Source organism: Odocoileus virginianus, chromosome X (assembly GCF_023699985.2).
Source record: "Odocoileus virginianus isolate 20LAN1187 ecotype Illinois chromosome X, Ovbor_1.2, whole genome shotgun sequence".
Classification (NCBI taxonomy): Eukaryota; Metazoa; Chordata; class Mammalia; order Artiodactyla; family Cervidae; genus Odocoileus; species Odocoileus virginianus.
Window position 1 is genome coordinate 32012017 of NC_069708.1, and position 117042 is coordinate 32129058.

The 117042-nt window shown below is 39.3% G+C and overlaps 2 protein-coding genes, 1 long non-coding RNA gene, 1 other non-coding gene and 2 pseudogenes across 6 annotated transcripts; 4 read left to right on the forward strand and 2 right to left on the reverse strand.

Annotated features, from left to right (window-relative positions):
* Positions 1–2379: 2379 nt before the first annotated feature.
* Positions 2380–58338, forward strand: LOC139033171 (uncharacterized). Of its 3 annotated transcripts, XR_011485793.1 has the most exons (4): positions 2380–4197; positions 4459–4586; positions 25104–25171; positions 56480–58338. It is a non-coding gene; the product is annotated as an uncharacterized lncRNA (long non-coding RNA). The 3 variants fall into 3 exon arrangements; XR_011485794.1 differs by lacking the exons at positions 25104–25171; positions 56480–58338 and adding an exon at positions 15370–15751; XR_011485795.1 differs by lacking the exons at positions 25104–25171; positions 56480–58338 and adding an exon at positions 5581–6181.
* On the forward strand, positions 26674–28378 carry LOC110130171 (dnaJ homolog subfamily A member 1 pseudogene; annotated as a pseudogene).
* On the forward strand, positions 49282–49440 carry LOC139033217 (U1 spliceosomal RNA). Its single transcript, XR_011485840.1, has one exon. It is a non-coding gene; the product is annotated as a U1 spliceosomal RNA (small nuclear RNA).
* Positions 58339–65278: 6940 nt separating the features above from the next.
* LOC110152003 (large ribosomal subunit protein P1-like) lies at positions 65279–65628 on the reverse strand (annotated as a pseudogene).
* A 4821-nt stretch (positions 65629–70449) lies between these two features.
* PGK1 (phosphoglycerate kinase 1) lies at positions 70450–93811 on the forward strand. The gene is made up of 11 exons (XM_020915485.2): positions 70450–70621; positions 76616–76666; positions 79245–79400; positions 79511–79655; positions 82886–82989; positions 83632–83751; positions 90699–90813; positions 91064–91243; positions 92400–92577; positions 92851–92949; positions 93326–93811. The coding sequence occupies exons 1-11, from the start codon at positions 70557–70559 to the stop codon at positions 93364–93366; spliced, it is 1254 nt and encodes a 417-aa protein (XP_020771144.1). The 5' UTR covers positions 70450–70556; the 3' UTR covers positions 93367–93811.
* Positions 93812–97443: 3632 nt separating this feature from the next.
* Positions 97444–108287, reverse strand: TAF9B (TATA-box binding protein associated factor 9b). Its single transcript, XM_070462017.1, has 7 exons — positions 108183–108287; positions 107336–107417; positions 106577–106713; positions 106363–106497; positions 103033–103108; positions 100817–100927; positions 97444–99444 (listed from the first exon to the last, which is right to left on the reverse strand). Exons 1-7 carry the CDS (start codon positions 108231–108233, stop codon positions 99281–99283), a joined length of 756 nt encoding a protein of 251 aa, XP_070318118.1. The 5' UTR covers positions 108234–108287; the 3' UTR covers positions 97444–99280.
* Between the last annotated feature and the right edge of the window lie 8755 nt (positions 108288–117042).

Below are 117042 nucleotides of genomic sequence, written 5' to 3' on the forward strand. Positions count from 1 at the left end.
TACAATGCTGTGTTAGTTTCAGTGTACAGTACAATGATTCAGTTATACATATATCCATTCTTTTTCAGATTATTTCCCACTATAAGTTATTATAAAATATTGAGTAGGTCCTTGTTGATTATTTTATATGTAGTAATGTATATATATTCATCTCATATTCCTAATTTATCCCTCCTCTGCCCTTTTGTCTTTGGTAGCTGTAAATTTTTTTTCTATGTCTGTGGGTCTATTTCTATTCTGTAAATAAGTTCATTTGTATTTTTTAAATTTATTTATTTTAATTGAAGGCTAATTACAATATTGTAGTGGTTTTGCCATACGTTGACATGAGTCAGCCATGGGTGTGCATGTGTCCCTCACCCTGAACCCCCTCCCACCTCCCTCCCCATCCCATCCCTCAAGGTCATCCCAGTGCACCGGCCCTGAGCGCCCTGTCTCATGCATCGAACTTGGACTAGTGATCTATTTCACATATGGTAATACACATGTTTCAATGCTATCTCTCAAATCATCCCACCCTTGCCTTCTCCCACAGAGTCCAAAAGTCTGTTCTTTACATCTGTGTCTCTTTTGCTGTCTCGCATATAGGGTCATCATTACCATCTTTCTAAACACCATATATATGCGTTAATATACTGTATTGGTTTTTTTCTTTCTGACTTACTTCACTCTGTATAATAGGCTCCAGTTTCATCCACCTCATTAGAACTGATTCAAATGCATTCTTTTTAATAGCTGAGTAATATTCCATTGTGTATATGTACCACAGCTTTTTTATCCATTCACATTTGTATTTTAAAGCTTTCACATATAAGTGATATCATATGATATTTGTCTTTGTTTACTTCACTTAATATGATAATCTCTAGTTGCATCCATGTTGCTGCAAATGGTAATTTCATTCTTTTTTTCTTTTTATGGCTGAATAGTATTCCATTGTATATATGTACCATATCTCCTGAGTATAAGGGAAATATATTATCTCACACAGCATGAAGTCCTGAGAGGGGCAGTTCCAAAGTTCATTACCACTGACATAATCAAAAACAAGATGGCTATAGCAGCTCCTGGAATCACAGCTTCACTTAATAACATCCAAAAACCTTGTGTCCCAGGTTTTTAAAAACTTCTTGTTTAAAAAAAATTTAGGACTTCCCTGGTGGTCCAGTGATTAAGAAACTGACTTCCAGTGCAGGGAACGCAGGTTCAATCCTTGATCAGGGAACTAAGATCCCACATGCCATGGGGCAACTAAGCCTGTGAGGCACAACTAGAGGGAGAAGCCTACACCCTGCAAGGAAGAGCCTATGGGCCATAGCTAAGACCTGATGCAGCCAAATTAATTAGTTTTTTTTTACTTCAAACATATAATAAAATTGGCTCTTTCTTTTGGTATACAGTTCTGTAAGCTATAGTACATGTAAATACCACAGTAGTCAGTATACAGAAGAGTTCTACTACCCACCAAAACTCAACTCATGTTATCCCTTTGCCACATTTTCCCTTCATTCCTAACTTCTGGCAACTGCTGATGTACCTTTGTCCTTATAATTTTGACTTTTCAAGAATACCATGTAAACGGAACCATACATTGTATAACATTTTGAGATTGACTTTCACTTAGCATAATAACTTTAAGGTCCATTAAATTTATTGTGTATATTAATGACTTTTTTTTGCTATAGTAATAGTACTACATTGTGTGGACTTAGCATTGTTTTCTTATTTCTTTCTCCACTGAAGGATATTTGGGTTGTTCTAGTTTTTGGCAATTGTGAATAAGACACTCATGAACATTTGGGTTTAGGTATTTGCATGAACTTGGGTTTGCATGAACTTAAGTTTCGTTTCACTACCAATGTGGTTCTCAAGTGGGGGCTATTTTGCAATCCCAACGGATATCTGACAGTGTTTGGAGACGTTTTGATTGTCTCATCTTGGTGGAAGGGGGTGCTACTTGCATCTACTGGAATGCACAAATTAGGGATGCTGCTAAACATCCTCCAAAGGATAGAACAAACTGCTCCCCACCACCCAATCAAGAATTAGCTGGCTGGAGATGTCAGTAGTGCCAGGGTTGAGAAATCCTGGTCTAGGGTAAGTGCTCAGGAGTTTGTTTGCTGGGTCATATGATGAGTGTCTGTTTGTAAGAAATAACCAAACTCTAGACTGGTTGTGCCATCTTACATTCCTGCCAGTATTATAGGAGAGTTGCAGCTGTTCTTGCATTCATGGATCACAGCCTTGTGGTGAAGGGGCTTGCATAACTCAATGACGCTATGAGCCATGTCATACAGGGCCATCCAAGACAAATGGGTCATAGTGAAGAGTTACTACAAAACGTGGTCCACTGGAGAAGGAAATGGCAACCCACTCCAGTATTCTTGCTGTGAGAACCCTATGAATAGTATGAAAACACAAAAATATATGACACCAGAATATAAGCCCCACAAGTAGGAAGGTGTCCAATATGCTCCTGGGGAAGAGGGGAGAGCAATTACTAATAGCTCCAGAAAGAATGAAGTGGCTGGGCCAAAGTGGAAATTACACTCTGCTGGAGATATGTCTGTGGTCAAAGTAAAGTCTGATGCTGTAAAGAACAATATTGCATAGGAACCTGCCTAGGATATTGCATAGGAATAGTTAGATCCATGTATCAACCCAGCTCACTAGCAGAAAGTATAGGGATTAAAGAAGCCACATGGTCCTGGGTAAACAGTGATACCATCACAGCTCTGTTCCTTACTGGCTAGGTGACCTTGGGCTACTTATTTTTCTGTGTCTGTTTCCTCATCTAAAAACTGGAACAATGATATTTACTTCATAGAATTACTTGTTACCCGAGTAAATACATGTAAAGTACTAATTACACCTGGCACATGATAAATTGTTTCTATTTATTGATTACTTATTTGGCTGCATTGAGTCTTAGCTGAGGCACGTGGGATCTTTCCTTGTGGCACAGAGGCTTCTCTCTAGTTGTGGTGCACAGGTTTAGTTGCCCCAGGGCATGTGGGATCTTAGGTCCCTGACCAGGGATCAAACCCAATCTCCTGCATTGGAAGGCATATTCTTAACCACTGGACCACCAGGGAAGTTGCCATTAGTTTTTTTATTTGAAAACAAGAGAGGATACATAGAATAGGTGAGAGTTTTGAAAAAGCCAAAAGGGGGTCCTTTCCTCCCAAAAAAGGCATTGCTACAAACCTCAGGGATCCTGCTAGGGAATGTCTCCTGACTCACAAAAAAAGATGTTGTCCAGGGGTTACCCCACCTCCCAATTATGATGTTTTTGCAAGACATACTATTCTGCTTTTATCTCTTTTTCTGAAAAACACCTCTACTGAAACCTTGTAGTTTCAGTACTTAAAAGTGAGAAGCACTGGGCTATCAAAGGAAGGTTTCTCTCCAGGTTTCTGGAGTGTGACACACATGGTACTCTAGAGGTGTATGAAAGAGAGAGTACTAAGGGTAAAACTACTAAGACCTGGCTAGAAATTTCTCAGTTCTGCCAAGAACTGGCCCTGTAAATGGGTTTTTGTGATGTTTCTTCCTCCCACCCTTTAGTAATGGTTTCTAGTTCTTGATCATGTTGTAGGTTCAGAATTCAGTCTCTTTACAGGCTTCTCTTGGCCATCATTAGGAGAAAGTAACAAATTCTGCACTTCAAACCAAAGAAAATATAAGACAACACAGGCAATATTGTCAAGCTGGCAGCCAAGTTTGTGATAGAAAGGAGTCAGAGGGGAAGGAAGCAGGATGAGACAGCCTGACCACAATGCTCAGACACAGCTGGGATCTGGATGAAGATGAAGCACACCCAGTCCATATGTGCAATTCTAGACATTTTGGCTAGAATTTCTCTCAATGCAGGGCTTGAACCAGCAGAGTAACCCCAAGAGCTCCCAGGGGGGAAGAAATCTGGAGAAACTTGTGGTGGGCAGAAGGTGAAATCTTCTCACTAAAAATGTTTGTTTCATAACACATGTCAAGCAGGATTTGAAACTCCCTTAGATCCTGGAAAAAAAAAAAGAGATCCAAAGAGGAAGAAAATGCTTTTAGCTTGGTCACATGTCCTAAGAGCTCAGCAATCATCTTGAGGTTTTGAAGATTCCCAAGAGAAAAGTTCCTCATTTTAGAGAAAATCTGACTACAGAAAGATGAGCAACAGGAATATGTACCAAGAGCTTCTCACAGGTATGTTGTTTTCCTTGACCCTTGGTTGCATCCCAGCAATATACAGGGGATTATGGGAAGAAATCCTTCCCAGGATGGTAGCAAGAGATAGATAGCAGTATTAGAGACTGGAGAATCAAGAAAATAATGTTTTCTTCAAAGTAATTCATTCACAAATTCCACTATAGATAGTGGTATTACATGGAGGTGGCATAGCATTTCTTTTCATATCACTAAACAAGCCTTATTTCCTACTGCTTAAACCTTTCCACCTGTACCCAGTGACCTAAGAAGCTCTAAGAATTTGGGATCTGGAGAGATATCTGCACTCCCGTGTTCACTGCAGTACTATTCACAATGGCAAACATCTGGAAATGTCCAACAGCGGATGAATGGATAAAGAAAATGTGGTATGTATATGCAGGGAATGAAACTCATCCATAAAAAATAACAATATGGATACACTTTGAGGGCACTATGCTAAGTGAAATAAGTCAGGGAAAGACAAATACTGTATGAGCTCGCTCTTATGTGGAATCTAAAAAACCAAACTCATAGAAACAGAGGTCAGATTTGTGGTTGCCAGAAGCAGGAGGTGGGGGTAGGGCAATTGGGTGAAGGTGTTCAAAAGGTACAAGCTTCCAGTTATAAGATAAATAAGTTCTGGGGATCTAATGTACAGCATGATGACTATAACTAAAAGTACCATTTTGTATATTTGAAAATTGCTAAAAATAGTAGGCCTTGACAGTTCTGTTCACAAGGAAAAAAATTTTGTAACTATGTGAGGTGATGGATTTTAGCTAAGCTTATTGTGATAATCATTTTTCAACATATACAAATATCACATCATTGTGTTGTATACCTTACTCTTACACAATTTTATGTGTCAATTATATAACAATATAACAATAAAACTGGAATAAAAGAATTTGGGATCCCCAAGTACATCCTAAATTAGGTGCTGCTGTAACTACTGGGCAGAATAGGCTTTCTAACTTTTCACAGTCCTTTAAAAATGCACTTGTTAGTCTAATAAACTCACTAAGATTACATATGCAAGTTTAGAGCTAATTTTCATCTTGACTACCACAGTGATTCTTGACTGGGTTTCACCACACCTCAGAAGTATCAAGAGTAAGCATTTAAAAGAAAAGAATAGAATCCAAGATACCATTCTGGGCCCATGTCACCCACAGTCCCTTCAGCAGTACTTGGAGAGCAGGTGTCAAGATCTGTTTGCACCACCTGTGCTGAGGTGGTAAGAGCATTGGAGTGGAGGTCAAGAGGACTGGATTTGTTATATTTATTTATTGAAGTATAGCTGATTTGCAATGTTGTATTAGTTTCTGGTGTACAGTAAAGTGATTCAGTTATACATATACATATTATTTTCCATTATAGGTTATTACAAAATGTTGAATATTGAAAAGAATCGGACATGACTGACCAACTGAACTGAACTGAACTGAATTCCAAACTAGCTTTTCTGGGTGTCAGGCCCATAGACTCCTTAAAGTAGAGCATGCAGTGTGGATCATCTCCGCTCTCATCTCCCCTATCCTCAGCTGAATTTTCATGTCATAATGCTGTCAAGAAACTTCCAAGAATAGAAATAAAAGCATCCACTCTTTTCAATTTCACAGAGAAGGCATAGAATATTAAAAAATAATAGTAATAACAAGATATGAACAGTTTAATTTGTGGCAGACCTTCAGCCAATACTGTTAGAATGGATGTTTGCCGATGAGTTCAGTTCAGTCGTTCAGTCGTGTCCAACTCTTTGCGACCCCATGAATCACAGCACGCCAGGCCTCCCTGTCCATCACCAACTTCCGGAGTTTACTCCAACTCATGCCCATCGAGTCAGTGATGCCATCCAGCCATCTCATCTTCTGTCGTCCCCTTCTCCTCCTGCCCCCAACCCCTCCCAGCATCAGGGTCTTTTCCAAGGAGTCAACTCTTCTCATGAGGTGGCCAAAGTATTGGAGTTACAGCTTCAGCATCAGTCCTTCCAATGAACACCCAGGACTGATCTCCTTTAGGATGGACTGGTTGGATCTCCTTGCTGTCCAAGGGACTCTCAAGAGTCTTCTCTAACACCACAGTTCAAAAGCATCAATTTTTCGGCAGTCAGCTTTCTTCACAGTCCAACTCTCATATCCATACATGACCACTGGAAAAACCATAGTCTTGACCAGACAGACCTTTGTTGGCAAAGTAATGTCTCTGCTTTTTAATATGCTGTCTAGGTTGGTCATAACTTTCCTTCCAAGGAGTAAGTGTCTTTTAATTTCATGGCTGCATTCACCATCTGCAGTGATTTTGGAGCCCAGAAAAATAAAGCCAGCCACTGTTTCCACTGCTTCCCCATATATTTCCCATGAAGTGATGGGACCAGATGCCATGATCTTAGTTTTCTGAATGTTGAGTTTTAAGTCAACTTTTTCACTCTCCTCTTTCACTTTCATCAAGGGACTTTTTAGTTCCTCTTCGCTTTCTGCCATAAAGGTGGTGTCATCTGCATATCTGAGGTTATTCATATTTCTCCCAGCAATCTTGATTACAGCTTGTGCTTCTTCCAGCCCAGCATTTCTCATGATGTACTCTGCATATAAGTTAAATAAGCAAGGTGACAATATACAACCTTGACATACTCCTTTTCCTATTTGGAACCAGTCTGTTGTTCCATGTCCAGTTCTAACTGTTGCTTCCTGACTTGCATACAGGTTTCTCCAGAGGCAGGTCAGGTGGTCTGGTATTCCCATATCTTTCAGAATTTTTCCACAGTTTATTGTGATCCACACAGTCAAAGGCTTTGGCATAGTCAATAAAGCAGAAATAGATGTTTTTCTGGAACTCTCTTGCTTTTTTGATGATCCAGCGGATATTGGCAATTTGATCTCTGATTCCTCTGCCTTTTCTAAAACTACCATAGTTTGGCCGCAGGTAGATAACAGGAAGGGAACACAGCTCCACCCAGCAACAGAAAATTGGATTAAAGATTTACTGAGCATGGCCCTGCCCATCAGAACAAGACCCAGTTTCCCTCTGTCAGTCTCTCCCATCAGGAAGCTTCCATAAGCCTCTTAGCCTTTTCCATCAGAGGGCAGACAGACTGAAAACCACAATCACAAAAAACCAACCAATCTGATCACATGCACCACAGCCTTCTCTAATTCAGTGAAACTGTGAGCCATGCTGTGTAGGGCCACCCAAGACGGATGGGTCATGGTGGAGAGCTCTGACAAACGTGGTCCACTGAAGAAGGGAATAGCGAACCACTTCAGTACTCTTGCCTTGATAACCACATGAACAGTATGAAAAGGCAAAAAGATATGACACTGAAAGATGAACTCCCCAAGTCGGTAGGTGCCCAACATGCTACTGGAGATCAGTGGAAAACTAACTACAGAAAGAATGAAGAGACAGAGCCAAAGCCGAAACAACACCCAGTTGTGGATGTGACTGGAGATGGAAGTAAATTCCAATGCTGTAAAGAGCAATATTGCATAGGAACTTGGAATGTTAGGTCCATGAATCAAGGCAATTGGAAGTGGTCAAACAGGAGATGGCAAGAATGAACATCAACATTTCAGGAATCAGCAAACTAAAATGGACTGGAATGGGTGAATTTAACTCAGATGACCATTATATCTACTACTGTGGGCAAGAATCCCTTAGAAAAAATGGAATAGCCATAATAGTCAACAAAAGAGTTTGAAATGTAGTACTTGGATGCAATCTCAAAAACAACAGAATGATCTCTGTTTGTTTCCATGGCAAACAATTCAATATCACAGTAATCCAAGTCTATGCCCCAACCAATAATGCTGAAGAAGCTGAAGTTGAACGGTTCTATGAAGACCTACAAGACCTTCTAGAACTAACACACAAAAAAGATGTCCTTTTCATTATAGGGGACTGGAATGCAAAAGTAGAAAGTAAAGAAATACCTAGAATAACAGGTAAATTTGGCCTTGGAATACAGAATGAAGCAGGGCAAAGGCTAACAGAGTTTTGCCAAGAGAACACACTGGTCATAGCAAACAAACTCTTCCAACAACACAAGAGAAGACTCTACATGGACATTACCAGATGGTCAACACCGATATCAGATTGATTATATTCTTTGCAGCCAAAGATGGAGAAGCTCTATACAGTTTGCAAAAACAAGACCGGGAGCTGACTGTGGCTCAGATCATGAACCCCTTATTGCCAAATTCAGACTGAAATTGAAGAAAGTAGGGAAAACCTCTAGACCATTCAGGGGTGACCTAAATCAAATCCCTTATGATTATACAGTGAAAGTGAAAAATAGATTCGAGGGATTAGATCTGAGAGACAGAGTGCCTGAAGAACTATGGATGGAGGTTCGTGACACTGTACAGGAGACAGGGATCAAGACCATCCCCAAAAAGAAGAAATGCAAAAAAGCAAAATGACTGTCTGAGGAGGCCTTACAAATAGCTGTGAAAAGAAGAGAAGTGAAAAGCAAAGGAGAAAAGCAAAGACATACCTATTTGAATGCAGAGTTCCAAAGAATAGCAAGGAGAGATAAGAAAGCCTTCCTCAGTGATCCATGCAAAGAAATAGAGGAAAACAATAGAATGGGAAAGACTAGAGATCTCTTCAAGAAAATTAGAGATACCAAGGGAACATTTCATGCAAAGACCGGTTCGATCAACGACAGAAATGGCATGGACCTAACAGAAGCAGAAGATATTAAGAAGAGGTGGCAAGAATACACAGAAGAACTATACAAAAAAGATCTACACAACCCAGATAATCACAATGGTATGATCACTCACCTAGAGCCAGACATCCTGGAATGTAAAGTCAAGTGGGACTTAGGAAGCATCATTACAAACAAAGCTAGAGGAGGTGATGGAATTCCAGTTGAGCTATTTCAAATGCTAAAAGATATTGCTGTGAAAGTGCTGCAGTCAATATGTCAGCAAATTTGGAAAACTCAGCAGTGGCCACAGGACTGGAAAAGGTCAGTTTTCATTCCAATCCCAAAGAAGGGCAATGCCAAAGAATGCTCAAACTACCGCACAATTGGTCTCATCTCACATGCTAGCAAAATAATGTTCAAAATTCTCCAAGCCAGGCTTCAACAGTACATGAATCATGAACTTCCAGATGTTCAAGCTGGATGTAGAAAAGGCAGAAGAACCAGAGATCAAATTGCCAACATCTGTTAGATCGTTGAAAAAGCAAGAGAGTTCCAGAAAGACATCTACTTAGGCTTTATTGACTATGCCAAAGCCTTTGACTGTGTGGATCACAACAGACTGTGGAAAATTCTTAAAGAAATGGGAGTACCGGAACACCTTACCTGCCTCTTGGGAAATCTGTATGCACATCAAGAAGCAACAGTTAGAACTGGACATGGAACAACAGACTGGTTCCGAATCAGGAAAGGAGTACGTCAGGGCTGTATATTGTCACCCTGCTTATTTCACTTATATGCAGAGTACATCATGAGAAATGCTGGGCTGGAGGAAGCACAAGCTGTAATCAAGATTGCCGGGAGAAATATCAATAACCTCAGATATGCAGATCACACCACCCTTATGTCAGAAAGCAAAAAGAACTAAAAAGCCTCTTGATGAAAGTGAAAGAGAAGAGTGAAAAGTTGGCTTAAAACTCAATATTCAGAAAACTAAGATCATGGCATCTGGTCCCATCACTTCGTGGCAAATAGAAACAGTGGAAACATGGGAAACAGTGACAGACTTTATTTGGGGGGCTCCAAAATCACTGCAGATGGTGACTGCAGTCATGAAATTAAAAGACTCTTGCTCCTTGGAAGAAAAGCTATGACTAACCTAGACAGCATATTAAAAAGCAGAGACATTACTTTGCCAGCATAGGTCCGTCTGGTCAAAACTATGGTTTTTCCAGTAGTAATGTAAGAATGTGAGAATTGGACTAGAAAGAAAGCTGAGAAGAATTGATGCTTTTGAACTGTGGTGTTGGAGAAGACTCTTGAGAGTCCCTTGAACTGCAAGGAGATCCAGTCAGTCCATCCTAAAGGAAATCAGTTCTGAATATTCATTGGAAGGACTGATGCTGAAGCTGAAACTTCAATACTTTGGCCACCTGATGCAAAGAACTGATTCAGTTGAAGAGACTCTGATGCTGGGAAAGATTGAAGGTGGGCGGAGAAGGGGACAACAGAGGCTGAGATGGTTGGATGGCATCACTGACTCAGTGACCATGAGTTGGAGTAAACTCCAGGAGTTGGTGATGGACAGGGAAGCCTGACGTCCTGTAGTCCATGGGGTCGCAAAGAGTCAGACATAACTGAGCAACTGAACTGAATTGAGCAAGGTATGTTGTTTTGTTGTGTATTCATTAGCTCTGGGCTTAAAGAAAGCTTAAAGAAACAAATAGATTGTTGCCATAATAACTCAGAGCTTAAGAAAAAAAAAGTCTTATGTGACTAAGAGGAAAGAATGTAGGAAATAAAAAAAAAATGTTTTTCCCTTTCTCCTCCTCAAGGGCCCCAGACCCTTTTCTCCTCTCCGAAGGCCCCAGACTCCTTATCAGCCTACCTATGAATTAACTCTGTCAGAAGAACACAGGGCAGGGGTAAAAGCAATGGGGTCTTCAGCCTTGGCAAAGAACCTCAAGAATTCTCCTGAGGCATGATAATCCTTGTAAATGTGACAAGATTTGTCTTCCATTCTCAGACTTATGCTTATCTCCTGCTAGAAAATGTCTTGATTTATCTGCACAGTGATTTACTTCCCCAAGTTGCTCTGTTTTAGGTGAGCCCCAATGAGATTATGATGTCAGAGACTGCTGTTCCCTGCTGGGCCAGCCCTGCCCTTCTGGATCTAGGAGTTGTTAGGGGGAAATTTTACATTACAAAGCAGATGGCTTGAGGTGCATGAATGTGTGATTAGCCCAGGAGATCTTGGCAGTGTTGTGAGCTGATTGTTTTCTGTAGTGATACACAGAGTAGGTAGAGATTGACTTGATAACCAAGGGTTTGGGCTGGTTCAATTTTCCTCAGCACTTGTTTGGTACAAGGATCACCTGAGGAAGAGGCCATGAGAACTGCTTGAATCGAGGCCAAATTCAGATAAAGAGGCAATGCCAGTTGCATGCCAGTTGCTCACAGGAGTGTGGTCCCTGGACCAGTAACACCACCATCTGGGAACTTGAGGAAAATTCAAATTCTTGGGCCCCTCTCCAGACCAAATGAATCTAAAACTCTGGGAGTGGGGCCAGCAATCCATGTTTTAAAAAGCCATTCAGGTGATTCTGACTCATGTTCAAACTTGAAAACTATAGGATTAAGGGCTTCTCATCCCTGGCTGCACAACTGAGGCATTTGTTTAAAATACAGAATTTGGAGTGGGGCTCAGAAAATCCGTTTTTAATCCCTGCATGATACTGTTGCTCAGGCAGGATTGAGAACCACAAGTGCATTCTATCCTTAAGAACAAGTTTCTCGGGATTGTACAGAGTTTTTGTCATGGGCTTTCCAATCCATTGTCTGGACTATAGGTTGTAGGATTAGATAGCATTTCCTGGCTCAGGGCCTGTCTCTGTGATGGAATCAAGGCCTAGGCAGAGTGAATCCTGTGTTTCTTGGTAAGGAAGCTAGAGTGCCTCTGCCCATTGGTCCCCTCTCTTCTTCCTTAAAGGTCTAGAAAAAGCCATTTGCCATATAGGGTTCCTGTATAGAGGCCTAGAATAAGACGTTCTCCAGAAAATAGGGACTGGGGCCAGTGGTTGCTAAAATACAGCTAATGTAAAGTCCATGAATGTTCTTCATTTTAAACTGGACATCTCTAGTCCCTTCATTTCTTTCATTATCCCCCCCATTACTCCCAACCCCCTTAGTCACAAAGTCTTATGACCTCAGATCGGGCACTTCTTTTGCTTTCATTTCTCCTTTTTTCATTTCATTTCTTCTTTTCATTTCATTAGTGGAACTAATGCCTGTCATCACTCAAAACATGAAGGGGGCAGGCAGGGCTGAGAGAAGGACCACCCACATTTGACAATGTATTAAATGCACAGTACAATGAAACCACCTCCATTACACAGTGAAATTTTTGTAGGGAAAAGTCCGAACTCATCATACTTGTTTAAAAAGTGGTTTTCAGGGGTAAAAATTATTTCATACATGTAACTATTGAATCCTGGAGCAGCAGTGAGATAATATGAACTTCTGTTTGAAGTTAAGTCGGTCTATTATTTTACATCTTCTCTTGGCTTACTGTTATAATACAGGTGTATAGAAACAGAGTAATGTTTACATACATGTGGGGGAACGCATGTTGCACAGGGGCCAATATGGTTACATTAATTGAGGATCTATGTCATTTTATTTATAATCACCATATTTGATCCTTTCAATAATCTTATAAGAGTCTTACTTTCTTCTACAGAAAAGACTTTACTTATATGACCTGATTCCCAAAGGAGACACAATGTCAGGCAGGATTTGAACGCAGTTATGTCTGATTTGCGGAAGCTTTTTTCCTTTTTCAGTCACCAGACTTGCTGTCATTTCCCTAAGCTTCAGAGTAATGTGGTTGTTTAAGAAGCAAGCCAGGGTGAAGTGAACCCTTACTGATAGGTTTAGATCCAGGGGAGGTATAAGATTTGTTCCAGATGATTGAACAAGCTAAGACCAAAATCTAAGTTTTCTGACTGACTGTCAAACCAGAAAGTGCACCTTATGTCCAAAAGATAAACAATCCCTTCTTGCTTGCTTGCAACTGCAATGCCAACATGCCCGAGACATCAAGAAAGGTGCTAGATTGTCCTTACTACTCCCTAGGTTCTGAAATAGCATCCTGACATTTCAGATTGACAAAAGAAGGTCCTTGGAGATCTGCTCAAAAGGCAAGCATGATATGAGAGTCACATTATCAGATATATATATATATATATGTGTGTGTGTGTGTATATATGTGTGTGTGTGTGTATATATATATATATATATGCATCACATATAACTGGAGTTGGGAGGTCAGCCTTCTTTTGGGCTATATTTTGGTCAAGACTTTTAAAATCTTCAAAATATATGCTACTTTGGAATGCAAAATATATGTTATTATATATATATATATACACACACACACACACACTATCTCTCTATATAAAACTTTTGTCTCTCTCTCTATATATATATATGTGTGTGTGCACATACACAAAGTGAAGGGGCAGAAAATTTATTGAAAAAAACATTTGTATGTTTTTTACTTTGTGCCAGGTGCTGGTACTTGCCATATATTAACTCATTTAATCTTTAGTAACTTTCTGTGGAAGGGACAATTATTGTCCCAGTTTTACAGATGAAGAAATTGAGACTCTGAGAAATTAAATATTTGCCCAAGTCCAGAAAGTCAATAGTCAGGAGTTAAACTTTGGCAGTCTGGTTCCAGACTTCATACTCTCAGTCACTGTATTGTATTGCCTCTCAAGACTGCAAGCAAATTTCTAAAACAATAGACTCCAAGTTGGAAAGGTCACTAAAGGACTTTCAGTCCAACCTTCCAACCAACACAAGAATCCCCTCTGTGTACTTCCTGCCCTGCTTGAACATTTTCAATACCTGGAGCTTAGTATCTCAAAGGTCCAATATGGACCATCTCTGACTGTTGAGAAGTTTATCTTTAAAATGAACTGATCAACTCAGTGCAAATAAGCTGAGCCAAAAGTATGTTTAAACCACTCTATTTTGTATATACAAAGATAAGGAAAATATAGTCCTCGTCCCTTACAGATTCTTAAGAAAGACAAACATGCATACAATGGCAGAATGTGGTACCTGCCATAATATAAATACTATAAAATTTATATTACATGCTATAACATATGTAATATAATACAAATAAAATAAATATGATATGCTGGAGTAGAGAAGAGGTGAAACCAATTCCAAAGATGGGAGTTAGGGAAGGCATCATAGAGATGGTAAGAACTAAGCTCTATCTTGAAGTTTGGGTAAGATTTCAGCAAGCCCAATTGAGGCAGAAGGGCAAGAAAGAAACATCAAATAAGTATGGAAGTGCTTTCTTTTGACCACCCTTCAGATAGCTGATGACATCAGATGATGCTCTGGGTCTGCCTACCTCTGTTCCCTCAGTTGTTTAGCTTTTCAATTTACTGTTTAAGAACTTGGGTACTGGGTTTGGATCCTAGTTCTGTCACTCATTACCAGGGCCATATTGTGACTTTCATGGGCCCTAGATGCCTTTACTTTGTGGGCCCTTTCCGTTAAAGAAAAAAACTATAAAAATTAGACTTTTCAACTGTGTTGGTACAAAGACAAATATATTATGTATTAAAACATTTCCTTCAACCTGAAAGTTCATTTTTTATCTGATTTGAAAAAAGACAATAACATTTTTATGGACTCCTGAATGTATCTACTTGTATAGATACATTGTAGATACAGTGACTACTTAGCGCTAGACCCTGTATCTACTTGTGCCTAACTGATAAGTCAGTCTTGTTCATTACCTTTATGATCTGGGGATACATATTTAAACTCTCAGAGACTCAGCTTCCTCATTCACAAAATGGGAATAATGATATAACACCTATATTACAAGGTGGTAATAAGGATTAAGCGAGGTCTTGCATGACAAATATTAGGACACACTAAATGGCACTAATAAATATTAGCTATACATGCTTTTGAACTGTGGTGTTGGAGAAGACTCTTGAGAATCCCTTGGACTGCAAGGAGATCCAACCAGTCCATCCTAAAGGAGATCAGTCCTGGGTGTTTATTGGAAGGACTGATGCTGAAGCTGTAACTCCAATACTTTGGCCACCTCATGCGAAGAGTTGACTCCTTGGAAAAGACCCTGATGCTGGGAGGGATTGGGGGCAGGAGGAGAAGGGGATGACAGAGGATGAGATGGCTGGATGGTGTCACTGACTCGATGGACATGAGTTTGAGTAAACTCCGGGAGTTGGTGATGGACAGGGAGGCCTGGTGTGCTGCAATTCATGTTCGCAAAGAGTCGGACATGACTGAGCGACTGAACTGAACTGAACTGATACATATGCAGGGTAACCATAAAATTTATCATTCAACCTGAATACTTTGGAGAGTGGGAGGGGATAATAATTGAATGGAATGACAGCAATAGGCATAAACCGAGACATAATGGTCACTATATATAATGACTCTCTCTCTCTCTCTCTAAGATTCCCAGGTGGCTCAGTGGTCAAGAATCCGCCTACCAATGTAGGAGATGCAAGAGACACAGGTTTAGTCCCTGGGTTGTGAAGATCCCCTGGAGAAGGAAATGGCGACCCACTCCAGTATTCTTGCCAGGACAAGCCCACAGACTGAGAAGCCTGGTGGGCTACAGTCCATGCAATCACAAAGAGTCAAGACACAACTGAAGTGACTTATCACACACACATACATTCTTTTACCAATACCTTAACTATCTTGGCATTCAGCTCCCTCTTAGTCATATTTATTCTATCCTTTCCAACTTGAAAATGTTGATTGCTGTTGTTTTGACTTGGAAGCTATAAATAAAATATAATTGAGTGGTCTGGGTTTCTCTTTGTTATCTTAGATATGTTGTTTTATTATTTTTAAATTTTATTTTTATTTTTTGACTGGGCTGGATCTTCATTGCTGTGCATGAGCTTTCTCTAGTTGTGGTTAGTGGGAGTTACTCTCTAGTTGCAGTGTGCTGGCTTATTGTGGTGGCTTCTCTTGTTACAGAGCATGGGCGTTGGGGAGTGCAGGCTTCAGTAGTTGCAACTTGTGGGCTCAGTAGTTAGTGAAGACTCAGTAGTTGTGGCACATGGGCTTCGTTGCCCAGCACCATATGCAATCTTCCTGGACCAGGGGTCGAACCAATGACCCCTGCATTGGCAGGTAGATTCTCAACCACTGGACTACCAGGGAAGTCCAAGTGTGTTATCTTATATTCAAGGGGACCAGATGTTGCAGTCTGCTACAGTTCAATTAGCGCCTATTGTGTTAAATGCCACTTTCACTTTCAAAAGTGTCCTAATTCAGTTGATAAATTATATCTAGTCATCTTTTTTATGTCATGTTCCTTTTTCTTTCTGTTCAGAACATAACTGAAGAATTCCTTAAGTTGTCCTGTTATCCCCAGTATATCTTATTTTATAGGCATGTTTCTTTTTTACATTTATCCTAGCTAGGTACTGTGTACTATAGCTTGTCTTCACTTCTAGAAAGTCCAATAAAAAGGAATAAATTTAAACTGCAGAGAATAAGGCTGGAAGATCAGGACTATAAGGAACCACTAAACAAATACTTGTATATGTAAACTGAGAAGGTTGTGGACTCTCCTTCCCTGGACCTTGACAAACTGGCTCAGAATTCATCTATTGTGTATTATGTATGCAGAGGCCTGTTTGATGGTCTTTGGAAGTCCCTCCCAGTCCTGAAATTCTCTACTTTTTAAAAAAAATATTTATTTATTTATTTGACTGCATCTAGTCTTAGTTGCTTCTCTCTGGAGGTAGCATGCAGGCTTGGTTCCCCACAGCACATGGAATCTTAGTTCCCCTACCAGGGATCAAACCCACATCCCTTTCACTGCAAGGCAGATCCTTAATGACTGGGCCACCAGGGAAGTCCCTCTAACTACTTTTTAAAGCTAGATTAGCAATAAAGGTCAGTGAGCTATATCTGGAGCTAGGATCAGCAGATGATTGATCCCAGGATGGATTAAGCCATAGGGCAAGAAAATCTCTGTTGGGAAAGGAGCAGATTAATGGCAGTCTAGATACCTCTTAGTGAAATTTCTGGGTCCATCTATCTAAAGCTGGTTCCTAACCTCATCCACAGAAGTCAAGGGCAGTGTAGCCTGTACCCTATTCTGCCTGAGTCATACTTCTACTCCTCATTTTTCCATTTAAGAGCACCTGGCTTATGGGGGAAGGAGGAGGGAAGGGATAGTTAGGGAGTTTGAAATGGACATGTACACACTGCTATATTTAAATAGATAACCAACAAAGACCTATTGTATAGCACTGGGAATTCTGCTTGATATTATGTGGCAGTCTGGTTGGGAGGGGAGTTTGAGGGAGAATGGATACATGTATATGTATGGCTGAATCCCTTCACAACTTGAAACTATCACATGTTTGTTAATTGGCTATACCTCAATACAAAATAAAAAGTTTTTTAAAAATACAAAAAGAAAAAGAGCAGCCAGCTTAGCTTCTGGCATGGGAGAGGCCAGAGTGCCCAAAGCCCCATCTGCTCTGAAAGTTCCCTAGTGACTGGAGACTAAGTAAACCACAGTTTTCTGAATCAGCCTCTTGCATAACTTTGTTATTTAAGGTCAAACTTTTCCAGTGTTAGTGAGTTACAGCTTCCCTCCCAACCCCCATGCCACCTCCACTTTCATTTCCAACTCCACCAAGTGCTGGTTCCTGTTGCCCAAGCAAAATAATGCTTCTATGGAGTACACAGTAGCCTTCAGTCCCCTCTTGGGTTTTGCTGAAATGGTCCAGGAATTCAGACATGGTTCTACTCCCACCCCACCCACCGGCATGGTCAAGAGGATATTTACAGCCCCTTAGCAACACAGAATATTTCTTCCTATGCCCCTCTCCACTGGGTTCCTTGGCCCCTCTGTTCAGTTCTGCTTTTCTCCAGGAGGAGCTCCAGTTGATGGGTAACATACCAAGAGACCACAGGCTGACCAGAAGCCTGGTTGCTCAGTGCTCTGCAACAAGCTTTTGGCCTGAGTTACAATGGATATTAGGCCACTGATTGACTTCTAGATTATAGATGAGGAAACCAAGACTGAAGCAAGTATATAACTTGAGCATAGCTGGTAAGTGACAGAGCTGGAACTTAAGCCAGATTTTCCAGATTTCAAAGCTGAGTCTACTTCTAGTCATGTCAGCCCAAGAACTTCCCACCTCTTTTTCTTACTTCCCAGGAATGAGATGGGTTGAGACGATAAGGTGCTCCCTGTAAGATTTTTAAATGGGTTTTAGAGAATGCAAAGGCTTCAGGCTTCTTAGGGTCCAGGCAATGTGCAATCAATTAGCAATCTGTCTTGCTGAGAGATGCACTGGAAATCAACTTGTATTAGGCTTGTATAAACTGTTAAAATTAGGTCCTCTTATGGTATGGTCTTGGCACAGAATCAAAGCACAAATCCAACTTCAACAACTTTTTCTTAAAATCTTTTCTGTAGATTTTCTTTAAGATACATGGCTTTACATAGCATGTCAAACAGTAAGGCTTGATAAAATTCCCCTTTCTTGTCTGTCTCCACAGCCACAGTTCAAATCTCTTTTTGCCCCTTCCTCTTTACTCTTTCTTTCCCACTCCATGTTGCTGTCTCTACTTCTTCCTTCTCAACACAAGTAAAAATGTGTTCTCTTTGCCTTCAGGCTTCTAGGACACAGGTAACGCCCTGGGACATCTAATCTGTCTCTTGCTCTGTATGTTTTTCTGCTGCAGGGAGCAGCCCCACTCTTCATGCTGGTGAATACTGAATTCTGGTTTCCTTTTTATTAAACCTGTGTGACATAGAAATGATCATTATGTTATGCAAATCCTGAAAAACTGATGATATTATCAATGAACATAATGTTCTTACTATTTCAGACCCAAAAACACTTAAACATGTCTTTTATAGTCTTCTTGTATCTGAGATATCAAAAAAACCTTGTTGTTCAATCACTCAGTCATGTCTGACTCTTTGTGATCCCATGGACTGCGGTACATCAGGCTTCCCTGTCCTTCACCATCTCCTGGAGTTTGCTAAAACTCCTGTCCATTGAGTCAGTGATGCCACCCAACTATCTTGTCCTCTGCTGTCCCCTTCTCTTCCTTCCTTCAATCTTTCCCAGCATTAGGATCTTCTCTACTGAACTGGCTCTTTGTAACAGGTAGCCAAAGTATTGGAGCTTCAGTTTCCGCATCAGTCCTTCCAATGAATATGCAGAGTTGATTTCCTTTACGATTGACTGGTTTGATCTCCCTGCAGTCCAAGGGACTCTCAATAGTCTTCTCCAACATCACAGTTCAAAAGCATCAATTCTTTGACGTTCAGCCTTCTTTATGGTCCAACTCTCCCATCTGTACACGACTACTGGAAAAACCATAGCTTTGACTATACAGACCTTTGTTGGCAAAGTGATGTCTCTGCTTTTTAATACGCTGTCTATGTTTGTCATAGCTTTTCTTCCAAGGTGCGTGCTCTTTTAATTTCATGGCTGTAGTTATCATCTGCAGTGACTTTGGAGCCCAAGAAAATAAAGTCTGTCAGTGTTTTCATTTATTCCCCATCTATCTGCCATGAAATGATGAGACCAGATGCCATGATCTTCGTTTTTTGAATGTTGATTTTTAAGCCAGCTTTTTCACTCTCTTCTTTCACTTCCATCAAGAGGCTCTTTAGTTCCTCTTCATTTTCTTCCAAAATGGTGGTATCATCTGCATATCTGAAGTTATTGATATTTCTCCTGCCAATCTTGATTCCAGCTTGTGCTTCATCCAGCCCAGCATTTTGCATGATGTACTCTGCATAGAAGTTAAATAAGTAGGGTGACAACATACAGCCTTGCAAAATTTCTTTCCTAATTTTGAGCCTGTCTGTTGTTCCATGTCTGGTTCTAACTGTTGCTTCTTGACCTACATACAGGTTTTGCAGGAGGCAAGTAAGGTGGTCTGGTATTCCCATCTCTTTAAGAATTTTCCACAGTTTGTTGTGATCCACACAGTCAAAGGCTTTAGAGTAGTCAATGAAGCAAAAGTAAATGTTTTTTTGGAATTCTCTTGCTTTTGCTAAGATGCAACAGTTGGCAAACCCTAAGTTCCTGCTTATCAAGAATTGACATTTATTAAGCACATATGATCTTCCAGGCCCTGTGCTAGCCAATTTCACCCATGTTATCATATGTAAATTTTGCTATGTGTGGTGTGGATTTTTAACTCATTTTACAAATGTTCCAGAACTAAAGTTCTCAAGGATTAAGTCCAGTGTTACACAGAGCAAATGTTGGAATCTGATTCTGAAACCCATATCCTTTCCACTGTATCAAATTACCTCTTATAGGAGAAGTGAGATGAAACAATAATAATAAGTTACTTTATGCCTAAATATATTTGAGAATGTTTTCTAATTCTACTCTGTAATTATTAAACATATATTTGCCACTGAATAAAGACAATTTAATGATAGACAAGTTTTGTGTTCTCTACACCATAAATCATAAAGTATAAAGCTAGTACATGTTTTTGTTATAAATGCTTGACTAATCTACAGATATGCTATCTTTTTAATAAAAAAAAGATTATTAAGTTTTCCCTTTTGGAAAAAGTTTTCTAAACCTTTTGGTCAATGGAGATTTTGCTGAGAATATGATTGGATCAGCATTAAATATATGTCATGTGGCAATGATATTGTTAGGAAAGAATTATCCCTTTGTTTCCTTTTACTGTTCTTATCTTAAAGGAAACCCTGTATCCCTGTCTGTGAGATAGCCATCCATCTAACAAAATAACATCATTTCTAGTAGGACTTTCATAGACTTTTGTGCCATCTGTGGGACTGGAATTTACATAGACAACCTGATGGAAGGTAAAATCAACTTAAAATCAGGAAACTTGTGTTCTTCTCATGGCTTTTCTTTTGACAAGTCACTTCATCTCTCCAAATGTATTATGTTTTAAGGATTTATACTGAGTCATGATAGAGATGGGCTAGTCTTCCACACAAATGGTTTGGCAAGTTAATTCAGTATATGTGAAATTCTTTCGTATCATTTGTCTTTCTTAATCAAAAAAGCTGAGTTTAAAAGTGAATTAGTATTTATACCTGAGTGTATAGTGACAGAGGGGATGGAGTCAAGATGATGGAGTAGGAGGATGCAAAGTTTGCATCTTCTCACAAGTAGGGCATCTACTGGATGCTCATGGGGGACTTCCACACCTAAGGGGACAGGAGGAGCCCTCAAGTGACTGGGTAGGACATGGGGGGAGAAAGGAGAGAGAAGAAATGGAGGCAGGATGGGACTAGTACCCCTGAAGGGCAGTTGGGGAATGGGAGGGGCTCTGGAGGGGCCCACTCACCATGAAAGGATCAATGGGGAAGGGGAGGAGACCCTTGGGAGATAAGGGGGAACTCTGCTAGCATTTCCCCTCACACACTTGGGCCCCTGTGAGCTTACTGAAATTCTGGGCCTGATCCTCCACCCTCCAAGGCCAGAGGCAATCTGGGGCCCCCTCTGGCAGTGCTGACCCTAAGCTCTGCCCCAGCCCCCACCCCCCAAGGCCTTGTCCAGCCTCCTAGATCCTGAGCATAGGCCCCACCCCCACCTAAATTCCACTTCATCTAAGCTCTGGCCCCCACAGCCAAGGCCTTTTCTGGAATTTTTTGTTCTTTTGCTATTATGGTTTTGTTTTACCTTGTTGTTTTATTTATATTTTAATTTTTCTAATCTATCTGTTATTTTTCTAATTTTATTTTATTTTTTATTTTTTGTTATTGTTCTGCTCCATTTTTTTTTTTGCCTCACCACAGCACTTGCAGGATCTTGGTTCATGCACCAGGGGTTGGGCCCAAGCTCCTGTGGTAAGAGCACCAAGTCCAAACCACTGAACTAACAGAACCTCAGACCCCAGAGAATATCAATCAGAGTGGGATCTCCTGGAGTTCCTCATCTTGGCACCAAGACCCAACTCTATCCAAATGCCTGCAAACTCCACTGCTGGAAGCTTCAGGCCAAACAACCAGTAAGACAGGAACACAGTCTCACCCATCAAAAAAAAATGAGATGACAAAAAAATATATTATAGATGAAGGAACAAGGTAAAAACCCACCAGACCAAATAAATGAAGAGTATGTAGGCAACCTACCTGAAAAAGAATTCAAAATAATGATAATAAAAATGATCCAAAATCTTGGAAATTGAATGGAGGCACAGATTGAGAAAATACAAAAAATGTTTAACAAAGACCTAGAAGAACTAAAGAACAAACAGAGATGAACAACACAATAACTGAAATGAAAAATACACTAGAAGGAATCAATAGCAGAATAACTGAGGCAGAAGAACAAATAAGTGAACTGAAAGGTAGAATGGTGGAAATAACTGCTGAAAAGCAGAATAAAGAAGAAAGAATTGAGAACAGTCTCATAGACCTCTGGGACAACATTAAGTGCACAAGCATTTGAATTTATAGAGTTCTCATATGAAGAAGAGAAAAAGAAAGGGCCTGAGAAAATATTTGAAAAGATTATAGTCAAAAACTTCCCTAATATGGGAAGGGAAATAGTCACTCAAGTGCAGAAAGTGCAGAGAGTCCCATACAGGATAAACTCTAGGAGAAACAGATCAAGCATATTAATCAAACTAAGAAAAATTAAATTCAAAGAAAAAATGTTAAAAGCATCAAGAAAAAAGCAACAAATAACATACAAGGGAATCCCCATACAGTTATCTGCTGATTTTTGGCAGAAACTCTGCAGGCCAGAAGGGAGTGGCAGGATATATTTAAAATGATGAAAAAGAAAAACCTACAACCAAGATTACTTAGTAAGGATCTCACTCATATTTGACAGATAAATCAAAAGCACACAGAAAAGCAAAAGCTAAGAGAATTCAGCACCACCAAACCAGCTTTATAACAAATGCTAAACGAACTTCTTTAAGCAGGAAACACAATAGAAGAAAAAGGCCCACAAAAACAAACCCAAAACAATTAAGAAAATGGTAATAGAAACATACGTATTGATAATTACCTTGATTGTAAATGGATAAAATGCTCCAACCAAAAGACATAGACTGGCTGAATGAATACAAAAACAAGACCCACATATGTGCTGTCTACAAGAGATCCACTTCAGACCCAGGGACATATACCGACAGAAAGTGAGGGGATAGAGAAAGATATTCCATGCAAATTTAAACCAATAGAAAGTTGGAATAGCAATACACATCAGATAAAATTAACTTTAAAATAAAGACTGTTATAAGGGATAAGGAAGGATACTACATAATGATCAAGTGACAAATCCAAGAAGATACAACAATTATAAATATTTATGCACTCAACATAGGAGCACCTCAATGTACAAGGCAAATGCTAACAGCTGTAATGGGAGGTTGACAGTAACACAATAATAGTGGGGTCTTTAACAGCCCACTTACATCAATGGACAGACTGTCCAGACAGAAAATAAATAAGGTAACTCAAGCTTTAAATGAGTTAATAGACCAGATAGATTTAATTGATATTTATAAGGCATTCCATCCAAAAGTGGCAGAATACACTTTCTGTTCAAGCACACATAGAATATTCTCCAGGATAGATCACATCTTGGGTCACAAATCAAGCCTTGAAAATTTAAGAAAATTGAAATCATATCAAGCATCTTTTCTGACCACAACAGTATGAGATTAGAAATCAGTTGGAGGAAAAATACTGTAAAAAACACAAACACATGGAGGCTAAACAGTGTGATGCTAAATAACCAAGATATCACTTGATAAATAAAATAGGAAATAAAAAAATACATAGAAACAAATGACAATGAAAACATGATGACCCAAAACCTATGGGATGCAGTAAAAGCAGTTCTAAGAGGGAAGTAATTTATAGCAATTTGATCTCACTTCAACAACCAAGAAAAATCTCAAATAAACAACCTAACCTTATACCTAAAGCAACTAGAGAAAGAAGAACAAAGAAAATCCAAAGTCAGTGAAGGAAAGAAATAATAAAGATTAGAGCAGAAATAAATGAAGTAGAAATGAGGAAAATGATAGCAAAGATCAATAAAAGTAAAAGTTTGTTCTTTGAGAGGATAAACAAAATTGATAAATCTTTAGCCAGACTCCTCAAGAAAAAAGTCTGAGAAAACTCAAATCAATAAAATTAGAAATGCAAAAGGAGATGTTACAACGGACTTCACAGAAATAAGAGACTACTATGAGTAACTGAATGCCAGTAAAATGGACAACCTGGAAGAAATGGACTAATTCTTGAAAAGGTACAACTTTCCAAGACTGAACCAGGAAGAATTAGAAAATACTAATAGACAAATCACAAGTAATGGAATTGAAGCTGTAATCAGAAATCTTCCAACAAACAGAAGTCCAGGACATGATGAAATCTACCAGACATTTAAAGAAAAGTTAACACCTATCCTTCTCAAAATATTCCAAAATATTGCAGAGGGAGGAACACTCCTTAACTCACTCTGTGAGATCCTCATCACCCTGATACCAAGACCAGACAAAGATATCACAAAGAAAGAAAATTACAGACCAATATCACTGATAAACATAAATGCAAAAATTCTCAGCAGAATACGAGCAAACAGAATCCAACAACTCCTTAGAAGGATCATATACCATGATCAAGGGGGATTTATCCCAGGAATGCAGATTCTTCAGTATAATGCAAATACTAACAAATGTGATACACCATACAAAAAATTGAAAGATAAACCATATGATCATTTCAATAGATGTAGAAAAAGCTTTTGACAAAAATCAACACCCATTTATGATTTAAAAAAAAACTCTCCAGAAAATGGGCATAGAAAGAACTACCTCAACATAATAAAGTCATATATGACAAACCTACAGTTAACATTATACTCAATAAAAAACTGAAAGCATTTCCTCTAGGATCAGGAACAAGACAAGGATGTCCACTCTAACCACTATTATTCAACATAGTTTTGGAAGTCCTAGCCACGGCAATCAAAAAAGAAAAAAATTCTGTGTGACAGGCCTAAACTGAAGCTGCAAAAAACAGCACTGATTCTTTCCTATTCTCTTTAATTGCTTGTCTGCTCTCTGCTCTCATCTCCCTGGCATGCTGAATGAACCTAGGTTCCACAACTGCTTCTAGAAGCCCTTCATTTTGCTTACCTTTAAGTACTTCTCTTTTTCTATGGTTTTTCAGGTCTCAGCTCCCTGCTCTGACATTGACTTTGAATGCTCCTTTGATTGCAGTAACAGCAGCAGTTTCAGGTAAAAGACTCAGAGGGATTAGGTAGAGAGGGAGGTGGCAGGGGGGGATCGGGATGGGGAATACATATAAATCCATGGCTGATTCATGTCAATGTATGACAAAACCCACTACAATATTGTAAAGTAATTAGCCTCCAACTAATAAAAATAAATGAAAAAAAAAAAAAAAAGAAACCTCTTCCACTAGCCCTGTCCCCATGAAACATTTGCCAACAAAGCTTGTCCCTTTCTGTACCTTGTCAGGGCAGGCTATTTGGATGTTTGGATCTTTACCCTTTCCCTTCATTTAAAATTTCCTGTGACAAACATAGATAGATACTGGGGGTCATATTGGTAACCCTTGTCATCTATGAAAGCAGAGATCACATTAATCCAGTAATATCTTGTTGCACCCAGTTTCCTTGAGCCCCACCTCACACTTATGCAAGACATATTTACTTATACTACTACTTTTTCTTCCTCTTCTGCTCCTTCTCCTCTTTTTCCTTCTCCTTCTTATATTTCCTTTTTCAAAGAAATCTCTCATCCTTTCATCCATGTACTTCTTGTTGCCTAACAAAGTTAAAATACTTTATTTTTTTTCCTTCAAAGTTAAAATACTTTAAAGCACTGGCCTCCAGCACTGAACCAATCTTCACCAATCCCCCAATACCTGGGGGCTGACTTAAAACTGAAATTGAAACTATCATTAGATCATTGTTGTTGTTTTTTTTTTTTTTCATTTTTCTCGGTCATTGACATGAATATAAATTGTAAGTATAAACTTAGGACACCACCTTTTCTGGAATATTCTAGAATTTATATTAGCATTTATCGAAGCAGAGTTGTTACAAGTATCCTTGTGATGTAATCCTTGCTACATACAAAAATGTTTGGGGACTGCTTTTTTGGACTTAAGGGGTGACAGGGTGTAGTGGAAAGAGCATGAGGTTTGGAGATGATACAAACTTTACTTTGAATCACTAATCTGCCATACATTAGCTGTGCAATTTTTGTGCAAGCCCACTCTCTAAGCTTCCAGCTCCTCATGCATAAAATGAGGCTAAGACTGTTTATCTTGCTGAATTGTATTGTGGTTTATTCCTATCAAAATGCTGAACACACAGTAACTGCTTGTTATTTTCGTACTCTGTACTTACTGCCAGTTTATCATTTGTGCAAGAAAGTTGTTGTCCCTGCACACTCTCCTTTAGTTGATGGCTTTATTCCCCCCTCCCTCTTTTGTGCTCTGGTCAAACTCAACTACGCGTGCCAAGTCACTTCAGTCAGGTCTGACTCTTTGTGATCCTAAGGACTGTAGCCCCCCCAGGCTCCTCTGTCCATGGGGATTCTCCAGGCAAGAATACTGGAGTGGATTGCCATGCCCTCCTCCAGGCGATCTTCCCGACTCAGGGATTGAACCCGAGTCTCTTAATAAGTTTCCTGCATTGGCAGGCAGGTTCTTTACCACTAATCCTGCCTTGGAAGCCCAAACTTAACTATAATCTTCCTTAAAACATTAGGACTTTCCAGAACGCTCGGTGAAAGGCAGAGGAGCGGCGGCTGCCCGAGCTGCGCACAGCAACGCGCTCCTTCCCGCTCCCCCACACCGGCATCGGCCCGCTCACCGGCTGTAGAAAATGGTGAAAGAAACCACTTATTATGATGTTTTGGGGGTCAAACCCAGTGCCACCCAAGAAGAACTGAAAAAGGCTTACAGGAAACTGGCCTTGAAGTACCACCCTGATAAGAATCCAAATGAAGGCGAGAAGTTTAAACAGATTTCTCAAGCTTATGAAGTGCTTTCTGATGCAAAGAAAAGGGAATTATATGACAAAGGAGGAGAACAGGCAATTAAAGAAGGTGGAGCAGGTGGTGGTTTTGGCTCCCCAATGGACATCTTTGATATGTTTTTCGGAGGAGGAGGCAGGATGCAGAGAGAGAGGAGAGGTAAAAACGTTGTGCATCAACTTACAGTAACTTTAGAAGATTTATATAATGGTGCAACAAAAAAACTAGCTATGCAAAAGAATGTGATTTGTGACAAATGTGAAGGCCGAGGTGGTAAGAAAGGAGCGGTAGAATGCTGTCCCAATTGCCGGGGTAGTGGAATGCAAATAAGAATTCATCAGATAGGACCTGGAATGGTTCAGCAAATTCAGTCTGTCTGCATGGAGTGCCAGGGCCATGGGGAGCGGATCAGTCCTAAAGATAGATGCAAAAGCTGCAATGGAAGGAAGATAGTTCGAGAAAAGAAAATTCTAGAAGTTCATATTGACAAAGGCATGAAAGATGGCCAGAAGATAACATTCCATGGTGAAGGAGACCAAGAACCAGGACTGGAGCCAGGAGATATTATCATTGTTTTAGATCAGAAGGACCATGCTGTTTTTACTCGACGAGGAGAAGATCTTTTCATGTGTATGGACATACAGCTGGTTGAGGCATTGTGTGGCTTCCAGAAGCCAATATCTACTCTTGACAACCGAACCATAGTCATCACTTCTCATCCAGGTCAGATCGTCAAGCATGGAGATATCAAGTGTGTGCTAAATGAAGGCATGCCAATTTATCGTAGGCCATATGAAAAGGGTCGCCTAATCATTGAATTTAAGGTAAACTTTCCTGAGAATGGCTTTCTCTCTCCTGATAAACTCTCTTTGCTGGAAAAACTTCTGCCTGAGAGGAAGGAAGTAGAAGAGACTGATGAAATGGACCAGGTAGAATTAGTGGACTTTGATCCAAATCAGGAAAGACGGCGTCATTACAATGGAGAAGCATATGAGGATGATGAACATCATCCTCAGGGTGGTGTTCAGTGTCAGACCTCTTAGTAGGCCTGTGAATAACACTCACTGCTGGAGTTTTATTGCAGTAGTGATTGAGTGAAGGACTATAATCATAATATGCTCACTACTTGCTTTTGTTTTAATATTCAACTATAGTAGTGTTTAAAAGTTAAATGAAGAATAAACTCGAATATAAAAGCTCTGACTTTGCCCTGTATGTATGATGACTTCAGTGTGCAAGATAAGTTTAATACTTGTAAAAACGACTTTAAAAAATTACCCCTAGCATTTGTTAGGCCATACTTTGTAATTGATTTCAGCTATGTACATGGAATAGCTTAGACTGAAATGCCAGGTATATGTATTGACTTCAGTGTATGACTCTTAATTGTTAAGCTATGAAATTAAAACTGTGTTTAACTGGCAGTCAGACAAAGAAGTTAATGTAGAGAAGTGTTGGTTTGTATAGTTGTAGTAAGTGGGATTCATTGTGATGCTTCTGCATTTATTCTATTGCCTCAACTGTTATTTGAAGATGGCATGCTGCATAATTTAATTTAGCCTTTGGTATCAGTGATAGGAATGATACCTTTGTCAAGAAGGGGTTTATCATAACATGCTGCTTCTTGAGGGCTTGCACTTGTAGAATTGCATTCCCTTCTGCTGTGTCATCTTTTATTAATATATATAGCTATTGGTCCTGGTTACTTTTTTTGCCACTTCTCCCCCCACCCCACCCCCCTTTGGACCACAGTAAGCCTTAGAATAGTGACTTCTGGAGCAGGGAAACTTAGAGGTTAGAGTGATGAGACCTTTACATGAAGAAGTAATTTGCATGTATGAGCTAGGAAGGTGTTTTTGTAGGTATGTTACAGGCTTACTTTAAACCATTTAACTTATGCTCCAGAGTAACTGTAATTTAATGTTGGTAGTATAGCAAATTATGATGAATAGCTTTAATTGTATGTTTAAAGTCATATGTTCACAAGTTTAAATCTGGTATCAGAATTTAAGCAATTCTTGAAATGTATGAATGTCTCTTTAATATACTGATTACAAAGCAAAAAAAAAAAAACATTAGGACTATAAGCACAATTTTCTGACTTGATATATATTAAAACTTACAGAAAATAAAATAATGGAAAAATCTATAAATGTTATCCTAGTAACAAAAAAAAATCTATCATTACTATGACTTAACATAGGGAGATCGTGACCAATATTATGAGACCAGCATAAAAAAAGGCATAGGGAATTATGAATTTGAAAAAGATACATAGCTTCCATTACCTACAGAGAATATAATCATTAACAGATTAATAGAATAAACACACTGTTTATGTATTTTTAATTTTGGGTATGCTAGGTCTTCATTGCTGAGCTGGCTTTCTCTAGTTGTGGAGAGCAGGGGCTACTCTCTAGTAGTGACATGTGGGCTTCTCATTGTGTTGGCTTCTCTTGTTGCAGGGCACTGGTTCTAGGGTGCATGGGCTTCAGTATTTGCAGCACATGGACTCAGTAGTTGTGGCTCCCAGGCTCTAGAACACTGGCTCAATAGTTGTGGTGCACAGACTTAGGTGTTCCACGGCATGTGGGATCATCCCAGATTTGGAATCGAACCTGAGTTCCCTGCATTGGCAGGCAATTTTTATTTTACCACTGAGCCATCAGTAAAGCCCAATGGTGACATTTTTAAAACTAATAAAAGTTCAGAAAGCTTTCTATGCTTATGCTGTGCTGTGCTTAGTCTCAGTCGTGTCCTACTCTTTGCAACCCCATGGACTGTAGCCTGCCAGGCTCCTCTGTCCATGGGGATTCTCCAGGCAAGAATACTGGTGGGTTGTCATGCCCTCTTCCAGGGAATCTTCCCAACCCAGGGATCAAACCCATGTCTCCCACATTGCAGGCAGATTCTTTACCATCTGAGCCACCAGGGAAGCCCTCTATGCTTATGATCAACAATTTTAAAATTGAAAATAAAAAACACTAAAAATTAAAATCTTAATGGCACTCTTGCTATTCCTAACTAGAAAATTAAATAATAAGATATTTCCCAAAATAATAAAATCTAAAAGTGTCTAGGAAATAGCCTAACACAGAGACACAAAATTTTACAGACAATATTTTAAAACTTTTTAAAAATATAAAGGAAGTTTTGATTAAATGAAAAATTCCATGTCTATATTTGGGATGATTTAACATAGCAATTGCACCAATTCATCTCACATTAACTTGCAAATTCAGTGCCATCTCAAATCGAATTCCAGCAGAACTTTGGGAAAAGTTGGTAAACTTTATTACTTTATTATTTATAGTGAAAAAATTTCATGAATAATCACTTTGAAAATCAACTTGACAAAGAAAAGCAGTGAGAAAGGATTCACTCTATTAGATATTAAGATACACTTTAAAGCCATAATAATAAAATAACATGGTACCTTTCTTATAGGAACTGATAAGTAAACAAAGGAACAGAAAAGTGAGCTCAGAAATACATTCACCTATGTAGGGTAATTTGATATATGATAAAGATACCCCTCAAAACATCAGAAACACAACTGATTTCTTTTTTCCGTTTTTGTGAGCTAATTTGTTAATTTGGGGGCTTCCCTGGTGGCTCAGATGGTAAAGAATCTGCCTACAATGCAGGAGACATAGGTCTATCCCTGTACCTTATACAACACACAAAACTGCAATTTAGATGGATTAGATGTAAATGGGAAAGGTAAAGCTAAATATACAGCTCCTATTGTAATCTAAGGAGGCAAAAGGTTTTTTAGAAACAGGAATCTAAAAGCAAAATCACAAAGCAAAAATTTGATGGCTTTTACCATATTATCATTAAAATTTTCTGGTCATTAAGAATATCATAGACAATGTTAATTAAGTGATAATGACATATAGATGATATCTAAACTATTACAGCCAACAAGGAATTAACATCTTGTTGTTGTTATTTAGTTGCTCAGTCGTGTCTGACTCTTTGTGACCCCATGGACTGTAGCCCACCAGGCTCCTCTGTCCATGGACTCTCCAGGCAAGAAACCTGGAGTTAGTGACCATTTCCTTCTCCAGGGGATCTTCCTGACCCAGGGATTGAATCTGCATCTCCTGTGTCTCCTGCGTTTCCTGCATTGAAGGCAGATTCTTTACTACTGAGCCACTTGGGAAACCCTAAATATATGGAAAGATTTTCAAAATCACAAATATTCAGAAATATGTTAGTAAAAGACAAAATTATATCACTAATACCACCAGAATTGCAAAAATTATAGAAATAAATAATACCAAGTGTTACTGATGTGAGCCGATGGGCCTTCTTATGCAGTGGTCTTGAGAATCTTAATATTACAGACTTCAGTAAGTGGCTTACTTTACTTATAAAAGCTTTTCAAAGTCATATTTTGTGATTCTATTCACTGTAATACCATCATAATTATAAATATACCAATCCAAAAAATTCCCATTTTTTTAGGTATATACCCAACTCAACTATACTGTTTCTCTGCTTCCTTTGTGGTTACCAGTGCTCTTGAGACAAGAGCTAGAAAATCCACTCAGAGATGGTATACTAATGTTGGCCTAGATTTAAAGTGAAAAGAAGGAAATAATCTTTTTTGAGCTCCACAGTGTACCAGGCATCAAGCTGGGCAATTTAAGTTGTCTCGTTGAATCTATACGTTGTTATGAGGGAATAGACACTATTAGCCCATTGTTTGGATAAGGAAACATGTTCAGAGTGGTTAAATAATTCGTCAAAGGGCACAGATTGTAGCCCAGGTCTGGTCCTCTTTTCACTACATTACCACAAGTGCCTGAGAACAAACAGGTTGAAACTGGAACACTAGAGTAGGGAAACCTTGGGCAGCACACATCAGAAAGTAGACTGACAGATCTATGGTTATTGTGCTTTTATTTTTCCTGCTTACCAGAAATGCCATATGCTGATAATGAATTTGATTGCCTGAGAGATGTAAATTGAGGTGAAATAAATTTAAAGCAGACTCTGCATTCATTCACATTAAGATAGAGGTAACCTGTAAAACTTGTTTTTGCCCCCTACCATGATGATTATCTTTTACCTGGATTGAAATCCATAGACCCCAAAGTGCATCTCCAGTTATGGAATCTCAGGTATCAGTGCAAACAGTCAGGGGGTAATTTATTGTGCAGGGGTGAGAACAGGGCTGGAGTACATCTTAATTCTCTAATTTAAGTGTGTAATTGCCTTCTCTGCCTCCATGTGCTAACAATTTTGATTACAGGAGAAATAACACTGGTTTTTGATGATCTGTACAGAGATTGCTTTGGAATTTGATTTGTTTTGGAATTTAACCTTGGGACAAATTTTTTTAGTTTTCCTGAAGCAGCTATGAAGTATTTATTAGAAGAGAGAAATGTAAACTAAATAACTTTCCATTTTTCTTTGCAGCAAATTGAAATGGAAGGACCATTCCTTCAAAAATGAGTGTCACACATATGAAGGGATTTTTTTCCTAATAGTAACTCTGAGGTCTGGGGCCGACAAGATGGGTTTAGAGAACCTACTGCTTCCTCAACCATTCTGGCTCATTTTAATTGGGTTTTCTCTGCTGTCTTTGGCAGAGACATATGGGTTCAGTAAATGCACACAATATGAATTGGGCATTCACCATGTGTTCTTCATTCGGAAGATCACCAACTTAACAGATGCCATTCATGACATCCCTGGATACACTACTCACCTCCACCTGACACAGAACCAAATTCAGGTCCTTCCTCCCTACTGCTTCACTAATTTGTCTGCTCTGGTGGACTTGTGACTGCAATGAAATTTCATTTGGAAGGTTGATGAGAGGGCATTCTGGGGTCTAGAAAGTCTAACCCTTTTGAATTTAGTAGAAAATAAGATTCAAACTGTGAACTACTCCTTTGAGGGCCTGTCCAACTTGGAAACTTTGCTCCTGAGTCACAATCAGATCACCCACATTCACAAAAATGCCTTTGTCCCTCTTGTCAAATTGAAACATTTAAGTTTATCTCAAAATTTTATTACTGATTTTTCCAGTATTCTTGAAGCAGTCCAGCATCTGCCGCACCTGGAATACCTTGATCTTACTAATAACAACATAATGTCCTTGGATCACAGCCCCAGATCATTGGCCTCCCTGACCCAACTGGGGATGCAGGAGAACAAACTAACAGAATTAAACTTCTCTGCCTTGTCACTGCCTAATCTGACCACTCTGGATGTCTCTCAGAATAGCCATTGAGTCATTCAGAATGTGGATCTGGAAACTCTGCCCCAACTGAGGAGCTTGAATCTGAGTGGAACACTGGTGAAATTAGAGATGCTTCCAGTCAAACACCTACAGAATCTAAGTGAAATGGATCTTATAACCAGAAATTTAGAGGTAGTCACTTAAACCTCAGGAGAGTGTGTTACCTCCTCCAGAAGTTGCCTATATTGAAGGCTTTGGTTTTTAGGAAAAATGCCATTAATGCAGGGAGCATAAAGCGCCTTGCCAACTGTTACCAGGCTCTTATCCCTTGATCTGGGCCAAAGCAATGATCTGGTTCACCTCAATGACAGTGAGTTTGATGCTATACCCAGCCTCCAAAGGCTGAATCTAAACAAGTGTCAACTTTCCTTTGTCAGCAACAGGACCTGGAATGCCCTCGAGAACTTGAGACCTGAGCCTCTAGACCTGAGCCACAACAAGTTTAAAAACTTTCCAGATTTTGTGTTTTCACCCTTGAGGTACTTACAATCGCTCTTTCTCTCTAGAAATCCCATCACAGAACTCAATAGTATGGCCTTTTATGAGCTGTTTTCATTAAAGGAGCTCAATTTGGCTGGGTGCTGGATAGTGAAAATTGACAAATACTGCTTTGCTCAATTTCCAAATTTAGAGAGTTTAAATCTTGAATACAACAATATTCAGACACTGAAACGCAAAACCTTTCAGTTTCTGAAGAAGCTCCAAGTTCTCATTCTCTCCCAGAACCACCTGAGTGTCACAGAGAAGTATGCATTTTCTGGCCTCAATCACCTTTATAAACTCGACTTGGCATACAATATCTTGTCAAGTTTTCAAGCTGGCCTTTTCTTGGGCCTGGAAAATCTAGAAGTTTTGAATCTCAGTTTTAACAAAATCACTTATTAAACCACTAGCACCTTGCCATTTCCTCCATTTATGAACCTCAAGTCTTTGAAACAACTCAACCTAGAAGGACAAATACATGGGATTCAGGTTGTTCCAACCAACTTCCAAGGGCTGAAAGACCTGCAGGAGCTACTCCTAGGGAAAAATTCCATTGTATTCCTAGACCACCTTCAATTTGACTCCCTGATTAATTTCACAAAGTTGGATATCTCAGGAATAAAATCTGGAGACTGAAGTCTCAGTTTAAATGTTTCTTTATTCCAAAAACTCAAAAGACTAAAAATGCTGTGCCTGGAAAACAACAACTTAAGAGTCATTGACTCCTGGCATGTTCTCTGCCTTAGAAAGCCTTCAGATCTTCTCTTTAAGATTCAACAACCTAAGAGTCATTAATCAAAGTCATCTGGAGAATCTGAAATCCCTGAAGTACTTTGATATCTATGGGAATAAACTTCAGTGCAGCTATGAACACAGCAAATGTCCATATCCCTTACTTCCAGAGTTACACCTGTCAACAGCCAAATATCAAAAATTTGTTGATAGATTTTGATGATTCTATGTGTACTTTTGATCTGGGAAAAGTTTGCTTCTTCTGTTCCTCCAGTCTGGTCCTCACAGCCATGATCTTCTCTTGGTTCATTGACAAGATGGCTCCATCTCTATTGTATGGGCTCTACATATTTCGAGCCTGATACCTGCCCAAGTGGCATAGGACAGAGAAGGAGTTCATCTATAATGCCTTTGTTTCTTTCACTGCCACTGATGAGCAGTGGGTATATGAAGAGCTTGTTCCAGCCCTAGAAGAAGGTGGCCAGCCAACCTTTAAGCTCTGCCTTCACCACCAAGACTTTGAGCCAGGCACAGATATCTTTGAGAACATCCAGAATGCCATTGACACCAGTGGGAAAACTTTGTGTGTGGTGAGTAACCACTACCTGCACAGTGAATGGTGTTGGCTTGAAGTACAGTTGGCCAGCATCAAGATGTTCTATGAGCATGAAGATGTCATCATCTTGATCTTACTGGAAGAGATCCCGAACTATAAGTTATCCATCTACCACTGACTCAGGAAACTTGTGAACAGGCAGACATTTATCACCTGGCCAGACAGTGCCCAGGAGAGGCCACTCTTCTGGACTCGCATTAGAAATGCGTTGGGCAACAAATCTGTGGAGAAAGACAACACACAGCTAATTGTGGCTCAGTGACGGGAAGTCTTTGTGACTTCAAATCCAATCTTGCCTAAGGTGTGTACAGGCTATGAGTGTGACTGAACGTAAGTGCTCTGCAGGGAGAAGGCTGCTTATGACCGTTATTTGGCTAATGTCCATCGGGCAACTGGAAGAGTGAAGGAAGCTGCTTGAAGAAGCTTCAGGAATGTTGTTAAAGGAAGTAATCCCAATATTAGAGTATAGGATATCTGGAAAGTATTCCTGTTTTATTAAGGGGAAGCTTGGGAGACAAATCACTAGGATTTCTGGGGACCAGCAGGGCCCTCATATGTGCTCGAGAACATTGTTCAACTAGTTTATCCAAATCAGTTCCTGTCAAGATAGATTGGACTGCACTCCTTCCAAGAACCTATAAGAAAAGAAACACCACATAGGCTTCAATAAAAGCAAAAAAGTTAGAATTCTAGTGTATTCTCTGTTAGGACATGAAATTCCAAAGGCCAGCTTCTGTTTAAGTCAGAGCCCAAGAGTTAGGAGCGTCCTAGTTTGATTCCACTGATTTACTCTAAGGGAAGCAGCTTTGATCTAGCAGCGCAATGAGGGCTACAGAAACTATCACCTAGCTGTGATAAAATCAGACTTCATAGACCAAGCAGTTTTTGACAGCCATTCTTAGGGTTGTATTCTCAATGGCTTCATCTTTCAGACACACCAGTGTCCTGTAGCAGGCAATGTTTATAGGGAGCAACACCCAGCATAGGGGCCATGGCTCTGGTAGTAGGCAAAGTGCTACAAATTCCTGTAGAAGGAATTTCTTATAGGAAAAGTGCTATAAATTCGTGGAGCAAGAGGGTCCATAGGGATCTAGAGATCAGTCTATAGCCAGATGAGTAGGGTACCAACACAGCCCTCTTCTGATTGTCTCTCCACAAGGACTTGGTCTTTATGACTGGCTTCTTCTCCAGTCCTCCTTTATCCCCAAGACTCTAGGAAGAGTTTTTTGAGGAAAAAAAGACCCTGGCAGGCAGAATCTTTAGCAGCTGGGGTAGTCAAATGTTTACCTCAGTGGGCCCTTGCCAGATCTCTCTGTATATAAATGACTCCCCTGTTTGAAGGGAGGTGAGCAGCATGTTTCGGACAGGACTTTGGTTAAACTGTTATGGAAAATTCCAAGGGCATTTGTGTGGGAAATTGTGAGTCATCAGCTGGATGTTTGTGGGTTAAATATTACATTGTTGCAGGAAATAATTTACAACTGCCTCATAAGGCATGCAAGAATATCACATTACTTAATTTTTTAAAAATCAAAAGATATCTGATTTTAAGGCCCTGTTCTGCTAGATTGGTGAGAAAGTTTACCTTAGAAATTATGGGTTTCTCCCTCTCACCCACTAACTCCTCATGTTCTTGCATAAGGCAAAAAAAAAGAATAAGTTGGTGGAAGACTTTTGTAGAAAAGAAGTGCTCAGGAGGGAAAAACAAAACAACTTTTTGCATCCTGAAGAAAACTGGGGGCAAGTTCTCCAGTCTTTGGCCCACATTGATTACCCCTTGTATGCCTATTGTCCAGGTCGGATCCCTGGAATATGAGGACAATGCTGCCTCTGGGCTGTGCTTGACAATGCATTTTTTTTTTTTTTTTTGCTGAAATTGGGCATAGCCATTTACTTCCATGGATATGAACTATGTCTTAAATCCTTCTACTCAAGGAAACAGCAAGTAGACTTCTGTTATTTTCCTGATCTTAAGTAATCTTTACCTCTCTGGCTGCTTCAGTCACCATTCTATGCCCTGCTCTCTCCCCATCACATACACACACACATACACAGTGGCATGACTCAATGAAATATGACAGGAAGACCGGTTGTATTCAGAAAACTTCAACAAGTATAGGAGCATGTTCCCTTTGGATGGGGGGAGTTATATTTCTCTTATTCTTCCTGATTCTTACATGGCAAGAAAAATAAAGCAAAAATATCTCTATATATTATCCCATTGTAAAATTAATAAGTGAAAATGACAGGCAGACTAAGATCATTGGGCAGCATGCCAATCAATGGCAGTATAGGATTCCCTGAAATTATAGTGTGTGATATGAGGGACACAATACCATGAAGAGGGTGATGACTGTAGCCTAGTAGGAAAGTACACATTGGTGCATATGTGTGTAGTCTTTCTTAGAAGGAAAGGTGAATAATTAATACCTTGAACTGGTCTCATTTCTGAAATGATGAGGCAATTGTGCTGGAACAGAGACTAAATTTTATACACATTATACACATTATACACATTATACATATTCTAGGAAAGTAGATGAACCCATGTACTTGGAATCAGCTACATAAGTTCAGGGCCTAGTGTGAAAATGGGGGATCACTTGTCCAAAATTGTTCAGAATTTCAAGACGGAGATGGCAGAGCATTAAACCAAGTATAGGGACCTTCTGAGTGTGGGGCCCTGTGTGACTGCACATGGCCATGACACCGGCCCTGCTTATGACTATCAGCCAGGTGCATAGGATTTGTTTCTTACAACTTAAATCTCCAAATAGGAAAACAGAGGGTATTTCCCCACAGAACATATTATTTAATCCAGTAAATGGATGATTATTTCTTTGAATGAAACTATCTCACCAGTCTTTGAGGTCATCTAAAAAATAAATGGAATTGTCTTCTATATTAAAAAAAATACCATCATTACCACAGATTAAATGCTGTTGTCATTTCTTATTGTTTTAATCTTAGATGGGACTGGGGTAGTGACTCAAGGCATACATGTTATACAAAGGTTTGCATTATGTCTTTACATGTATCAAATATTTACTTAGCTGGGATACAGGGAAATTCATTTCCTAAACTAAATTACTACAACTATAGGCATTTTGGGCTTCCCAGTTATGGTGCTAGTGGTAAAGAAGCAGCCCGCCAATGCAGAAGATGTAAGACATTCAGGTTTGATACCTAGTTTCAGAAGATAACCTGGAGAAGGGCACAGCAACCCACTCCAGTATTCTTGCCTGGAGAATCCCATGGACAGAGGAGCCTGAGAAGCTACAGTCCATGGGGTTGTACAGAGTTGGACATGACTGAAGCAACTTAGCACACACACATAGGCATTTTAAAATGAAGTCATTGGAGCTCTGATTATATAAAAAAAGATATTTGGAAATGATAACATAGTTAATTTCTCTATCAACCAATTTGGAGTAACAAGAAGTTTAACTTGGAAGAGAAAAAAAATTTAGATGAGAGGAAGAGAAATGTTTCTACCAGTAAAGCTAGAAATATATTCAGCTTAATTTGTTAGAAAGATCTGAAAGATTTTTCCCTACAGATACTGAAAAAGGGGATAGAAATCTGTTTTGAATTATTTATATGGGCTTACTTGGATGATTTTTAAACTTATCTTCCAAATCATAGTTTAAGTGCCAGCTCTGTATTTATGGGGAAAGGGTAATGTCTGCACCTATTAAATATATGTTTCTTTGCAAATACACATTTGCCCTTAATAATAGGATTAATGATTGAATTTAAGAGGCAGAGCCAAAATTATTCCTTGGCATGCACAGTGTAGTCCAGAGATCAGAAGCATGAGCAACCCCCTAGAGCTTGTCAGAAATACAGACTCTCAGGCCCATCCCAGACCTACTGAACCAGAATCTGCATGTCAACAAGATCTCCAGAAGACTCTTGTGCACATAAAAGCTTGAAAAGCACTGGGTTAAGAAATTATTTACATTGAGGAAGCTCTGGGAAGGTTCTTCTATCTTCAAATATTAACTCCTCCTAGGTTACACAGTGACCAAAATGTAATCATTACATATTCTTTGGATTTCTCTTCTTGTGATATTTCTCAAAAAAATAACAGTAACAGTACTATAATTTTACATGTGTTGTTGATTACCGTTTCCAAAGTACTTTCATACCTATGATCTCACTTGATAACTTTGTGATGGGTAGCCCACTAAACCAGTGTACCCTAATCATTCTACCAATAAATATGAAGGTAGGTCAATATTGTATTGCTTTTGGCTAAGGCCATTAAAAACTTAAGAATGCTATGATGGCAATCATTCCACAGTATATAAAGTATCAAATCAACACATTGTACACCTTAAACATACACAATATTATGTCAGCTATATATCAGTAAGGCAGGGGAAAAACTGCAAGAATAATATATAGGTAATGGTGTGTCTGCTAAGACACTTCAGTCATGTTGACTCTTTGCAACCCGATGGACAGTAGGCCACTAGGCTCCTCTGTCCTCCATGGGATCTTCCCGACCCAGGGATTGAACCTGTGTCTCTTAAGTCTCCTGCATTGGCAGGCATGTTCTTTATAACTAGTGCCACTTGGGAAACTCTTAATATATAGGTACAGTGAAATTCAAATAAATTATGAGTACAAAATAGATATGAGTTTTAAGATAAAAGATAATATAGTGAGGGTATATTTTTTGTTTGTTTGTTTTTGTGAGGATACATTTTTAAGCATGAAAATAATAGAATGGTTCATAGACTCCTAGAAAGAATCTTCTTCATCCTTGGGTAGATTTGATTACTATGTCTAAAATAACATTCATTCTAATTGTTGAAGCGAAAAAATAGTTCTGGAAGCTACACATGTGTTCATTTAAAAGAGTAAACAACTTGAGTTAAAATTAGCCTAAGAAAATGCAGATACTAAATGGAAAAATGAAAACAGTGTAAAGGCTCTATTAACTTGGGAACTATAAAAACAGATTTGCAGATGTGTCTGGACACTGCTGTAAAGGTTTGTTGGCAGATTAAGATGACACTGACCCAATAATGTCACTTACTACAATCATCTTTGATTTTTTTAAAATAGTACCTCTAGGAGGAATTTAAGCCTGTCCTAGGTGGCGGCTTAGCAGCAGCAGCAGCAGGTGGCGTACTGCATCCAAAAACATTTAGGAGGAATGGGATAAAGCTATTGTGGATTATGGTGATTCTAAATCCAGTCCTAACAATTTTGTAGTTTCCAAATAAAGTTCTCAATGGAATCTTTCTAAATTGAAAATCATTAAACAAAGTGGCACAGACCAGGGTTCTAACTGTGGGAACTATTTCCCAAGATGAGAAATGTTAAGTATTTTTGAAAAGCTACAACTTTTAGGCTCACTGCCACAGATGTTGTGTGGGGCTGCAAACACAGCTTAAGTTGTAATCCCTAATTGGAGCTTGCAACCTAATCAGGAGATAACATATATTTATGTAACAAAATTAAAATGCTAGTCAAATGAGTGATACATACAGTAAATGCTAAATTAACTAGAGAAGAGAAAGATGGCCAGAAGCTGAGTAGCACTAAGGAATGGCAATTAATATCAAATGACCAAGGTTTGAGGCTTGACTCCACCACTTAGGAACTGTAATTCTATTACTCAACCTCTCTAAACCTCAATTTTCCATTTTGTAAAAATCATGTTAATTATAATAGTTTTTTTCTAGTCTGTTTTAAAGACTAAATAAAACAATGGGCAGATGGTCTTAGGAGGATACCTGGCTCATAGATGTTAGCTAAGAAATGCACCTTCCTCATTACTGAAGGACCTGGGGCAGAAAGAGCAATGGGTATCTGAGGATGGGCTTACTAAAGAGTAGCAGCTAGAAATATAGAGGCCACCAGCTTTGTATAGTTCACCATTTACTAAAGGTCATCTCAAAGGGATACCTAGGTTGTTTCCCTCAAAGGATACAACTCTGCTTTAATGATACTTCAAGATTTGTAGAGTGCTAAAAGATAGATTTCATTTCATTGCTTACCATCCCTTGACGTGTCCAACCTAATATCTATAATCTAAAGTACCCCTGGATACCAAAGGCCCAAGCCTGCAGCTTTTTACAGTCAGAAAAAAGATTGGAGTCAGTGAGGTGCAGTGGGGAAAGGAAAGGAGAAGAGAACATGCAGCAGCAGAACGTGTTTTCTTGCTATCCCCTGCATGTACTGCCACCTGGTGCTTATTTACTGACCTACACTATCTTTTCCTCCCACAGGCATGCTCAGTCATGTCTGACTCTTTGAGACTCGGTGGACTGTAGACCACTAGGCTCCTCTGTCCATAGAACTTTCCAGACAAGAATACTGGAGTGGGTTGCCATTTCCTCCTCCGTTTCCTCATATAGTCTTGTTCTAATGTGCACCCTTAGTGTTAACTGAGAGAACGGGATGATACACTGTATTCATTTCTGGTGATCGCTATAACATATCACTACAAAGATGGTGACTTAAACAAGAGAAATTTATTTGCTCAGTGTTCTGGAGGCCAGAAGTCCAAAATCAAGGTGTGGGCAGCGCCATGATGCCTCTAGAAGCTCTAGGAGAGCATCTGTTCTTTGCCTTTTCCAGTTTCTGGTGGTTGCTGGCTACTGTTCCAGAGCTTGCAGCTGCGTCACTCCAATCTCTGCTTGACTACTTCACATGGTCTTCTCCAGTTCTGTGTGTCCGATGTTCCTTTGCCTATCTTTTATAAGGAAATGGCATTTAGGGCCCACTTGAAATATCAAGTATCTTCTCCTCATTTTAAGATGCTTAATTCAATCAGTTCAGTTCAGTTGCTCAGTCGTGTCCAACTCTTTGTGACTTCATGGACTGCAGCATGCCAGGCCTCCCTGTCCATCACCAACTCCTGGAGTTTGCTCAAACTCACGTCCATCAAATTGGTGATACCATCCAACCATCTCATCCTCTGTCATCCCTTTCTCCTCCTGCCTTCAATCTTTCCCAGCATCAGGGTCTTTTCCAATGAGTCAGTTCTTTGCATCAGGTGGCCAAAGTATTGGAGTTTCAGCTTTAGCATCAGTCCTTCCAGTGAATATTCAGGATTGATTTCCTTTAGGATGAACTGGTTGGATCTCCTTGCCATCCAAGGGACTCTCAAGTATCTTCTCCAATACCACAGTTCAAAAGCATCAATTCTTGGTGCTCAGCTTTCTTTATAGTCCAACCGTCACATCCATACATGACTACTGGAAAAGAGAAATAGAGGAAAACAATAAAATGGGAAAGACTAGAGATCTCTTCAAGAAAGTTAGAGATACCAAGGGAACATTTCATACAAAGATAGGCACAATAAAGGACAGAAACGGTATGGACCTAACAGAAGCAGAAGATATTAAGAAGAGGTGGCAAGAATACACAGAAGAACTATACAAAAAAGATCTTCATGATCCAGGTAACCACAATGGTGTGATCACACACCTTGAGCCAGACATCTTAGAATGTGAAGTCAAGCATCACTACAAAGCTAGTGGAGGTGATGGAATTCCAGCTGAGCTATCTCAAATCCTAAAAGCACTGTGAAAGTGCTACACTCAATATGCCAGCAAATTTGGAAAACTCAGCAGTGGCCACGGGACTGGAAAAGGTCAGTTTTCATTCCAATCCCATAGAAGAGCAATGCCAAAGAATACTCAAACTCCCGCACTATTGCACTCATCTCACATACTAGCAAAGTGATGTTCAAAATTTTCCAAGCAGGCTTCAACAGTACGTGAACTGTGAGCTTCCAAATGTTCAAACTGGATTTAGAAAAGGCAGAGGAACCAGAGATCAAGTTGCCAACATTCATTGGATCATCATAAAAGCAAGAGAGTTCCAGAAAAACATCTGCTTCTGCTTAATTCAATAGACATCTGCAATGATTCTTTTCCAAATATGGCAGCAAACACTCTACTCATTTGATGTGGATATCTTTTGGGGACCATTTTTTGGCCTAACATATTTCTCTTTATTATCATTTACATTGTCAGTAATGAATATATAAGATCAATCTGCTGGCCAGGGCAGGCTGATGCAGGATACTGAGTTTTAATTTGAATGTGGGGATGAGATAGGGAAGGAAAAGTCTAGAGTGTTTTTTTGGGAAGGCTGGCTTGGGTGGACAGCTCAGTGAGAGACCCTGTGTGGCTGGGAAGTAGCACAGAAGACTCTGGGCACATACTGTGGAGAAGAGAGTACAGAAAGAGCAAGAAAGAGATGGTGAGCCAAGATTTAACTTTTGTTTGTTTTTAGTAAGCTGAATGTGAGTGATTCTGACGCTTCAGATTCCTCTACATGTATAAGGAAATGGGCACTCTCAGACATTGCTGGTGAGACGGGTGGAGTTGGTAAAATCCTTTTGGAGAACTGGAGAACAATTCTACATATATATCATACACTTCTATCCAGTAATTCTACATCTAGAAATCTATTTTAAGGAGATAATCAGAATACAGGAAGATTTATGCACAAAGACATTCCTATATCTTTTTAAGGTACTTCTTCAAACTACCGCACAATTGCACTCATCTCACACGCTAGTAAAATAATGATTAAAATTCTCCAAGCCAGGCTTCAGCAATATGTGAACCATGAACTTCCAGATGTTCAAGCTGGTTTTAGAAAAGGCAGAGGAACCAGAGATCAAATTGCCAACATCCGCTGGATCATCAAAAAAGCAAGAGAGTTCCAGAAAAACATCTATTTCTGCTTTATTGACTATGCCAAAGTCTTTGATTGTGTGGATCACAGTAAACTGTGGAAAATTTTGAAAGAGATGGGCATACCAGACCACTTGACCTGCCTCTTGAGAAACCTGTATGCAGGTCAGGAAGCAACAGTTAGAACTGGACATGGAACAACAGACTGGTTCCAAATAGGAAAAGGAGTATGTCAAGGCTGTATATTATCACCCTGCTTATTTAACTTACATGCAGAGTACATCATGAGAAACCCTGGGCTGGAAGAAACACAAGCTGTAATCAAGATTGCTGGGAGAAATATCAATAACCTCAGATATGCAGATGATACCACCCTTATGGAAGAAAGTGAATAAGAACTAAAGAGCCTCTTGATGAAAGTGAAAGAGGAGAGTGAGAAAGTTGGCTTAAATCTCAACATTCAGAAAATGAAGATCATGGCATCTGGTCCCATCACTTCATGGGAAATAGATGGGAAAACAATGGAATCAGTGGCTGACTTTATTTTTCTGGGCTCTAAAATCACTGCAGATGGTGATTGCAGCCATGAAATTAAAAGACACTTACTCCTTGGAAGGAAAGTTATGACCAATCTAGACAGCATATTAAAAAGCAGAGACATTACTTTGCCAACAAAGGTCCATCTAGTCAAGGCCATGATTTTTCCAGTGGTCATGTATGGATGTGAGAGTTGGACGGTGAAGAAAGCTGAGCACTGAAGAATTGATGCTTTTGAAATGTGGTGTTGGAGAAGACTCTTGAGAGTCCCTTGCACTGCAAAAGTTCCACCCAGTCCATCCTAAAGGAGATTAGTCCTGGGTATTCATTGGAAAGCCTGATGTTGAAGCTGAAACTCCAATACTTTGGCCACCTGATGCAAAGAGCTGACTCATTGGAAAATACCCTGATGCTGGGAAAGATTGAGGGCAGGAGGAGAAGGGGGCGACAGAGGCTGAGATGATTGGATGGCATCACTGACTCGATGGACATGGGTTTGAATGAACTCCGGGTGTTGGTGATGTACAGGGAGGCCTAGCATGCTGCAGTTCATGGAGTCACAAGGAGTTGGACACGACTGAGTGACTGAACTGAACTGAACTGAATATTGAAAACAGCTCAAATGTCTACCTTTAGAGAGTAATAGTTGAGTGAATTTTGGTTCATCCATATGAGGAAATATAGTCATAAAAATTATGTTTATGAAAAGTATACCATAATATGAAAAATGCTTTTATGTGAGATATTAAGTAAAGTAAGTAGGATTATACATACATACATATTACTTTATAAATATTATTTCTAAACTGATTCAAGTTTTTTTCCTTTTTTGATTCAAAATTTAAAAAAAATATATATATATATGACATCTTTATATGTATAAATACATATTTATACTCTCAGAAATTGTTTGTGCATAACTTTTTAGATGGCATAACCACCTCTCAAAAAGCACTAATATCATATCATTTCTTTTATCTTTGTTTTCCCCTAGCTCAGTAAAATCTTGCTTCTTGAAGTTAAATATCTTTCCCTCTATCTTTAGTTCAGTTTTCGTTCCCAAGCAGTTATGCTTAAATATTTGTAGGTACATGCAATGAGTCTGTGACACATGCTAAATTACTGCAGGAACTGGGGCTATAAACTGAACAAATGTAGGTGAATGGCCTTGGTCCTAAAGGCTATAAGTGACTTTGACAAAACCAAATAGAATGGCAGCACTGCCATTGATCTTGGAGCTCATGGTATTTGAATTTTAGTATTGATACAGATAAGGCTTCTTTTTTTTTTTTCAGATAAGACTTCTTAACAGAATATTTTGTACATTAAATATTTAAAGTCAATTCATGGTGGAAATCTCATTAAAGTTCAATAAAGAAAAGTGTTCTTATACTGATATTGAAAATACATATGCAATTATTTCTTTTGTCTTATACACAGTGCAACATTGTGTTGCATAGTTGCTGGATTTTGTTTATGTTTTTGTGACTTCCAAATGAAAATAGTTCTAAGAAAGCACCTTATTAAAGCTACTTGAAACTCCCCAACACATTTTCAGAAGTAACCATATAAATGGATTCAAGATTTAAATGTAAAACAAAAGTTTTTTTTGTTTTGAAGAAAATATAGCCAGATATTTAAAACTTCTTGCATGGGGTGGGGAAAAGCCTTTCTAAACAAAAGACAAAACAAAAATCATAAAAGACAAGACATAAAATGTAAAATTTCTATATGTCAAAACAACAACCCATCATAAAACAAAATTAAAACACAAAAATGAATGAAACATTTACTAAACAGGACCTCTTATTAGTCAATAATAAAAAGATGAATCCACAACAGACAAAGGAATTTGACTTAATGCTCCTAAAAGTTGAGACTCAATTCACGGAGCGTTTTTTTCAAGGACAACTCCTGAAACACAAAAAGCCTAGACTTTCATAAACAAAGGCTTAGCTATCCTTTCACAAGAGGCAGAAGGGATTTATCTTCTAATTCTTTAGCTATCCTTGAGAAAAGAAAGAATAAACTAGTATCTTCATAGGTTAACCTACCACATTAGCAAATATTGTTTCTAGAGTCAGAATATCAGAATGTATCCAGATACACAGAAAACATAATAAAACAAACAGAAGCAAAGGTTTGAGCCCTTGGATATTATGCTGTGACCTGGTTCCTCTCAAGGGCCCTGCTGGTATGGCAGTGACTACACAGTAGCAACCAAGAGCTCCTCGGAAAGTCTTTCCCCAAGGGCAACTTGGCACCAACATAAATCCTTTATCACTAAGGTCAATTGACCCTTAACATCTGCTCAGCAGTCCTACTCTATTTCTTTGGTTAACTTATGCTTCAATACTCTACAAAACGTTTTCACTTTTTTCAAATCTCTAATCTTATTTCCCCCATTCTCCCTGTGGGTAGATGACCTCATTTCACAGAGTAGATATCAAATGGGCAGTCTCCCAACTTTTTTCTGCTATGAAACATACAAATCTGCCACATTCTCACTTACTTACTGTGTCTTGTTAAAACAGGAGGTAGTTGCCCCTCCTGTATTGAGTATATATTATTTCACTCAATAAATATTTGTTGCATGAATCAATCAGGAAGCTACTCTCACCTAGGGGCACAGCGAACATTTTCTCTGCAATCTTGGTGATTTCTTCTGGGTCTTATTCTATGTCTGTCCCAGTAAATCTAGAGAAGACATAAATACTACTCAACTGTCACTAGACTGAGAGCTCCTTCAAGGCAGAGAATTTAATTTATTTTGGTATCTTCCACAGTTATGCACTGTGTACAGTAAGTGTGTTTGTCCAAACAAATGCATAAAAGAATGAAGGATTACCACATGACCTGTCTTTTGCTGCTCCTGCTAAGTTCATATCACTTGAGAAGCTTAGTTACACAAGAACAAAATCTCAGATGACAAATCCTTTAGAATTTCTCATTTTATTTTATTATATTTTTTTGAATTTCTCATTTTAAAAGGGAGTACAAGGCCTGGTTCTGCTGCTGTACAAATGATTAGAACCAAGGCCGCCAGCCAGAGCAAGGCCATATCCCTGCTTCCTTTTACAGAGAACAAAACACACAGTCACACACCCCACAGTGGTAAGGGGGAAGATGGCTGAGAATGAGATGTTGAGAAAGTGCAGCAGGGAAAGTACACTGCCCTCCCACCTCTTCCTGAAAGATTAGGATGTGGGCATTGAAAAACAGGAGCTGAGGAGAAAAGACAGGGATACTACTCATTTGCTACTAGGAAGACAATCATATGCTCACCATTCCTCCACACACAATGTACTTTCCAAAAGACATGCCACTACTGCCTCTAGGCTTGAGGCAGACTATAATTTTTTAATTAGAAAGAAAAATACAGCGGGAGGGGGATCGGGATGGGGAACACATGTAAATCCATGGCTGATTCATGTCAATGTATGGTAAAAACCACTACAATATTGTAAAGTAATTAGCCTTCAACTAATAAAAATAAATGAAAAAAAAAAGAAAAGAAATATACATCTACCATAGTAGAAAAGTTGGGTAGCAGGTATGAAAAGGCTAGTGACAAAACCAGAAATACAATTGGTCAATAAGTACATGAAAAAATTTTCAACTCTGATATTATTATAAAGTAAAAATAATAAGATTCATATTTGACTGAACAAATTGGCAAACGTGAAAAGAATAATCACTAGTTGTTGGTGAGCATTTAATAAAATTATTATTCTTACGCATTCTTGTAGGGAGTGCTAGGGATAAACCTCTTTCTAAAGGCAGTTTGACAATAATAAAAGCCTTAACATATTTTGGGCTCCAAAATCACTGCAGATGGTGGCTGCACCTATGAAATTCTTTTAATTTTGCCCCTTGGAAGAAAAGCTATGGCCAACCTAGACAGCATATTAAAAAGCAGAGATATTATTTTGCCAACAAAGGTCTGTCTAGTCAAACCTATGGTTTTTCCAGTAGTCATGTATGGATCTGAGAGTTGGACTAGAAAGAATGCTGAGCTCTGAAGAATTGATGCTTTTGAACTGTGGTGTTGAGGAAGACTCTTGAGAGTCCCTTGGACTGCAAGGAGATCCAACCAGTTCATCCTAAAGGAAATCCATTCTAAATATTCATTGGAAGGACTGATGCTGAAGCTGAAACTCCAATACTTTGGCCACCTGATGCAAAGAGCTGACTGATTGGAAAAGACCCTGATGCTGGGAAAGATTGAAGGCAGGAGGAGAAGGGGGCGACAGAGGATGAGATGGTTGGATGGCATCACCGACTCGATGGACATGAGTTTGAGTAAGCTCTGAGAGTTGGAGATGCCAGGGAAGCCTGGCATGCTGCAGTCCATGGGGTCGCAAAGAGTCAGATATGACTGAGCAACTGAACTGAACCAACATTTCCAACCTTATTCATAAGAGAAGTACAAATTAAAACTACAAGGAAATACCATTTTTGCCTTGCTTATGAACAAAGATTTAAAAAAGATTGACAGTACATTGTGTTGGTAGGGAAAAGAACACTCTCATATATCATTGATAACAGTGTAAATTGTACAACTTTTTTGGAAGGAAATTCACAATATATATCCGTAATTTAAACCTAAATACTTTGACTCAGAATAGGTAAGAATTTATTCTACATATATATTCCCTCTTCCTTTCTAAGAGGTTTATATAAAGGTGTTTATTACTGCACTGCTTTTAGTAACAGAAGATTGGAAACAAATGTCCTTCAGTAGGGCAGTGGTTGGTTACATTTTGATACATCCAAATGATGCATCATTGAGAAAAATGAGGCTTTTTGCCACTAGCCTAGCTTTGTGGATCCTCAAGAGAGCCTGTTTGCAGACTTCTGGTACTGACTCCTAGTTTCCTTTTCTAGCTTTCCTCTCAAGAGCAAAAGACTATGTTTAATACTGTCCATCTTATACAAGTAACTTTATTTACACACACATTATATAATGTTGGGTAGATTTTTTTGTATTGTTGTTTAGTTGCTAAGTTGTGTCCGATTACCTTTATGAAAATGCAGAATTATAATACTTACCTGGCAGGGGAGATACCATGATCACGAAGGTGGTTTTCCCAGGGCGAGGCTTATCCATTGCACTCCGGATGTGCTGACCCCTGCGATTTCCCCAAATGTGGGAAACTCGACTGCATAATTTGTGGTAGTGGGGGACTGCGTTCGCGAAAAAAAAAAAAAAAAAAAGAAAATGCAGAATTATGACTACTTGCAATTAACTGTGCTAACAAGATGAAGGAGAGTGCTCATAGTTCTTTTTATTTTATCTTATTGTGCTAAAATACACATAACATACAATGTACCATTTAAACCATTTTAAATGCACATTCCAGTGGCATTAAGTACATTCACACTATTGTGCAACCATTATTACTATCCATTTCCAAAATATTTTTGTTATCCCAAATTGAAACTCTGTACACATTAAGTAATAAATCCCTCTTTCTCCTCTTCCCAGCCCATGGTAATTGCTGCTTTAATTTCCATCCTATGTATCTGACTCCTGTAGGTATTCATGTAAATAGAATCATATAATAATTGTCCTTTTGTATCTGGTTTATTTACCCTAACATACTGTCTTCAAGGTTCATTATTTATCTTTAGTATGGAAAATAAATGAAAAATAAGACATGGAAATCTTTCTAAGACATTTGAATGAAGAAAAGCAATACCATGTATATATTATGCTATCATTCATGTGAAAAGAAGAGGGACTTGGAAAGTATGGAGTAAAAGGGAGACACTTTCAATTCCATATCCTGAATTTTGTATGATCTGAATTTTTATCAACCTACATATGTATGTATTTTCCATTAAATACTTTTTCAGTGCCCATCCTCTTGAATCTAGCATTTTGAGTGCCAGAATTAATAGTAAGGAAATAACAAATTCTGAAAGATACAAAAAACTATTTCTTCAAGCATTAGGTGTAATGGTAAAAACTCAGAAACCATAATAATGTTTGCCATTAGGACATTGATAAAACAAATGACAATAGGTCTATAAAATGGAATGCTATGCAGGCCTCATATAAATTTATGTATTTATTGAAATGGAAAAATGTCAGCTCTGTGAAGCTCCAGGTGCAACACCCATATCCAGTGCCCTCCACAGGCATTTCTTGTCACCTGTGGTGTGCAGCGTCTTCTGCAGTTTAGGCAGACTTCTGTTGACTAAAAAATATAATCACGACCTGAAAGTAGAGAGTTATTTTATTTGGTGGGAATGTTTAGGACACCGAGCCAGGGACAGCACCTTAGTAGCTCTGAGAAAACTGTTCCAAGGAGGCAGGAGGGGAAGTCAGGCTATATACAAGCTTGCAACAAAGGGAATGGACAGTCTGAACATCAAAGATCAGATATCAAGTTAAGGAATTTAGCACTCTATATATGGGAAGATGCAAGCCTCTGGACTCACAGAATTCATTCATTCCTTTCATGTGCACCTCCGCTGTCTGGGGCCAATCCTGTTTTCCTTGTTCACCTTGCTTCCTGCATTTCCCCAACTCCTCAGCAATCACTGTGGGAGTGGCCGCATCCACCAGGTTGGATTGCAGCTTGGGATCTCTCATTAACTTTTGGAGGCCAGAAATCACTGATGCCTGTGACATTTCTTGTTGAGTAATGTGGCAGAAGATATTTTCATTTCATGCTTCCTTACTTCAATTTCAGCAGATTTTATGTACCCAGGCAAAGATGGAAATACCTCAGAATAAGTAAAAGTGGTAGAGTTAACCAAGCACTTCCTGACAATAAATAAGTATAAATATAGTAAATAAATCATTGTGACATTAACTTTTTTTATAAGCAGGTTATTGTAGGCTTATGACTGATGGGAATATAAGGAGGAAATGAGGAAGGGGATGGGAAGTTAGGGAAGGTTGATGGAAAAGAGGGAATTGGGTGAAGGTGTTATAGCCACACTTTCTGGGAAACAAACTCAGAAAGACAACGCAGATAGTGGAGTGCAGTTTATTACACCGCTGGGCCCAACCCAGAGTCTCCTCTTAGCCAAGGACCCTGAACAGTTTTTGTGGGAACTTTATATACCCTAAGTGTATGTGCGCAAAGCCACCTCCCCAAATTCCTTAAAACTAGTCTGGAAAAGGTAAATAGAGATACCATCGAGGTTAACCCATGATTCATATGTCATAAGCCTAGATAAACAGTGGACATTTATCAATAGGCCTGTGGTCATACCCATAAGCATTATGTGATTTACCACTTTGTTCTGTTACAGAGATAATTAGCATATTCTTTTAGGCGACGGAGAGTCTAGGTACAAGTCCTGAGGCTCTTTTATCCCCGGGGTGGGTGGGGGGGGCTGTGTGGCGGTGGTCTGGTTTTCCATTGGTATGCTGTCTCTATAGACACTGGGCACAAAGTTCAGAGTCCATTGGGAGGGTGACCATGCGTGTACCTAATGTTCACAGGCTGGTCTAAGATGGAATCCAGCTCTGTCTGTTTCCTCTTCAAAGGATTTCAAATTTAAATAACCAGGGAGAGGTATAATGAGGCTGCCATTAAATTCTACACCAGATTGGAGCATGGTCATGTTGCCAGCTAAAATCTTGGCCTTCTCTGCCCACTGAAACCAAATGAAAAATACGAAGACAGAATTTGGAGGAAACAGAAAGGTGGCTTTTAGTCTCAGCCGTCGGAGAGGGGAACACAATAGCCTCATGCTTCAAGAACTGTGCCTCTGCTCCATGAGGGGGAGTCTAGGGGCTTATATAAGGAAAGGGCTATCAGTCATGAGTCAGTGATGCGATATGAAGGTGATAGGATCTTGATTTCTTCCTCTTGCATTGTTTCAAAGAAAGTCATAAAATGGCATTAGTAACCCAGTAATTGAGTCTGGGAGTTTGGTGGCTCTGCAGCGTTCTTTCTGATATGTAACTACAAGGGGGAAGGTGTTGTAAGGGTAAACACCAGATGGGGGATGTATTTAGCCTAGAGTCAAAGGAGAAAATGTGAATTGTAGCTCCTGCAGAGTTAGGGGTCAGAAAAGCAAGCTTAGTAAGAGACATTAGAGTTAGGAGCAGTTAAAGTAAAAATACTAGGAATGTTCAGGCCGGCTCACTGTTCTCTTTATCCTCTTTGTTCTCAGGAAAGAAAGATAAAATTTCATTCCTCTTTTTTCTTTCTCACTACAACAGTCACAAGTCTGAATGCAGACTATTGTGTTGAGGGAGAGGGAGGGAGGGAGGGAGGGAGGGAGGGAGGGAGAGAGAGAGAGAGAGAGAGAGAGACAGAGACAGAGAGAGACAGAGAGAGAGAGAGAGAAAGAAAGAGAGAAAGAAAGAAAGAAAGAAAGAAAGAAAGAAAGACACGGGGAACCAAGCTCTGATGGAGCAAAGGTGCTTTAATGATTTTTCTGTGAGTATATATATGCTGTAGTACAAGAAATTTCTTTCGATAATGATAAAAGATCAGAAAACCAAATGTACAGTAACCGTTACCAAGGGAGCAAAGGATAATAATGGTCACAAGGTCAGGAGACAATCCATATCTCAAGAGAGGGGGGCGAGACTAAGCAGTTTTGTCGTAGAGAATGTTTTACTAAAGGAGACCTCAGCCTGTCTCACACAATGACCTCATTCCTGAGAGCTGTGTGCAGTTCTACTCGCTTCTGGCAGAAGCTGATAAGGAACAGAGAATTTATGAGAAACAGCACATAGGAACCCTCCCATCAAACATTCCCTGACAGGCACCTTTGCCTAATTGGGAGTCAGGAAGCTTGTTGGTGATGATCAGAGGGCTTTTGGCAACAGTTACAAAGGGGCTCAGTCAGCTTCCTTAGTGGCTCAGATGGTAAAGAGTTTGCCTGCAATGTGGGAGACCTGGGTTCGATCCCTGGGTCGGGAAGGTTCTCTGGAGAAGAGAATGGTAACCCACTCCAGTATTCTTGCCTGGAAAATCCTATGGATGGTGGAGCCTGGTGGGCCCCAATCCATGGGGTCGCAAAGAGTTGGACACGACTGAGCAACTAACACACACACTCTGTCAGCTTAGGAGGTGACCTTGGTTCTGGGCTCCACTTCTGTGGCCTTGGTGCAAAGCCTCATATCTGTGGCCTTAGGCAGGACTCAACATAATGTCTGTTTGTTCTCAACATAAACAAAAATGTTTCAGATTAAACTTTAAGGTTCTTTTGCTGAGAATTGAGTGCCTAAGGGATGACACAACTAGTATGGTTAGAAACCAGATTCTGTCCACTTCACCCTACTTCAATGAGTGCTCACATCAAATGTAAACAACACTTCTTAGGGTTTCTGTTTGATTGTTTTGGTGCTGCTTCAGGCAGACAAATGGCTAACTGCTTACTTATGGATGACCATTTTAATTTTCATAATAAAGCTGCATTACCCCCAAATATATTCTTCGAATCTGATTGCTAGCTTATTTGAAAGTAAATCAATGAGGTTTAAATTGCAAAAGGACTGGTCTTGAACCACTGGTTGAGGGAAGCTGTAATATAGTCAGTTTTTTCTGACTTGCTATTGGTATGAAAAAATTTATGTGACTCTTTTTCAAAGTCTGGAGTTGGGCCAAACTGGAATAGAACAAATCTCTCCAGCCTCTTTTTTTTTTTTTTTTTCAGATGGACTGTTACTGAGTCCAAGTTTGCTCTGCTCGCCACATATTAGGCCAATAAAACCAAGAGATGAGGGGTTGAGACATGGAAAGGGCTTTATTTGGGTAGCTGGCTGATGGAGAAGATGGCAGGCTAGCACCTCAAAATAACTGTTTTGTCAGGGCCTAGATGCCAGGTTCTTTTATGGATCAGAAATGGGAGGAGGTAAGGAAACAAAGTAAAAAGACTATTCAATCCTTGCAAATATCTCCTAGAATGGCAAGCCTCAGACTGGGTGTCCTGTTAGTTTCACTTCCTTACAGTCCTTCATAGGTGGTCAGGCTCAGGTTATCTCCCTGAGGCAGGCCGTTAGGTATGCCTCCCTGCCTGCATGCATGCATGCATGCATGGTCAGTTGCTTCAGTGGTGGTTGACTCTTTGTGACCCCATGGACCACAGCCTGCCAGGCTCCTCTGTCCATGGAATTTTCCAGGCTAGAATACAAGAGTGGGTTGCCATTTCCTTCTCCAGGTGATCTTCCTGACCCAGGGATCAAACCCCAGTCGCATGGATCTCCTGCATTGCAGGCGGATTCTTTACCCACTGAGCCACCCGCTGGGAAGTTACTATGTATGCTACAATAACAAAAGCAAGTGGCAAGATGAGAGTTAAAGTCCCAGAAGCAGATCTAGCATGAATTTAAAATTAACCCTTCCTGGTTACAGAAGGAGGAAGAGAATTCTATGGTAACCTCTTGGAGATAGCTGAAATGATTCTTTCAGCTTAGCTCTCTGGCGACATGGTTTTGCTATGTAAAGAGAAGGACTGGAAGGGAAGCAGAAATCCCCACAGGGTAGAGGGTCACATCTACCTAGAGGCCCAGTCAGGGTGAAAACAAAAATTGCACAGAAATGAAATAGTATTTGCCTTAGCAGACAAATTGAAAGAGCCAAATCACCTCCCTTTCAAATAAAAATCTGTACTGCTTTAGTTGTTTCCATCTCTTTATATTTTAATTAAAAGTGAAACTTTTTACAAAATGCCTTTTTGTGAATAAGCATTTTTCTTGAAGTTTTTTTTTAATTAATGGATTGAGTTTATATTTTGACTTCTTCCCACACACTTCTGCATTTGTAAAATGGGGGATGAATGTACCTTATAATATTGTTAGATAAATCAGATAATACATGTGTTATGGGCTGAAATGTGTCACTCAAGAATTCATACATTGAAGTCCTAACCCCCCAGGACCTCAGAACATATGTGCACAGAGGAAAGACCAGGGGGGGACACAGTGAGAAGACGCTGGTCTACAAGTCAACTGAGAGAGACCTCGGAAGAAACCTTGATCTCAAACTTCTAGTCTCCACAACTCAGAAATTAAAGTTCTGTTGTTCAAGTCGCTCAACTTGTGATATTTTCTTATGGCAGCCATAGCAAACTGATATAGCATGTAAAATATTTAGCATTATGCCTGTTCCATAATAAGTCTCATTAATTGTTTCCAATTTAATTAGAGCTTTTGATATGAAGAACTATCCCTGCCAGCCTGACTCCTTCATGGGAGACACAAGACTTGTTAAAATTTAAAACAATTTTTTTTTTTTTGCCATCCCTTGCAGCAAGTGGGATTCTAGTTCATGGGGATCAAACCCATGCCCTCTGCAGTGGAAGCTTGAAGCCCTAACCATTGGACAGTCAGGGAAGTGCCTAAAATTTTTTTGATCTTCAAGTATGCTTTCACTTACTGAACAGAAGATGAAATTTTTTAATGTATTTTTTCAAGTATAGTTTACTTATCATGTATTAGTTTCTGCTGTATAGCATAGTGATTCTGTTATACCTATACATATATTCTTTTCCACTGTAGTTTATCACAGGATATTGTATATGGTTCCCTGTGCTATTCAGTGGGAACTTGTTGTTTATCCATCCTGTGGTAAATATTCAAACATTACAGAAATGTATAATTTAGCACAGTGTTTTTATTTTTTTCATTTTTAAAAATTTATTTTAATTGGAAGCTAATTAATTTACAGTATTGTGGTAGTTTTTGCCATACATCAGCATGAATCAGCCATGGGACACATGTGTCCCCCCATCCTGAATCCCCCTCCCACCCCATCCCTCTGGGTTGTCCTAGAGCACCAGCTTTGAGTTCCCTGCTTCATGCATCAAACTTGCACTGGTCATCTATTTTACAAATGATAATATACATATTTCAATGTATAATTTAGCACAGTGTTTTTAAAACAATGGGTTGAGAAATCAATATGCTTGCAAGCAACTGCTATTTTGATGTTCTACTCTTTATTATGAAAAATACCTAGCATCAGGAAAAGTGGAGAAAATAATATCATGAATTATTATATACTCATTATTTAGATTTTCTCTTGATTTTTGTTCACTTAAAAAAATTTGTGTGGACTAAAGTTCACTCTTTTTGGTGTATTGTTACCTGAATTTAGATAAATGCATACAGTCCCAGTCATGTAACCACCACCACAATCAGGTGATATTCTATGACTGATCCCTTTCAAATCCTGTCATTCTACTCCTTTGTTACCAACCGTTTCCCCACCCCAATCCCTGACAAACACTGATCTTCATTTTATTCCTTTTTTTGCCTTTTCCAGGACATCATATAAATGGAATCATCAGGGCTATGACTAGGGAGAGGCAAGTGGTGTGTCTATGGAGCAAAATGTAAGGAGCCATCCACTCTTAGGTTCTGATCCTGCAGCTGCACAGCCCTGAGCACCAACCTTCCTCATCCTACTCCTCGCCCTGGGAATCAGATAGTATATAGCATTTTGAATGTGGCTTCTTATGACTTAATGTGATGCATTAGAGAGTCAACCATGCTTTTGCATTTAATAATGGTTTATTTCTTATTGATGAGTATTATTCCATTGTACCATACTTTTAAAAATCCACTTGTCAGTTCACAGACATTTAAGGTTATTTCCACTTTTTGGTTATTATGAATAGAGCTGCTATAAACATTCATGTGCAAGTCTCTATGTGGATGTATATTCTCATTTATCTTGAATATATACCTAAGAATGAGAGTGTTGGGTCATATGATAAGTGTATGCTTAACTTTATAAGAAACTGCCGAGGTGTTTTCCAGAATGGCTGTGCCATTTGGTATTCCTACCACAATATATGAGAGCTTCAATTACTCTGCATCCTCACCAGGTCTTGATATTGCCAGCTTTTTTAAAAAGTCATGTAAGACAGTTCCCTGGTGACCTCGTGGTTAGGATTCTGGGCTTTCAGTGCTGTGGCCTGAGTTCAGTCCTGGTTTGGGGAGCTGAGATCCTTTGTCACAAAGGATCCCCAAAACAAGGAAAGCCATATAATAGGTGTGTCCATCACCAAAGTAAATTATCACGTCACCCTGCCTTTAAAACCTTCAGTGTTTATAATGTAAGCATATTTCTCCATATAATCACAGTATCATTATTACACTTAATGAAGAATAGCAATAATTTCTTAATATCAGATAAAATCTGTTCATATTCAAATTTTCTCAGTTGTCACTAAAGATCTTTAATGCATTCAGCATGAAAACATAAACTAGGACGTAAAATGTTAGAGTGTGTTGCATATAGAAAGGATAAACATTTTTTCTTGAGAATTTGGTGTGTGTGTGTATATACTGGAATGTAAAATAATTTTTTTAAACTGCAAGACATGATCAAAAAAGTTGAAAAGCTTTGATATACAGGCGAAAGTACTGATAAAAGTCAGAAACAAAAACAAGATGTTCAATAGTATGACTTCTTGTCAACAGTTTCCTGGAAGTGCCAATCAGTGAGAAAGATAAATAAAAATGTATAAATATTATAAAAGAAAAGACAAAACTAGCTGTCATTTTTTGCAGACAATATGAGTTTCCTCTAGAAAATTTGAGAGAATGTATATAGCCAAAAAGCTTTATCTTATTGTTATTGTTTTTGGTAGAGCAATCACAAAAATTTAATTCACACTTGTTCAGCTATTCATATCCACATCTAAATACTACCCCACATGTAGTTTATAGGTATCTATAGATTGATGAGAGTGACCAAGATTGTATGGTTCTATTCAAACTTACAGGAAAATAACAGTATCTGCTCTAGCATTGTTTAGTTCTCATAATGTATTTTGTTTGTTTTCCTGTCATACTTTCCCTCATCTTTTTATTTTTTAACCTTTCAATTGAAGTATACATAAAGTGCATAAGCCTGATGAAATTTCATAAACACACTCAAGTAATGAGCAGCCAATTAGCAAAGGGACTGTTAGCCCCTCTTTAGTCACTACTCACCTCTTGCCCCCCAAATAATTAAAACAAATTTAACAACATTTAAAGTGCTGCCTATAAGTTGAATTATTGTAAAGAGATTCATACTCTATACTTGCTATAAAGCAAATAACTTACAGGCACTCATCTGTTATCTGTTATCATCTGAATTGTGATGTTTGCTTTTGAGCATATTTAAAAAATATATTCTACAGCCAAAACTGGTGTGTGTGTTAGTCTCTCAGTTGTGTCCAACTATGCGACTCCATGGATTGTAGCCTGCCAGGCTCCTCTATCCATGGGATTTCCCAGGCAAGAAAACTCGAGTGGGTTGCCATTTCCATCTCCAGAGGGATCTTCCCAACCCAGGGAACGAACCAAGGTCTTCTGCATTGCAGGCAGACTCTTCACTGTCTGAGGCACAGAGTGGTGAGCTTTAATTATGTGAAAGCTTGAATTATCCATGACACTGTTTACCTTCATTAGTGAAAATAAATTATCTCTGAATATATATAATGCACTGTTCTTCATATTTCATGATAATATGGCTAATAGTGAGAGAAATGTGGTTGATGATTCATTGTGTGACCAATCATTATTTTAGTATTATGCATATGTGAACAGTATCTTTCAGTTTGTAGTGTTGTAGCCACGCATTGCGGGAAACAAACTCACTCAGAAGCACGATGCAGATAGTGGAGTGCAGTTTATTACACTGGCAGGCCCAAGGCAGAGTCTCCTCTTAGCCAAGGACCCCTGACCAGTTTTTGGTGAAAACCGTGTATACCCTAAGTGTACGTGCACAAACCCACCTCCCCAAATTCCTTGACAATCAAAGTTAACCTGTGATTCATATGCCTTAAGCCTAGGTAGTTAACAGTGGACAGTTATCAATAGGCCTGTGGTCATACCCCAATAAGCATAAAAGAATGATTAGAATAGAATAGAATTCTATTCGGTTACACAGATAATTAGGGTATTCTTTTAGGCGACGGAAAGCCCTGGGGCTCTTCCTTCCGGGGGCCTGGTTTTCCAGTGGTATGTCGTTTCCACAGATACTGGGTATATAGCTCAAAGTCCACGGTCCCGCCCAAGATGGAGTCCTACTTTCAAGACAGAGCCTTTTCTGTTTCCTCCTTCGTAGAATCTGTTGGAACTTGTGGGTTTGTTTCTTCATCTTACAATGAGGCCAGTGTCTGCTCAAATTTGCCTTGCTTCAAATTTTTCTTTTTTTTTTCTCTTAAAGTGTTTCTTTTCCCTCTCTTTTTTTCACTTACTTTAATTCCAGTCTTTGATCATGAACTATTAGAGTCCCCAGATGTCACTGAGGCCTTAGGCATGTCCTTGGGTTGAATTCTTGTAGAATTGTCCAGCCCTCCCCCTAAACCAAATTTAATTATTCACAATGACAAATACAACTACCTTGGTGAATAGATTCCAGAAAACTGCAATTCTCAAATTTTATTGTGCATTAGATTCACCTGGGGTACTTGATAAAATTTTATAGCTCCTCTTTCAATTTGTATTACATTTTTTGTATCATGTGGAGTTTCATCTACCATATAATCTAGTAAATCTTGGTGGAGCTCAGACATTTGTGTGGAACTAGACTGGCTTTTGTCCTGGCCTGTCCATTTCCCCATCTAACTCCATTTTCTTTCTTTCTTTTTCTTCTAACTCCATCTTCTAAGCTCTCATGTTTCATCTTTGCCTCACAATACCTATTATTGTGGCTCACCCAAGCCTGCCCTCTTCTGGTAGTGTTCATTGCATCATTCCTTTTAGCTTTCTTTTCAGAATGAAAATAATAATTTCTTGTTCTCATTTTTCAGAACTCTAGATGACTGTCTAATTCTTAATAAGGTATTATTAGGTTCAGTTCAGTCGCTCAGCCGTGTCCAACTATTTGCGACCCCATAGACCGCAGCACACCAGGCTTCCCTGTCCATCACCAATTCCTGGAGCTATTTAGAATGGATTTCCTTTAGGATGGACTGGTTGGATCTCCTTGCAGTCCAAGGGACTCTCAAGAGTCTTCTCCAACACCACAGTTCAAAAGCATCAATTTTCTGGTGCTCAGCTTTCTTTCTAGTCCAACTCTCAGATCCATACATGACTACTGGAAAAACCATAGCCATGACTAGATGGACCTTAGTTGGCAAAGTAACATTTCTGCTTTTTAATATGCTGTCTAGGTTGGTCATATCATTTCTTCCAAGGAGCAAGCATCTTCTAATTTCATGGCTGCAGTCACCATCTGAAGTGATTTTGTAGCCCCCCCAAAATAAAGTCTGTCACTGTTTCCACTGTTTATCCATCTATTTGCCATGAAGTGATGGGACCAGATGCCATGATCTTCATTTTCTGAATGCTGAGATTTAAGCCAACTTTTTCACTTTCCTCTTTCACTTTCATCAAGAGACTCTTTACTTCTTCTTTGTTTCTCCCATAGGGCTGGTGTTATCTGCATATCTGAAGTTACTGATATTTCTCCTGGCAATGTTGATCCTAGTTTGTGTTTCTTCCAGCCCAGAATTTCTCATGATGTACTCTGCATATAAGTTAAATAAACAGGGTGACAATATACAGCCTTGACGTACTCCTTTCCCGATTTGGAACCAGTCTGTTGTTCCATGTCCAGTTCTAACTGTTGCCTCTTGACCTGCATACAGATTTGTCAAGAGGCAGGTCAAGTGGTCTGGTATTTCCATCTTTTAAAGAATTTTCCACAGTTTGTTGTGATCCACAAAGTCAAAGGTTTTGGCATAGTCAATAAAGAAGAAGTAAATGCTTTTGTGGAACTCTCTTACTTTTTTGATGATCCAACAGGTGCTGGGAATTTGATCTCTGGTTCCTCTGCCTTTTCTAAATCCAGCTTGAATATCTGGAAGTTCACAGTTCATGTACTGTTGAAACCTGGCTTGGAGAATTTTGAGCATTACTTTGCAAGTGTGTGAGATGAATTATTATTTACATAATACTTAAATTTAGAACTCACATAACCATTCCTGTTCCCATCTACCCCACTCTTTCCACTCTCATAACTAACCATTTTATTAGTTTCTGATATATCCTTTTAGTGGTTTTTAATGGCTCAGAGGGTAAAGAATCCACCTGTAATGCATAGACCTGGGTTTGATCCCTGGGTTGGGAAGATCCTCTGGAGAAGGGAACGGCTACCCACTCCAGTATTCTGGCCTGGAGAATTCCATGGACAGAGGAGCCTGGCAGACTACAGTCCATGGGGTCACAAAGAGTTGGACACAACTGAGTGACGTTTCCTTTCACTTTCACTCTCATACAGATACAAACAAAAATAAATATATATTTTAATTTCTCCCCTAACTTATACAAAATGTACCTTATTACTTCATACTATTTTGCATCTTGCTTTCTTCACCTAAGTACATCCTGAAGATATATCAGTGCTTACAGAGCTTTCCCATTCTTTCTTACAACTTCATATATAGTATAGCATTCTATCGTATACTATAGTTTTTAAAATTTAATCCCCTATTGTTAGACATTTAAGTTTTTTCCTATCTTTTGCTATTATAAACAATGAGAAAATGTACCTACATTATCCATAAAGTACAGAAGTGTCCTTATTGTGAATATATTTGCATAAATAAAACTGTTGGCTCAAAGGTAAATCCATTAAATCTTTGTTCCACTTAGAGTTTTAACCCACCGTATAGTGTGAGGAAGAGATTGAAATTTATCTTTTTCTGTAGTACAGCTACCTGGTTGTATCAACACCATTCATTCAAAAAATAAAGTCCATGCTTACTGCACTGATTTGATTTTGTACTAATTTTCTCTATGTGTTTGGTTCTATGCTGGACTTTCTTTTTTGTCCCAGTGGTCTGTCTACTCATATTGTAGTGACTCATGTGTACTTTTAAAATTTTGCAAGTTCAGCTCAGCATGGTTTTATTAAGGAGGGTGCAGGTACTGTAACAAAGAGACCCAAGACTGAACACAGGTAGTTTAACAAGATAGAAGTTGGTTTTTCTCTTATGTTAACAGTGTAGAGGTAAGTGGTCCAGGGCTGGTAAAGAAGCTCTGCCATGTCTGAGTCCAAGGTGGCTGCTTCATCTTTTGTTATCTCCTAGCCAGCAGGATGGGGGAAAGGGCCAAAAGAGAACATGAACTTTCCATTTTAGTGTCATATGTGGAATAGCTCACACTGATTTTTCAGAACTTGGTCACTTGGCTGCTTCAAGTGGCAAGGGAGATGAGGAAATGTAGTCTCTCGCTGGATAGCCATCTAGCTGGCTAAAATTTAGGAGTTCTATTAGTAAATAGGGGGAAATGGTTTCTTCTACAATGGTGACCTAATGCTAAGGATTCTGACATTGAAGGTATTGAGGCACTGTAACCTGAAGAATGGCATAAATTCTTCCCTCCCAGGGACCAGTGCACAAGTGTCTAGGGTTCCTATAGGCTTTACTTTCCTGCCCTCACAACACTGGTGCTTTTTTTCCCATCAGAATCATTTACTGTTTGCTAGGGCTGCTATCCCTCTCTCTCTCTCTCTCTCTCTCTCTCTCTCTCTCTCTGTGTTCTCATATGTGTGTAGGCTTTTTTCTTTTGCTTTGTTCTTTTCTTATTGCTTTACTCACATGTCCTTGGAGATAACAATTTTTTTTCTGAGGCAACTTGTGGGAATTGTTAATGAATTAATTGGCAAAAAATGGCCTCCCAGAAAACAAAAACAAGAACCTGTTTATACCTCTAAACTTTCCACATCTCTTTCCTTGTTATCCCACTTGAATGTGATAAAGAATGGGTAGCTTAAGTGACCCAAATAAGTGACCCTTTTATATTTGCAGAAGGTGAAATTTACATATGACATGAGATCTGGGTTATAGAAACTGCTATGCTAAAGGATAGGGATAAAAACAAAGAGGAAAGAGCCTAAAGCCTTAGAGACCATATTAACTAGACTGGGATACTTTAGAGAGTGAAAGGAGGCACTAAAGTAATTCAATATATATATGAAATATTTACCTATTTATCAACAAATTGGCTTTACTATATTCGTAGACTATAAAACAGTACTGTTAAAAACTAATTTAAAAAATAAAATTCTTTCTAAAAGTAAAAACATATGTCACTTCACATTAAAGTAAAAAACACTTATTTGTATTGATTACTTGAACATTAAAAAGTAACACAAACAGAAGAATTTTTGGTATATATCCACATACTTTAATTGGTTTCTTAGCCACACCTATCTCTAACATCACACTGTCAGTAATTCTCTGAAAATGTATTTTTCCATATGGTTGTGATATTTTAATTTTTTTATAAAATTGTCTGCAACTTGTTTCACAGTTGCATTTTTCATAAAATTGCCTGCAGTTTGTCTCATAGTTGCAAATCTTTACAAATTTGAAATGGCAAACATCTTCAATTGACTCTTCTCATCACAATGTTTTTAACTGAGAAAACACCCTCCACAGAAGAAAAAACAATTCTACTAAATGGAAGACATTCCCAATACTAATATTTTTATTAGAAATGGATATATACTTCAACTCAAATATATTCACAGGTTCTGTCTTTTTGCTTCCATTCAGAGTACATTTTCTTGACTAATGTTTTTATAAGACAAAATCTTTCCAATAAGTTATCTCTGCTTTTAATTCCTTTGACTGTTTGACAAATTTAGATACTGAAAAGTTTTAGAATGTCTCAATTTCATTCCATTCTGGAGCAGATATCCATTTACCTAATTAAAAATACAATCCTTCTTTTTATGCAAAATCTAAAAAGAAATGATACAAATGAACTTATTTACAAAACAGAAACAGACTCACAGAGTACAAACTTATGGTTATTGGGGGGGAGGGTAGGGGGAAGGGATAGAGAATTTGAGATCTGTATGTACACATTCCTACAAAAAAAAGAATCCTCAACAAAAGATTTTCCATACAAGTTGAGATATCTATAAAAAGAGTTATATAGTTTCAAAATCAAATGTTGTACACCATGAAGGATTGTCAGTCTCCAGTCTTCCTTGACTGATTGTCAGTCTCCATACCTTCCTGTCTACAAGGTGTATGTATTAGTTTTCTATTGCTACGTAACAAATTTAACAGTTTAAAGCAACATCCATTTATTATCTCATAGTTTCTGTGAGTGAGGAGAATGGGCTCATCTTGGTTAGATAATCTGCTCAAAGTCTCATTAGCCTACCATCTAGGTGTTGTGCACGTGTTGGCCAGTCTCATCAGAGGTTCAGCTAGGAAAAGATCCACTTTTCTCAGAATGGTGGCAGACTTCATTTCCTTACAACTGTAGTACTGAGGTTCTTGTTTTCTTGATAGCTATTTACCAAGAGCTGCTCTCAGCTCCTAGAGGCCACCTGTAGATCCTTGCTATGTGGCTCTTTCCATAGTCCCTTTCACAACATGGCAGTTACTTCAAAGCCAGCAAAGGAATCTCTCTAGTGTATGTCTGCAAGAAGCACTCATATCTACCTTGTAATCTAATTATAGGAGTGACATCCCACCAACTTTGGCATATTCCATTGGTGAAAAACAAGTTGCAGGCCCTACTCACTCAAAGGGATAGGATTATACAGAGATGTGAATTCCAGAGGGTGAAGATCATGAGAGCCATCTTAGAATTCCTCCCAAGGTTCCCTGGGAAACACTCTGAGTTTGAGATTTGTGGATAGGTGGATTACTGGGGACTGCTTTTGGGAACAACAACTGTAAAGGAGTGAGGAGTAATGACCTATATGGGAAAAGAATCTAAAATAGAGTGGATGTGTATATATGTGTAACTGACTTACTTTACTGTACTACTGAAACTTACATAACATTATAGATCAACTATATGCCAATAAAATTTTTTTAATTTTTATATATAAAACAAGATTGGATAGAGAGGAAAAAGTTGCAATTCGAGGCTGCAATCTCACAGAGTGAGATAGTCTTTCAGAAGTGTTCTAAAATGAAGCAAAGGAACTAGGCCTTTGTGACCTTCACCGAGCAACCACTGCATGTGGGCTGCCCCTGAGAAGGGGGCACAACCTTAGGCAAGGCAGGTTCAACACAGGACAATTTCTTTCTTTCTTTCTTTTTTAGTAGCAAAGAGCTCAGGCTTTTATTGAATGTGTTACTAAAGAAGTTTAGTCAAAAAGACCAAAGCCCATGTTATCATCAGACTCTTAAAATTCTTCTTCTTTGCTTCTACTTTCTTGTCCTCAGCTGAGGCAGCAGTGTGGGTTGGGCAGGACCACCTATGGTTGCAGCACCAGCTGCGGGCATCAAGTCCACCAGCCCCCACGTTGCAGATGAGGCTCCCAATGTTGACACTGGCCAAAGCCTTTGCAAACAAGCATGGCCAGAAATGCTCAACATTTACATCGGCTGCTTTAATGAGGGCATTGATCTTATTCTCAGTGACCTTGACCCTCACCTCATCGCCACGCAGGATGAGGACTGAATAGATGCAGGTGAGCTCCAAGGTGGAGGCCATAGTGCAGGCAAATGCTAGATGGGGGCTGCTTGGAGTGGTGCTAGTCACCCAGATGAAGTGAGAGTCTCACCACAAAATGGCCTTAGCTGCCTCAGAAGGACCAAGCACCTAAGCAGCAGCAGAGGAAAGGGCAACCCAGGACAATTTCTGAGGAAGTACTCAGTCATGAGTGGTCAGCAACCAGTAGTTTCCAGCAGCTAGGAATAAGTGTCTCATTTCTTTTTTTTTCCATTTATTTTTATTAGTTGGAGGCTAATTACTTTACAATATTGTAGTGGTTTTTGCCATACATTGAAATGAATCAGCCATGGATTTACATGTGTTCCCCATCCTGATCCCCCCTCCCACCTCCCTCTCCATCCCATCCCTAAGTGTCTCATTTCTAAAGGAGGGGATGAGGGGGTGAGGGGTGGGGGTGGTGGTATTTCTAAGTGACATGTCACATGGCCACTACACTTGTTTAACCATAAAATCTCCTTATCGGTACATATATTTCCCAAGTATTTTGAATAAGATTTAATTGAATTTGTAACAACAGAAGTATTCTAAGGTTTCAGAACTCTATTGGTAGGTGGGTCAACAAGGGAGGGGCAACTCAGAAAAAAGTGGTGGTTTTGATATATGATGTCAAGGGTGGGTGAAGGGGATAGAGTTTGGTGGATGAGAGCTATTTCATACCTTTTATTTTTTAAATCTCAGTTCAGTTCAGTCACTCAGTCGTGTCCAACTCTTTGCAACCCCATGGACTGCAGCATGGCAGGCTTCCCTATCCATCACCAAGTCCCGGAGTTTGCTCAAACTCATGTCCATCGAGTTGGTGATGCCATCCAACTATCTCATCCTCTGTCGCCCCCTTCTCCTCCTGCCTTCAATTGTTCCCAGCATCAGGGTCTTTTCCAATGAGTCAGTTCTTCCCATCAGGTGGCCAAAGTATTAAAGCTTCAGCTTTAGCATCAGTCCTTCCAGTGAATATGCAGGACTGATTTCCTTTAGGATTGACTGATTTGATCTCCTTGCAGTCCAAGGGACTCTCAAGAGTCTTCCTCAACATCACAGTTCAAAAGCATCAATTCTTTGGCGCTCAGGTTTCTTTATGGTCCAACTCTCACATCCATTTTTAAATCTGGGGTGTATTTATTTATTTTTGGCTGTGAGCAGGGTTTCTCTAGTTGGGGCAAGCAGGAGCTACTCTTCTGTGCAGTGCATGGGCTTATTTTGAGGGCTACTCTTTCTTGTGGAGCATGGGTTCTAGGGCACATGGGCTTTAGTGGTTGTGACTAGAAGGCTCACTAGGTGTGGTGCACTGGCTTAGTTGCCTCTCAACATGTGGAATCTTCCCAGACCAGGGATGGAACCCATGTCCCCTGCATTGGCAGGCAGTTTCTTTACTACTGGACCACCAGGGAAGTCCTCATACCTTTTAATAGCATGCAAAATATCATGCAGGTCCAGGCTAAGATATTAAATTTCCAAATCCAAAGATACATTCAGTAAAATAGAATAGAATATTTTAGAAGCTCTCAGAAGCAGGATGAACTTTAATAGGGGGGAAAAATCTAAAGTCCTGTCTAAGTTTAGAAATTACTTGTATATATGAAGAAAAGTGTTGCTATGTGTAAAAAAGTAGTTCATGTGAAAAAATATCTAAGTTTAATTTAGATTTTATCTCTATGACATGACAGTTTTACTTCTATGACATGACTGAGAAAAATGATAATGTAACCTTTAAGCTGAGTTAAGTCTATGCTACTGTAAATGACAGTTCTAGGGTATCCTGTGTTACCCAGATCTCATCTGTGCTCCGTTCAAAGTATTTTATAGCACACATATAGAAAAATGCACGAATCACAAATATACAGCTCAATGAATTTTCACAAAGTGGACATACCCACTGGAGTGACCAAATGTTCCAATTTCCCTGAAAGTGTTCTGGTTTCAGCACTGAAAGATTTGTATCTTGAGAAACCCCTCTGTTCTGAACAAACTGGGTGGTTGGTTACCCTAATTCACTCAGATTAAAAAACAACATTATCAGCACCCTAGAAGCCCTCATATGGATTGTCAGTCACTATCCACCCCTCTTCCCCAAAGGAAATAACTATCCTGACTTCTAACACAGTAGATTATTTTGAGGTCCTCTATTTTAATATGAGCACAGCAAACTAAAGAGCAGAGGTTAAAACCTCATAGCTCATGGGCTGAATCCAGCTGGCAGACGTTCTGTTTGAGTTATGCAATACTGGCCTGTAGAGTCTTTTCTTTTTCTCCATGTACTTTATTTGAGGGACAGTGCTAAGAGTTTTAATACAGGTATAGATTCATGTAACCCTTATCACACTCAGAATACAGTGTGTTCAATTGTCACAAAAATCTTCCTCATGCATCTCCTTTGTAATCACATATTCCACTGGCTCCTAGTCCTTGGCAACCAATGATCTGATCTCCATCTCTCTAGTTTTGCCTTTTCCCAACTGTCATACATTTGGAATCTTACACACCAGGGAACTGGTGAGTGTGCCTTATTTCATTCAGCATAATACCCTTGAGGTTCACGCAAGTTGTTACTTGTATCAATAGTTCATTCCTTTGTATTGCTGGGCAGTATTTCATTGTATGAACATACTTCTTTTTTTGCTTATCCATCCAAGGACTTCTGAGTTGTTTTCAATTCTGAGCAATTATGACTAGAGCTACTATAAACATGTGTATACAGGTTTTTTTTGGTGTGTGTGTGAACGTGAATCTTCATTTCTCTAGGATAAATACCTGGGAGTGGGATTGCTGGGTCATATTCTAAGTATAGGTTTAATTTTATAAGAAACTGCCAAGCTGTTTTCTAGAGTGGCTGTACCATTTTGTATTTCTACCATCAATGTAGGAGAGTTCCAGTGGTCCTCCATCCTTGTCAACACTTGGTATTATTATTTTTATTTTAGCCACCTTAATAGACACAAACTTGCACCTCATTGCAGTTTTAATTTGCATTTCCCTAATAGCAAATGATATTAAACATTTTCTTATGTGCTAATTTGTTATTTGTATATTGTATTTAGGGAAGTGTCCATGAACACAGGAGCCTGGTGGGCTACAGTTCATGGTGTTGCAAAGAGTTGGAGAGACTGAGCAATTGAGCATGCACACACTAAATCCTTTGACCATTAAAAAATTGTTTCCTTAACATTGAGTTTTGAGAATTCTTTATATATCATGAATTCAAGGTAACAGTATTCGCAACAAATAGCTTCTCATAGCTCTTTAGGATAAAAATCACATTTTTATCATGTTTGTTAAGTCCATGGGATCTGGCCTCCCCTTGCCTTGCCTCATCAGTATAATTTTAGACCTCTCTTCCTGCAACTCTATTTTCCAGCAACGTTGGACTTTCCCATTTTAGGATCTTTGCATATCTGATGCTCCTTCAAATTTGTAGTGGAAAAAGCTTCCTTATCTTTTTTGAGCTTCCGTGTTCTCATCTGTAAAACAGAGATAATAGTACCTACTTCAGAAAGCTATTGTGAGGAGTAAATGGGTCAGGTATGTTCAATCCTTAGTACAGTGTCTGGCATACAGCAAGCGCTCAATAATTGGGAACTGTTATTAAATTCAGTCTGTCAGATTATATGCTTGTTTTAGTTTCTTTGCTGATACCCTTGGTTGCTATTCTATCTTATGCAAAAGGAATTGCTTCCGACTACTACAGCAACCCAGGTGGAGTGAAATGAGTGCTAAACGTATTTAGAGCTGATGACCAGGAGGCCAGCAGGCCCATCTGGGTCTCAAATTCAGACTCAGTTGGAAATAACTCCATGGAGATTTCCCAAATATGCAATGACAGGATTGAAAGAAACGAATGCTTATAACATTGAACTTGTGTCTCAGTACCAGTGCACTATGAATTAATATTTCCTACATCTTACCCGGATCTTGAGTACCGCGTGGAAAGTTTTTATGTTTCTTTCTTTTTTTTTTTAGTTTTTATGTTTCTGACTCAAATTATTTCATTCCAGCCAACTCTGTATGTTGGACCCGACTGCCTGGTCCTGAGCAGTGGTATCGGTACTATACTATAGTTAGGTGTATGAACTCTACACCGTAACTGTCTAGGTTTGAATCTACCATTTACAAGACCTGAAACCCTAAGCAACCTCTTTGTGCATCAGTTCATTCATCTGTAAAATGAGGATTGCTAGTTTGTGAGCAATGTGAGTTAATACGTGAAAAATGTTCCATGTGCTTGCCATTAGCTTTGCGTTGTAATCAAATCATTGCACTTATTACAAAAAAAAAGGTAAGCAGGGGAGAAAGGGAGAAGCAGGGTCTTTCCCAACTTCTGAAAGGTCTCAATCCTTAAAGGAACTTAGCAGTCTAACGGAGAATTCCTTTTGGGGGAGCCAGGAAAACAAATTTTCCACAAGGAGGCGCCATTTGCATCTATCCTGAATAGGGTTGCCGGGAATTCCATGGGGTGTGGGGTGACGTTTTCCCCCAGGCTGCCGCGCGTTTGCGGGGCTCTGCAGCTGCTCTGGGTGCGGCCGCAGGAATCCGGGCCGCCTCCGGCTCTCGGCGCCAACCTGCTCCGGATCCCGTCACCGGCTGGCTCGGCAGCACCGCCTCCCGCCTCTGGTCACGAAGGTTCCCATCCGCTCGCTGCGTGCTGGACGTGACTGGCGGCAGCTGCACGTCCCACAAGCGCCCTCGCTGACTGACAGCGCCTCGGTGCAATGGCAACCAGCGGGCGCCTTCGGGCCGCGTTCTAGAGCGGCCACTGGGCGCCGAGAGCCGGGCGCAGCGGCCGGAAAGGGGCGGGGCAGGAGGCGTGGCGACCGGCCCGCGAGGTGCTAGGCATTTTCCACGCGTTCGGCCTCTGAGTCGGTCTCAGTCTGTCGCTGTCTCTTCGTCTGGCCTCTCGCTGCAGCTGAATTGCCAAGATGTCGCTTTCTAACAAGCTGACTCTGGACAAGCTGGATGTGAAGGGGAAGCGGGTCGTCATGAGGTAATCCTTGGGGTTCTCCCGCAGCCTCTCCGGCCGGGGCCGACTTCTTTTCCTCCTGCCTCAAGTGACCTTTAGCCCTACTCTCGGCCCCTTGGGCTCTAGCCCAGCAGGGCGAGGCTGGCCACCATTGTGGCTGAGGTTTTGCCCGGGTTTAACGGTTTCTGACCTCATTTTCCCCCAGCCCAGAAACTGAGCCGAAGTTGCCCTTTGCAGGGGTGGATCCTCCCAGGGAGGGTCAGATTGCGGGGATCCATTTTGCCGTCTTTTCTTGTTTCTGAAGGGCCGTTCCATCGCCTCCAGTTCTCAGTTGGCGAGGTGGGACCTGATGCTTAACGTGCAGATCCCTCGGCCTCCAGTGAAGGGACCTTGAAAGGTCATTTGGATAGTTTTCCTTCCTCCACCACCCTAGACCACACCCCAGACCAATGACAAATGGCCCAATTTCTAAGGTCCCTGCCCAAAGGGACATCTTTCCCAGAGGATGCTGATTTCGTTGTTCAGGAGTATAATCCACTAAAGCGTTGAGGGTAGGAGGGTGAGGCAGGGTGGGGCGCACGGAAGGAGGCCCTGCAGAGCTTATGTAACAGGCCTCTGCCACCCTGTAGTGTCTTTGGACTACAGGCCTTGGGTTTTGCAGCAGGATTGTGACACATACTGGGTAATGGTAGAGCAGGGTGTGGCTGCTCATTCTTGATGTTCTCTAACCTCTCTTCCAGAGGTGGCTAGAGAAGCAGGATGTTAGAAGTGGGGAAGGCTTGCCACCTGCCTTGGGTCTCCTACTCCAAACATGTGGATCCCTGGCCACATGGCTTTTCCCTTGTTTTCCAGAATTACTAGTACTGATGTATGGAGTATTTACATTTCTCCTTTTTGTAACATGTGTACATTCCTGCATGCCAGGAGCTAATTGCAGGAATTCAGTTAGGTATGTAACTGACTTGACCTTGATAGGCTCCAAGGGTGGTGCTTTTGCCAGCATAAGGTCTTGACAGCATTGGGTAGTCTTGTCCTTTTAGGGAAGTGGTTGATTGATGGGCAGGCATGTGAAAGATGTGATCCAACCCTTTTCCCAATTTCGGCTGGTTCAAGAGAGGGCAACTTTTCTATATTAATGGATTCAGAAAGCAGTAAGGGATCTCCCTTAAGGCTTAAAGTAGGTAGGTGCTGTGAATTGGTGTACTCTGTGGATGGCCTAAAAGTTAATGTAGCTCTCCCCTTCCATCTAATTTCATTATGGCCACTATTAGTTTACAAGTGGCCTTCTCTGTCCTGCTATGGCAATAATCAGAAGAACCCAATGGCTTATGGCCAAGAAAAACACCTGGTGCCCCCTTTTGCTCAATCACCTAAATCCTTTGCAATCTGAACAGAGTAGGAATCACAGCCATCCTAGTATTAGATAATGGCCCTGTCTACCCCTCAGATGCTTTTAAGAAAGATGGATAGACCTTAAGAAAAACAGGACAAGTGGACAGTGGCGTGCAGCTAGATCTTGGCTACCTTCCTACAATTGCGGTCCGGGCTTTATCTCTTCTCTTCCCAGGTTTGAGGAATTATCTGAGCTGGCTGAGAGTGAGACTGGAGGAGGTGCTTATCTTTTCTCCCTCTGGACCTAATTTGAAATATGTTTCTGCCCCAGGGCTCAAAGTTTCATTTTACACAGATTAACCGTAAGCTTTGAAATGACTGGCTAGTCCTGTTTTGCTGTTGGAAAATAACCTATCCATGGTCTCTGAACTAGCAAGTTGGTGGCAGAACCAGAACTAGAATTTGGGTCTCCTTGGCTACCAACCAGATCCTCTAAATTCTTGGATGTAGTGAATAAGGACAGGTTAAAATAGACCTTTTGTCAGCTGAAGGTTGCAGTCAATAAGTTCCCCCTGTAATCTGGATAAATTCTACTTATCTGATTTGAGGACAGGAAGTTGCTTTTCCCCCGAATTATTAATGTAGCTCTTGAACAGAGAGTCACATTCATTGTAGGATTGCTTTTTGCAAGAGTCTAGGTAGCCTTGCATCGTCAGCTCAAATTTCTTTTTAACTGCCTTTTTAATTGCTGGCAGTGTTCCGGAAGTGGAGCCTCCAGTGTAGTGGCTGCTTCACTTGCCTCCTTTCTTTGTCTTGCAAAAGGGAGCTGTGATGATTGCGGCCCCTGCTTTGAACTGCCAAGGGAAATTTACTGATTTGTTGAGGGAACTTCCTGATAGCCAGAGATCTCTGACTGGATAATTACCAGGTTGTACCTCAGTTTTTTAGGATTCCATTTGACTTTATAGACCTTGAGTAAATTTCCTGTTTAATTTTGCCATGTCATTTCCTTTCTTTCTCTCATAGGTTGCCAGTCATACTCCTTTGCCGACTGGTGAAGCACTTCCCTTTTGCTTGCTCCCCCTCCTCCATTTTTTAAAAACCTCACAGTTTTTCTCTAACCTGTTGTAACTTGTTAAGCAACAGCTACAAGTTGGTGTAGTGGAAGAAGAAACAGGGAGGAAAAACAGCAGAGAAGAAAAAAAGTCTCTGAGAGAGCCAGTTAGTTATTAGTCGCTCAGTCATGTCTGACTCTTTGCAACCATGTGGTCTCCCGCCAGGCTCCTCTGCCCATGGAATTTTCCAGGCAGGAATACTGGAGTGGGTTGCCATTTCCTGCTCCTGGGGATCTTCCTGACCCAGGGATTGAACCTGGGTCTCTTGCATTGCAGGCAGATTCTTTACTGCTGAGTCATCAGGGAAGCCCTCTAAGAGAGCCGTTATACCCCTATTTCCCGCTCAGGGACAGTGAAGTAAGGGTGGGAATGGTTTCTTGGAGAGCTTTTAATGGAACTGGGCCTGAACTGAGATTTCAGGTGATAGAGACTTGATATCCTTATTACAACTAAATTAATATTTTTAAGGTTCATTCTGAAATAGTTATATGTTCACAGAATGTTGCAAAGATAATATAGAGAGGCCCTGTGTTCACCCAGTTTCCTTCATTGGATACATCTTACATAATTACAGTACAATATCAAGAGTAGGAAGGAAGTTGACATTTGCTATTTTATCACATGTGTAGATTTGTGTAACTCCCACCACTATCCAAGATACAAAACTAATTTTCTTTGAGCAGCACTAAGATCTCCCTATGTATCATCCGTTAGCATCTTGGCCCCTCTCCCTCCATTCCTAAACCGCTGGTAACTACTAATCTGTCCTGCATTTCTGTAATTTTATTTCAATATGCTATATAAGTGGGATCACACATGGCATTTTTTCGCCCAGCATAATGCCCTCGAGATTTATCCATATTGTTGTATGTATCAGTCGTTCATTCCTTTTCTGAATAGTAGTCTATGGTATGGGCTTCCTGAGTAGCTGAGCTGGTAAAGAATCCTCCTGCAATGCAAGAGACCCCGGGTTGATTCCTGGGAAGGTCCCCTGGAGAAGGGATAGGCTACCCACTCCAGTATTCTTGGGCTTCCCTGGTAGCTCAGACAGTAAAGAGTCCGCCTGCAATGCCAGAGACTTGGGTTCAGTCCCTGGGTTGGGAAGATCCCCTGGAGGAGGGCATGGCAACCCACTCCAGTGTTCTTTCCTGGAGAATCCCATGGACAGAGGAGCCTGGCAGGCTGCAGTCCAGTGGGTTGCAAAGAGTCAGACATGACTGAAGAGACTTAGCAGACATGCTTAACCTTTTGAGGAATTTCCAGACTGTTTTCCAAAGCAGTTGCATCATTTTACATTCCTACGGGCGTATGAGTGATCCGTTTCTCTGCATCCTCACTAATGCTTGATGTCATTTTTTATTTCATCCATTATGATATGAGTGGTGTGTAGTGATATCTGACTTTGTTCCTGAGGCTGAGCTCAAAATTAAGAGAAGTAGAAAAGGAAGGGGTGCAGATTTTACACAGGATATGTGAAATGTGTAGGCTAGAGCAGTTTCTGTGGTGGAGTTCTCAGAGAGGAGAAGTTAAAAGCAGAGCTGTTGTTAACAGCCTAGGAGATGATGGGGGAAGGTAATTCACAGGCAACGAGAAGAAAGTATAATAAGTCCTTTTCTCATCAGTAAGCTATGCCATGGCAGCATGGATAGATGAGATAGATTCTTGAGTGTTTCTAGAGAATTTCTTCTGTGTCATGGCTCTGGGATAGGGAGCAGCACTGAAGGGGTGGCTTGTGCTCGGCCCCTTGCTGTTAACCCTTTTGAATGTGGGCCTTCTTGGAGGCTGCAGAGGGTGGGGGAAAATGATCTATGGTAATGAGATACTCTATCCTCTTTGGAATGCTCTGAGCCTTGCTCAGGATATTTAAAGAAGATGCTTAGACTCAGAATCAAGTAGCCTGAAATTAAGTAGACTGTTTCTTTCTTCAGAAGCATACTGCTTTTATTTTTTAAGATTTTAAATAAAAATTTGAATATAGAATTAATGCTTCAACTCCTCTTTGGAAAGGTTATTCTTCAGTGAAGTAGAGTACAGGCCTAGGGGACATAGGAAATTGGTGGTCTTCTTAGTTGGTTTAGGATTTTGTAATTGTCTGCCAAGCCTCAGCCTAAGAGAGGAAGGACTAGTGATGGAGTTTTATGGTCAGACACAGCAACAAGTCTTTTTGAATCAGTCATACCTTCACTGTTCTTTAGTGCGTGCTAGCTGTTTTTAGTAATGGTTGATGTGCCTTTTAGATCACAAAATCGTGTTATGGAGAAGTCCTCACATGAATAATAATAGTTACCACTTTTATGGCGCTGTTTATCAGTTACTCTCTTAAGTACTTTGCAGATTGCTAACTCATTTAATTCTTAAAATAACTGTGAAGTAGATACTATCATTCCCATTCTATAGATGAGAAAGAAATCAACTTAAAAGGGATCTTGGCAGGTGAAACCTTACAGATAACTAGCCCCCACACATCATTGCCTTCTTAGGGGATTGAGGTTCCAATCTGTCTGAAAGAAGGGGGAAGGAATGACAAGTTCTTAAAAATGATAAAGCAGTAGGAAGTTGCATAAGAGAGGAAACTGCAGTAAATTGCTATCTTTTTTCCCCCTGCCCTGGCTGTGCCCTGTGGCTTTTGGGATCTTAGTTCCCCAACCAGGGATTGAACCTGGGCCCTTGGCAGTGGAATCTCTGAGTCTTAACCACTGGACTGCCAGGGAATTCCCTGCCTGTGCTGTCTTGATCACGTCCCTTCTGATGGCCTGTTTGTTAGGTGGGCAGGGTCACATGTTCCATCCTCTCCTCTCCTCTCAGGTTTTTTTTTTAATTAAGTTTTTTTTAAAATTGAAGTATAGTTGATTTACAATATTGTGTTAGTTTCAGGTGTACAGCAAAATGTCCTATCAGGCTTTTAGAAATAAGCTATCTTATGGTTATTGACTGTGTTTTGCTTGAAGGATACTGTGTGAACTTGGTCTTGGACACTGGGTTTCTTTCTGGTCCTGAGGTCCAAGACTTTCTCCAAAAAGAATGATACTCTCTTGATGTGTTTTATTTTTCCAGTTTTTTTTCTTTTGAGAAGTGTTTACTTCATTAGGACCCACAAATATTACCAGAGAAATCAGAATTCAGATGTGTTCTTTATAACCTTACCTTCAGGCATGCTGGGCCCACATAGAAATCTTTTTAGATGGAACTAGTTTCAGCTTCCCAGGTCTTCAGGGCTTGTTCCTGTGATTTCTTATTTTTTAAAATTTCTCTTAAAAGGTGTGAGACACATACCTAAAAGGGCACAAATCAAAAGCTCAAAGAATTATCACAGAAAGAGCACATTTGTCACCAACATCAAGAAAGAGAACAATATCAGAACCCCTGAAGCTCCCTCTGGTGTCCTGTCTAAGTCACTACTCCCACTCTCCTCCGCATGGCTAATCACTATCTTCTAACACTGCTGATTATTTTTAAGGGGACTTTTGAACTTCCACTTATTTAACTGGTTCACTAAAAGTGCCTCTCATAATCTTTGAGGGAATGATAATTTGATCATGGCTCTGAACTTGACACTTTGTTTCTTTTTCAGAGTAGACTTCAATGTTCCTATGAAGAACAATCAGATAACAAACAACCAGAGGTAATGTCCCTGCTACACCCTGAACTAGGTTTAAGATGTACCTGTGTCTGAATATATGTAATGAAATGGTTTTCCATTCTGATTGTAGAACTATAGCAACTTAAGCTGCATAATCTTGGTTTTCAACCAACCCACCATCTGGTTTGCTTTCTTATGAGAATTTAGAAATTGAAAAAAAAAATCATTTTAAGAAGGTGATTTTTTTTTCCTCCTATTTTTTTAATTTAAAGAATTTGGGGTTATACATTTTTGAAGAATATCAAGGTTTAAGGTTACTTGGCTTTCCTGCAAAATGAAGAAGTGTGCATGTAGTTTTACAAGCCCCTATTCTAGCTGGTCCCCATAAAATCAGTTTTTGAGAATTTTGATTTAAGGGAAAAAACTTCAGAAGTAATACTTTCAGTCAGTTTAGGCTGCTCCACATGTCTTGGCTCCTAGATTCAGAAGCAGACATTTTAAGTGATAGTATTGTTCTTGCTTTTGATTAGATTCTAAAAGATTTTTATTTTAAATGAAGGGTTTGAGCTGGAAAGGTATGTTCTAATGATCTAGGCCTGTGCTGTCTAATAAAAATATAATAAAAGCCACATGTAATTTAAGATTTTCTAGTTGCCACATTAAAAAGTAAACAGATTAACTTAGTTTTAATTTATTTAATCCAGTAAGCCCCAAATAATCATTTTAATATGTAATCAATTAAAAATTAATGAAAGGAACATTTAACTTTTTTGGTATTAAGTATTTGAGATCCAATACGTATTTTACTCTTGGACAACGTACCAATCTGGCTAACCACATTTCCAGTATTCAGGAGCTCCCTGTGGCTAATGGCTACCATATTGGACAGTGGAGGTATAGACCTAGAACATTTTCAGATGCTGGCCCCAGAATAGTCTGGCATTCTGTCAAGCACATCCCTCCTCCACCATAGTGGAAGGTCTTTGTACAAGGCATCTCTGACCCTTCTTGGCTTTTTCATTATTTTCTGCGGCATACATAAAAGATTAGAAATATGCCTATCAAGGTATTTTATGAGTAGAAAGCAGAGAAACAAGTCTGAGTAGATCTTCATTTTCAGAAATCCATGGAGTTGATAAATAAAATGAAGCATTAGAAATAATAGAACTTGGCTCTTAAGGGAAAATGCCAAAGATTAATTTGGCTTCATTGGGCAAATGTACCTGATGAAGGTTTCTTGTTTATTTGGTATAATTGAGTTTTTATATCTGCCAAATAGCATAAGATAGTTAGAAATATAACTTGACTTTTTATTATTCCATTTTTTGCTGAAATGTCATCTTATTAGAGAGACTTTCCCTGGCTACCCTCTCTAAAATCCCCTCCACCACTATTCTCCAGTCGTTCTTGTCCCTGTACCTTGCTTTATTTTCTCCATAGTTCTTCTCACTTCTGTGAGAGCAGAAATTATTTTATTTACTGTTGTATTCTCAGAATCTGATATAGTAGCTGCTACAGAAGTAGCATTCAATAAATATTTGTTGAGTAAATAAATGATTTTCTTTGTTATCAGGTTTAATTTCTTAAATACTGCCAAGAATGGAAAGTTAGTATTGGGTTTGTAACAAAAATTTGAAGTGTTTAAAGAAGTTTAATACATTATTGGTTAAACGGTAATTTTATAAACACAATGTGTTATGTAAACCACATTCTATATAATGTATTTGTTTTCTCCTACATAAAAAGTGACTTAGGATTTTGTAATGGGTACTGAAATGTTTTTTCAGTTTTCCCAAAATTTCTTTTAATGGTTTCAAGATTTGAGAATTTTATATTTCTTTCAAAGTCAAACACTTGGTGTGTTTCAGGGGTCCCTAAAAGCACCCACATGTTTGGTGATTCACTAGAAGGATTCACTGCTAAAGTTTATTAAAGTGAAAGGATGCATGACAGGATCAGCAAGCGGAAAAGACACAGGCAGAATCTGGAGAAATCCATGCTTAGGTTTCTATGCATGCTCTCTTCCTCTCATGACACCAAGTGTGCTCCTTTCTCCAGCAGTGAAAATGCAGTAATTGTGTGTGATATCTCTGCCCAGAAAAGCCCTTCAGAGACTCACCTGGGAGTCTTTTTACTGGGAGTCTTACTGGGAGCTGATCACATGGGTACCCTCTGCCCAGCAGCTACCAAAATTCCTTACTCCTAGAGGGAAGCAGGTGTTGAATATAAACCTGTTTGTACAGACGGTCTAGGAACTGTGAACAGACTGTCGGGGAACTGAAGGACCACCTCAAAAGCCAAGTTCCCAGATACCAGCCAAGGGCCAACCTTGCAAGCAGGTCCTTCTGAAGACAGCAGTTTCAGTCCTGCTATATTAATTTTATTCTGCACAAGGTGCAAAACATGATGAGATTGTATAACCCTAGGTGGAAGGTTGACATCCTAATTAACTTCTGCCCCTGCACATGAACCTGAGGACCATCACTGAGTTGCTGACAGTAGATTTGAAGGAATTTGGAGAAGAAAGGAGGCTTTATGTTTTATGAGGCCATGAATAAAGTAGTTCTCACTCATTCTTAGGAGTAGCCTTGTTCTACTTGTTGTTTCTTCTTGGTTGCAGGATCAAGGCCGCTGTTCCAAGCATCAAATACTGCTTGGACAATGGAGCCAAGTCAGTTGTTCTTATGAGCCACCTGGGCCGGCCTGATGGTGTCCCCATGCCTGATAAGTACTCCTTGCATCCAGTTGCTGTAGAACTCAAATCTCTGCTGGGCAAGTATGTTTCAGGTTCTGGTTAACTCTGTGACAGGAGATGTTGTCAAGTATGTTGTTGCTGATTCTTAACTTTCAGACTGTTCAAGTGTTTCTGTGTCATACTCTCTCCAGGGATGTTTTGTTCTTGAAGGACTGTGTGGGCCCAGAAGTGGAGAAGGCTTGTGCTGACCCAGCTGCTGGGTCTGTCATCCTGCTGGAGAACCTTCGTTTTCATGTGGAGGAAGAAGGGAAGGGAAAAGATGCTTCTGGGAACAAGGTAGGACCTGTGATTTTGACATTAGTAGGGGTGAGGAGGGCTGAGTGTATGAGACTGTGATTGAAGAATAGAAGCAGCTCATGTTTATTTTGACACCTTTTTATTGAAATACAACATACATATAGAAATGCACAAATGCACAGCTTGATGAATTATCACAAAGTAAGCACACCTGTGTAACCAACACCACGGTCAGAGAATAAGATATTGCCAGCCCTGGAAGCCCTCCTCATCCTGCTCAAGTGGTTTTTGAAATACCTTGGAAAGATGTGAACACCATTTGGGTGTAAGAGTATTTGGTGAACATGCTGCTTCTAATTGTCCCTTTGTTACACACCTGGCCTTTGATATATGAAGATGTATTTTTCTAATAGTACATGATAATATCCTATCAGAATGTAGGCTGTCGTTTCCAAGTGCCAAGAACAGACATTCACAGGTGGTTGTGGGGAGTGAGTATCCATGATATACCAGGTGTTCCTCCAGCTGAGCCAGTTTTAGATTGTTTTGTCAAGGCTAGAACAGTTTTTATAAGCAGCAGGCCCTTGTGTGTTATGGAAGAATAATATGTATTCTTATTTAGAAGGGGAATTAACTTAAAGCTTGAGCTTGGTACTTTTAAGACAGTAAATTAAATTTAATATCATTGGGGTTTTCTTATAAAAGAATCATGTGACCAGAAAAAGTGCTTTCCTAATTCAAGTGGAAAGGGACTATTTGGAACATTTGATTGAATTAGGTAGATGATGGTCATGATGATATTACCTTGGGTTTAAGGCATTTTTTTTCTTAAGTGTAAAGGATCTTTCTTTGAATTTCTTAAGGAATGACAGGTATCATCATTTTTTTTTTTTAAAAAAAACCTAGGTCTCAGAAAGGCAGTTACTTGACTAAAGTTAGAGGTAGTAGTACTGTTGCTGGGCTTTATATATAGCTCAGTCCATCAGTAAGCAAACTTTATGTAAAGGGTCAGACAATAAATATTTTAGGCTTTGTGGGTCAGACGGTCAGTCACAACCTTATATGGTCTGTGTTGGAAATATTCAACGCTGCCATTGTTGTACAAAAGCAACCATAGAGGAAAAAAACAAAAAAAATTTAAAAGACAACCATAGATACCCACAAAATAGATTACTGTGACCTGACAACCAGGATTTAAATGTTAAATGATAGAGCTGGCTCTTTTGAGGATGATTTCGAATTTGCCTATTCATAGAAAGGAAGCTGGGCTTCTCACAAGGCTCAGTGGTAAAAGAACTCACCTGCCAATGCAGGAGCCTCGGGTTCGATCCCTGGGTGGGGAAGATCCCCTGGAGGAGGGCATGGCAACCTACTCCAGTGTTCTTGCCTGGGAAATCCCAAGAACAGAGGAGCCTGGTGGGCTGCAGTCCATATGGTCATAAAGAATTGGATACAACTGGGCACAAATGCAGAAGGGAATCAGAAAGCACCCTTTATACTTTCCACTCTTAATGTCTTTAGTATCTTGGGGAAGAAGATGCTCTGAAGCTAGCTTCTCAGTCTCATGTTGTGCTTCTGACATTTCTTAAGGTCATCAGAGTGCCTGCTTTCAAGCAGTTTCTTTTCTTAGCACTGCAGGCTCAGGTCTTGCCTTATCTTGCCTTTGGCATGGTCTTGCTACAGTAGTAGGAGTTAAATGCTGACCTAAAATTTGGTGCCCTTTTAGACTGAAACTCAAGCTGTTCAACTCTTGGGCTTAGAAATGGCAGGAGGCAAGTTGAGGCAAAACCTTATATACAGTAAGTGATGAACCAACTGTGCTAGTCTATGTCTTTGTGGGTAGTTTACATTTAGTGTCCAGTGGCTTTTCATGCTTGAAATTTTTGGAGCCAGCCATAAGTTCAAAGTGAATAAAAAATGAAGTGAGGCATGAAGTTTTTCCTTTATGCAGAGTACCTGCATTATCTTTTAGGAGCATTCTCTTCCTTCTGGTTCCTGGCAGATAAAAAATGAGAAATAGGTTCTGGTTATTATTAATTTTTCCCCCGCCCCTGATTATTATTAATTTTTATAATACCTTTTTCATAGATAACTTTTAATTTGTGTCATTTTCCCACAAACAGTTCCTTTTTTTCCCCACAAACAGTTCTTAAGTAGAGAAGTTGTTTTCCCTTTTTAATAGATAGGAAAGGATAGAGAAAAACTTGACAAAAGTTACACAGTAAATTAGTGTCCGATGTGGGCCTAGAACCAAGGGCTCCTGCCATTTGGGCAGTGTTTTCATGACTACACATCTTGCAGTCACTGGTGGCAGATAATATTCCATTCTAAAGAGATTATGGGGGCTCTACACTTTAGTTTTAGCATTAGTGCCGCTGTATTCTTTGGGCCACTAGAGGAAAGCCCCTGTTCTTTGTGACAGCCTCCTTCACTTCAGTATATAGGAGAATGGGAGTGGACAGTGACTAAACATCTGCTTTGACACTTCTCTGCCATATCCCCCTCATCTGGCTTTCTATGCATCTTTGCTTTGTTTCCTACTGAAGACTCATTGTTTATCCTGCTGTCCTGCTTTCTTTCCCCTATGAAAAGGGTGGTATCCCTGGATAGTGAGCTGACATTCAAAGCCTTATGTTTTACATCAACTTTTTGTCCCTCTATCTTTTTTGTAGAAATGTATTGTTTTCTCAGATGCCTAACTTCCAGGGAAAGCTATATGAATTACCTCCTTTTGATATATACAGTGTTTCTGAGGTGCTTTTCCGTTGTCAGGTTTCCATCTGCCTTCTCTGTCCCAGCTTGCCCTTGTTGCTTTCATGAGAAATATGTATGAGAGCTTTTTTCCATTTGCAGAAAGGTCTTGGCAGCTAGCAGCTTGACTCAAGTATAGTCCTAAATTTTACAAGGAGAATATGTTAAAATGAAGCAGTGAGTCAAGGAGAGAGAAGGATAATTTGTATTTTGTCCTAGGAGCTGGAGAGAGACCAGTGGGATGTGATTAGAGAGGTTAAGCTGTGATTCAGGTATCTTAGGCTTGCAATTTGAGGGGAGGCAAAGGAGAGCAGAAACATGTAGAAATGAGCAAAAGATCTGGAATATTTGGAAGAAAGAACAGATCCTGTTGCTAGTTTTAAAAATTGCTATCCTGCCAACTCAGGGTCTTTAGATACGTTGAAGAGGACTCTTGGTATGAAATGCTTTTACAGGTGTCTTTGGAGTTATCAATATCTCCTATGTTCTCCCTGCCCCTTTTTTGTTTTTCTCTTCAGGTTAAAGCTGAGCCAACCAAAATAGAAGCCTTCCGAGCTTCACTTTCTAAGCTAGGGGATGTTTATGTCAACGATGCTTTTGGCACTGCTCACCGAGCCCACAGGTACTAAAAGTTTTTTGTTCATTGTCAAACTGAGAGCATTATTTCTCTGTTTACTTAAGTAGCCAAAGCTCTGGAATGGTTTTGGAAATTTCTGTGTTGTATTGTGATCTTTTTGGATTCTATTTCTCATTGGAGCTATAAATAAAACTGTGGTTCTTGTTGAGTATCCCTGATCTAAAGATGAAATAAAAGTAAAAAATGTTGAGGATTGTGGAACTTTTTGTTGAGCTTTAGGAAGATTTTGCTCTGTCTTACTTTGGATATTTCATGGAGAGCTCTCCCTTTGTGATTGCTGTGAGAGCAGAGTCTTAGGCTATCAGTAGGAATCAAACTGAGGAATCCTTCCCTGTTGTCATCACCTGGCTGATAATTTATTGTGGTTAAACCCTTGGTCTGAAGACTGTTAATTGGGTATCTTAAATTTTACTTAAGGTAGTTGCTTCTCACTTGTTCTCCTTTATCCTGCATTTTAAGCCAAAAACGTTATCTTGTACTTAAGTGTTTTGTTGTAGTTTGGGAATGAAAACCATGGTGTCCTGGTGTTTCAAAAGTGTAAGTATTTCAGTGATAAGGAGATGACCTCTAGAATTGGGAGAATTGCTAAGGATTGACTAAAATTTGAATGTCTCTGTTCCTTTCTAGCTCCATGGTAGGAGTAAATCTGCCAAAGAAGGCTGGAGGTTTTTTGATGAAGAAGGAGCTGAACTACTTTGCCAAGGCCTTGGAGAGCCCTGAGCGACCCTTCCTGGCCATCCTGGGCGGGTACAGAGAACTCTTCAAGATCATACTTTTAAGTAGTGTTTTTTACCTGGTTCAGTTCAGTTCAGTTTAGTTGCTCAGTTGTGTCCGACTCTTTGCAACCCCATGGACTGCAGCACGCCAGGCCTCCCTATCCATCACAGACTCCCAGAGTGTACCCAAACTCATGTCTATTGAGTTGGTGATGCCAACCAACCATCTTATCCTTTGTCATCCCCTTCTCCACCTGCCCTCAGTCTTTCCCGGCATCAAGGTCTTTTCAAATGAGTTAGCTTTTTGCATCGGGTGGCCAAAGTATTGGAGTTTCAGCTTCAACATCAATCCTTCCAGTGAACACCAAGGACTGATCTCCTTTAGGATGGACTGGTTGGGTCTCCTCGCATTCCAAGGGACTCTCAGGAGTCTTCTTCAACATCACAGTTCAAAGGCATCAATTTTTCGGTGCTCAGCTTTCTTTACAGTCCAACACTCACAACCATACCTGACTACTGGAAAAACCATAGCCTTGACTAGATGGACCTTTGTTGGCAGAGTAACATCTCTGCTTTTTAATATGCTATCTAGGTTGGTCATAACTTTCCTTCCAAGGAGCAAGCGTCTTTTAATTTCATGGCTGCAGTCACCATCTGCAGTGATTTTGGAGCCCCAAAAAATAAAGTCAGCCACTGTTTCCACTGTCTCCCCATCTATTTCCCATGAAGTGATGGGACCAGTTGCCATGATCTTAGTTTTCTGAATGTTGAGCTTTAAGCCAACTTTTTCACTCTGCTCTTTCACTTTCATCAAGAGGCTCTTTAGTTCTTCACTTTCTGCCATAAGGATGGTGTCATCTGCATATCTGAGGTTATTCATATTTCTCCTGGCAGTCTTGATTCCAGCTTGTGCTTCTTCCAGCCCAGCGTTTCTCATGATGTACTCTGCATGTAAGTTAAATAAGCAGGGTGACAATATATAGCCTTGATGTACTCCTTTTCCTATTTGGAACCAGTCTATTGCTTCATGTCCAGCTCTAACTGTTGCTTCCTGACCTGCATACAGGTTTTTCAAGAGGCAGGTCAGGTGGTCTGGTAGTTCCATCTCTTTTAGACTTTCCCACAGTTTGTGATCCACATAGTCAAGGCTTTGGCATAGTCAATAAAGCAGAAATAGATGTAATTTGGAACTCTTGCTTTTTCGATGATCCAGCAGATGTTGGCAATTTGATCTCTGGTTCCTCTGCCTTTTCTAAAACCATCTTGAACATCTGGAAGTTCACGGTTCACGTATTGCTGAAGCCTGGCTTGGAGAATTTTGAGCATTACTTTGCTAGTGTGTGAGATGAGTGCAATTGTGTGGTAGTTTTAAGCATTCTTTGGCATTGCCTTTCTTTGGGATTGGAATGAAAACTGACCTTTTCCAGTCTTGTGGCCACTGCTGAGTTTTCCAAATTTGCTGACATATTGAGTGCAGCACTTTCACAGCATCATCTTTTAGGATTTGAAATAGCTCAACTGGAATTCCATCACCTCCACTACCTTTGTTCATAGTGATGCTTCCTAAGGCCCACTTGAGTTCACATTCTGGGATGTCTGGCTCTAGGTGAGTGATCACACCATCGTGATTATCTGAGTCATGAAGATCTTTTTTGTACAGTTCTTCTGTGTATTCTTGCCATCTCTTTTCAATATCTTCTGCTTCTGTTAGGTCCATACCATTTTTGTCCTTTATTGAGCCCATCTTTGCATGAAATGTTCCCTTGGTATCTCTAATTTTCTTGAAGAGATCTCTAGTCTTTCCGATTCTATTATTTTCCTCTATTTCTTTGCACTGATCACTGAGGAAAGCTTTCTTATCTCTCCTTGCTGTTCTTTGGAACTCTGCATTCAAATGGGTATATCTTTCCTTTTCGACTTTGCTTTTTGCTTCTCTTCTGTTCACAGATATGTGGCTCCTCAGACAGCCATTTTGCTTTTTTGCATTTCTTTTTCTTGGGGATGGTCTTGATCCCTGTCTCCTGTACAATGTCATGAACTTCTGTCCATAGTTCATCAGGCACTCTGTCAAATCTAGTCCCTTAAATCTATTTCTCACTTCCACTGTATAATCATAAGGGATTTGATTTAGGTCATACCTGAATGGTCTAGTGGTTTTCCCCACTTTCTTCAATATCTGAACCTACCTGGTAGTAGGCCATAACTTGGGCTTCCTTGATGGCTCAGTGGTAAAGAATCTGCCTGCAGTGCAGGAGCTGCAGGAGACGTGGGTTCAGTCCCTGGGTCAGGAAGATCCCCTGGAGGACAGAATGGGTTATCCACTCCAGTATTCTTGCCTGGGAAATCCATGGACTGGCGGGCTACAGTCCATAAGGTCACAAAGTGTCAGACACAACTGAAGTGACTGAGCACAAGCATGAGGCCATAAATTGGGTGGTTTATTGTCATTAGCACAATCAAACTGGGTGACTGAGGAAAATTTTATAAAGGTAGCATCTGCAAAGGTGTGGGTGGGGTTTAGGGAAACACAAAAGGGAAAGTACAGTCATCTGAGGAAGCCATCATCACCATCCTTAGACCTGAAGGGCAAAAGGGAAATGATGGTTACCAGAATCTAGAGAGGGTAGTTGTGTGGAGATGGCCCTCTGGTGAGAACTGTATAGCCTTTGGTCAAGGGATGGAGGGTAGTCATCTAGCAGGGAAGGAGCCAGGGAAATAGATACTCTGATCTCAGTTTAATGTCCTATTGATGTATCCCCTCTTACCCACAATGGGCTGCCCCCCAGCTGGACGTCAGAGGGCAAAGGACCTCCTTGATGCAGTCTATGCAGGTCAGCCTCCTGGGACAGAGAACAGGGCTAGAAAGGATAGAAGATGGTTCTGTAGGGAAGAATTGGAAAGATCCACTATTGCCCACTATTGCTTATCTAACAATTTTTGAAGCACTTGAGCCTTTCAGATATGAAAACCTCCTTATATGTGTTGAATATATCATTTTGAACTCATTTTTTCAGATCCCATACCTTTTTATATTTTTTCCTATGGGGAAAAGTACTCTGAATAGTGATAATGCCACTGGCTTAGTTAAAAGTATAAATTTCAGAAGTGCAGGTCAAGAGACTAGGAGGATACATTTTAGGTGATAAAGTAGGGACAGAGACCTGGGACTTCTTGGATAAGATCTTGTCACTTGGCACGGCTATCTAGATAGCAGCCTCTTTATGGCTAGATGCTCCTTACCCTTTTATGAGCAGAGTTTTTTTTTCCCCATGGGACTGAACACACTCAGCATTTCCCTATGAAAGTTGACTCTGTAGTTGGGTGTCAATTTCAGGTAGCAGAGTTGCTCTCCAGGCTTCATGAGCCCAGTTTTAGGGGCCTAAAAATAGTTAAGGTAGGTACTTGTGTCTGTGTCCTGGAAACATTGACACTCTTGTGCACCGGATTATAAAGGTCAGCCTCTGATCTTTGCTTCTCTGGAGACTGGGACTTGAGTTTTGTTCTCAATCCTTCCCTAGACCTGGAATATAGGAGTGAGTGCCACCTAGTGCTTATGATTAGGTTTTGGACTCTGCCTAAAATTGCTATTTGGGGGAAGTTTACACGGAGGGTTTTTTTTTTTTGCCACCTTTCTTTCAATTTGTGTCCCTGAGAACATTAACAATATAGGGGAAGATTTTACATTTTATTAAAAAATTATTCGGTTGGGAATTCCCTGGTGGTCCAGTGGTTAGGACTCCTCGCTTTCACTGCCCAGATTATACTCCTGGTAAGGGAGCTAAGATTCCACAAGCTGTGCAGTGTGGCCAAAAAAAGAAAAAACCCCAAAACATTGTTGTGGAAACACTCAAACATAGAAGTTGAAAGAATAGTATAATAAACTCACAGGTACCTATTACCCTGTTCTAATAATTACTGGCATTTTTACCAATCCAGTTTCATCTGTCCTCTAATCCTTATTTTGTCAGGAGTATTTGAAAGCAAGCCTTAGATATCATATAATTTCATTTCTGATACTTCTGTATACATCTCATAACTTGAGATTTCTTTTAAATAACCACCTGTTACACCTAGCAAAATTTAATAGTCTTACTATTAATACTGTCATCTAATACCAGGTCTGTATTCAGAATTTCTCCATCATTTCAGAAATGCCTTTTACAGGCAGTTTGTTTGAATGAGGATCCAGGTGAAGTCTATGCATTGTATTTGGTTGTTCAGCTCAGTTCAGTTGCTCAGTCATGTCCGACTCTTTGAGACCCCATGAATCGCAGCACACCAGGCCTCCCTGTTCATCACCAACTCCAGGAGTTCACTCAAACTCATGCCCATCAAGTTGGTGATACCATCCAGCCATCTCATCCTCTGTCATCCCCTTTTTCTCCTGCCCCCAATCTCTCCCAGCATCAGGGTCTTTTCCAATGAGTCAGCTCTTCGCGTCAGGTGGCCAAACAATTGGAGTTTCAGCTTCAGCATCAGTCCTTGCAGTGAACACCCAGGACTGATCTCCTTTAGGGTGGACTGGTTGGATCTCCTTGCAGTGCAAGGGGAAAAGTCTTCTCCAACACCACAGTTCAAAAGCATCAATTCTTCAGTGCTCAGCTTTCTTCACAGTCCAGCTCTCACACATGACCACTGGAAAAACCATAGTCTTGACAGACCTTTGTTAGCAAAGTAATGCCTCTGCTTTTTAATATGCTATCTAGGTTGGTCATAACTTTCCTTCCAAGGAGTAAGCATCTTTTAATTTCATGGCTGCAATCACTATCTGCAGTGATTTTGGAGCCCAAAAAAATAAAAGTCAGTTACTGTTTCCCCATCTATTTCCCATGAAGTGATGGGACCAGATGCCATGATCTTAGTTTTCTGAATGTTGAGCTTTAAGCCAACTTTTTCACTTTCCTCTTTGACTTTCATCAAGAAGGTTTTTAGTTTCTTCTCACTTTCTGTCATAAGGATGGTGTTATCTGCATATCTGAGATTATTGATAGTTCTCCCAGCAATCTTGATTCCAGCTTGTGCTTCCAGCCCAGAGTTTCTCATGATGTACTCTGCATATAAGTTAAATAAGCAAGGTGACAATATACAGTCTTGATGTACTCCTTTTCCTATTTGGAACCAGTCTATTGTCCATGTCCAGTTCTAACTGTTGCTTCCTGACCTGCATACAAGTTTCTCAAGAGGCAGATTAGGTGGTCTGGTATTCCCATCTCTTTCAAAATTTTCCACAGTTTATTGTGATCCACACAGTCAAAGGCTTTGGCATAGTCAATAAAGCAGAAATAGATTATTTTATTAGTTCCCTCTTATTATTTTCATTCTGTTGATTTGTTGAAGAAGCAGGGCATTTGATGTATAGAACATCTCATGTTCTTTAGACGTTGAATCTCTTTTCATCCTTTCTCTTTCCCACTCTCTCTGTGTGTATGTGTATGTTTTTGTATAAAGCAGTTAATCTGTTTTTACCCTTGGTGGTGATCAGTCTTTACAAGTGAGAGATCAATAGTCTCTTGCCATCCATTCTTCCACATCACTATTGTTTTGAACCTTCATTTCAGAAATCCTAGCATAAGGCCTCTTACAGAGTAGATATCGTCTTATTTATTGAATGAAGAGGCAAATAAGCCCAAGGTGATTTGCTTATTTAAGTGGGATTTAGATATATAGGAATATTTGTGGAAGGCAAGCCATTACTTAGTGAAGGATTTTAAAGGTTGTGCTTCAAGTGAATTTGTTTTTCTTCTGTTTAGATATGTGTATATTTTTCTCTCACAGGGAGGTGAAAGGTACATGTGTGTTTATTATCTTATTTCCCTCTTCTAGAATATAAGCTCCAAAGGGGTAGGGATCTTTGCTTTTGCCCAGTGATGTTTATGTTTCTTAAAGACCTAGAACAGTGCTTGGCACAGAGTAAGTACTCAGTGTTTTTTTTAAATATTTTATTTATTTATTTAGGCTGTGCCAGGTCTTAGCTATGGCATGTGGGATCTATCTAGTTCCCTGACCAGGGATTGAACCTGGGCCCCCTGCATTAAGAGCACAGAGTTTTATCCACTGGACTACCTGGGAAGTCCTGTACTCAGTGTTTTTTAAGATTTTTTTTTTGATGTGGACCATTTTTAAAGTCATTATTGAATTTATTACACTATTGCTTCTGTTTTACATTTTTTTTGGTAATGAGGCATGTGGGATATTAGATTCCTGACCAGGGATCAAACCCATGCCCCCTGCATTGGAAGGCAAAGTCTTAGGCACTGGACTACCAGGGAAGCCCCACAACCAATGTGTTGAATCAAGTGGTCCAATAGAATAATGCATGCCATAAAGCAAATATTCCAGAAACTAAACATGGACCTAAGAGTGTGAATATCTTGTCTGTTTTTGCTCAGTATATATTTGTTTGGTATGTAATTTGATACCTGCTTTAGGGTTAGGACAGTTCTCAGCTTAGGGATCCCACAATTAGCAGCCCTTCTCAAGTATAATTACCAATCTTGACCTTTGATTTTGGGGGATAAAAAGGGACAAAACAGATCTGTTTGGAACTTGTGATTTCTTTAGATGATTGCAAGTCTTCTAAGCCCTTCTTGGCCAAGAGCCACACCTTAAAAAGATTTCTTAGTAATGGATTGGCTTTTTGGTGTTGGAGAAACATAGGGCAAAGCTAGCCAGTACCTTTTAAAAAATATTTTTTAATGTTTAATTGGATGATAATTGCTTAACAGTGTTGGTTTCTGCTGTACACAACATGAATCAGCTATAAGTATACATATATCCCCTCCCTCTTGAGACTTCCTCCCAGCACCCCCATCCCACCCCTATAGGTCTTCATAGAGCACCAGGCTGAGAGTCAGTACTTTTGTCACTTTGTGGGACATTTCTCTGTTCCTGTCCCTTGATATAAAACTTCAGGCTTTGTGTAACAGCAGTTCTTTAGTCCTTTGTTCTTTTGGTGATGATTCTTGCTTTCCCTTCCAGAGCTAAAGTTGCAGACAAGATCCAGCTGATCAATAATATGCTGGACAAAGTCAATGAAATGATTATCGGTGGTGGAATGGCCTTTACCTTCCTTAAGGTGCTCAACAACATGGAGGTAGGAACCCGATGCCAAGTAGATGTGAAATAGCTCTCCATGAGAAATAGGTTTATATAAATTTAAAACAGAAATTAGCTTATGGCATGAGCCCTAAAAACTCCCATTTTTTATTTATTTTGCAAGTTGTTTTTCTTTTGTCTTAGAATTATTCCTTTATATTGTGTTGTATTTCATACTGTCTGCTTTGTAAGGTAAACACATTCTTAGAATATAGGTTGATCTTCATCATCTTGACTTCCCTATATAGATTGGCACTTCTCTGTTTGATGAAGAGGGATCCAAGATTGTCAAAGACCTGATGTCCAAAGCTGACAAGAATGGCGTGAAGATTACTTTGCCTGTTGACTTTGTCACTGCTGATAAGTTTGATGAGAATGCCAAGACTGGCCAAGCCACTGTGGCCTCTGGCATACCTGCTGGCTGGATGGTGAGTCACTTGGGTGGTTGGAAGTATGAGTGAACAAATACATTTTGGTATCATTCATTCAACCAATAAAAAATTAAAGGAAGTTCTCCAAATATTGCAGTGAGCCCTTCCTTCAGGGAGAATCCATGGGGTAAAAGCATGGGTAAAAGCTAAGACTTTTCATTTGAAAAGTGAGGGCAAAACTGCTTTTTGTTTCTTCATCTGTTTAATGTTTATTAAGTACTTAACCGATTACTGTGGATGATGCTATGTACTTTCATAGTTTGGGCTGTTCTGTTGGATTATGTTGGACTAAATATTATTTCTGCCTAGAAATCTGTAGAAGAATTTTTTTGTATATGAAAGCATTAAGGTAGTACAATTATTACAAGCAGGGAAAAATCTATGTGTATATTAAGAACTTATTTAAATAGTTGATTATAGTACTCTCCATTTGTTATTGTTCTAATATCTGTACAAAATTGTTAATGTTGACATACTACTTTGCTTAGTCACTGTCCTTCTGTTAGGCATGTGGCTTTAAGTGTGGTTCCAAGAACAGCAGCATCATTTTGAAGCTTGTTGAAAACTGTAAATTCCTACCCCCTTCTCTCAACCTGCTAAAGCAGAAACTCTGGGAGTAGGGCCCAGAAATTTGTGCTTTAACAAGCCATCCTGGTGATTCTGATACACCACAAGGTTTGAGAACCACTGATCTAGTTTAGTGTTTTTCAACCTCGGCACTATTGACATCTCAGGTAGTTTTAGTTATGGAGGGCTGTTGTTGCATTGTAGGATGTTTAAGGAATCTTTGCCCACTAGATACCAAGTAGCAACCCCCTACCACCTCTAAATCATGACAGCCAAAAATGTTGAGATATTACCATATGTTCCCTAGGGAGGGGTGGAATTGACCTAGTTGAAAACTACTGAGCTAGTTACAATCATAAAATAATGTGGCTAAAAATGTTTTTATCAAATAACTTTTGAGGTTTTCCCTTAGACTTGATCTTCCATAAAGGATATGAACAAGTTTGTAATTTTAAAGAATGAAATGTCTCTTGTATCTTATACTCTGGTATTCAGCCTTGAGTTCTGGTCTTGGTGGAGGTGTGGTATTTGCTCCTAAGTAGCTTTTCTTGGTAGCTCATCCTCTCTTTTTAAATCTGCCTCTTAGGGCTTGGATTGTGGTCCTGAGAGCAGCAAGAAGTATGCTGAGGCTGTTGCTCGGGCTAAGCAGATCGTGTGGAATGGACCTGTGGGTGTATTTGAATGGGAAGCTTTTGCCCGAGGAACCAAAGCCCTTATGGATGAGGTGGTGAAAGCCACTTCCAGGGGCTGCATCACCATCATAGGTAAAGGGTCCTGTACAAAGCTAATGCCATGTGAGCTGGCAGAAGATCAGAGGAAAGTAGAGGGGAAATAGTTAACTTTTCCTAGGTTCCTTGGTGCCGGGTGGATCTTGAAAGCTAAGTGGGAATATGATTCATGGAGAAACCTGTAAAGGAGATGGAGTTGGGGGGTTATCAGTTACCTTTTGGGCTTGAGAGCACAGTGCCTTATAATTTTGGTGCCAGTCTTTTTTCTCTTCTCTCCTTCCCCCTTTTTATTTGGTTTTCATTCAACAGGTGGTGGAGACACTGCTACTTGTTGCGCCAAATGGAACACGGAGGATAAAGTCAGTCATGTGAGCACTGGGGGTGGTGCCAGTTTAGAGCTCCTGGAAGGTGAGGATCTTTAATGTTTTTGGCTTATTTGGGGGAATGACAGGGTTTATGCAGTAAGAGTTAAGTAGAATGGAGTGGAGACAGTAGGTTGTAGTGTTGTCATTAGAAGTCATGGGCAGTACAAATGGAGGAACTTCAAATAAAGCTCCTGGGTTCCATTTGATGTGGGGAGGGCCAGATGGGAAGATCTTTATTCTCAAAGAGGTTATACACTAGTACACCTGGGGCCCAAAATGTAGAAGTTACTTAACTCCTGGCCATATATCCTAGACAAGAACTGCTATGTTATTGGGAAGATAGGAGGGAACAGATCTGGCTTAGTGGATCTTATAGTAATGCTGACCGTGTGTGTGTGTATGTGTTCTCTCAAAAACAGGTAAAGTCCTTCCTGGAGTGGATGCTCTCAGCAGTGTTTAGTAATTTTCTGCCTTCTTGTTCCTGTGCATAGCCCCTAAGTCAACATAGCATTGTCTGCATCTCCACTTGGCATTAGCTAATGTCTTCCCCCTTGTCAATAATCAGCTAGTGGCCAAGAGATGTAGTGCCAGGAACCCTCAAACAGTTGCAGAACATCTCAGCTCATCTTTGCTGTACCTGGGAATTTCCTACCTTCTTTAAGATCCCATTTGAGTTTCTTAGAGACTAAACCGTTGTGCATTCTAGAGTACATATATTTATATTATGCCTGTTAAAGAAAGTGGGCTGTGTCAGCTTAGTTCTCTTTCTGAAGTAGCTTATTCTGATTAGCTTTGTCATTGTTTCACCACTCAGCATGGAAACAAGATGAAATTCCAATTATTGGTATGGAGGGAGATGAAGTTGGTGATACATTAAATAAATAAAAAGATCCATTGAAACTGGATTTTTTTCCTGTCATATTTTGTTATTTAGGATGAGAACAGAATCTTGAGGAAGGGATCAGGTCATCTATGTCCATATTTCTAAGTAACATGCTTAAACTTTTGATGTCTCGATTTCCTAAACAAGGTATCTGTTAATTTCATACATGGGGAGATTAGCTCCCTTATAGCCTCTGTTCCGTATATACTTCCCCTATTTGATTCTCCCAGTATCAGTTCAGTTCAGTCACTCAGTCTTGTCTGACTCTTTGCCACCCCATGAACCGCAGCATGCCAGGCCTCCCTGTCCATCACCAACTCCCGGAGTCCACCCAAACCCATGTCCATTGAGTCAGTGATGTCATCCAACCATCTCATCCTCTGTCTTCCCCTTCTCCTGCCCTCAATCTTTCCCAGCATCAGGGTCTTTTCAAATGAGTCAGCTCTTCGCATCAGGTGGCCAAGGTATTGGCGTTTCAGCTTCAACATCAGTCCCTCCAGTGAACACCCAGGACTGATCTCCTTTAGGATGGACTGGTTGGATCTCCTTGCAGTCCAAGGGACTCTCAAGAGTCTTCTCGAACACCACAGTTCTTTCAGAATTTGAGATTTAATTAATAGAGCCTACATTGTGATTATAACTACAATTCACAGCTTACTTATGCCATGATTATATTTCCTTATATACCTTTTTTCTTTGGAGTTAAAAGTTTTAAAAATTGGTGTCTTTTTTTTCTGTCTATCACTGATTCATTCCCAACATGCTCAAATGTACCAGTTGGTTCTTTTTTTTTTTTTTGGCTGCACTGCGTGGCATGTGGAACTTCCTAAGCAGGGATCAAACCTGGGTCCCCTGCAGCCAGAAACATGGTCTTAACTGCTGGACCACTGGGGTAAGTCCCAGTTGGCTCATTATTAGAGATGTCCCTTCTGGAGTCCTTTGTGTTCCTGTTCCAGTTTGTCCTGGATGCCCCCTAGGTTGGCTGTAGAGCTGTTGCCCTGGGGTTTCTTTCCAGAGGAAATCTCTCTGGGGTAACTCTTAGGGATTCCTTTAAACTCCTGTATAGGGCCTTCCCTTTCCTGTATCTCTTCCCCTCCCCACCCTTTCTTTTACTCTTCCTTTTGTGAAACACAAGATTCCACTAGCTTTATGAGAAATTGAGTGCCTAGGAGGCAAAATTTTTATATGTCTGAAGATATCTTTATCTAACTCTTACATTTGTCTGTTTGGTTATATGTAGAATTTCAGCCTACATAGCAGTTTCTCAGAATTAGAGGCCGATTCATTGTCATTGCCGAAAATCTAATGACACTATTAAAAGATCAAAGTAATTCCAATGACATGATTCTTTTACTGTCCTTGTAATTGTCCCTCCTTTCTCGTTCCTGTCATTTTAATGGAGTTTGAGGAATGAGCAGAGGTAAATGTACTTTCAAAAGGTCGTGTTTAACCAGAATTTTTCTACTGGGCGTTTAACATACTAGAGTATATATTTCACCTTTATGGATAAAGAGAGTTATACTATTGGCCACAATCACAGAGCCAGTAAGTAACAGCAGGGATTAAAGTCCACATTTGTTTGACTCCAAAGGCTGGTGATTTTTCATTGTGCCTCTCTGAGGTGATTACTGTAGATTATATATTTATATATAATATAAATATATATATTTTATATATAATATAAATATATATATTTTACATATAATATAAATATATATATTTTATATATAATATAAATATATATATTTTATATATATATAAAATTTTAATTGGAGGCTAATTACAATATTGTATTGGTTTTGCCATACATTGACATGAATCTGCCATGGGTGTACATGTGTTCCCCATTCTGAACCCCCCTCCCACCTATTTTATTAATATTAATAAGTATTATTTATTCTACCTTTTGCTTAACTGGAGAGAACAGCAAAAGAACATTTTGGTGGCTACTTCAAACAAAATTTGAAGGCTTGAATTTTTTTCTAGAAGTTCATTTGTATTTTAATACTGTCCTCATAGCTGTAGTTAATCTTAAAAAACACCATGTTTCTATATACCTCTAATAGTATGCTATAACCTTATTTGAAAAGCAGGAATTCTAGTACAATCTTTTTGTTGGTGAGGTCCAGTGATACTACCCGTTGACCCAGTGAATTAATGTCAGCAGGGCCAGAACTTCAGCCTACTGATGACTTTTCTCCTACTGATTACCTTTCTCCCAACATTTTATTTCAAATGTATAGTGGAACTGAAAGAATTGTAAACGCCCATAAACCTAAGACTCTACAACTGCCAATTCATCCATCTATCAACCCGATTGTACGAGTATTTTCTACCAGACTCTTTCCAGGATCTTTCCCCATTTATTTCAGTCATTAATCCAGAAAATGAATGGGGAAATGCCAGTAGCCAAATAAATACATGAGTACCTGCTACATGCTTAGGACATAATGGAGGCAATATAACACGTCCTAAAGGAATTTACAACTGAGTTAAGGAAAGCAGTACATAACAACTTACAAGTACATAAGGTAGAATTGAACAAAGATGTGCTTCCTGGTTTAATATAGAGTTAGGAATTATTGATAAAACACTGCAAAGGTTTAGGCTTAAGTGTAGCAAATTCACTTTTAACCTCCAGAAAACATCTATGCTGGTATACGGAATTATAATCATGTCATAAATGAGTTCAGTGTCTTTAGTTCAGTGTTTCCAGCTTCCCTTATTTTCCTTTTTATGTGTAAAACTTCCTTCTAGTACATGATACAAAAGTCAAAAAGGGGCACACAATGAGAAGGCCCCTTCGTACCCGAGTTCCCTAGCTGCCAGTTTCCCTTCTTAGAAGCAATCAATCACTGTTAAGACTGGTTTCCTTCAATCTAGAGCTACTTAATGCATATACAACAGGTATGTGTGTGTGTGTGGGTTATGTATGGTGGTATGTTACACACTGCTTTCCTGACTAGTTTTTTTTTCCTTACCTCTTGAGTACTTCTCTTCACTCTGGACCCCTTAGGCCACATCTTCCATTCCCTGAATTCTGACTGTATCCCTATATTCTTATTCCAATTAAAGACACTTGTTTCCTACTTGTAGAAGGAAGAATTTAGGATGACAGTTACCTAATTTACTATAGTACATCTTTTAAAAAATTCCACCTAGAAGTGCTTCTGCCTGATGTCATTCTTGATGCTGGAATGGGCCAATGTAATTAGGAAAGGGAGATCTGCAAGATAAAGCAGTCTTTATCTGAAAGAGTAAACCACCCACTGGCTGGCTCAGTTAAATGTATAAATTCCCATTAAAGACAGCATGTGTAAATGGGAAGGAAATTTTAAAAAGGGGGTATATATATATATATATATATCTGATTCATTGCTGTGCAGCAGAAACTAACACAACCTTGTAAAGCAACTATATTCCAATAAAAGTAATTTAAAAAGAGCATGTTATGTTATTAACAGATTTAAACCCATATTTTCTTTCATATTTATTTTGGTTTCATTATGACGAGTCACATGCTGATTCTAAATAAAAGCAAGCTATTCCTTGATTTATAATTCACTCATCCATTAAGCAAATCTTGTCTTTTGGATTTCAGAATTAATGGGCCTTGTTCATCCTCTTTGAATCCCTTAAATAAAATATGAGAAATAAGTTCAAGTTTTTATTAATAATCTTAGAACAAATATGTTAACAATTCCTCAGTTATATAGCATTTTTACAATTCTGAAAGAACTTTGACATATACCAATTAAACCCTCACAACATCCCTGTGAGGTAGGCAGGGTTGGTGTCAGTTTCCTATTACTAGTGAGAACAAGGCTCATGGGTGAAATAAGGTCACACAGTTGGTTAGTGATGGAGCCAGGACTAGAACCTAGGCCTTTGACATGCTGCCTCCCTGAGAACATTCAAGTAATGACATCCTATGCTACATAATGAACATTTCTCCTATGATGATCAGATCTATTTTTATAAGTTTGATATCACCTTTTCCTATTATCCAAAATCACTGAATCACAGTTTTGATGAGACATTTCTTCCATGTTACTGGACTATTTTTCTTTGATGTATCAAGCACCATCCTAAGATGAAACTTAACCTGCGTCTTAAGTTTTGAGGATCTTTGGCTATAAGTTCTAAATTGTGATATGAAAGTTTATTTTAGAAGTTTTACAAAAGTATTCGCATGTTGAACATGTCAACTTACTTAACAAAAACAACACAAGCCTGTTTATGTTTTTGAAAGCTTTGTAGTTTTTCCCAATAAGGCGTTTAGATGTGTACAAGTGGAAAATAGGGAAAGGTATTTGGCAATATTATTGGAAAGCCTATACAGAGTACACCTAAATGCAAGTCACATCACACTAATTTGTTTGCTTTGGCCTTCTATAGGAAGGAAAACCCTTAGAAAACTTTCAGGTGTGATCCCATCTTATGTGTGACATTCTCAGCAACAAGCTGAAAATTGATCTGCATTATACCAATAGTAGGGTTCAAGCAGTAGTGATCAAAACATATATGCAGGTGGTAAAAAGGAAGAAAACATTTGCTCTTCAGTGGTTTTGCCTAGGTCCAGTGTAAATATACTTATCAAGGCAGATTTTAAGCTATACCATCTTCTGTGTTAAATTTTGAAATGTGAAATACGGTGGAGTTATCAACTTGGAATATAAGGTTGAAACTGAATATAACTGACCCAGAAACTACCTGTCAAAAGCAGAGGAATGCTCAAAGGGCATAAAAGGCAAGGGATAAAACAACTGCTCTGATATGGAGAGAAAAACAGCAAATGTAAATCTTCCAGTTAAAGTAAACCACAGACCATTAGGCATGTGAAGCAGGTTTTAAAAATGACACAACTATATTATCAGGAGTTATATTCCTAACAGTCCAGTTTTAAAGAGCAATAGGGAGAAACCTAAGCCTGTGGAGAGGAGGTAGTGCAGAAAATGAATAGGATGTAGAAATGGGGCTGAGGAGGTGGGAGGTTACAGTTTAAATATATTCAAAATGAATTCAGAATCCGTTTAAATCCATCCCCTCCAAAAAATGTTTGCTAAATTAAGAGATTTGGTCAAAAAAGCATGTGATGGCAGAAGTGACTATTTTATCTTCAAAAGAAGTATTTAAATATAGATTAGAAATTAGGCTATTAAAGATTAGTCCACTGATCAGGCTTAGAAACTGAAACTTAAGTGCTACCTCAGATACACTGCAGAAAGCTGTTTCCAAAAATAGAATTACTGTAGCAGGAGTCAACATGAATGAAACCATTAAAAAACAAGCACTTAGCTTTTTATACTTTAAGCCTAGTGAAAAAACATTGGTACCCTTAAGAAATCTAATAGTTTAAACAAACGTGAAAAATACTGCAGCTACATTTAAGTTTTCTAAGATAAAACTTGAGATCAAGAATGTTCTAGTTTGGTATATGGATTCAGAACCAACTACAAGTTTGAAATGCATAGAGACTACATTGTATTTCTTACATAGTATCATTGTCATCATCATCTTCATGTTTTCTCTTCAGTGGGTTTGATTCATTGGCTGTGTTCTGTGATGAAACCATGTTGGTGGTAATAAGGATATTTTTGGGCCCAATCATTGAAGGATTAAGCAGAACATTCTGAACTGCAGTTGTTGCAGGAACTGTAAACAGAGGAGAAAACACACCCCAACTATGAACTACATAGAATCAGAAACATATGGCAAAAAGTATTCAACAAAGCTGAATGTAATTCTCATAATAATTTCTTTTTTTAAAAAGGTTTTAAAAATAACATTTCTTAAAAGTTAATGTGCATAAAAGAAAATAAAAAAACACAAGACACAAAAAACCAAAGTCATCCATAATCACAAGCGGTTTACTGTTTGTGTCCTAGGTCTCATTTGTGTATCTACAAAATTAAGCATCCACTTTTATGTAATTAAGATACTACAGTTATGTATATGTTTCTTCATATATCATGAATGTTTACCATTTCAGCATCCAAAAGCTATGAGTATTTTGATAACCAAGAATAACCAACTCAATCTGGAAGGAAAAAATGTAATCCTGCTTTTCTTTGTGACAAAAATTTCATAAAAGATAAAGATGGCAACAGGCCTCTAGATAAAGATATTGGCAGAGTTATGATTAAAATACTACCTTCCCTTAATGTTCAATTAAAAAATGAGACCCAGAGCAATAGAGTACACAAAGTATAATGCTTCTAAGAGTAACAAGTATTCCACAAAGCTGAATGTAATTCTAATAATAATTTTAATAGTATGAAGTAAAATAAATAATAATTTTAAAAAAGCATGAAGTAAAACTATCATAGAAGAAACTGAGGTGGTATACTGCATTAAGAGTTAAACTACATTTTTTAATGTTTCAAAGTACTTAATATCTAGTATAAGATTAAAGGAGTTCTGTTAGGGTTTTTTTTTTTTTTTAAATTTACCTACAATTTCAATTAGTACTTATTCATGGGAAGCAGTAGACTGGATTCATCATGCAACATACTAAAGGCATATGTTCAAGATCAGGAATCATCCTTCCCTTACAGACCAATATTTTATATAAGTATTTTATGGTACACAGTTTCAGAAGATCTGAAATCTAAACTTATTCAAGAATAAACTATGTTAGAATTCTACTTATATTCAAACTTCCTATCTATACTTCCATGAATTGAATAAACATACAGTTTTCATTTGATATACACTAAGTTGTATTATTTTCTTGAGATTTAACACTATGTTGTTTGAGAATCTGAGGATCATGTTGAAATCTCTCCCTTCCCCCCAAAATGTTACATATGTAAAATTTCATACAATTTTAATGGGGTTATAGACCTCCTCTGGTGAACCCTGATTTGCAGCATTACTGCCATCTTCCTGTTATGATAGTAAAACAATTCAATTATTGCTATGAGAATACAAACTGTTCAATAATGACAATCACTCATAAATTTTAAAATTCAGAAAAATTTAAAAGAACAACTTTCAACCCCCCATGCCCCACCCATCATGTTACCTGGTTTGACAGGTGTGGACTGAGAAGGTGGAATCTGCACCGTGAATCTTTGGCTTGTCACTGACACTGGAGGTGCAACTTTATTTGGGACAGATGCTGTTTGTGGGGTTGCTATAGTTGTAATTAACAGACCATGTTAGTTAGATGACTTATTATATAGGTTCAATTTCTGCTTTCCTTTAGCTTACTAGAAATTATCTTCAAAACACATGGAGTTAATGGAAGGTGAGAAAAAATCATTGGAAATAAGCACAAAGTAACTTCAAAAATGTTTACAAGTTCAATAGTTTAGATGCTAAAAATTCAGGATAGTATAGTGGTAGAGAATGTAGGCTCTGGAGCCTACCTGCTTGAGTTTGAATCCAGGCTTTATCACTGAGTGACCCTGGCAAGTTATTTCATCTGTTTGTGCCTCAGTTTTATTATCTGTCAAATGGGGATAACAATACTTATTTCATAGGATTCTTGTGAGAATTGAATAATCCCTGTAAAACTCTTCACACAGCATTTGGCACTGAGTTTAGCTACAAGAATTTGTGAAGTTGAACATTTAAATAAACTGCAGAATTAAAGGCCCAAGTTTCCTATTAATTACCTTATATGGCACTTTAATCTGTCATTTGTTGGGTATAAGAAGGTGTCTATTATGCCCATGAAGCTAAATCAACATGCATCTAACAAAAGCCTAACACACCTCCATCTCTAGGCAAGTTTTCCCATGTACTGAGGAGTGGCACGAAGAGTTTGGTGATGGATAATGAAGCAATATTTCATTTTGTCAGGAAAATTCACAGCAGGTGAATGTTTCTTTGTCTGTTACAGATTATAAAATCTCTAAAACATGTACAATAAATGTCTAGGAATAAAAATCACAACTGATAACTAAAACTGGTTAACTTGCCAACACATGTAACTGATTACCACAGCCTAGAGTTTTTAAAAAGTTGATATTCACTTTAGCAATATGAACCAACAGATGAACAGTATATGATCAAAAAGTTACAGAAATTATATATGCAAACTCCTGCCTATAAAGGACATGCATATAATTAGAAGTGTACAATTAATACTGTACCAGGCTGGTTTTAAATGCCGAAATGTGAATTCACACCTTGAAAATATGAAAGATTGTCTACACATCTCAAAAATCAAATGCTGCTTACCCTAGAGCTATATAGCATCTATAGGATTCAAGTTATAAGCAATAAAAACCAAGAAATCACTACTGGTCAAAGAGAAGGGGATTCTTTTTTCTGAAAAGACTTTGACTATGAAAGAAATCCAGCAGGAATATAGAACAAAAAAACCCCAGGAAATCTAGATCCATTATTTATGTGTTTCTTATTATCTAAATAACAATGACATTATGGTTTCTAAATACCATTCTCTACTAAAAGGAATGAGGGTTCTTTGGAGAAAGGATGATTCTGGGACTGGGGTAAAGAAAATATACGATGAGCTTGGAACATCTTGTGTCAGAAAGCAAGAAATGCTCAAAGAATGATGGAGACCTGTTAAAAATGACATAGGAGACAGTTTGAAGGGGTGCTCACTGACCAATACAGGATAATAGTACTACTTTTGAAAAGGTTACATTAAAAATAATTTTCTTTGATATTCTTAGGGCTTCCCTTGTGGCTCAGCTGGTAAAGAATCAGACTGTAATGTGAGAGACCTGGGTTTGATCCCTGGGTTGGGAAGATCCCTTGGAGAAGGGAAAGGCTACCCACTCCAGTATTCTGGCCTGGAGAATTCTATGGACTTTATAGTCCATGGGGTTGCAAAGAGTCGGACATGACTGAGCTTTGTGTATTTTAAACTTCTTTTGATTGCATCTCTTGCCAATTTACTCAGTAATTTAATTTCTGATAATAGGTAGGCTATTGCCATGAGTGAGTTTGGCAATTTCATTTGTATAAAAGCCAGAAAGAACACAGCTTAAACTTTTGTTATTGGTACCACAGTTAGTACATACAATAATGTTGAGTAACATCCAATTCTATCCTCATTTGGGATCAGATATTCCTTGTGGCTGTCTCATTTTGAAATCTGATAAAATATATGTTTACAGCTATATTAGAGGATGAGTAAAAGTATTAATGGCAACACATATGCGAATTTCTGACTCCATTTTTGACTTGGACTGTAGTTCAAAATCAAGTGCTGAGGCAATTCTTCTTTACCAGCCAGAAAAGCCATTTCTCTCTCTCACTTACCTATGCTTGGAGTGGTGGGTCTGCTACTAACAGCTCCAACACTTAACCGTGGAACTAGTCGTCCTTGGTTAGGTCCCTAGGGGATTTAAAACACAAATTAGTTTTAATGTTGTTCAGACTTGACACCTAAACTTACCAGGAAATGAAATTAGGATTTTTGATGTGAATTATCAATGGATAACTGATGGCAAGAATGCCTTTTTGTTCAGTGTTCTAATGCAACACTTAAACTAGGGGTTTCACAAATACATATACACACACACATACACACCTGCACACTCACATAAACACAAGTAATAGAAACAATACATATCTATATCAACATGGATATGAATATATATATATATAAAATATATAATTCTATATACTTTTAAAGTTTGAAGTAGAGTCTTATTTGGATATAACAGCTAACTTCCTTATGATTTTTGAATCTTAACTAGTTAATATCTTAACCCAAAAAGAAAGAAACTCCTTATAGTGGAATTTCAGAGGTACAAATGTAGCCCAACATGGGGAGAACTTTCACAGTGGTGGGAAAGCCTTAGGGCATATTTTGGAAAGCAAGTCCAGTGCCTGATGATTTATCATTTACTCTTATGGTGTAGTGTAAAGATTGGGAGTTATGAGACCTGGGAATAAGTACAAAAAAGATCTTCATGACCCAGATAATCACAATGGTGTGATCACTCACCTAGAGCCAGACATCCTGGAATGTGAAGTCAAGTGGGCCTTAGGAACATCACTACGAACAAAGCTAGTAGAGGTGACGTAATACCAGTTGAGCTATTTCAAATCCTGAAAGATGACGCTGTGAAAGTGCTGCACTCAATATGCCAGCAAATTTGGAAAACTCAGCAGTGGCCACAAGACTGGAAAAGGTCAGTTTTCATTCTAATTCCAAAGAAAGGCAATGCCAAAGAATGCTCAAACTACCGCACAATTGCACTCATCTCACACGCTAGTAAAGTAATGCTCAAAATTCTCCAAGCCAGGCTTCAGCAATACGTGAACTGAGAACTTCCAGATGTTCAAGCTGGTTTTAGAAAAGGCAGAGAAACCAGAGATCAAATTGCCAACATCCGCTGGATCATCGAGAAAGCAAGAGAGTTCCAGAAAAACATCTATTTCTGCTTTACTGACTATGCCAAAGCCTTTGACTGTGTGGATCACAATAAACTGTGGAAAAGTCTGAAAGATATGGGAATACCAGACCACCTGACCTGCCTCTTGAGAAACCTGTATGCAGGTCAGGAAGCAACAGTTAGAACCGGACATGGAACAACACACTGGTTCCAAATAGGAAAAGGAGTATGTCAAGGTTGTATATTGTCACTCTGCTTATTTAACTTATATGCAGAGTACATCATGAGAGCCTGGGCTGGAAGAAGCACAAGCTGGAATCAAGATTGCCTGGAGAAATACCAACAATCTCAGGTATGCAGATGACACCACCCTCATGGCAGAAAGTGGAGAGGAACTAAAAAACCTCTTGATGAAAGTGAAAGAGGAGAGTGAAAAAGTTGGCTTTAAACCCAACATTCTGAAAACTAAGATCATGGCATGCAGTCCCATCACTTCATGGGAAATAGATGGGGAAACAGTGGAAACAGTGGCTGACTTTATCTTTCTGGGCTCCAAAATCACTGCAGATGGTGACTGAAGCCATGAAATTAAAAGACACTTACTCCTTGGAAGGAAAGTTATGACCAACCAAGACAGCATATTAAAAAGCAGAGACATCACTTTGCCAATAAAGGTCCATCTAGTCAAGGCTATGATTTTTCCAGTGGTCATGTATGGTTGTGAGAGTTGGACCATAAAGAAAGCTGAGCACCGAAGAATTGATGCTTTTGAACCGTGGTGTTGGAGAAGACTCTTGAGAGTCCCTTGGACTGCAAAGAGATCCAACCAGTCCATTCTAAAGGAGATCAGTCCTGGGTGTTCACTGGAGGGACTGATGTTGAAGCTGAAACTCCAGTATTTTTGCCACCTGATGTGAACAGCTGACTCATTGGAAAATATCCTGATGCTGGGAAAGATTGAGGGCAGGAGGAGAAGGGGATGACAGAGGATGGGATGGTTGGATGGCAGCACCATGGGCATGAGTTTGAGTGAACTCCCGGAGTTGGTGATGGACAGGGAGGCCTGGCGTGCTGCGACTCATGGGGTCCAAAGAGTTGGACATGACTGAGCGACTGAACTGAACTTCAAAAATGTTCACAAGTTCAATAGTTTAGATGCTAAAAATTCAGGATAGTATAGTGGTAAAGAATGTAGGCTCTGGAGCCCACCTGCTTGAGTTTGAATCCAGGCTTTATCACTGAGTGACCCTGGCAAGTTATTTCATCTGTTTGTGCCTCAGTTTTCTTATCTGTCAAATGGGGATAACAATACTTATTTCATAGGATTCTTGTGAGAATTGAATAATCCCTGTAAAACTCTTCACACAGCATTTGGCACTGAATTTTAGCTACAAGAATTTGTGAAGTTGAACATTTAAATAAACTGCAGAATTAAAGGCCCAAGTTTTCTTTTTTAAAATTTTTATTTATTTAAAAAAAATTATTTTAATTGGAGGCTAATTACTTTACAATATTGTAGTGGTTTTGCCATACACTGACATTAATCATTCATGGGTGTACATGTGCTCCCCATCCTGAACTCCCCTCCCAGCTCCCTCCCCATCCCATCCCTCTGGGTCATCCCAGTGATGACCCAAGTTTTCTATTAATTACCTTATACAGTATTTTATTTTCTATTATATTTCTATTATATTATTTTATATAATATTTTCTACTATATACCTTATAAAGTATTATATATGGTACTTTAATCTCTGTCATTTGTTGGGTATAAGAAGTGTCTATTATGCCCATGAAGCTAAATTAACATGCATCTAACAAAAGCCTAACATACCTCCATCTTAGGCAAGTTTCCCCATGTACTGAGGAGTGGCACAAACAGTTTGGTGATGGATAATGAAGCAATATTTCATTTTGTCAGGAAAATTCACAGCAAGTGAATGTTTCCTTGTCCAGAAACATAAGGAAATTGTTAACATTTAAGTAAGCATGAAGTTTAGGCTTTAAAACTGAACAGAGTATATGCTTAGGTCTCACACTTTAGAAAATTCATTTAACTTTTAAAAAAGATTTTAAACTTCCATTTTTAATAACGGTTTTCAGTAGCTCCCTCATTCTAGATTATAAATTTAGTATTTAACTTATCTTAGCCTTTAATTTCCTGCACTATTTACAGGAATTTGCTCTCTACAAATTCCCTTAACACATCTTACCCTTTTAAAAAGCTAAGATGACTAAAAATTCTTACCTTTTTAATTAAGGACTTTAGCCTATAGTTTGGCGCTGTCAAGCAGTATCTGTCAGGCGGCAGTCTGGGTCCTGCATATGGCTTAATCAGCGGTAAAGGGGTTTGATTTTTCTGCCTTGCGATATCCAGTAAAAACTAAAAAAAAAAAAAATGCTTATTAGAACAACAATTAAAAACTATAAGTAAAATGAACTTCAAATAAAAGTTTGCTCACATCTCTTGGGGGAGGGGAGGTAAAAGATTGGTCAGCCCGACACTGGATTGCCAGTCTCACATCATCTGCATCAACGTTAGGTTTCTTAGCATGGCTTGAATAAATTTTTGCATCATCCAGAATTGAAGTCACGTATCCTTTAAGAACAAAACATTATTTTTTAAACATATGAAAATAGCTTAATATTTATGGCCACTTTTCTTAATAAAAAGTTTCACTAATTTCCAGAAAGTTTATGAATTTTGGTTTTAATGTCTAATTGTTCTATCTATACGATCAACTTTAAACAGATGATCACAATATAAATACTGTTCCGGAGTGTGAGCTCCTTTTTATTGCTTTCTGAATTTTATGACATTTTTTTCACATACTTTAAAACTTAATTTTTGTTGAGTAGTTTTAGGTTCACAGCAAAATTTAGGATAATATAGAGATTTCCCATATACTCCCTGCAGCCATACATGCATAGCATCCCTATTATCAATATTCCTTGCAGAGTGGCACATCTGTTACAACTGACAGACCTACAGTGACCTATCATAATCACTTGTCTGTTGTTGTTTAGTAGCCAAGTCATGTCCGACTCTTAATCGATAGTTTATATTATGGTTCTCTCTTGGAACTCGACATTCTGTGGGTTTGGATAAGTGTATATAATGACATGTGATGACGTTAACTGTTAAAAGTAATTTTGTTGAAAATGTTCTTACAATGAACGATTTTTCAAATTCAAAAGGCAAATTTTTGATGTTAACTTACGGAAAGCAAATTCCAACATTTGATTTATAACCCTTGGTTCGTACTCTGTAATTCCCATATCCTTCAGAATCTGTGCCATCACCTGTGGATTCAAATATAAATGTCAGATGCTTAACCGAGGTATAGAAATGAAGGCTGGACCGAAGGTAATAATTATAATTTGTAATACAAGGTCCCGCTTCTCTGGGTTCCAAATTTGTACTCATCCTTTTCCTCTCAAGCAAGTGTCATGCATGCATGCTAAGTCGCTTCGGTCCTTGCGACCCCATGGACTTCTGGGGTCAGTGGGATTCTTCCAGCAAGAATACAGGAGAGGTTTGCCATGCCCTCCTCCAGTGTTCTCTTAACTTGTGAAGCCCCACAAAGATCACACCAAATGCCCTCGGAGTCCTCTTTGCTGAAAACTTTTTTTTTGGTGGGGGTGCGGGCGGGGGCAAAGAGAAGAAAAAGTCCCGGGTTGGCTTTCCCTCCCTAGGTAGAGGTGGCTACAGCTGGTTGTCATTTTCAGATGTGGCTACCGGGGAAACTTAGCATCAAAACCCTGGACGTACGAGTCAGGATTCGCAGACGGGGAGGGACGGCTAGGTGGCCGGGGCCCAAGGTCCAGGAGATAAAGCTGGGCCGCCGGCCTGCGCATTCGGAGGGCGCCAGCCTCCCTCCAGCCGGGCCGCCAGGGTGGCGGGAGAGAGCCCCGGGGTCCAGGGCACGCCAGTCTACTCCTGGCGGCCGTGGCAGGACTGAACTCGGCCTGCAAGCCCATCACCAGGTTTTCCGCCCGGGCCCACCTCTCGGGCCCGGATATGGCCGCACGGAGCCGCGCACCCCGCCGCGCATCCTTCGCACTCACCAAGGCATCTCTCGGAGCGTTCTTGGGAGGCGCCATCTTGCCCGACTCCATGTTTTCCGGCGCTCGTCATCCGGTGGAGAGAACGCTGCTCTCGGGTTCCTCGCTCAGGCCCCTCCTCTGCGGGCGCGGAAGGCGGGGTTACCGCGCTGGCTCTTGCTCCGCGGGCGGCTGTTCCCTCGCCTCCTCCCCTCCCGCGGCGGCAGAGGGCGGCCGGGCTTGCGGGGAGTCCACGGCGCAGGAGCCTTGAAAAGTCAGGGAAGCCTTCCCCAACAGCCCTTGGCCAACGCTTGGAAGAGCCGATAAGTTCGCCTTCCCAGAGTTATTCCCCGGAGAAGTGCACAATATGGCCACCCTTGACTTTTCTGGGGCCCCTCCTTACCTCCTCTGCCGCCACCCTGGCCCCTTAATCTCCCTGAAAAGTCTGCAGACGCCCTGCCTCCACCAGCCTCTGTGGTAGGGCTGCCTGGTCAAATGCAGAAAACCCAGTTAAATTTGAATCAACGACAACACATTTTTAGCGTCCCCTATTTTTATTTGCTAGATTTGGCAACTCTAACCTAGCGCCTGCTCTACACTCAGCAGGCATTTGGTCAGCTGTTGGCAGGCTCAAAGCCCTGTCATTTATTTTTTCTTTTTCCTTTAAAAATTAATTTATTTTAATTGGCGGCTAATTACAATATCGTGGTGGTTTTTGCCGTACATCGACATGAATCAGCCATGGGTGCACATGTCCCCCCATCCTGAACCTTCCTCCCACCTCCCTACCCACCCCATCTCTCTGAGTTGTCCCAGAGCACAGGTTTTGAGTGCCTTGGTTCATGTATTGAACTTGGACTGGTCATCTATTTTACGTATGATAATATACATGTTTCAATGCTATTGTTTCAAATAATCACACCCTCGCCTTTTCCCACAGAGTTCTAAAGTCTCTTCTTTACATCTATGTCTCTTTTGCTGTCTTGCATATAGGGTCGTCATATAAGGTCGTCATTGCCGTCTTTCTAAATTCCACATATATGCGTTAATATACCATATTGGTGTTTTTTTTCCCCTGACTTACTTCGCTCTGTATAATAGGCTCCAGTTCCATCCACCTCATTAGAACTGATTCAAATGCATTCTTTTTAATTACTGAATAATATTCTATATTGTGTATACGTACCACAGCTTTCTTATCCATTATCTGTCGGTGGACATCTAGGTTGCTTCCATGTCCTGGCTATTGTTAACTGTGTTGTGATGAACATTGGGGTACATGTGTCTCTTTCAGTTCTGGTTTCCTCGGTGTTTATGCCCAGCAGTGGGATTGCTGGGTCATATGGCAGTTCTATTTCCAGGTTGTTTTTCTTTTTCATTTATTTTTATTAGTTGGAGGCTAATTACTTTACAATATTGTAGTGGTTTTTGTAATACATTGACATGAATCAGCCATGGATTTACAAGTATTCCCCATTCCGATCCCCCCTCCCACCTCCCTCTCCACCTGATTCCTCTGGGTCTTCCCAGTGCACCAGGCCCGAGCACTTGTCTCATGCATCCAGCCTGGGCTGGTGATCTGTTTCACCCTAGATAATATACGTTTCAATGCTGTTCTCTCAGATCATCCCACCCTCGCCTTCTCCCAGAGTCCAAAATTCTGTTCTGTACATCTGTGCCTCTTTTTCTGTTTTGCATATAGGGTTATCGTTACCATATATGCGTTAGTATACTGTTATTGGTCTTTATCTTTCTGACTTACTTCACTCTGTATAATGGGCTCCAGTTTCATCCATCTCATTAGAACTGATTCAAATGAATTCTTTTTAATGGCTGAGTAACATTCCATGGGGTATATGTACCACAGCTTCCTTATCCATTCATCTGCTGATGGGCATCTAGGTTGCTTCCATGTCCTAGCTATTACTGCTGCGATGAACATTGGGGTGCACGTGTCTCAGATCTGGTTTCCTCGGTGTGTATGCCCAGAAGTGCTATTGCGGGGTCCTATGGCAGTTCTATTTCCAGTTTTTCAAGGAATCTCCACACTGTTCTCCATAGTGGCTGTACTAGTTTGCATTCCCACCAACAGTGTAAGAGGGTTCCCTTCTCTCCACACCCTCTCCAGCATTTATTGCTTGTAGACTTTTGGATAGCAGCCATCCTGACTGGCGTGTAATGGTACCTCATTGTGGTTTTGATGTGCATTTCTCTGATGATGAGTAATGTTGAGCATCTTTTCATGTGTTTGTTAGCCATCTGTATGTCTTCTTTGGAGAAATGTCTGTTTAGTTCTTTGGCCCATTTTTTGATTGGGTCGCTTATTTTTCTGGAATTGAGCTGCAGGAGCTGCGTGCATATTTTTGAGATTAATTCTTTGTCAGTTGCTTCATTTGCTATTATTTTCTGCCAATCTGAGGGCTGTCTTTTCACCTTGCTTATAGTTTCCTTTGTTGTGCAGAAGCTTTTAAAAAATTTTTGTTTATTTATTTTTAATTTACTTATTTTAATTGGAGGCTAATTACTTTACAATATTGTAGTGGTTTTGCCATATAGAAATGCAAGAAATTTCTGTGTATTAATTTTATATCCTGCAAATTTACTGTAGTGATTGATTACCTCTAGTAATTTTCTGGTGCTGTCTTTAGAGTTTTCTATGTAGAAATGCATTTCTTTTCTTTTTTTTTTAATAGCAGTAAGGAGAATTCTGTCTGCTCCCAGTGGCTTCACCAGGTTACCTCTTTTTTTTGTTTGTTTGTTTTCATTTATTTTTATTAGTTGGAGGCTAATTACTTTACAATGTTGTAGTGGGTTTTGTCATACATTGACATGAATCAGCCATGGTTTTACATGTATTTCCCATCCCGATCCCCCCTCCCACCTCCCTCTCCACCCGATCCCTCTGGGTCTTCCCAGTGCACCAGCCCTGAGCACTTGTGTCATGCATCCCACCTGGGCTGGTGATCTATTTCACCCTAGATAATATACATGTTTCGATGCTGTTCTCTCGAAACATCCCACCCTCGCCTTCTCCCACAGAGTCCAAAAGTCTGTTCTGTACATCTGTGTCTCTTTTTCTGTTTTGCATATAGGGTTATCATTACCATCTTTCTAAATTCCATATGTATGTGTTAGTATACTGTAATGGTCTTTATCTTTCTGGCTTACTTCACTCTGTATAATGGGCTCCAGTTTTACCCATCTCATTAGAACTGATTCAAATGAATTCTTTTTAATGGCTGAGTAATATTCCATGGGGTATATGTATCACCCATTCGTCTGCTGATGGGCATCTAGGTTGCTTCCATGTCCTGGCTATTATAAACAGTGCTGTGATGAACATTGGGGTGCACGTGTCTCTTTCAGATCTGGTTTCCTCAGTGTGTATGCCCAGAAGTGGGATTGCTGGGTCATATGGCAGTTCTATTTCCAGTTTTTAAAGAAATCTCCACACTGTTCTCCATAGTGGCTGTACTAGTTTGCATTCCCACCAACAGTGTAAGAGGGCTCTCTTTTTTCCACACCCTCTCCAGCATTTATTGCTTGTAGACTTTTGGATAGCAGCCATCCTAACTGGCATGTAATGGTACCTCATTGTTGTTTTGATTTGCAAGAAATGCATTTCTATGCATTTCTATGCAATGCATGCAGATTCTTTACTGTCTGAGCCACCAGGGAAGCCCAGTGATATAGCAAGGTTGTTTGTAAATAACATTTTGAGGTGTAATTTACATAACGTAAGATTAACTCATTTTAAGCATATAGTTCAATGTTTTTTAAAGTTTATTTTATTGAAGTATAGTTGATTTACAATGTTGTGTTAGTTTCTGATGTACATCAAAGTGATTCAGTTATACATATATATTCTTTTTCATATTCTTTTCCATTATGGTTTTTCACAGGATATTGAATCTAGTTCTGTGTGCTCTACAGTAAGATCTTGTTGCTTATTCATTCTATATATAAGACTTTGCATCAGCTAATCTCAAACTCTCTTATTTTTTTCATTTATTTATATTAGTTGGAAGCTAATTACTTTACAATATTGTAGTGGTTTTTGCCATACACTGACATGAATCAGCCATGGATTTACATGTGTTCCCCATCCCGATCCCCCCTCCCACCTCCCTCTCCACCCGATCCCTCTGGCTCTTCCCAGTGCACCAGCCCTGAGCACTTGTCTCATGCATCCAACCTGGGCTGGTGGTCTGTTTCACCCTTGATAGTATACTTGTTTCAAAGCTATTCTCTCAGAACATCCCACCCTCGCCTTCTCCCACAGAGTCCAAAAGTCTGTTCTATACATCTGTGACTCTTTTTCTGTCTTGCATATAGGGTTATTGTTACCATCTTCCTAAAATCCATATATATGCATTAGTATACTGTATTGGTGTTTTTCTTTCTGGCTTACTTCACTCTGTATAATGGGCTCCAGTTTCATCCACCTCATTAGAACTGATTCAGATGTATTCTTTTTAATGGCTGAGTAATATTGCACTGTGTATATGTACCACAGCTTTCTTATCCATTCGTCTGCTTATGGGCATCTAGGTTGCTTCCATGTCCTGGCTATTATAAACAGTGCTGTGATGAACATTGGGGTACACATGTCTCTTTCAGTTCTGGTTTTAATCTCAAACTCTCAATCCATCCATACCCCATCCAATTCAGTAATTTTTAATAAACTTACCAAGTTATGCAGTTATCACCTTAATACAATTTTGGAACAGTTCCATCACCCTAGTAAGATCTTTGTGCCTGTTTATAGTTAACCTAGAAAGGGGTTTTAATCTAAATCTGACACGTGTATTAAAGGGTAAGCAGTGCATATCTTTGGGACAAACGTGGGAGCCCCCAAGGGGCATGAACATATGCTTGAGTTGGTAGTTGACATCATCTGAGTTCTACCAAGAACTACTTTTCATGAGCTATTCTTTGCTCACATCTTGGCTGATTATGTGCTTTAAGAAGAAAGCCATTCACTGATGGAATCTCTTCACACTTCTATTTTCTCAGGTAGTGAGCAGTATACAGTTCTTAGACAATCAAGAAGCAGTTATAGGCTTGCTGCATGGATAAGAAAGTAGCTGAAATGTTATGGAGATTTTTGGATTTTCAGTGGTATAGAAGAAAGAAGAAAAAAATAGGCAAGGCAAATCTGGTGTCCCCTTAAGAATAGGGACTCCAGTGAATTGGACCCAAGATGGTACCTATTAGGTGTCTACTGTTCTTTGTGACTCTGCCTAATTGCTATTTGTCTGCCTCTATGTGAAATTATTGACTTAATCTGCCTGAGTTTAGTATACTAGCATTATAGTTGATGTATCAGGATAGACTCTTGGATGTGAAAAGAACTTTAAAGATCATCTACCTGCAAGTTTTATTTATTAATATTTTACACAGTTGATTCCTATAGAGGGGAAAGGGTTTTCTTTTTTCCCTTTTTAAAATTCAATTATAGGGACTTCCCTGGTGGTCCAGTGGTTAAGACTTTGCCTTCCAATGCAGGGGGTGCAGGTTTGATCCCTGTAAGCTAAGATCCCACATGCCTTATGGCCAAAAACCAAAACATAAAACAGAAGCAGTGTTGTAACAAATTCAATAGAAACTTTAAAAATGACCCACATCAAAAAACTTAAAAAAAAATTCAGTTATAGTTCCACTGGATCACAAAGAGTCAAACATGACTGAAGTGACTTAGCATGCATGCATAGTTGAATTGCAGTGTTGTGTTAATTACAACTGTACAGCAAAGTGACTCAGTTATACACATACATATGCATTATTTTTCATATTCTTTTCCATTATGGTTTATCAGAGGATATTGAATATAGTTCCCTGTGCTATACAGTAGGACCTTGTTGTTATTCTATTCTTTAAAAAAAATTAATTGGAGGATAATTGCTTTGCAATGTTATATTGGTTTCTGCTATACAACAATGCAAATCAGCTGTAAGTATATGTATATCCCCTCCCTCTTGAGCCTTCCAACTCCCCATCCCACCCCTCTAGGTCATCACAGAGTACCAAGCTGAGCTCCCCGTGTTATACAGAATCTTCTTACTAGTTATCTATTTTACACATGGTAGTGTATATATGTCAGTGCTACTCTTTCAATTTATCTCACCCTCTCTTTCCCCCACTGTATCCACAAGTCCATTCTCTATGTCTGTGATTCTATTCCTGCCATGCAAATAAGTTCATCAGTACCATTATTCTAGACTCCATATATATGCATTAATTTACAATATTTGTTTTTCTTTTTCTGACTTACTTCACTCTATAATATGCTCTAGGTTCATCCACCTCAGTTCAAGTGACACAAATTCATTCCTTTTTTATGGCCGAGTAATATTCCATTGTATATATGTACCATAACTTCTTTATCTATTCATCTGACGATGGACATCTAGGTTGCTTCCATGTCCTGGTTATTGTAAACAGTGATGCAGTGAACATTGGGATCAGCTCAGTTCAGTCACTCAGTAATGTCTGACTCTTTGTGACCCCATGGACTGCAGCACACCAGGCTTCTCTGTCCATCACCAACTCCTGGAGCTTGCTTAAACTTTTGTCCATCTACTTGGTGATGCCATCCAGCCATCTCATCCTCTGTCATCCCCTTCTCCTCCTGCCTTCTATCTTTCCCAGCATCAGGGTCTTTTCCAAGGAGTCAGTTCTTCGCATCAGGTGGCCAAAGTATTGGAGTGTGTCAAAAAGACACATTGGGATGTATGTGTCTTTTTGAATTATGGGCTTCTCAGGGTGTGTGCCAAGGAGTGGAATTCCTGGTCACATGGTAGCTTTATTCCTATTTTTATTTTTATTTTTTTAAATTGGAGGACAATTGCTTTACAATATTGTGTTGGTTTCTGCCATACATCAATATTCCTAGTTTTAAAAGGAATCTCCATAGTGGTTTTATCAATTTACATTCCCACCAACAATGAAAGAGGGTTCCCTTTTTTCCACATCCTCTCCAGCATTTATTATTTGTAGATATTTTGATGATGGCCATTCTGGCCTGTGTGAGGTGATACCTCATTGTAGTTTTTATTTGTGTTTCTCTAATAATGAGTGATGCTGAGCATATTTTCAAGTGTTTATTAGCCATCAGCATGTCTTCTTTGGAGAAATGTCTGTTTAGGTCTTCTGCCCTCTTTTTTATTGAGTTGTTCTTTTTTTATATTAAGCTGCATGAGCTGCTTTTGTCAGTTGCTTTATTTCCAATCATTTTAGCCTATTCTGAGTGTTGTCTTTTCACCTTGTTTATAGTTTCCTTTGCTGTGCAAAAGCTTTTAAATTTAATTAGTTCTCATTTGTTTATTTTTCTTTTTATTTCCATTCCTCTAGGAGGTAGGTTAAAGAGGATCTTGCTGCAATTTGTTAAAGAGTGTTCTGCCTATGTTTTCCTCTAAGAGTTTTATAGTTTCTGGCCTTACATTTAAGTTTTTGATCCATTTGAGTTTATTTTTGTGGGTTTTCTTGAGGTCACATGATTTGTTAGTAGCAGAGATGAGACTAGAACCTTATTCTCCTGATATTTAGAATATACAATGCCCTAGAATTATAAATAAGTCAGAAACAAGATTTATAAAACAATGTTGTAACAGCCAGTTAAAGACATCTTGATATATATGGAATCTAGAAAGATAGTACTGATGAACCTATCTGAAGGGCAGCAATAGAGATGCAGACAAAGAGAACAGAGTTGTGGACACAAGGTGGGAAGGGGAGGGTGGGAAGACTTGAGAAAGTAGCATTGAACAATATACATTACCACTTGTAAAATTAGATATCCCGTGGGATTTTGCTGTATGATGCAGGGAGCCCAAGTTCAGTGCTCTGTGACAACCCTGAGGGGTCAGATGGGGTGGGAGGTGGGAGGGAGGTTCAAGAGGGAGGGGGACATATGTATACCTATGGCTGATCCATGTTGATGTATGACAGAAACCAATGCAGTATTGTAAAGCAGTTATCCTCCAATTAAAATTAATAAATTAAAAAAAAAGACATCTTGAATTGGTTTTAATTTTTCTAGTTTCTTTGTGAGGAGGTAAATATGTAGCATGAAGGGGATAATTATTCCAAATAAATAAACTTGTACAAGTCCCATTTAAAAAATATCAGGGGAATAATTTTTTAAATTTTTTATTGTTATTTAAAATGTTTCCTATGATAGTAATACTTTAATAAGTGTAAATTTTAGGTTCTACGTTAGTTTGATGAATGTAGGTATATGAAATATACAAGCTGAAAAACATTTACTTTTAGCAGATTAAAGTGTATTCAGTTTAATTATCAATCTCACAAGGTATTCTAAATTGAGAGAATTTTCCATTTTCCAATAAAAGCAAATTACTATATAGGTAAGATTTTACATACACCTTTAAAATATTTTCCAGTAGGTAAAATTTTAATGAAATATTTGCTTGTAGGCAAAGAAAGACTGATAAGATATATTTTTAAAATAGGCTTTAAAATATTATTTCTGTGGTGTATATAACAAGTTACTACATTAAAACTTTCATTTTTGGTATTCTCTAAAGTTAAAATATGAAGGTAATATTCTTTTAGAATGTGGATTAATATTGTATCACAATTTACTTTTGAAGAAAACTGTTTTATGTTTTTCATGTTTAAACAATATACCAAGCTCTAAACTGAACAGCAACCACCTAAATAAATTTTCTGTAACATACCATATATCAGTGAAATACCCAGTGAAATAAATATCATTGGGCATGCCAAAATTAGCCCATGTGAAAATGGGCCAACTTATGGTTTTCATTTTTTAAATACAAAGAGCAAACTGAAATAGAGATAATATTTAAACATTTTCAATAAAGGTAAGAAATATTCTTTGGAGAGGGTGACATCTCCT

Excerpts from the sequence above, each read along its gene's own strand:
- TAF9B (XM_070462017.1), bottom strand. The coding sequence starts at position 108,233 with ATGGAGTCGGGCAAGATGGCGCCTCCCAAGAACGCTCCGAGAGATGCC. Across the intron at positions 107,418-108,182 it reads ACGCTCCGAGAGATGCCTTG|GTGATGGCACAGATTCTGAA; the intron begins GTGAGTGCGAAG and ends TTGAATCCACAG. Across the intron at positions 106,714-107,335 it reads AATGTTGGAATTTGCTTTCC|GATACGTGACTTCAATTCTG; the intron begins GTAAGTTAACAT and ends TTGTTCTTAAAG.
- PGK1 (XM_020915485.2), top strand. The coding sequence starts at position 70,557 with ATGTCGCTTTCTAACAAGCTGACTCTGGACAAGCTGGATGTGAAGGGG. Across the intron at positions 70,622-76,615 it reads GGGAAGCGGGTCGTCATGAG|AGTAGACTTCAATGTTCCTA; the intron begins GTAATCCTTGGG and ends TTTCTTTTTCAG. Across the intron at positions 91,244-92,399 it reads GCATACCTGCTGGCTGGATG|GGCTTGGATTGTGGTCCTGA; the intron begins GTGAGTCACTTG and ends TCTGCCTCTTAG.